At 54.7% G+C, this 140,632-nt stretch overlaps 3 long non-coding RNA genes across 4 annotated transcripts; all 3 read left to right on the top strand.

The window, feature by feature from the left end:
* Nucleotides 1-12,917: 12,917 nt before the first annotated feature.
* LOC125115067 (uncharacterized) lies at nt 12,918-17,140 on the top strand. Its single transcript, XR_007131976.1, has 3 exons — nt 12,918-14,572; nt 14,822-14,939; nt 15,935-17,140. It is a non-coding gene; the product is annotated as an uncharacterized LOC125115067 (long non-coding RNA).
* Nucleotides 17,141-69,285: 52,145 nt separating this feature from the next.
* On the top strand, nt 69,286-126,016 carry LOC125114831 (uncharacterized). Of its 2 annotated transcripts, none has more exons than XR_007131921.1 (4): nt 69,286-69,603; nt 87,178-87,333; nt 125,029-125,110; nt 125,285-126,016. It is a non-coding gene; the product is annotated as an uncharacterized LOC125114831 (long non-coding RNA). The 2 variants fall into 2 exon arrangements; XR_007131922.1 differs by having other exon boundaries at nt 125,029-125,115.
* LOC125114832 (uncharacterized) lies at nt 98,734-105,086 on the top strand. Its single transcript, XR_007131923.1, has 3 exons — nt 98,734-100,344; nt 101,427-101,510; nt 104,062-105,086. It is a non-coding gene; the product is annotated as an uncharacterized LOC125114832 (long non-coding RNA).
* Nucleotides 126,017-140,632: the final 14,616 nt, after the last annotated feature.

Genomic DNA, 140,632 nt, shown 5'->3' with positions numbered 1-140,632 from the left:
CTCAGGGGCCTGCTCTCCAGAGCTGCTCCACGCTGTGACTTCCCTCTGCTGGAAGGGTCGCTGTGGCCGTGCCAAAGCCCCCCGGGGAGACCCCCGCCCCTGCGGCTGTCCAGGGGAGGGGGGGTCCCAACTCAGCCCCTCCTTTACCTCCACCCCAGCGCTGTAGGGAGGGCAGGGGCTGGTGGTGTCCACCACGGGGTCCTGGACACCTTCTGGGGGCCGGGTCCATGCTGCGTTCGAGCCGGGTCTGTGGGCTCGAGGTGGTGACTGGACGTGCCCTGGGCAGTGGGCATCCGGCTTCATTCGCTCCTCTCATGAGACTAACGTCCTGCAGAGCGAGGCCGCCAGGGCTTCTCCTGCTCCCGGCCTCCCGGTAGCCCCAGCCAGTTGGGGGGTGGGGGGCGGCTCGGTGAGAGGGTGGATGGGATCTGAGCAGGAGTCTCGGCGTCTCGGAGGTCTGGCACGAGGGCCACGTGTGCATGGATCTGCCAAGGTTCTGAGATTTTCCCAGGATGCTTCGCTGTGGGTTTACAGTGAAAGGAGCCCAGGAAGGTGCACGTTGGTGATGTGGGGTTGGCTGTTCGCCCTCAGGACTGCTCTGGTCCAGCTCCCCAGACACTGTGCTCCTGACCTGGGTCACCACAAAGGAACTTGAGCGATGGCCAGGCTGCCGGCGCACTGTTGGCCGCCCAGCCGGAGTCCCAGGGCTCTGCCCATCCCCCCGGATTCCTGAGCATGCAGAGCTCAGGTTCCTCTTTCTCCCCTTTGCATCCTGTTCTCTTTGGAGGGAAATAGACACCGCAGCCCACACTTGGGCGGTGCACTGTTCTTTCCAGCTTAATTCTGTTTCTTGGAGACCGTCTCTCGTCTCGTGTCGTCCAGAAGAACTCTGTGCTCTTTTCCTCACTGGCATCCTGTCCTGCTGTCCACACCTGTCCTGTTGTCCGTACCTGTCCCATTGTCCACACCTGTCCCGTTGTCCGTACCTGTCCCATTGTCCGTACCTGTCCCGTTGTCACAGTACCTGTCCCATTGTCACAGTACCTGTCCCGTTGTCCGTACCTGTCCTGTTGTCTGTACCTGTCCCGTTGTCCTTACCTGGGCCATTGTCTGTACCTGTCCCGTTGTCCGTACCTGTCCTGTTGTCTGTACCTGTCCCGTTGTCCGTACCTGTCCCGTTGTCCGTACCTGTCCCGTTGTCTGTACCTGTCCCGTTGTCCTTACCTGGGTCATTGTCTGTACCTGTCCCATTGTCCTTACCTGTCCCACTGTCCTTACCTGTCCCGTTGTCGTACCTGTCTCATTGTCTGTACCTGTCCCATTGTCCTTAGATGTCCTGTTCTCCACACCTGTCCCGTTGTCCGCACCTGTCCTGTTGTCCTTACCTGGGCCATTGTCTGTACCTGTCTCATTGTCTGTGCCTGTGTCATTGTCCGTACCTGTCCCACTGTCCGTACTTGTCCTGTTGTCCTTAGGTGTCCCCTTCTCCACACCTGTCCTGTTGTCTGTACCTGTCCCCTTGTCCTTAGATGTCCCGTTGTCCGTACCTGCCACGATGAATTGACCAGCTTTCTCCTTAGGAGGCACTTGGAGGCAAACAGCATGGAACTCGCTCAAGTTTTTGAGCACTGCTTTTGACCTCACTTTGGTGGATTCTCAGAAGTGAACCTGCTGAACGAGAGCCCTCCCTCTGCGGGGGTTTGTGCCGCTCACACACCGCCGGCCCCAAGGCTCCCCGCCCGCATGTGGGCAATCTTTGGCTTGTGCTAATCAGACACATGAGAAATGATTTCTCAGCCGCATCTTGAAATTTATTTCTCTTATTGCGAAGGAGTTTGGTCAGCTCGCGTGTTCAAGGACCATTCGTGTGTCTTTTTTTCTGAGCCCTTCGTTCACGGATCTGTAAGAGCGCTTGGCATGTGAAGTCCAGCCCCTCGTAAGTGGCACGATGGCCTGCGGTTGTTCGTCTTTCCACTTTGTTGGCGGTGTTTGGGCCACAATTTTTGTTTTTAATTAAGACATTTTCATCTTTTCTGGCTCCTGGACTTTGCCAGGTCACGAAGGACTTTCCCCGTGTTTTCCTGAAGCTCTTGGGCCTTGACCCTCAGCCCTCACGTCGCTGGTCTTTGGAGCGACGCTGGTGTCTGGTGGGGGTTGGTCGTGGGCGGCGTTCACCTCGCTCTTTGACTGGCGTCTCTTAGTGGTGCGTGGGCACCACCGTCCCACACACCCCGTGTCCTGGCCTCTATTCTGTTCTGTGTCCTGCTCTGCAGGTGGGGGCATCGAGGCACCTGGGAGGCGTCTTCCGAAGTCCCTTGGGCGGGGGCGCTGCCTGCTGCTCCCCACCCCCATTTCCTTCCTGTGTGTCCGGTTCCTTCTCGGCGCTCAGCTCGGGGAAGCCACCCTGTTATCTGGGGCCCATGCCGGCCGAGATGCCCATCTTGAGAGGGGTGCAAATTTCCGTCAGGGTTGCGAGGTTGCTCTTTGACCTGAGGGTGAAGTTCAGGGGGTGTGGCCCCTCCCCCGCCCCAGCCACAGGGGCTCTGCCCCCCGCCGGGGCCTCCTGCCACTCCCCTGCGAGCCAGGCTACCTGCTCAAGTGTTGCTGTCGGAGAACTTCCTGACACCCCCCCACCTCCCGGGCAGAGTGACCTGTCCTGCTTGGACCCCTCGGCTCCCAGGCGTCTGTCCCTTAACTGCAGTGATGCTTGGCCTGTCTTTATCTGCCGCTGAGCCCCCACTGCCTGGAAGGCAGGGCTGGGAGTTGCTTCTTGGTCCCCAGGGCCCAGGAAGTGAATGGAGGGGCAGGGGGTTAGCGCGTGAACTGCTAAACTTCACCTTGGCCTAGGACGAGCTGCATGAGGCCCAAAGCTGCGCTCGGAGGAAACTGCCCCCAGTCCCTCGCGCCCGGTGGACAGGAACGAAGCTGCACGGTCCCTGCCCTGCAGCTGCCGGTCCCGGGGGGTCCACGACGGCCTCCTGATCCCCCACCCGGCGCGCACCTGCTCACCTGGGCCCACCCCCTTCCTCGGGCCGGTGCCTCTCAGCCTTGCTTCCCTTCCCTTCCCCCAGCTCGCGGCTGGCGACCCCCTCGGCTCTGTTAGGACTCGCGGCTCAGAGGCTTCTCCTTCCCGAGGATATTAATCTTCTGCTAGGAGACCCCAGAAGGTCGGCAAGGGCCCACCCCCTGTCTGCCCAGCCAGCTCCTGGTGCTGGTCGAGGCCCTCCAGGGGCTGAGCGGCACGCAGTCCTTGGCACCCCCCCTCCACCCGACCCGCTGTGACAAAGCCACAGTCCAGACAGGGCAGAGCCAGCCACAGCCCCGCTGGCGGGTGTTGCCGTGGTGGCCAAATCTCCTTGCCCACCGTGGCGCCGTCAGCCTGTGGAACATTCCCTGGGGGTCCGGGGGGGCCCGGGCCATGTGGGGTCAGCGCGAGTAAGACTGTAAGTCCTCAGGGAGCCTTCCTGAAGCCCAAAAGGTCAGTTAATAAGAATGCATATACCCGTGGGTCCCCAGCGTTGTGCGCAGACAGGAGAAGCAGGGGCGAGGTCTGCGGCCTCCTGGTCAGAGCCTCCTGGGCCGTGGTCCCTTGCGTAAACCCCAGCCTGACACACACAGGCAGAGGGTCCTGCCGCCCCTGTGCCCCGCAACCTCGCTGTCCCGACAGGCTGCGCTGGGAGGGAGGCGAGGTGATGGGAAGGAAGGCTGGCCGGAGCTGCAGGGCGGCCTGATGCTTGTTTGTTAGTTTGCTTTGCTTTGCAGGGTCACCCTTGCGGCCCATGGAGGTTCCCAGGCTAGGGGGCGAATCAGCTGCAGCTGCCAGCCTACGCCACAGCCACAGCCACGTGGGATCCAAGCCGCATCTGCCAACAACACCACGGCTCACGGCAACGCCAGATCCTTAACCCACTGAGGGAGGCCAGGGATCGAACCTGCATCCTCATGGATGCCAGTCAGGTTTGTTACCACTGAGCCACGACGGGAGCTCCCAGGCCGCCTTATTTATTAGTCGAGTGGCTGCGTTCGCTGTCTCGTGGTGGGAGCTGGATGTCAGCCGTGTTTGAGGTTCCAGGCCGCATGGTGACGTTTCCACCCGTGGTGGTGGGTTCGACTGTGATGAAAGAGAGGGGATTTGTCCTGGGCAGGGCAGGGTCCACCCAGGGTTGCTCAGATCACAGGCAGGAAGCCCCACCCGCGCCTGGTCCCTCGCTTTCACTTCCCATTCTGTCGCTTGCGTGGAGAGACGCCCGGGAGTGAAAGGGAAGCAGGAGGGCAGGCGATCTTACACAGATGGACCGAGTGGACGAGGAAGCACGTTTCCTGTGGGCGACTTGCCCTGAAGAACGTCTGAGTCAGGTCCAGGCCGCCGGAAGCCACGAGCCTGGTTGTTCGTGGCCTTGGCGCCTCCTGGGCACCGTCCCATGGAGCTTATCCTGGAATCACTCTCTCCTCCTCCTCTGCTGTGACCTGAGGCTTTCCTCCCCCCTGGGCCTCACAGCCCCTCCTGAGGCTCCCCAGGCCACCGCTTCCCTTGGGGACCTGGTCCACTCAACTCATTTGCCCGAGAGAAGCCTGGGCTCAAAATAAGCCACACGCCAGCGCGGCCCCAGGAAGTGGCTGGAGCCCAGGATGGAGGGAGGAACACCTGCCTCCCGCCCTTTCTCTGCCCAGTGGGGGCGCTGCTCCTCTGGCTGGAGGCCGGCGCCAGAGGCGGACACAGGTCGTGGAGAGGCAGTAACCCCGTCCTTCGGCCCCCGCAAGATCCCTGGCCTCACGTGCCAGCTTAAGCTCTCCTCTGGTGTTTTGCGTGTCTACCTTGACTGCAGCGCGTTGGAGGAAACTACGACGGTTACCGTGAGTTATAGGAAAGGAAAAACCTCAGTCTGGTTCCCTGAGCCCCGGGCGGGTATAAGCCCTGTTGCCACTTCGCACATCAGCTCAGATCAGAGGTGCCCGCGGGTGAGGACCAGGCTCACCCACGCGCCTCGAGGAGCAGGTGGACGCACAGGTGGCCCTCATGCCAGACAGGACGAGCGGGACCGGAGCGCCCACCTTTCGCCTCCTAAAGAGCCTGCCTGTGTTGAGCCTGTGCCGGGAGCAGCCTCTGCCCCGCGGCCTTCATGGAACAGCCTGGGGTCGAGCCACATGGGCTGCGAGGGGAAGGCGGGAGGGGGAGGGAGGAACCCGCGAGGGAGGCTCCCGTGGCGGAGGAAGGGCCCATGGGCCCTGCAGGTGCACAGCCGCCCGAGACAGGCCCTGGCTCTGGCTCTCCCGTCCAGGCCGCCATGTCTCAGTGTCTGGAGAGACGCATCGGGGCCACTCTGTCCCACAGGCTTGGCAGGGTCGGGAGGAGGCGAGGGTGGGTGGCAGACGGTGGCAGGAGCCTCTTCTCAAGTTTCCAGACCAGGTGTTTTCAAAGGGATGTTTGGCCTTTGCTGTCAGGGCAACCTCAGCGAGATGGCGCCTTCTTGGGGTGGGGTGGGGACCCACGGAAGAGGGGGTGTGGGGGGGATATTTCCGGTTGGTTCACTTAGGGGTCGGGAGGAACGGGTCCCCTTTCTCTGCCTGGAGCCCCCACTCCTCCTGAGCCGCCTCCTTCTGAAGCTCACTGTTTTATGAACAAAAGGTGGAGAAAGGTGTTGGGGGCATTGGCTGAAAGAGACCTGCAGGCTCTGTGTTCCAGCTCAGGCCTCCCACTCGGAGGTAAGCGCTCTCCCGAGGGGCCGAGGGGCCGCGGGGCCGCGGGCGTGCTGGGCCTGCGATCCTGGCTGGAGGCGCGGGGAGCAGCCAGCCGCCCGGGGTCTGTGTTCCTCCGAGCAAAGACCCGCTCGGTGGGGAGTGGGGGCTGCTCTGGGAAACGGGGCGAGGGAAGAGGTCTTCCAGAACGCAGACGCGATCGAAGCCACGGGCATCGGGAGCCCGTCTGCAGGGAAATGGTTGAGAGTCGTGGCCTGTCTGCAGCACGTCTGGTTCCAGGCGCAGCAGAGGTGGGAAGTAGAAGCATGTCAGGATGAGGCAGGGGTGAGCGGTGGTTTTACACACGTGGGACGACAGACTGTCTGCACCTGTGTGTGTGTTTCCAGGGCTACGTCAAGGTGGGCGACGGTGCAGCTTGTCCCGCACACGACTGTAATTGTGTACGTTGTCTGCAGAGCGTTAAAGCAGCCCCTTGTCAGTGGCTGAAGTTTGTCTGCTTTTTATTATCACCGTGCATCTGCAGTTCTCACCCTGTCAGTGATAAGACGCTGCTCCCCGCAGGGCTGGCCAGGCCGCCGCTTCCTGTCTCTGCAGCCACCATGAGTTTGCATATGATTTATGCAAACATGAGGGCAAACATGGGGGCACAGCTGGCTGTTCACTGGGTTACTTGGGAAGGGCTTGGGGCTGGCGTTGTGGAAGGGGAGGCTGAGGGAAGCAGGCGGGGAGGAAACCAAGCAGGCTTCACGGAAGAGTCAGGATGTGATGACATCTAGGCTCTTACTGAAGATTGCGTGTATGTGCGTAAGGTTTAAGGGAACCTGACAAAGCAAAGGAGAAGGTCTTGAAGCCCCAGGTCCTCTTCCCAGAAGATTGCGCACTGTCACTCTGAACGCTGACACCCAAAATCCACCTGTGGGTCTCGAGGTGCGAGTCTGCAGACCCTGGGCCAGGCTGGGCCACCGTCCGATCCGTCTGCCCCTCACACGGAGCAGCTGAAGTCCCCGACCCTGGTCAGAAGGCCCGGACACGGCTCTTGTCCTTGCACCTGCTGTCTGAGGCCTTGGTCCGGACTTAAACCGAGGAGCTGTTTCCTCACCGGTAGGAAGGGCCACCTGGGTTTCCTTCAGCTACGGGGCCTCGGGAGCAGAATGTCTGGCCCCGCTGGCCGCTCGGGGCCGCCTCCGTCTGCATCCGCGCAGGCAGAATTCCGTGCCCCAGGCAAGTTCAGTGCTCGATAAAATCTGGCTGGATACGAATTTGGCCGCAGCTCAAGGGGTTGGGGAGCTGCGGTGGCTGCGAGGGGCCCAGAAACCACTCTGGGTGTCAACACTTCAAAGACCACAGGGGGCCCAGCGCACAGACGGTGGGGGGGGGGGGACACCCGACCTGCCCACGTCCCCGCGGTCCTTCCTCACACTCACCGCCGGTTTCCTCCTTTCTCCGTCCTGCCCCCTCTCTCGCTCTGCTCCCTCTACTCTTCCTTTTTCCCTTTCCTGACTCTCCCAGCCTCAACTGGAAGAGTTTGTTCTATTGCGAGTTTTCTCGCCTGTTTTTTTTTGTTTTGTTTTGTGTCTTTTTGCCATTTCTTGGGCCGCTCCCAAGGCATGTGGAGGTTCCCAGGCTAGGGGTCCAATCGGAGCTGTAGCTGCCAGCCTACGCCAGAGCCACAGCAGCGCAGGATCCGAGCCGCGTCTGCGACCTACACCACAACTCATGGCAACGCCGGATCCTTAACCCACGGAGCAAGGGCAGGGACTGAACCCGCAACCTCATGGTTCCTAGTCGGATTCGTTAACCTCTGCGCCATGACGGGAACTCCTCTCTCCTGTTTTTAATTAGAAGAGTGAGAGCCCCTCTCCGGGGGTCCCGAGGAGCACGCAGAGGTGGCGCGGCGCTCGCTGAGCTTGCTCTGTGCGGCCGTGTGCTCGCACCTGCTGCCAGGCTCGGGCCGCCCACGGGAGGTTGCTGTCACTCGGAGCCGGGGGCTTGGGAGCGGGCGGCTCTTTGTCACCTCACAGCTCTTTGGGGACAGTGGGTGGGAAGGTCGCTGGAGGCAGGAGCCGCCCTCCCAGCTCAGGGAGCCTCACCAGTGACTGGTTCTGACTTCGGCTCCCAGCAAACGCTGCCTGGAGGTTTTCTGAGCTGTGGCGGCCTCATCTGCAGTTTGCTGCTGTCACGCCTGCACTTCTCCTGGTGGCTGCCCTCGGCAACACAAGCGAAGCGGCAGAGGCCACAGGAGGTGGGGCTGTGGTTGCCCGGGAGGGCCAGAGGCCAGGCGGGGTCCACTGGCCAGCAGCCATCCATGCCACGCCTGCTCCCAGAGGTGCCACCGCAGTGCTCACAAGTCTCAGACGGGGCCCCACCCAACGCGCAGCCCTGGCTGCAGCCTGTCAGTGGCCCTGGCAGCGGCAGAGCAAGTGGGCAGGGACCGTCACCCACTCCTCCTCTCGCCAGCCCCAGCTGCCTGCCTCCGGGTTTTGCTGTTGGAGCCACCTGCTCGGGCCACTGCGCCAGTCCCTCACGGAAGCCTGCTTCCCTCTCCCGCTGCAGGAGTGACCAGAGGGATGGGTGGAAAGGCTGGGTGTCTTCCCCACTCCCCACTTGCGCCTTCTGTGTGTACGGGTCAGGGATGGACCTGGCTTGGGGCCAGAGGTGTTTTAGTTCGTTTGACCCCCAGGGTCCCAGGGGATTTGAGGCTGGGCTTCATGGCTGGGCAGTCACATGGCAATCCCCTCGGCCCCGTTGGCTCACCTCTGGAGAAGCTCCGTGCAGAAAAACTGGGTCCCTGAGTGACACAGCCCCGGCGGGAGAGGGTGCTCGAGCAGGGACTTGCCCCAGTCGGACGAGATGCCCTCAAAGGAAACTTACCGTCTCCAAAGGAGATAGGTCGGGGGGTGGGGGGATGCACTGGGGTGCGGGATGGAAATCCTATAAAACTGGATTGTGATGACCATGGTACAACTATAAATGCAATTAATTCATTGAGTAATAAAAAATAATAAAAAATAGAATAGATCTATTCTAGCTCTATGAAAAAAAAAGTGAGGGTGAGGGCACCCAAGTGGAAGTGGGGAGCCGTGTGAAGAACGAGCTCGTGGGCCGCTGTGACTGAGGGCTCTACCTGGAGAGAAGACGGGTAAATGCCTGGACGTGACCTGCACGGGCCCGGGGGAGAGGGAGCCCGGGAGGCCGGGCTGGCTTTGTTCCCCAGAAGTCGCTTGGGCGGAGAATGGGGATGCTGACCTGTGTCGGGGGCACAGCCCTGTGACGGAGGTGGGTGTCCCCAGGGCACGGTAGGCTCGTCGGTCTCCTCCCCAGCACCGGTTCCCTGTGACTGCAACCTGGCTTCCTTTGAATGGTGGCTGTTGAATGAGGAAATACTGGTGGGCAGATGGGTGGTCAGTTGAAGTGCTGGCATTTTGTTTGTACATCAGTCTCTATGAGTTTGTTTACTGTGAGTCAGTCTGCTGAGAGGCTTCCTCTGGCTCATTCAAGCTCTAGTAACCCCAGTCTAGTGTTCCTGAGGTTGCTTTTAATAAGGAGCGTCTTCGAGGTATAATGTGCATAAAACATCCATTTTAAGCATAAAATGCAATGATTTTTTGCTAATTCATCAGCTGTGCGGCAATCACTATAATCCTGAAAGTTTTATAAAATTTTCTCACCCCCCCCCAAATCCCTCATGCCCATTAGCAGTCAACCCCTCAAGCCCTCCCAACTCTAGGCAACTACTCGTCTGCTCTCTGTCCCTATGTATGTGCACCTGGGGGCATTTCTTATAACGGAATCCTACAGTAGGTGTCTTTAGATTTTTTTTTTTTGTCTTTTTGCCATTTCTTAGGCCGCTCCTGTGGCATATGGAGGTTCCCAGGCTAGGGGTCCAATCGGAGCTGTAGCCACCAGCCTACGCCACAGCCACAGCAATGAGGGATCCGAGCCGCGTCTGCGACTCACACCACAGCTCACGGCAGCGCCGGATCCTTAACCCATGGAGCGAGGCCAGGGATCGAACCTGCAACCTCGTGGTTCCTAGTCGGATTCGTTAGCCACTGCGCCACGCCAGGAGCTCCCAGTAGGTGTCTCTTGTATGATGCTCTGGGATTCACCCTCACTGCCGCGTCAGCACCGTGCTCCACACGGCGGAACCCAACTCCGCTGTACGAAGAGAACACCTCTTGTCTATTCGCTCACTGGTTCACGAACGTTTGAACGGTTTCCAGGTGTGGGCCATCAGGAACGGTCCTGCTACAAACAGGCCCCTTCAGCCTCTACGTGGACGTACATTTTCACTTCTCTCCAGGGACATCGCTGGGTTGCTCGGCAAGTTCACATCTAACTTTTAAAGAGGCTGCTGACGGCTTTCCAGCCTGGCGCTTCCGTCCTCCTCCCCTGCCAGCAGCGCACGCAGGTTCCAGCCCTGCTGCATCCTGGTTAACCCTTGGTGTGTCTTTGGTTTGCAGTCGTTTCAGTGGGTGCGGAGTGTCTCGCTGGGGTCTTTCACTTGCAGTTCCCTGGTGGACCGTGGATGTTGGGCTTAAAAGCACTCATTTATTATTTTTAACATTTTATTAAATGGCAGAATATGTGAGGTGCTCGGTACAGTTTGCGTGTGTATTTGAATACACTTCTTTCATATTGAAGCATAGTCGGTGTACAATGTGTAATTTACGGGCGTGCGTTGTAGCCGCTCAAACTTTTAAAGGTCATATTCCATTTACGGTTATGACAAAATATTGACGATATTCCCACGCTGCACAGGATGTCTCCGTAGCTTGTTTTATACATAATAGTTTGTACATCCTAGGTCGCCTGCCCTGCTAGTGCCCCCCTTCCCTCCCCCTGCTGGTAACCACTTGGTTGTTCTCTACATCTGGGACTCTGCCTTTTTTTTTTTAATATTCACTAGCGTGTAGTATTTTTTAGACTCTACCTATAAGTGATGTTGTACAATATTTTGTCTCTCCCAGTCTGATTTATTTCACTTTGCATAATACACCCCAAGTCCATCTACATTGCTGCTAATGGCAATATTTCACCCCTTTTTATGGCTGTGTAGTAGTCCATTGTGTATATACCACATCTTCTTTATCCGTTCATCTGCTGGTGGACACAAACTGCTCATTTATTGTATCTACTCAGATCTCATCCATTTTTAAATGGGGGTTTTTGTCTTATAGCATTTTGAGAGCTCTTTATATATTCAGGATACAAGCCCTCGGTAAAATAGACAGTTTGCCTTTCTAGTCTAGGCTTGTCTTTTCACTTTGTCAGTGCTGTCTTTTGAAGTGCAAAAGTTTTTAATTTTGATGAAGCCCCAGTTTATCAGTTTGTTCTTTGAAGGACTGTTCTTTTGATGTTGCAGCTGAGAACCCTTTGCCTAACCCTAGGTCTCCAAGATGTTTCTCCTGCATTTTCCCCCGGAAGCTTTATAGGCTTAGTGATTACGTTTAGGTCTGTGATCCCTTCCGAGTCAGTGTGGGGGGCAGGACTGAGGAAAGGGCCTGCCTCTGTCGTTCTTGCACGTGGATATCCAGTTGTTCCAGCTTCGTTTTTTTTTCTTTGTCTTTTGTCCTTTTAAGGTCATACCCGCGGCACATGGAGGTTCCCAGGCTAGGGGTCCAATCGGAGCTGAAGCCATGGGCCTACGCCAGAGCCACGGCAATGCAGGATCCGCGCCGTGTCTGCCACCTACACTACAGCTCACAGAAACACTGGATCCTTAACCCACGGAGCGAGGCCAGGGATTGAACCCGAAACCTCGTGGTTCCTCGTCGGATTCATTTCTGCTGCACCACGACGGGAACACCCAGCGTCATTTGTTGAGAAGATATATTTTCCCCACTGTACTGCCTTTGTTGAAAATCCATTTTACAAAAATAGGAGAGTTTGTTTCTGGACTCTCAGTTATGTGCCCCGATGTCTGTCCTTCAGGCCAGTTCCACGCTGTCTTGACCACTGTCACTTTGCAGTTGGTGTTGAAATGAGGAAGTGTGAGTCCTACAACGTGGTTCTGTTTAAAAGCTCTTTCGGAAGTCTGTGTCCTTTGTAGTTCCATATAGGTTTTAGGATTAGCTTGTTATTTTCTGCCAAAAAAGAGCCCGAAAAAATTTCACTGGGGGCCGTGTTGAGCTGACAGTCTGTCTGGGGAGAATCGCTACCTTGGCATTTACAACTGTCCTCTCCGCGGACACGAAGCGCCTCTCCATTGGGTTCGATCGTCTGCAGCGTCTCTCAGCAATGCTTTGTCGTTTTCAGCACACCAGCTTTGTATGTCTTTTGCTGAATTTATTCTTAAGTTAAAAAATTGTTGGAGTTCCCATCATGGCTTGGCAGCTGACGAATCCGACTAGGAACCTTGAGGTTGCGGGTTTGATCCCTGGCCTTGCTCCGTGGGTTAACGATCCGGCGTGGCCGTGAGCTGTGGTGTAGGTTGCAGACGTGGCTCGGATCCCGCGTTGCTGTGGGTCTGGCGTAGGCCGGCGGCTACAGCTCTGATTGGACCCCCAGCCTGGGAACCTCCATATGCCGCGGGAGCGGCCCAAGACATGGCAAAAAGACAAAAAATAAAAAGGTTGATGTGATTGTGAGTGGGATTTTTCTTCATCATTTAAGTGTTTGTTGCCACTGTGTGGAATTACCATTATTATATGGAAATAATACCGAGTTTTGAATGTTGATCTTATATCCCGGTGTCTTGCTGAACTTTACAGCAGATGGTACACAGTTTCGCATTTTTGATGGATTTTGTAGGGTTTCTCTTCCTTTCAAATACAGGCGGATGCTTTGCTCGTTTGTTTTGCTTTACGGCATCGGTCACACCTCTTACACCATGTTGAATAGAAGCGGGGAGAGTGGACATTCTCGCCTTGCTTCGGACCCGCCCTTCATCACCGAAGATGGCCTAGCTCCAGGGTTTACACACGTGCCCTTTGCCAAGGGCAGGAAATTCCCTTTCCAGTTCTTGATTGTGACGGTGTTTTGTTACGAACAGATATCGGTTTTGTCAAATGCCCTTTATTTTTGTCTTTGAGGGCCGCGCCCACACTATATGGAAGTCCCCAGGCCCGGGGCTGAGTCGCAGGTGTGGCTGCCAGTCCCTGCCACAGCCGGAGCAACGCCAGACCTGAGCTGCGTCTGAAGCGACACCACAGCTCACGACAGCACCAGATCCTTAACCCACGGAATGAGGCCAGGGGTGGGACCCATGTCCTCGCAGATACTAGCTGGGTTCATTACCGCTGAGCTACGAGGGGAACTCCAAGTGCTTTTCTCTGAGGTGATCACGCGGGTTAGTTCTTCATTCTATAAAAAGGGTATTCCGTTACTTCACTGTGGGAGGTTAAGCCAACATTGGATGCTACACCTTCTTGCAAGGGAGTGATTTTAAATATGGCTAGATTTGGTCCATTAATGTTCCGTGAAGGATTTGGCGTCTGTGTTCCTGAGGGTGATCGGGCCATGGCTTTCTTTTCTTGTGATGCCTTTGGCTGGATTATCAAGATAATTCTTCATCGAATGAATCGAGCTACAGTCCCTCCGCTTCAGTTTTCGGTTTGTGAAAGGTATCTTCTTCCTTCAGTGTTTGCTAGAAGTCACCCCCGGGGTCCCCTGGCTTCGCCTCATGGCATGAAGTTGTCCCCAGTGTTGTGGTGGACGTTTACTGTCCGCAGGGTCAGCAGCGATGACCCCTCTTTTGCTCCTGGTTCTGGTCACTTTTGTCCTCTTTTTTCCCCTCACGTTGCTTTTGCTTCACAGCACCTGCTCCTCGCCGTGGACGCTGCCTCTTAAACTGACCCCCCGTCTCTCCCTTTGGGGGCTCATCGAACTGGGGCTTCCGGTCACCTGATGACACGGCTCTGCACCCAGCTCGGGGGCTGGCATGGAAGAGCTCCGTCCATGCCAGCCTCCCCCCCCCCTTTGTGTTTTCCATGACCCCGGGCCTTGATGAGCTCCCCACGGGGCCTGGATACAAAAGACCCAACCTGGTTTCGCCGCCGCTGATGGAGGGCCGCCAGTGGGACTCACAGAGGCACCCCCTCCACGCAGAGAGCTGGAGTTGGCGCCTCAGCAGAGGGCGACTCTCCATCCTGCCTCCTGCAGGGCGTGACGCTGAGACGGGGCTGGGGCTGGCATGCCGTTGGCACAGGCGGCTTGGTGGGTCTCACCTCCGGGAACACAGCTGGGTCTTGGTGCCAGGCCAGAGTGCGGGGCGGGGGACGTTGGGCTTGGCGGTGTCTGAGTGCCCTGCTGGTCCCAGGCCACACTGGACTCACGCCCCAGCTCAGTCCTGCTGACTGCAGCTTCTAGGCTGGGGGGTGACCACAGTGAGAATCCCAGTCAGACCTTTGCAAATTAGGGCCACGCAGACTGACCCTCACATCCTGGCTTTTCTGTTTTCCTGTCCCCCTTAAGGAGCCAACATGAAAACTTTGTTTGAGTCAAATACAGTCTCGTTCCTGATGCTAGTGATAGACGGAAACAGGCCTACAAACTTGTTGACTGGCTGGAGCATGGGAGCTCTGTGCCCTACCTAGTTAACATTTTTTCCCCACCTAAACTGATTAGACTAGGTGTAAACAGTGGGCCAGGAACTCCACGCCTGGGATGCTGATGGCCTGGGAGGCGGCCCTGTCTTGAGGAAGGGATCTCTTTAGCAAGAGTAGGGAAGTGCTTGGATTTAAAAACAGGGAGTGTGGGCCCTGCCCAGGCATTGAGTTTTCAGGGACCTCCAGCTTTGGAGACCTACTCGTGAAGATCCTGAGGAGTCTTACCAGGGACACATCCATGGGGCTGACGACACCAGGCCCATCCAGGTCCTGTCTCCTCGGAGCCCAGGCTATAAGTGCTCTCATGTGGCCGGGCACCTTTCCAGGTGAGTTCAGGTGTTTCAGCAGCACGGAGGCTGCTCTGGTTTCCTCACCCTCGTGCCATCTCAACCCCCACCCTGCGCCCCTGCCCAGCGACCCCAGGAAGGCGGGCGGCCTGTGGCTCTACTGGGGCCACACAGACTGTGCAGGGAGACCCCACACTGCATTGCAGCTGCTGGAATGGTTGCTAGGGGAGGCAGAGCCCGTGTGGCCCTCCTGCGGTGGTGGCTGTGACGGGCCCTCTGTCTTCCCAGACACCTCGGCCTGGCCACCTGCCCGGCCCCCTCCCCAGCAGACCAGCCGGACGTGTGGCTCGATCTGGGGACCTGCCTCTCCCCACGTGTGCCCGCTTCCCCTCTCCAGAGTCTCAGGGTGAGTAAATCAGACACGGATGCTGGGGTGCATACGGCCTCTGCTCTGCGGGTGTTGAAGGAAGGGGGTTCCCTTCCAGGGCCTGAGCATGGGGTCGTCTGATGCTCAGAGATGAATTGTCTGAGTAGACACACGTGCTGACAAGGGAAAGACCACAGGGAAGGGACAGCTGCCGGGCGAGGGGACCCAGGAGAAGGGCTTGGCCACGTGGCTCGCAGCCCTGGGCTTCATGGAGTGGGGTTAGTGTCAGGGGGGGGGTCTCTGGCCGGTCGTCTTGCACTTGGTCTGGCCCAGGGCCCTCCCTGGTGGCACGAGCACCTCTCAGCCAAGGCGGACTCCAGCGCCGAGGGTCCTGGGAGGCTGGTCACCTGGCCCCTCCTCCTGGCCCCTCCCGAGTCCCGGGTCCCGTCTGTCTTCCGGGGGGCACTAGGGTTCCCTACTGGGGCTCCTGCTGTGAGACGACTCATGCCAGTGGCTCCTTCAGTGCTGCCAAGGTGGGCGGTTTGGTCAGTGGCCCCCTAACCCTGAAGAAAGTCCAGATGTGAGCAGGCAGAACGCTGGGACCCCCAAACAGGGGGCCCCCCAATGCCTCTCTGTCCTCTGGAGAGGGTGGGAGGCCCTAACCTCCAGAGGGCGGGGCTCAGCTCTGTGTCCCGAGGCTTCGCTGTCCTTCTCCACCCTCTTTGCCGTCCTGCTTCTCTGGTGCCGCGCTCCCGAGCTCCCGCTGTGTGACTGGGGCGGCCTGCCGGGGGGGTTTCGGCGCCCTGCGCTGCTGTCGGAGGAGGAGCAGCAGCGAGGGCAGGCGGGCGCCGCTGCGGCCGCGGAGGGTCGGTCCGGGCTGAGGAGGAGACGGATGCTCCTGCTGCGCCCACAGCAGGCGAGGGGTGTCTGGGCTGCGTCCCGGGCCGTGCAGGCGAGGAGCTGGGCTGCTCGACGGCGGCCACACGGCCTCAGCCCTGCCCGAACCGCTTCCTCCGTGTCCGCATTTTCTACAGATAGCACACAGGCAAGCGAAGAAAAAGGAAAGATCAGGAAAGGGGACGACACGCGTCCCGCTGCCAGCCCCCAGCCGTGGTGCGGCCGTCTGCGCGCCCTGTGGACATCTTTGCCTATCCGACTTGCGTGTCAGGACCTCAGATCTCCAATAATCCCTGCCTTCTTCCCGCAGACGCCTTCCTGCAAACCCGCCTCTTTCCCTCCCCCATCTCGCACGGGCTCTGCTTCACCACGGCCCTGTCCTCTCAGTCGTGGTCCCTCTGCCTCTGGGGCCGGGCTGAGGCTGGCCTGACCCTGGTCCCGTCCCGGCGCTGGGGCTGCGGGCGGGGCTGATCCCAGGCCCTGCCCACCCTCCCTGTCGGAGCTGCCGACCCAAGCTCCGCGCCCGAAGCAGAGAACAAGCACAGCCACGAAAATAACAAGTGGGCCATTTTTCTGGAATCCGAGAGCTGTTAGCTCACCAGGCGAACTCGGCATGGGTGAGAGCTGAGCTGCTGTGTTTTCATGAGACCGAAGTCGCAAATGGCCCTCGGAGGCGTCGGGAACACGCTGCGGTTCACAGCGAGGTCACTGCCCTCGCGGATGCTGCGCTGGTCCTTGTTTACATTCCGACCCCAGACCTCCAAATTCCTGACATCGTTGGGAACTCGGGGGCAGAGACCCGCATGAAGTTCCAAACCGCCCCCCTCCGCCCCCCCGCCGATGCTGGGACGTCACGCAGGGCCTCGGACAGACAGACCCTGGTGCAGACAGACGCCGCCTGCCCTGTGGGTGGCAGGGTCCCGCCCGCCTGGGAACAGCAGGGCGTCAGGGAGAGTGGAGGAGACGGTGTCCGCAGGGCTGACCGGCAGGGCCGATGGGCCTGGCCAGCTCTCTGCTCCAGACATCCCAGGGCTGTCAGCGCACCCCCTCTGCTCAGGGGCGAAGCCTCGAGGGCAGGGGCTCATCGTGGCTCCTGGCCTGTGGGGAACCAGGAAACACTCTGTCCTGGTCCTGCGTGTCCCTGTCCACTCCGGGTGAAGGGGCCTCAGAAGAAGGGATGTGGGCAGCTCTGCTGGGAAGCACCTGTGATGGTGACCGTGCTTTTGCTGTTGGACCCCGTTGGGAAACCTCGGCAAGGACACGGCTGAGACAGCCCACAGGGTCAGGGCGGCCGATGGGGAAGCGAGGGAGGGCAGACCCAGAGCCGACGTGGACGCTGGTGGTGGGGGTCGGGGGACAGGGTGGGCAGGCAGACCCAGAACTTGACCTGGACACTGCGGGGCGGGGGCGCAGGGGGGAGGAGCAGACCGGAGCCGACGTGGACGCTGGTGGGGGGCGGGCAGAGCTGGAGCCTGACCTGGACCTTTCGGTGGGGAGGGTGGCAGGGACGGACCCAGAGCCGACGTGGATGCAGCAGGGTTGGGGCGGGGGGGTCTGTGCCTTAGGAGGAGTGGGTCCCGGGTCCCTAGGCTCTGCCCCTGTCTGGAAGCAGCCATGCAGGGGTACTGGGGTTCTCTCACTCCCAGACCAGCCTGGCTGGATTCATTCACACGGATGTCCAGGCACAGCCTGGAAAGGAAACTCGGCTGGACATTTCCTCAGAGGAGACCCCCCCCAAACCCTGTGCCTGGCAGGGAGGGACAGGCAGGGCCGTGGCTCGGGGCCCCGGATGGCAGGGTCAGAGCAAGGAGCCCATCCTGCCTCATCAGGTTTGGCTCAGACGTGGGCATGTGTTTATGGGGCTGTGGATGGGGGGCCCCGGTGGGGCGGGCTGGCAATGCCACCAAGTGAGGAGACCCAACGTCCGGGAAACGAAAGCTGCTTCTCTGACAGCGAGGCCACGGGCCCAGGGGTGGGGTTGGGAGGCCAGCACACAGGCCTGGTCTCCTCAGGAGCGGCCAGAGCTGGAGTGGGGGGGGGCGCCCAGGGCTGCAGCCCAGGGCCCTGTCACTCAGAGGCCACATGGCCCGGGGAGGACGCACACCACGGGGAAGGCCTGACAGCCTGCCCGAGCAGAGGCTGGGGTCCGGGGCGGCCACCCCCAGGCTCCGGTGGCCATCAGAGCCCACTATCCAAGACTCTGCTTTGTGACCTCAAATGAGAGATGCTTCCCCAGTGAAAACCCGCTAATGGGCGCGCACTTTGCTGGCGCCCCAGGCCGCTTTTCCAGCCGCTTTCTGCTCATCGTCACCAGCACGTTCCCCGAAGTGACCACAACACGCTAACTGGAAGCAAAAAGGCAGGGCCCACCCCCACTTTCTCTGTTCCCCGTTTTCTCACCACTTCTTGTTAAGTCTGGGTTTGCTTCTCTCACTTTCCTCTCACGTTCTGGATCCACTGTGTCCGCCTGGCACTTTTTTATTATTAAATACCTCATTTCAAAAGCGCGGACGAGAGGGTGCTGGGTCACGTCTGCACTCCTGTCCTCACCCCTCGGGTGGGAGGCAGCGTGAGGGCCCCACGGTGGCCGCTGGTCCCCTTCCTGCAAGTGCTGGTGCTGGGAGCTCAGTGGGGCCTCGGGGGGTGGGGGGACGTGCTGCCCGGCCCCCTGCCCCGGCCTGTTTCACCCTGGGCCCTCCCCAGGGCAGTGGAGGGGACCCAGTCCTCGAGCCCCCTGGTTACATTAGCCCCCCCGGACTTTGCTCCCTCCTCCGGGAGCCAAGGGAACACAGGCAGGCAGGTTTCAAATCGCACCCCTTCTGTCGGCTCCCTGCCCTCCCCTCCCCGTGCTCCCCCAGCCAACCAGGAACCCCTTCGGGGAATGTTTGCGAGGAGCAGGGCCTCATCCTTCACCACAAGCTGATCCACCCCCCGGCTCACCTCCCTTGAACCCTGGTGTCCCCTGGGGTCAGAGGGTTCCTGGGGGGTCCTTATTCACCTTTCATTTCAAGGCCTCTGTTTATTCAGTGCCTACTAGCAGCAAGTGCTGAGAATAAGTATATAAATAAGACCGAATCACCATCTTTAAGGAAAAGCAAAATAAAGTATGTTGCAGTTCCCTTGTGTCGCAGCGGGTTAGGGGTCCAGCCTTGCCCCAGCTGTGGCGGAGGTCTCAGCTGGGCATCAGGAATTCGGTCCCTGGCCCCAGGAACTTCCACATGCTGTGGGTGCAGCCCCCCAAAAAAAAGACCTCGTCCTTAAGCTCTACACCTGAAACTAATTCCAGCTAAATCACTACGGTTCAATCGAACAAAACAAAGCAAAGAGAGAAAGAAAACCAGAATACCTCCCTCGCCACCCCTGCTTGCCTGGTCAGGGGCGGCGCGCTCGGTGAGAGAAACGGTGAGAGAGACGGCTCACGTCTGCCGCACCCGCCGGGCCCTTCCTCTTTGGGAATCTGGTGGGCGTGAAGTGGTCTCTCACGGGGTTTATTTGCCTTTCCCCGCTTATTAATGCGTGGGCTCCCTCCCGGACCCGCACCGCATTCAGGGCCCGCCTCTGCATCTGCCTTTTGTTGGGTGCAGTGCCTGATGGACGCGTGGGAGCTGCCTGCCTCTTCCTTTGTGATGGCCCCTTCCTATCTTGACAAACCTTTCCGGGCCTTGTGTGCCTGCATAGAGATCCCCTTAGCTTTTATTTTCTCGGTTCTGATTTTCACACACAAGTGCTCGCTCATCTGGAAGCAATCTTTCTGTGTTTGGGCGAGGACAGGGATCCAGTTTCACTTTTTTAGATGCATAACCAGCTCCTGGCCCTGCTCGCTGGTCTGCACTGGAGCTTCCATCTGCTTCTGGGCTCTGCCCCCGGGGCCAACGCAGTCCCGATCCCATAGCCTCATCATAGGTCTAGGGACCCTGCAGGGCAAGTGTTTCCGCCTGGCTCTTCAAGTGTTTGCTGAGTACCTGCTGGGTGCCAGGAAATTTGTAGGTGCCAGAAAAATGTCACTGCCCTCTTTAAGCCTACGTTCAAGTGAGAGGTATACTGTAAACCTGGCGGTAAGAGGTTTTTGGGGAAAAAAGGACGAGGTGGGGTGAGAGCTGCACGTGGAACGGAATGGGCAGGACGGAAGGAGCAAAGGCTTCTTCCACCGCAGATCCCTGGGTGCCTGCTGCCGGCCCTCTGCCCGTGTCCCCCTGTTCAGACACCTCCCTCGACTCCTGTGTCCAGCCCCCTCCCCCGGGAGGCCATCCTGTGTGGGGGCCTCTCCCACACAGGACGCGGGCAGGTGTGGCGGGTGGTCCTGAGGGTTTCCCACGGGCTTCGCATTCCCCGTCCCTCCGTGTGTTGACGTTTGTAAGCACCGCCGTGTGCGGGGCTGGCCCATAGCCCTCTCGGGGGGAAGGCGCATTTACCCCAGGGTCTCTAAACCCAGCTCGCTCTCCGAGATATCAGCCTCTGTCCAAGGGGCCCGCCCAGACCCACGCTGTTTCAGGATGGATCGTGGCTCCGAGCCTGGGAACCGCTGTGCAAGCAGGGTGTCTGGTGTCCTGCGCCCGAGGGCGGGGCTGGGGGCCAGCCTCGGCGGGCCGCCCCCACAATTCAGCTCTGGGCCCAAGGGGCAGTGCTCACATCTCTTCCTTTTTTTCCCCGTTCACATTCTGATTCATCATCTGTTTATTAAACATGTGCATTTTTCGATTTGCAGTTCCTTGGGCGGCGAAGGCCCGACCCCACCAGCTGTTTACAATCCATCATCCAGCAGTTTCCATGTGGTTGTCATGCTGCTTGTGACGGGAAGGAGAATCTCGGTGTCCAAATACTGGACTTGCAGCTTCATAAATCAGGAAGCTCTTGCCATTCAAATCATCATATTGACAGCAAATTTGCATAATTTTCCTAGTTTGCTTTGCGGTTGAGGTCAGGTCTCTCCTGTTCTCAGTGGGTGGCCCCGGGGAAGCGGCCAAGTGGGGGCCTTAAACTGGGGGGGCATCAGAGGCGCTTGGAGGGGTGAGAGAAGCCTGGGCGGATGTGGCGGGGGGGTCTCTCTGGGGAGCAGCTTGCCAGGCCTCAGTGACAATGCCTACCCACGGTGGCACAGCCCAGGAGAGCTGGGGTCTTCCCCGGAGACAGCAGGGACCTTCCTCCAGAGCAGGGTCTCGTGCCAACTGATAAATGGGCAGAGGTCAAAAGCGGGTAGTTCAGAGCTGTGACATCCAAATGGCTACTACGTATATGAAAAATGATTTTCTCACCAGGAATCAGAAATGCAAAGCCAAGCAATACGGCCCTGTGTGTCATCCTCTGGGCTGATGGTGTGACCGCCAAGAGCCTTGTTCAGCTCTGCCTCCTGGGACGGAACCGACCGGTGTCCTTCCACACACTCCTTTGGGCCTGTCCGCGCTGCTCTTGTCAAGCTGTCCCCAGGACAACGGAAATGGACAACGGCACGGCGCCTCTTGTGGCGCTGCGTGTCATCAGAAAGAGAAGATGCTGTTTCTGGCCAACATCGGAGCCAAGGACGGCCAGTTGCTCTGTTGCCTGGAGACACAGCAGAGAGGCTGCGTGAAGGCCCAGGCGGAGACCCCTGGAGCCCCAGCGCCTGGAAGAGGCCGGAAGGTCCCACCCTGGAGGGTCTGGAGGGGCCTTGCTTTTTGGCTTCTAGAGTCCAGATCTGTGAGGGGAAAATTTCAGTTGTTTGAAGCTACTCAGGTTGTGGTACTTGGTCACTGCAGCCCTAGGCAACAAATAAGGCAGGAAAATGTTTAATTAAAACGGTGAAAGGCGCAAAAAAAAAGGGGGGGGGGAGTTCCCATCGTGGCGCAGTGGTTAACGAATCCGACTAGGAACCATGAGGTTGCAGGTTCGGTCCCTGCCCTTGCTCAGTGGGTTAAGGATCCGGCGTTGCCGTGAGCTGTGGTGTAGGTCGCAGACGCAGCTTGGATCCCGCGTTGCTATGGCTGTGGTGTAGGCCGGTAGCTACAGCTCCGATTGGACCCCTAGCCTGGGAACGTCCATATGCCACAGGAGCGGCCCAAGAAATAGCAAAAAGACAAAAACAAAAACAAAAACAAAAACAGTGAAAGGTGGAAAAATCTCCAGGGGACAGGCCACGTGGGGGAGCCTCCCTGGGCCTCACCCCTTGCCCCCCCCCGCCCCCCGCAGTGTGGCGCTGGCTGTGCTGTCCCTGCTGGTCCTTGAGGCTCCTCCTGGCTCTGCCACCTCCCAGTGTCTGATACTGACAAGGAGTGCGAGGGCCGCTCTGGGGGAACTTGTCTTGCGGAATCAAGCTTGTTTCTTGGTGCTGACTCAGAGTGGTTCTGGCTTTCCCTTCTCCGCACCCACACTCCCACCTGTCCCAACGCGGGCCCGCCTCTCCTCAGCCTCCACCAGCTGCCCCCGCTCCTCCGGCCTCCTCCAACCTGGCCTCCACCCTCCACCAAAGGCCCAGCTACTGGCTGGCTTGCGAGACCTTTCCCTCCTGCGCACCGCCCCCCCCCCCAAGACCTCTGGGACCCCTCGCTGGGGTGCAACGTCCAGCTCCACCCCCTAGTAATCACAGGGCACCCCAAACTTCCGGCGTCTCGCCGGCACGACGTTCCTAGACCAGTCTGCCCCCCACTTCCCCACCGGCGTGGCCCTCCAGCCTGCTCTCGGTGCCCCGCCGGTGCCGGCGTCCCCCCTGCCCGGGCCCCTCCCACCCGCTCCCAACAGCACACCCAGCGCTCACCACACGTGGGGCGTCGCTGTTTTGTTTTCTCACGTGCTAAGTGCTCGGTGTTTGCCGAGCAAATGTTTGCCCTTTGGCTCGGAGAGGAGTGACAGCGGTTTCCTTGGGAAGGCTGCCACTATCAGACAGAGGTCAGGAGGGGCCGCACCGTGGAGGGACCCGTGACCAAGGCCCACTCTGCTCAGCTCCTGGCCTTCCCACAGGACCTTGCTCTCTGCTGGGCCAGCTCGGGACGGGCTTGGGTGAGACAGAGTCTGCCTCAGCCCCTCCAGCGGTGAAACTGGGTGGTGGGGTCGCCGGGCGCCAGGGGCTCAGCCCTGTGACATGGAGCTGCCTGCTGCTGAGGCCCAGGGCAGGTGCGGGCTTGCTGCTCTGAGTCAGCAGAGAAGGTGCCATATTCTGTTTCTTTGTCTGCCTGGGGCCAGTTCACGGCCTCCGAGGAGATGCACCGACCAGCGGTCAGCCTGTGGGCCTCAAAGTTTTGCCAGTGCGGAGTTCCCTTTGTGGCTCAGCAGTTAACGAACCCAACCAGGAGCCATGAGGATGTGGGTTTGATCCCTGGCCTCACTCAGTGGGTTAAGGATCCGGCGTTGCCATGAGCTGTGGTGTAGGTCACAGATGCGGCTCGGATCCCGAATTGCTGTGGCTGTGGCGTAGGCTGGTGGCTACAGCTCTGATTGGACCCCTAGCTGGGAACCTCCATACATCCTGGGTGTGGCCCTAAAATAGCAAAAAAAGAAAAAAAAGTTTTGCCAGTGTACTTTGCATCTATTTCTAGCCTAGTCGAGGGACAAGTGACACACTACTGCCTGCCTGGGACAGAGTGGTCTGGAATGGACGGTGGGCCAAGCTGGGGGCGCCAAGGCCTAGAGAGTGCCCAGATGGGCTGAAGTGGGCATCTGTGCCCCCCAGACACCCGGCCTGGCAGTGCCTAGTCAGGACTGCGTGGAGGAGCCAGGGCAGTGTGTCTGCCTCTTCCCTGCTGCCGGGGTCTAGACGCTGCCCAGGGTGTACCAGCTGGATCCTCAGAGGCACTCGTAGGAAGATCAAGTGAAGAGAGAAGAATTCAGTGGCTGCCAGACAGGAAAGACCAACCCCTTGATGCCACAGCCTCCCGGGGCGGTGGGCAGGGTCCTGCTCCCCGGAATAAGGGCTGGACCCCCCACCCCTGTTGCTGTTAGAGAGCTCCAACGGGACTGAAACGGGGCGGGGGGCGGGTGCTGAGAATGAGTGGGATGGCTGGGGGCTGGGGGAGTGGGGAGGCCCTCCCTCCGAGAACGACACCCACTTTTGCCTGCGTGCAGCATTTACCCTCTGCAGAGGCCCTTGGATCCTTGCAGCTTTGGCGCCGAACCCACAAAGGACCTGACCCCACACCTGCCCATGGGGGAAGGTGCAGGTGCTCACGGGTGTTGCTCTGCTGTTGGGGCAGGGGGAGGGGCATCTCAGGCAGGCCGAGCAGGTTCCGTAACTGCACACACGGGACTCACTTAAACCCTACACACTCTGTCAATGCCTGGCCTCCTCCAGCTGTTGCTCGCCCACCCCCTACCCTGCGCTGGCTCAGCAAGTGTGCTCAGCTGTGGCCGGACACCTCCGCCTTGGTGTGACCTCCTGTCAGCAGAGCGAGGGCCCCTGGGGCGTCTTGGCAGCCCTGGGTGTGCAGATGCTGCGGCGGAGGCTGGAGCCCTGAGGTGCGTGGAGTGCTCTCGGCTCTGCCTGTCTTTCCTGCCTGGTGAGCCCACGGTTGACTTGCATGTCTCTCCCGCCCAGTGGGGTTTCTCTGTTGACCTCAAAGGCATCTACTGCTCTATTTTTCCCCAGTTGTGCTGACCATTGGGCCACTCCTTCCATCTGTGCATTTGGCTTCCTTCTCCATGGCAGGGTGTCAGCCAAAGCCCACAAATGAGCTGGTGCTCAATAACATTCTCGTATCCTCTACATCCAGATACTTGCATTTCATAGGAAATGTTACTGACACATCATAGCTAAAGAAGTGAATCTCTAATGGTGAAACACCAGCTGGTGAGAGGAGACTTTTTGAATGGAGACCCTTTGAAAATCTCACGTGAAGCTGGGCTGGGGTCCACACCCAGGGAGAACTTATTTACAGAACAGCTGGTCTTGCAGTGCAGGTGGCTGCTTAGTAAAGTCTCCATTGGCTGGACAGTGAAGGCCGAGGATGCTCCTACCAGCGGCTTCTGTTGTCTGTGTTTAGAAGAGCCCCCACCTCTAGTCACGTCCAGGAGGAATCTGCTTATGGCTCTGAGATCTAACTCATGCTGCTTCTGACGCAGACTGTACCCCACTGTCAGGGCTGGAAGGTCTGCCTGGTGAGGAAATTGTATGTGGAGGTGTTGTAACTGAGGGTCTGTGACAGCGGCCCCTCCCCCAGGCTCAGGAGAAACGTGTCTGAGGCCCATGGACAGACCGGTGTGAATGCAGAGAGTCCTGTCCAGCCTCACCTGCGTCTGCGGTGGATGCTGCCTATTGCTTCTAAGTAATGAGGCAACAGCCCCATGAGTTCAGTTGTCCGGCAAGGCCACAGGTCTTGAGTTTACTAAACCACTCCAGATGCCGCCACCCCTAAGGTGGTGGGGTCGGGGGGCCTGGCCTGGTCTCTGGAGGCCTCTGGGAGCTCCCAGAGGTACTGCTTCCTCCCACCCCTGTGGCCCCTGGCCCTTCAGACAATCTAGCCCATATTCGGTGGCCCCACGTCTGCAAAAAAAGGCTTGTGGGGTACACGCACGGCAGCTCAGATCTCTAGGACACACAGGGGTGCTTTGTGGAGGGAGTGGGGACTGTCCCCTCAGGGCGCTGAGCCTGAGCCTCAGGAGGCAGGCCTTCCATGGAGGGCGGGTCCTGCATCGGTTCCTGAGCGCTGGGCTTTGGGGCCCAGATAGGAAACCTGGGCTTCTTGGGGTCCCTGTGGGGTTGGGGTTGGGTGGCATGGCAGACGCTGGACCTGGCTTGTTTTCTACCTGGTCACGTTTTTATCAGACGTCCTCGGCCTTCACTGTCCAGCCAATGGAGACTTTACTAACCAGCCACCTGTGCGTTTTGATGCTATTATTGGCGATAGTAGTTTGCATGTTTCCGAGCGTGGTGCATGGTGGATATAGCCCGAATGAAATGAAGATTTCTGGGCTTTGCTGAAGAGGAAGCCGTCCACGGATAAGGCAGCTGAGAGCGAGCTCTCGCTGAGCTCCAAGCCCCCGGCTGTCCCCTGGGCACTGGCAGGCCTGAGAGGCTGAGCCCATGCTGGCCCTGGACCCTTCCTGCGAGGAAGACCTCACCGTCACCACAGGCAGTGTGCCTCCGAGGGGAGGGGACCCCTCTATCTTCCTGCCCCCGTGCCCCCTGCCCCCGCTCAGGGCTCTGGCCACGCTGAGCTGTGTCCAGGCCTCCCCTGGCCTGTGAGAGCTGGGGTCCTGCCCCCACTCTGCTTCTCTGGGTTTCCGTGCGGTGTTGCCGGCTGGCCGGAGTCCATGGTGGAGAGACTGGGGTCAGGGCTGTGGCCTGCCGAGCCCTGCAGCTGCCAGGCCTGAGTGGGGAGCTGACAGATGATGTGTGGACCTGACTGCAGAGACGGGCAGGGGCAGTTTCCTCTGGCGCCAGCGTGTGGCCTCTGCCCAGGCCGCCAGCCATCCCCTTGGGCAAGCTCCGTGGGTTCTGACACCCAGGCCCTGTGGCCATGGGACCTCGGACCTTTGTTCCTCAGCTCTGCTGGTGCCTTTCTGGAAGCTGGTGGAGGGTCTCTCCGGCAACAGGAACTCCCTGCCACACAGGGGAAGCGGGCAAGGCTGGCAGGGACCGTCGGAAGGTATCTCTGGGGACGAAGTCCATCTGGATGACTTAAGTGGAAGTGATTCAGAAACCCGTGGGTTTCATTTCTTGGAAGCGCATGGATGGACCCTGGAGGAGGTGAGGGGTCCCAGTCAAAGAAATGTGGGTTTGGCCTGAGTCAACCATGTGAGAGCAGCCGGCACGTGCTTTCCAGGCCCCAGCGGGTCTGTGCACGGGTCACAGGTCTCCTCGGGGGCAAGGAGGGCGCCCCTTGTGCGTCAGCAGCCGTTGGGGCAGTTGTACGAAGTGGTGTCCAGCTTCTGAGTTTAGCTCGGACACCGAGACTCTGGGGGCAGGGCCCTGCCCCAAGGAGCCTGGGGGGCAGCCCACGTGCTGCCCCCTTCCCCAGCCTTCCTCTGAGCTCGAGAAGACATGTGGGGTGATGGTGGTCTGGGCCCGTGTTTCTCACAGGGGCCCTGGCAGTGCCCGTGGGGGCTGGGCCCTGGCAGGTGCCCGCATACACACCCAGCAGCCGTGTGGGCCGCTCAGCCCCATAGGCCCTGGGAGAGCCGGCCTCCTCGTCCAGCACCACCAGCTGCAGGCGCAGGCCGCATCCTGACTGCTCTAGGTGGGGCTCTCAGAGACACTGGGAACCAGCTGGCAGGTGGCAACGGGGTGCCACCTGAGGACGGTTGATTTGGGACGTGAGTGTCAGAGAGGCCGCCGCGCCCATGGCTCTGGATCAGGCGGCAAGGACACACGCTGGGCCCTGGTCTCCACGTGGTGGACCCTGAGCACAACGCGCCCAGCAGCGGGACGCCGGCCTCTGTGTGCCTGTGAGCCACCCATGGTTGCGGTGCCTGTGGGTCCGCGTGGAAAGGTGTCAGAGAGCCTGGCTGCGGGGCTGGGATGTAGCTGCCCACAGGACGGTGACAGCTGGCCCCAAGCCCCTGCGGCTGCCCCTCTGTGTCTTTGGTTGCCCTCGCAAGGCCCCTGCCCTTTGCCTTTTGCTCCTGAGGCTGCCGGCTCGATTTCCTCTCAGGTGCTTCTTCTGAATGACCCTGGCCCTGCTCACCTGCCGCTTGGCTTCTCTAAGGAGTCGACACTCACGTGACCCTGGAGGCACTGCCTGGAGGCGGCGGGTGCTGAAGCGGGAGGCGGCAGGCCCACCACCCTACTGTCACTCAGTCAAGGCGGCCCGGGGTCAACCCAGGCCTGTGACCCTCTGCCCTCCGGCCGGACAGGGCCTTGGAGGGACAACATGCACAGGTGTGCCCGCCCACGGTGAGTGGCCTTGCGTCCGTTTGCTGTGACTCTGTTTCCTTGGTGTTCCCCGTCAGGTTGTCTCTGGGACAGGCCACAACCCCCGGGGGTGGGGGGAGGACCCGGAGGAGGGAGGTGTGGGACCGCGGGGGGCCTGGCCGACCGGGCTTGGGCTGGACAATAGCCACTCGTCGTCAGCACTCCCCGGCTGGGCTTCCCGGAGCCGCGTGTTGTGTCACCTCCGACCCGGTGACCACCGAAGGTGGGCGGTCTTGGCCCAGACGCCAGCTCGGCCTTCTCTGCACCATGACCTCTGCCTCTGGCCCGGCGGTGGGGCAGAAGGCCAAGGGTGACCACCCACAGGCCGCGGCTGCACTGTGCGGCCTCTGCCCGGGAAGGTGGGGGGGGCCAGGGCGGAGGCACCAGGAGGGGGCCCGTGTGCCAGCCCTGCGGGCTCCTGAAAGATGCGCCGCGCGGCCTCAGTTTGCCCTACCCGCGACGTCTCTTTAAGCGGGTAAGGACGGAGGAGGCGGAGCCTGGCCTGCGCCCTCTCTTCTCCTCTTGGAAGGCTTTCCTTTCTTCTCATTAAGATTGTTGAGCAACAGTAGTCTGACAAGCACCCCACACAAACTCTGCCAGGCGCCCGGTGCTGCGCGGGTGGCTGCCTTCTCTTAAACGCTCCAGCCTGGCTCCTGGGGGTCCTAGCACCCGGGCTGGGACCCGGGCTGGGAGTGGCGCAGACCTGATCACCAGGTGCTCGTGGTGGAAAACGCGCTTCTGGGCGGTGCCTGTGACTTCAAAGGCCCTCCCTTGGTGAGCACGGGGCGTGGAAAACTGGCTCTGGTTCGGAGGCCACACAGGCTCGCAGGTGCCTGTTCGCAGCCTGAGGCTCCGTCTGGTTCAGGACCCCGAGGGGCTCGAGCCTGTCCAGAAGGTTCTGTTTCTCTGTCCACCCTCCACCGCGGGTCCAGGGGCAAGTCTGAGCCGACCACCCTGCGCTCGTGCTGCCGGCCGCCGCCGGGTGTGGCTGCCTCCCTGGGCAGGGGATCAGGGCGCGGGGTCAGGACCCGCTTTGGTGGCCAGGCTCTGGGCGAGGGGACAGAGGGAGGCGCCGTTCCAGCACCAAGCAGGCTTTCCCACCAGCAGTCACTCGGAGCAGCTAGCGCCAGAGCCCAGCCCAAAGGCGGGAGGGAGGTCGGACTGGGTGTGCCCCGGCCTTGTGCCTGGGAGCGCTCCTCGGCTCTGCCTGCACTCTCTGGGGTGGGCAGCACGGAGGCTGGCGCAGCCACGGGGCCTCCTTAGCCTGCTGGGCAGGTCCCTGAGGCCGAAATGCTTGGTCCAGAGGGTCACGTGACATCAGACAAACCAATTTAAAGTGGTTTCACTGAATGTAACCTTCCGCGCACTTCAGTGAAAGCAAAAGCCCCTTTCATAACAACTACAGCTTGAATTCGGCAAACACCGACATCCTCGCGACCCGTCGCAGGACGTGACTGGTGCTGGACTCACCGCCAGTCTGGGAGATGGACGAGCAACGGAGTCCCGTAGGGAAAGATCAGACCCGGGGCCAGCAGCGCCCCGGCCGACAGGCTGCATCTGCATCCTGTTCCCTCGCCGCCCACCCCCCGCGACTGGTTGGCTGGGGAACCTGGACCAGGTGCTCGAACCAGGGAGCCTCCGTGTCTTCACCCTACTGTCGCTCAGTCAAGGCGGCCCGGGGTCAACCCAGGCCTGTGACCCTCTGCCCTCTGGCCGGACAGGGCCTTGGAGGGACAACATGCACAGATGTGCCCGCCCACGGTGGGCAGGCTCAGGACGGTGCCCGTTTCATTCATTCACGGGGATCGCACGAGATGCTCGCTCGTAGGAGTGCGGTCAAACCCGCTGACCAGGACGGAGCGGGACAAGCCACTTACAAGGTCTGGAGCCAGACGCAGGGAAACCCCTTACCATCTGCAAGAAAAAGACAAGAACCCAATGGACAATGGGCAAGGGATGTGAACAGGTGACTAGGGATGTGGGGGAGGAAGCAGGGCTGTGTGCTGTGGGGGTGGGCGGCGCCACCTCAGCGTCTGCAGGCCGTGGGGCCGCAGCCTCCGTTCTGGATTCCAGTAAATTCCAGGGGCTGAATTTACTCTCCTGAGACAGAAGCCACCCAGCCACACAGGTAGGTGTGGGGACCCTCAGCCCGGGGTGCTGAGTGAAGGGTCTGCCGACCCCAGTGGCGCTGGTGGCGGCGAGCTGTCCGTCCAGGCTTCTTGTGGAAGGTAGAAAGCAGGGGAGAATATGACACGAGCGCACTCCCGCCCGTCACTCCGTCCCCCTCCTGTCCGTTCACGGCAGCTGGTCACATTTTGCAGGAAGCGTAACGCATTAAACACGTCAGGACGGTTGCCTTCGTGCAGGAGAGAATCGCAGGGGACTGCCAGGCAGACCACCTTGACTGAGACCCCGGACAGGGAGCTCAGACCCCTTTGCTTGAGCTCCCGACCCCGCAGGAGGAAGGAAAGGGCGAGGCCCACCCGCCTCCCAGAGGGCGGCGACCACATGTCTCTGTGAGCCTGGACTCAGCCGGTGCCGAGGGAAGGGGCCAGGGTTGGTGTTAGAGGGGAAACTGGTGATTGAAGGGGGTCTCTGGCAGCTCCTTGGTGGATCTGGCCTTGCCACCACGGTCACTGCTGGCGTGGCACCACGGGTGCCAGTGGTGGCCTGGGGAGCTGCATCTGGGGTGCAGAGGGACGGGCCGCGTCTGAGAGAGAGCAGATGGGGCTGGCCTGGGGTGAGGAGAGGAGAGGCTGGGAACAACGCCCAGTCTCAGGTTCTGGTTCACAGACCCAGCTTACACGGGAGGTATGGGTTCAGTCCTGTGCCGTCTTGACCTTGCGGTTTGAGTAGGGCCTGCATGGAGAGACGTTTGTGTGCGGGAAGTGACCTCAGGGGCCAGCACCTACCCACGGCTGTGGGACGGGCGGCGGGTAGCCTGGCCCACCGCCACGAGGCCCAGGCCTTTGCTGAGACCCCCACCAAGGCTCCAAGTGTCTGCCTTTCCCCGTCCCCTGCAGCTCTCTGCACGGGGGAGATGCCCACCGGGTCCCAAACATCCTGGCCCAGTGGGGCCACTTGCTCCTTCCAGACAGGGCCCCCACCACACCAAGAGGCCCGTTCCCTTCTAGAGTCACAGGCCAGGCTCTCACCATGCAGGGTCCCCAAAGACAACACGAGCCTCAGGTGTTGGCTAGACCTGAGAGGTTTGTCCTAGGTGGAGGGAGTGGATGGGCCTTCCCCCCTGGAGAGTTCTGACCCCCAGATCCGCCTCTGTAACATCCTTGGAGGACATCTGAAGGTCACTCAAAGGTGTGGCGATCTGCCCTCACCTTCTAGCCTGGGCCCTGGGGGCCGGTCAGCAGGCATGCCAGCCTGTCCTGCACAGGGATGCAGACTCCCCCAGGCAGCTGCAGTTGAAGGGCCGTGAGATCGGAGGCTGGTCGGCGAGCTCTGGGAGAGCTGGTGTGAACCCCAGGCCCTGGGGTATGCTTGCACAGGGGCTTACTGCCTCAGGTGCAGGGAGGGCGATAGGTGTGCTGGAACCTTCTGGAAGTTAGGGCCTGGTGTGCATCGTCTCCCATGGCCCAGAGAGCCGTGGTCTGAGGCCAGACAGAGGACCCCGGGCCTCCAGGCAGCCGCCTGGAGCACCAGGGGCCTGGAGCTACCGACGGCCTTTGTGTCACAGGCTTGCTGGGGGACGAGAGGTCCTGGCCAGTGCTGTTGAGCTGGGGGCTGGGTGACACCAGGAAGGAATCCCCAGGCCCCTGTGGCCCCAGGAAGGGTCCAGTCAGGTGTAGTCTGTTCAGGCAGAGACAAGCCACCTAGGCAGCACGGGGAACGTGTCTGGGGCCCTGTGGGAATGACTTTTGTGCTTCCAGTTGGGGCTGGGACAGCCTACAGCAGGAGACCCCCACGACGTGGGCTTCCTCAGGCAGGAATTGATGAGGCTGGCTCAGGGCAGCCCTGCCTGGCTCCTGTGTTTCCAGCTTCCACACCTCCGAGGCCCTGGGCTGAGCCCCTAGTGAGGGTGTGGGTGCAAAGGGGAGTCGTCGGATGAGTGGAGGTTGGGGTGTTTGTCCACCACTTGGAGAAGTGAATCTGGGCGAAGGACAGGTCTGTTAAGCCTGTTGGCTTCTACCTGAGTGTGTGATCGTTTGCACACAAGCGGATTGGAGTTTATCTTTTGCTGTGAGAAGCAGAGACACATTTGCTATGCAAAGTGCCAGTGTTAAAAAAAACCTGACGGAACCCTCTGGGGCCCCAGCAGAGAGGTGCTGGCTCTGCGTTGAGCATGGGGTCGCTGGACAAAAGCAGGTCTGCAGGGAGGGAAGTTCTGTGAAGCACAGCCCACCGGGCGGCCTCTTTCTCCGCTGTGGCCCCACGTGGTCTCCCCACCTGGTCTCTGGGCTGCAAAGCCCCTTGCGTGGGAGTGCCAGCCTGGCAGGCCTCTGAGCAGCCGCCGGCTCCGGCCCGGCCCCACCCACACCGACAGGCACAGACGCTGGGGCACCATCTCTGCCCTGGTCTTTGTCGCCTCCTCCGCCTCCACCAACACCACCAGGGAGGCCTCTGAGGTGCCCCCGTTGTGCAGGCCGTCCTCTCTCTAACGCCTTCTGAGACGGGCAGCAGTTCCGGCTCGTCCACGTGGACGTCGAGATTCAGGTTGTCACTTGCTCAGGGCCACGCAGCTGTGACGTGGCGGAGCCAGGCTTTGAACCAGATCTGGCTCCACACCACAGACTGTCTGGCCTGTCTCGCAGCGTTTCTCGGACTCAGGGCAGTGAGCACCGGTCTCCAAAGTGCCTCCTTTCCCGGACGAGCCCTGTTCACGGCCTGGCCAAGCAAACACGGGACACCCGTTTCCTGGCTGAGGCCCCAGGAGGTGGGGAGCACAGGGTGCAGGGTCCGGGGTGAGGACCCCTCCACCCCATCCTCGACGCAGGTGGGTGTGGCGTCCGAGCCTCCACAGGCACAGCACAGAGTGGGCAGGCTCGGCACGGGTGGGGTGTCTGCGGGTAGCGCCTCCGCCGCCCGTACGCCAGGCTTCCCTCCTGACACCTCCGTTCATTGTCCTTGCTGGCGGTCCCAGCCCCTTGCCCTCGGCCCGTTTCCTTCATAACAGGATGGCAGACCCGGCAGCTGCCATGGGTCGTTCCAATGACTGCAAACACTGAGATAAGCCCCAGCTGGCAGAGGTCCTCGGGCTGTGTCTCTGGAGCAGCACGGAGGGCAGGCCTCCCTGTGCGCGGTCGCCCTGGACGGTGGTCGGCAGCTGAGGGACTCCGGCCCACGCAGACTGGCATGGGGCCTGAGTCTGCGCCTGGAGGCCGGGCCTCTGCTGCTGAGTCCTCAGTGGAGGCTTTTGTAGCTCGAGCTGTTCCTCGGGTTGACTCATTACTGGCGAGAGAATAGGCTCAATCCTTCACCCTGCAGGTGCTGGAATCTCTGGGCTCCCGGTGTCGCCTCCCAGTCCTCTTTCAAGTTGCCCCTTCGCTTCTGTTTCTTGAGCTACTTTATCAAAAGCAGCAGGAATGTCTCGCTCCCTCTGGAGGTGTTTTGCTTGGAAAGCTCTTCCCCCAAAGTCAGAATTGCATTAGGTGTGTTTCCTGTTTTCTGGCTTATTGCAGGAACACGTTTTAGGGTTTTGAGTCTTATTTTTTAACCATTACATAACCCAGGTTGCCATTTTCCAACGTTCTAAAAAGTTTCTTTACCCAGTGCTTATGCTTCAGGTTTTGTTGTGGCAAAACCCTGCTGTCAGCCAAATTCTCCACGAGGCAGCAGTTGCTGCAACAGTGCCATGTGACAGGGGACCCCACTGGTCCCAGTGGTTTAGGAGAAAACGTGGATTTCTCACCCACACCTCTGTGCGCTGACGGCAGAATCTGCTTCAGGCTGAGGTGGGCTCAGGTCTGCCTCTCAGCTCCCAGCCCAGGGCCCACATGGAAGATGGGGGCAGACCAGGGTGCAGGGGGAAAGCAGAAGCACCTCCTGCCTCTGAGACCTCTGCTTGGAACGGCCATGTTCCACGGTTCACGCCAAGCCCACAGCCAGGCTGTGGTTCGGGGGCCGGGAGGGAGGAGGAAGGTGAGAAGGCCGTGCCGTCTGTGATGGGACTGACTGCAGGGCACAGGCAAACTGGGCACAAGGCCTGGCCTCGGAGCTGCCCCCCTCCGCTCCTGAAGCTGTTGGTCTGGCAGGGCTGACGAGGCGTGCTGAGGACAGAGGATGGGGCCGGCCAGCCTGGCGCCACCACCCACGTGCCCTCACAGGGCAACCTGGCAGCCACTCCTCGGTGTCTCCTGCTGCGACTGTGACGGGGGCACCCGCCCTGGGAAGCCAGGGTAAACAGTTGTCTGTCCACAGAGCATCTGCTGCATGGGAGATACCGGCAGACACGCTCCTTGAGGCTTTGTCCTGTCTGGACGGCTGGAGGGGCCCTGCGTCCAGCTTAGCCCCTGTGCTGAGCGCCAGCCCGGCGCTCCTGTACCCCCCACCTCGAGGGAGATGCCGGTGTGGGGAGCAGAGCAGCTCGCGGAGGGCCGGGGCCGGCAATGGGGCCTGGGGTGATGGCGGAGGAGGAAGCGACCCTGCCGTGTGGGGCTGCTGGCGCTGGGTCAAGCCCACCCCTTCCACGACAACACCGGCAGCTGCCTCCTCCAGTCCCTGCTTTGTGCTGGGCGCTTCCGCGTGGACATTGAACTTTCTGCGGTGGCAGCTGGCCGGGCCCCAAAGACGTCCCCTCCTGATTCGCAGAACGTGAGCGGGACCCCACTTGGAAAATGGCCTTTACAGGTGTCATTGAGGTGAGGGGTCTTGAGACGAGGTCCCCCTGGGTTGCTGGGTGGGCTCTGAATCCAGTGACAAGGAGAAAGGCAGGCGCTTGGAGACAGGAGAGGAGACACAGGTTGAGGAGAAGCACCTGAAGATGGAGAGATGCAGGTGCTAGAGGAGGCAGGAAGGCCCCCCAGAGCCGTCGGGGAGCGCAGCCCTGGCGGGACCTGGGTGTCTGGCCTCCAGACCTCAGAGAATGGACCTCTGCCAGTTATGCCCGAGTCTGAGGAGACCCATTAAGGCAGCTGTGCGTGCTCACACGCCGTCTTGCTGATCGCCCGAAGCCCCGTGCTCAGTACCTGGTGCCTGTTCTACAGGTGGAGAAACCGGGGCCCGGAGTTCAGATGACTTGTCTGTGGTCGGCCTTTTCCAGCGCCTGTGGCTCTGCCCTGAGAAGAGGCATCAGAGAGAAGCTCGGCTGGCAGAGCCGGGGGTGCGGCCCCTTAACGAAGCGGGGACAGGACAGTGGCCACACAAAGGCCTGCCGGGACCAGTGGCTGCAAAACACGGATTGGGAGGCCCGGAGGAGGCTGGCCCTGGAGGCTGGGCAGGTCCTGAGCAACAGACCTCAAAGGAAGCAGGACGAAGTCCCTGGGCCCATGTGCAGGTTCTCCTCTGGGCCTTGGGCCGGCCTCCCGGGGCTTCTCGTGTTAGCGTTGGTAGGAAATGCACGTCCACCTCTCATCTTCTGCGAGGCTGGGCTCTCCGTGAGCCTGCTCTGGCCGGGGAGAGCCGCTTCCGTGTCCTTCCTGCTGACTTGGAAGGGCTGCACAGAAGTAGACGGGGCCTTGCCGGGGCGCCCAGGGGCTCAGCCTCGGGGCTGCGGGCCTCCCAGGGGCTCAGTGCCTGCTGTGTGCTGGGACCTCAGCAAAGGTAGTTCCTGCTCCTTTTCCACAGAGAAAAAGGAGCGTGGTCAGGGCTGGGGGGGACGTGTACCCACAGCCGCTCCCTCCGGGCACCTCATCCCATACCCCAGCTTTCTGAGGTGTCCTTGGTGGGGGGCACACAGCTGCCACTGGGAGGGCCACCCTGCCTTGTCCCGACCTCTGGGAGATGTGCCCCGGGCCTCCCATCCTCCAGCCTCTGCTTCAGAGCACCTGGTTCTGGTGTTTCGACTTTAGGCCTTTCAATTCCTCTTCTATCAGGCACCGCCTGCCTGGCCTCCCGTCCCAGGCCCCCTCTTGGCTCCACCTGAGCAGTCGCCCTAACCTGGTCAGGTGAGCCCAGAGCACACGCCCTGGGGTGGGTGTGGCTATTTCTGGGCGGTGGGAATACAGGATGTCTCTAAGGTGTGTGGGGGGTGCGTATTGCTTAGGTGTGTTTGCAGACAACCTGTGTGCTTGCAGCGTGACGTGTCTGTGTGTGTTGTGAGGTTCGCGTGTGCCCGTGAGTACGGGGTGGGTGTGTGCTACAGCGTGTGTGTGCAGGTGCCGTGGGTACAGCGGATGCCTGCCGTCAGTGGTATTGCAGAATGTGAAGCTCGGTGCAAACACACGCACGTGTGGTCTGGAAAGAAAGCTGGGGGTGCGGCTGGACAACCTTTTTGCTAATACCTTGGAGGGTAGAAAGGTCAGTATTCAATCACAGAGAGGATCTTTGACGAGGTTAGAGGGAAGGACCCCTCCGCAGTCTCAGCAGAAGCCGACAGTAGATGCAGGATTGTCTAGGAAATAGTGCAGGGGGACCCTCTTGTCCAATGGAGACACACAAAGTTCTTGAGCATGTGCCAGCAGCAGAAACACTGCAGTTCCAGCCTGAAATGAAAGCTGAGAGAAGACCTTTGGGCCTCCCCCCAATTCTCCTGGCGGGAAACAAGCTGATAGAGCTACTTACGGGCAAAGTCCTGCTACCCTTCAGGAAAAGGGGAGGGTAATTCAGAGGGGAGCCATGAGCCAAGGGCAGACCTGGGAGCCACACAGGATTCTGCTCGGACCCTGAAGCGGAAAGCTGTTTGTCTGGAGGTTGAAATTGCTTGGGACACGTGACTCCTTTTTTCTCTCCATTTCCCCCCTTTTTGAAATATCTAAAACTGTTAGCATAGGCCTGTCCCGACAGTGTATTTTGGGGGAAGATGACTTGTTTCTTGAGACAAAGAGGGATGCGCACAGGACGGACGCCCAGAGCCTCACCGTCCCTGGTTTAGATTGTTTACAGGACGAGATCTGGGACTTCTGAGTTGATGTGTTCAGGTGAGGGGTGTGTGTGCGAGAGAGAGATTTGAAAGATTTCATTGGAGTGTAGTGGGCTCACAAAGTTGTGTCAGTTTCGGGCGTGCGGCAGAGTGACTCAGTTCTATGCACACACACACCCGTTCTTTTTCAGGTTCTCTTCCCCTGTCGGTTGCGACGTGGCACTGAGCAGAGCTCCCTGCGCTGCAGAGTAGATCCTTGGTGCTCAGTTATTCTCTATACGGGAGTGTGTGCGCCTTGGTCCCAACTTCCAGCTTATCCTCCTCCTCGGCGTTTCCACTTTGGGAACCATAAGTTCGTTTTCAGAATCTCCGAGTCTGGGGCGTTCCCGTCGTGGTGCGGTGGAGACGAATCCGACTGGTATCCATGAGGACGCAGGTTCCGTCCCTGGCCTCGCTCAGGGGGTTAAGGATCCGGCGTTGCCGTGAGCTGTGGTGCAGGTCGCGGATGTGGCTCGGACCCCGCGTGGCTGTGGCTGGGGTGGAGGCGGGCAGCTGCCGCTTCGATTCGACCCCCAGCCTGGGACCCCCATGTGCCACGGGATAGAGTCCACATGTGAATGGTCTCACATGACGTTTGTCTTTATCTGATTTACCTCACTTTGCGGGATAATTTCCAGGTCCATCCATGGTGCTGCAAATGGTATTTTTTCGTTCTTTTTTACGGCTGAGCAGTATTCCACTGTATATGTGTACCATATCCTTTTTTTTTTTTTTTTGCTTTTTGCTTTTAGGGCCACACCCATGGCATATAGAAGTTCTCAGGCTAGGGGTTGAGTCAGAGCTGCAGCTGCCAGCTACAGCCACAGCCATAGCAACATGGGCCAAGCCCACATCTGTGACCTACACTGCAGCTCACAGCAAGGCCAGAGATCAAACCTACATACTCAGAGATACTCGTTGGGTTCATCCTGCTGAGGCACGGTGGGAATTCTCATGCACCACAGGTTGATCCACTCCTCTGTCGATAGACACTGTGGTTACTCCCATGTCTTGGCTGTTGCAGATGGGGCAGCAGTGAACAGTGGGTTGCATGTATTTTTTGGATTATGGTTTTCCAGGAGCTGTATTGCTGAATCACCTGCAGTTCTATACTTAGTTTTCTGAGAAACCTCCATACAGTTTTCAGCAGTGGTTGTAGCATTTTACACTCCCACCAACAGTGTAGGAGGTTCCCTTTTCTCCACAGCCCACGTTTATTGTCTGTGGATTTTGATGAGGGCCATTCTGACCAGTGTGAGATGATACCTCATTGCAGTTTTGATTGCATTCCTCTAATAGTTAGGTCGCTGAACATTTTTTCATGTGCTTTTTGGCTACTGTGTCTTTGGAGAAATGTCTATTTAGATCTTCTGACCATTTTATTTTATTTTTTATTTTTATTTTTTGTCTTTTTGCCTTTTTCTAGGGCCACTCCTGCGGCATATGGAGGTTCCCAGGCTAGGGGTCGAGTCAGAGCTGCAGCTGCTGGCCTACACCACAGCCACAGCAACGCCGGATCTGAGCCGCGTCTGTGACCTACACCACAGCTCATGGCAACACAGGATCCTTAACCCACTGAGAAAGGCCAGGGATTGAACCGGCAACCTCATGGTTCCTGGTCGGATTCATTAACCACTGAGCCACGGGAACTCCAAGAACTTCTGACCATTTTAAAATTGTGCTGTTTATTTTTTTGACACAAAGCTGTATGAGATATTTGTATATGTTGGAGATTAATCCCTTGTCAGTTACTTCATTTGCAAAGAATTTCAACATGGGTTGCCTTTTTTTTTTATAGTTTCATTTGCTGGGCAAAAGTTTAATTAGGTCCTATTTGTTTATTTGTGTTTTATTTTCATTACTGTAGGAGGTGGATCAAAAAAGACACTGTTGTGATTTATGTCAAAGAGCATTCTACCTGTGTTTCCCTCTAAGACTTACAGGTATCTGGCCTTACTTTAGGTCTTTAATCCATTTTGAGGTTTTTTTCCATTATTTTAATTTTTTTGTCTTTCTTCTTTTTTTTATTACTCAAGGAATTTTATTACATTTGTAGTTGTACAATGATCATCACAATCCAATTTTATAGGATTTCCATCCCACACCCCCAGCGCATCCCCCCACCCCCCACACTGTCTCCTTCGGAGACCACACGCTTTTGAAAGTCTGTGAGTCAGTATCTGTTCTGAAAAGAAGTTTATTCTGTCCTTTTTTCAGATTCCACATGTCAGGGAAAGCATTTGATGTTGGTGTCTCATTGTCTGACTGACTTCGCTTAGCACGATAATTTCTAGGTCCATCCATGTTGCTAAAAATGCCGGTATTTTGTTCCTTTTAATGGCTGAGTAATGCTCCATTGTGTATATGTACCGCATCTTCTTGATCCACTCCTCTGTTGATGGACATTTAGGTGGTTTCCGTGTCTTGGCTCTTGCAAACAGTGCTGCAATGAACATCGGAGTATGTGTGTCTTTGCGAGTCAAGGTTTTCTCTGGATAGATGCTCAGGAGTGGGATCATTGTGAGTTTATTTTTGTTTATGTGTTAGAGAGCGTTCTAATTTCATTCTTTTACATGGAGCTGTCCAACGTTTTCAGCACCTTAATCCATTGTATATTTTGCCTCCTTTGTGGTAGATTAATTGACCTATGCGCATGGATTTATTTCTGGGCTTTCTATCCTATTCCACTGATCTGTATTTCTGTTTTTGTGCCAGCACCATACTGTTTCAATGACTGTCACTTTGTAATAAAGTCTGAAGTTGGGGAGCCTGATTCTTCCAGCTCCGTTTTTCTTTCTCAAGATTGCTTTGGCTCTTTGAAGAATGAGATATGTTTGGGATTTGCACTTGATATTGTAAAGCATGAGATTTGTGGAGATATTGGGGTGGAGTGATTCTGCATGGGGGGTTTTGCATGTGAACATTTGGAGGGGCAAACTGGTCAGCGGAATAATGGCCCCTAAAATATATACATCTCTTTTTTTTTTTGCTTTTTTTTTAGGGCTGCACCCATGGCATATGGAGGTTCCCAGGCTAGGGGGTCCAATCGGAGCTGTAGCTGCCAGCCTACACCAGGGCCACAGCAAAGCAGGATCTGAGCTGTGTCTGCAACCTACACCATAGCTCACGGCAATGTTAGCTCCTTAACCCACTGAGCGAGGCCAGGGATCGAACCCGCAACCTCATGGTTCCTAGTCGGATTCGTTTCTGCTGTGCCATAGCGGGAACTCCTAAAACATGCACATCTTAATTCCCCAAACCTGTGGGTATGCTGCTGCCTCTTATGTCAAAGGGGCTTGTGTAGATTGATTAAATGAAGGGCTTTGCAGGGGAGAGCTTATCCTGGACGGTCTGAGTGGCCTCCTGCAGGCACAAGTCACCCAAGGGAGAGGCAGGGGCGTCGGACGGGAGAAGGGCCGTGGCGCCGAGGCCCTCAGAAGGGAGCGTCTGCTGGTCTGAAGTCGGAGGAAGGGACAGGCCTCTAGAAACTGGAAAAGGCAGGGGGCCGAGTTCCGCCCGAGTCTCCGTCTTGTTGACAACTTTGATCGAGCCCTTGGAATCTGCCTGGACTTGGGACCTCCAGACCTGTATGATAATAAGGTTGGCGATTTACTGCAGCCTCGATGGGAAACCAGCATGGGGGGCCGCAGTGACAGGCGGAGACAGTAGAGGAGGCGGGGAGCAGCGGTCCTGCGTCCTGCCGTCGGGGGACGGAGGAAGAGGACCCAGGAGGAAGGGGTTTCCCGAAGGGCCGTGGTGCTCAGTAATGGATGAGCTGCCCTGATCCCAAGATGAGCGCTGAGGATGAGCCCCTGGATTCAGCAGCATGCAGTCGGCGGAAGTGTTTTCGATGGACCAGAGGAGAGAAGAGACTGCTTGGAAAGGAAACAGAGGTGCAGGCGGTGCGAGTGGAAAGGTCAGCGGGGGAAGCCCTCGGCCTGCAGGGGTGGGGCCGAGCAAGGGTTGCGGAGAGTGACCGGCCGTGGGGAGACTTTCTGGGCGGGGGGCTGTGTCTTGGAGGGGCCGGGCCGGCCCCGCACACCCGGCAGGCTTGGCTGTGGGTGGGGGCGTTGGGGGGGGCGGGGGGGGGTGCCGCGGTGGGAGCACATGGAAATTCTTTTTTGATTGCTTCAGTCTTCTCAGCGAAATAGGAAACAATCGTCTCTTTTTCACTGGCTAAATGTGCTGAGCAGGCTTGAAAATGCCTGCCCTTGCCGGAGCCCGGCCGGCAGGGAGCAAGAGCAACGCGTTGCACATGCAGCTTCAACCCTGTTTGGTTGGAGAAGTCGGATACCGCCCAGCTAGTTTGTTTTAATTACACAAACACCCCGAAGCCTGCCTGCTGCTGCGAGGACAGCGTGGCGCGGTCAGGGTCAGCTCTGTTTGACATTCCTGACGTGTGAAGGGCGGCTTAGCACAGCAGAGGGCCCTGGGCGGGAGCCCCTGGAGCGGCTCCAGGCCCTGCTCGAGAACCCTTCGGTCCCAGAGATTCCGCCCCAATTTTAAACATCTGTTGGTGCTTGTGGAAAATAAGGTTGGGATTGTTTTGGTCACAGCCGCGAAAGCTGCCACTGCGCAGTTTTAAAGCGTTGGTGATGGATATTTCACACTCCCACTCAAGTGGGGCTGAGCGGCCGCTGCCGTAAACAGGGTCCCTGGCCCGCAGTCAGGCCCCCGGCCTCTGCAGAGACGGCCACGAGGACACAGGAGCCACGGCTCGGGGGCTCCCAGCAACTGCCGCCCTCCTGTCAGGTCCTGAGGGAGGCTGGGGGGGTCTGTGTCCTCCAAGACTCCCGCCTTGGGGAGCCCCTCTGCCTACCCTAAGGGCCTCCTCTGAGCCACTTTCCTCACTTCTCCTGTCATTGCTTTGATTTTATCTTGCTCTGTCTTTTAAACCAAGCTGAGGCCCCCTTGGAGTCCCCGTTCCCTGGGCTGGTAGAAGCGCGAGTCTTGGGCACTTGAGGGCCAGCTGCCTGGTCTTGAGAAGTCTCTGGATCCCGTACTTGCTCTGCCCGGCCTCCTTGCCTCTCCTCCAAGGTGGCGCCTTGCTCCGTGGGGCCGGGAACCTGGTCTCTGTCAGGGCCCTTCTCACTGAGGCCACCTGGCACCTGCCGACCCCAGCTTGCCCAGCCCAAGGTCGTCACCTGTCCCTGTAAACACCACCTCCCCCTGTAAACGCCTCGTGGGAAGGTGGGGAGAGGTTGGGGGGAAGGTGGGGGGAGTGGGGGTGAAGGCGGGCTGGAGTCTGTGTCCCTCCTGCAGACTCGTCCCAAGGCCTAGAGCCACGCCCGCCCACAGCCGGATCAGAACCGGGAGCCATGCAGCAAACGTCCGCCCTAGGCCGCATGAGGCCGCGTCATGCCTTCTGCATGTGGGTGGTGGGGCTCTGCAAACGCCCAAGAGCAGCACCCAGATGGGTCACTGTGGGGAGGGCTCACATCCAGAGCCGGTACCCGCTGGCCTGATGCTGGACCTCAGGTCGGCCGGTGCCAACACGGACACTGCCCTCTCTGAGCCTGCAGACTCCTGACGCGCCGTCAGGCTGTCTGTGTAGCCTCCCAATGTCTATACCCACTCTTACACCTCTGTACCTCTGTACCTCTGTCCACGCGCCCACTCGCTATCCATCTGCCCCCCGCCCAACCCGGACACACCCCTCGGTCCCTGAGTGCCCTTTCCCTTCTTGCCTGTGGCCAGCCCACCCCGCGCCTACCCCGGCTCTGCTGCCAGGGCCCACGCCCTGGCTCTTGGCAGCCCTGCCTCGTGGGCGGAGCCCCACCCGGCTCTCCTAATGTGCCCCCTCTCTGCTGCCCCACTGCCTCCCGCAGGACCAGGCCTCCCTCCCACAGGACTTGCTGGTGCCCGTCTCCTGCCTGTCACCCTCACAGGGACTGTCCACCCTGAGCCCCGTGACCTCTCCAACCCAAAGTCCCCTCTGTCCTCATCCATGGAGGTGGTTGTTACAGAAACACACAAGATGAGAGCTTTACTTCCAATTTCCCACCTGCAGCGGGGGTGAGGGTGGGGGGTGAAAGTGGGGGTGATGGCAGGGGGGAAGGAGGGGAGAAGGGGGGGTAAAGGTGGGAGGAAGGAGGGGAAGGGGAAGGTAGGGGGAGGTAGAGGAAGATGGGGGAGGGGGAGGGGGGAAGGAGGGGGAAGGTGGGGATGAAGGTGGTGAGAAGGTGGGGGAAGGGGGGGAGTGGGGGTGAAGGTGGGGGAAGGAGGGGAGAGGGTGGAAGGAAGGTGGGGGAAGTGGGGGATGAAGGTGGGGGGAAGGCGGAGGGGGAAGGTGTGGGGGGAGGAGGAGAGTGGAGGCTGAGTGATGCCTCCGCCTTGGGCTGGGAGAGACCGGGATGGTGACACTGGGGACAGGGCGTCAGAGCGGGGCCGCAGCTGGGAGCCTCCTCTGGGTGGATTAAAACCTGGGCCTGCGACTTTGTCCCACCTTCAGGCTGTGATCAGCCTCTGATGTCAACCTCATTCCCTGGCTCCGGGGAGGAAGCCCCTCCTCTCTTCCGCCTGATGGAGAGCAGAGCAAGATGCTAAGAGCTTTAGGGTGGATTCTGGTTTGAGGCTCCCTCCTCCTGACTCCAGCCTGCCTGGACCAGGCTCCCAACACTCGCCTGCAGCAGGACTGCCTGCCAGAGGCGCCGAGCCCAGCCGTGTGCACTCGTGTGTGCCTGGTGTGTGCTTACATATGTGTGTGTGCTCACACGCACCCAGGGGTCCACGCACTTCAGAGGAGAGGCAGCAGGAGTGCAGGGGTTGGATGGGGCACGGGCTGTGTCTGGGGGGGGTTCCTCCGAGGCCAGTGTTGGGACAGGTGGGGCAGAGGCCACAGGAAGAGCCTGCTGCCCAGGAGTGGGGCCCGGGGGTGGGGGGGGGGGACAGGGACTCTGTTTCTCACCTACTTCATTTCCTGTTTTAACACATTTGAATGCCTTGAAACAAAAAGCTGTGAGGTCCCCGTGAGGGCGAGCGGGTTTCCTGGGGTTGAGCCCTCCCAAGCTGCCCATCCTGGAGGCCCCGTGTCTGGTGCTGCCCCACTGACCCCTGCGTGGTGGGTCAGAGGCGGCACCGACACCGTCCTTGTCGCCGCTGCTTCATGGCAGAGCCTCTGAGGAGGGTGGTCTTTCCTTCACGGGCATCGGGCCCACCCGGGCTCCCGTGCCCCTGAGTTCCCCAAAGCCCCTCTTGGGACCTCTGGATGCTGCCCGGAGACCCGGTGCTGCCCGGGTCAGGGGCTGAAGGGTGTCAAGAGAGCCCTCCTGCTTCATGACTGGATTTCTGGACCCATAGCACAGGGCGGGGGCTGGTCCCGAGGGCCGACCCTCTGCTGCGGTGCCTCCACGGTCTCTGCCCTGGGGACAGGTTCAGGCCCTGGCTCCTGCCACGGATGGGAAGTCCTGGAGGGCCTCGTGTCCCCACACCACCTGCACGCCCTCAGCTGAGCCAGTTTCTGCCTGGAGATGGCTTCTCTGGGAGCGGGGAGCTTTGGGGTTCAGGACGGAGCCAAGACTGTGGTGGGAGGTTGCTGGGACCTGGAGGGGTCTCGGAGCTGGGCTTCCGTTGCGGGGAGGCGGTGGAGGGGCTGGGGGCCGGGACCCCTTATGGGATCTCAGGGCACCATTCCTGGGCCCTGGGTGGGCCTTGCAGGGCTCACAGGCAGGACCGGGGGCTGTGGCCCCAGCACGGTCCCAGCGTCTGCCCCACCCTTCATGGTGAGTGCACACCTTCTTCCCTGGGACGCGCTCGACAGCTGCTCCCTGAGGAGTTGGGTACCTCACGGTGGGCCGGCTCCACCAGGCAAGGCCACCGCTGATGCACCAGGAGCAGGCTCGGGGGCGGGGTTCCCCCAGGTGAGGGGCCGGCCAGGGCTCAGGATGGAGCCTCTCGCCTGGTCCCAGGGCCCTGCCTGCTTGTCTGGACTCCTCGCTGTGCCCAGGGCTCTGCTCCTGGGGATGGGTCCAGACCTCACCCCTAGGGTCACCCCAGGTCCTCCCAGCCCCTCCCCCAGGGCACTAGCCTTTGTGACGCTAGCCTGTGTCACAACTCTGGCTTGTGGTCGCTCTTACAGACACACCCTTAGCTGGGATGAGTGGGCCTCCTGGACCTTGGTTTGGGGAGGGAAATGGGCTGTGGCCCACGTTAACCTAAATAGCACATTGCTCTTAAAATTCCAGAGTTATATCTGAAGCCAGGCCAAGTCCTCCCAGCCTGTGGTGGCTCTGGGCTCTGGGCTCATCTGAGAACAGCCGTGTGGAGCCTGTGGTGTCCTGAAGGGTGAGCAGGAGGCCAGGGACCCGCCCACCGAGGCCTCGGCACGGGGAGCCCTCAGGGGCACGTCCAGTCCCCCCAGATCTGGGAGCCCTCAGGTGGCCTCACTGAGGGACTAGGAATGCTCTGCTGCCACAGGGCTGTGTGCAGAGGGTGCGCGTCTGCCTGGCAGGGTGAGCTGGGCAGAAGGAGCGTGGGAACGAGGCCTCAGCGGGCAGCCAGTGTTGTGCCCTCCAGCTGGCGAGTGTGTCACACGGTGGCCCGGGGTGGCGCCGAGAGAACCAGAGTGCGTGGCCTCAGCCTGTCCCTGTTGGCCTGGCCCTGCAGTGGGGTGGGGGCTGTGCAGCCTGGGGGTGTGGCTCAGACGCTGACTCGGGGGCCTGGGGAGGCAGCTGGCGGGGAGGTCTGGACAACTCTCCCATGGTGTCCCTGTGGCTGCCCTGTGGGGAGGAGCCCGAGGGGCAGCCAGGAGGAGGTGACGGGGCAGGGCCGTGGGTGGGGTGCCTCGGGAAGCATCCCAGGGTCCAGGATGGAGGTGTGGGGAGAGGGAGGGGACAGTGACAGCTCACATCACATCACGCCCACGGGCCCTGCGTGGGGACCCTCAGCTCCTGAGAGTCGGGGGCCCAAGGTGACCAGGCCCTTCGTACCCCCAGGGCTGCCCTGCCTCTGGCCACTGCTGAGCCCTTGGCCCATGGGGGAGCCCTCTGCTGGCCAGGGCCTCGTGGTCCCTAGGTTGGCACAGGGTCCCTCCTGGGTCCTCTTGATCCTGGGCCCCCGGGGTGAGGGGGGAAGGCCAGGGAGGGGTCCCAGCCTCCCCACAGCCCCCACCACAGCCCGTCTCCCCTCCCCTGCGGGGGTGGGAAAAGCACCTGGAACAAGTCCCAGGTCGTTCCCAGGAAGGGGGGGGTGCGTCCCTCCCGAGGCCCCGCTCCCTGATTCATGAGGCAGGAACCCAGCGCGTCCAGCACACTTCACAGGCATCTGGATGGAATGACTGACTGCCAGCGGGGAAACTGGAGCCGGATCTCTGTGGGGCAGGGTCACCGCAGTTCATTCCAATGCAATGTGTGCAGCAGGGGGGCGTGGCTGCTGCCCCCCGCCCCCCACCCCCCCACCCCCGCCATCCAGGGGCTCTGGCGGGGCAGCAGCTCCTGGTTCCGTGTGTGATGGGGTGAGGGGCCCAGTGGCCCCTGGGTTTGTTCAGTCGCCTCCTCGCTGGGCGGCCGCGCTGAATCTCTTACTCTCTCTGGGCCTCCCTTTCCTCCTCAAGTTCTTGTGAGAACCCAGCAGGGACTGGCCCTGGAGGTGAGGGCCAGTGGCTTACAGGACACTGGGGCAGAGGACACACAGCAGTCAGATGGCCACAGGAAGGCTGGAGGGAGGAGCCATCCCTGGGGGGCCGGGTGGGGTGGGGACCTTGGACACGAGGCAGGGAGGCCTGTCCTGGGGGGTGGGACACGTACCCACCCCCCGCCCCCAGCCCAGGAGGCAGGCCCTACCGCATGTCCCAGCCCCTCAGACACAGCCGGACCCTGAGCTTGGAGCCACCACTCAGGTTCTGTGTTTTCATGCAATTGGCCTCTTGGAAGGCAAAGCCCTGGGCTGTTTCCAGACGTGCCTCAGACACCCCAGCACCAATGCTGTTGCGGGCGGGTCACAGGGCAGGCGGCAAAGCACCTGCTCCTGTGCGCGTGGGTTTGTGACCTGCCCCCGCCCCCCCTCGCGTAGCCGACCCTGGCGCTGGTCATCAAGCATCTGCCAATTCCGCACTCCGCGTGGAGAAGGGAGGCCCTGCTGCACCCGTCACGGTGGTTTTGCATCTTGTCCGCAGCCATCGCTGCTCTTCTGTGGGGCAGTTGGTTTCCTTTCTGATTTGCGGGGATTCTCTGTACTCGCCGAACGTCGGCCCCTGCGTTCACCCCGCGGATGCCAGCTGCTAGCCTTCTGCTCGATTGTTCGCCTTACCAGGGGTGCCCTTCCCACCGCTGAGACGTCCTCGAGGTTGTCGTAGCAAACCTGCGGCTCACTCTTCCTTCAGGGCTTTGGATGTTGCCTCTGGCTGTCTCCCGAGAATATGCTCTTGGGTTTCGTTCCAGTGCTTTTATAATTATGCTTTTTGTCTTTAATCTATCCGAGTTTACTTTCGGGTATGCGTGAGACAGAGTGGAACCGCTTTTCCATGAAATCTTAGATGTCACAAGCCCTGCAGGGCAGCAATTATGGCCTAGAGGGCTTGGCGCCCAGATTGGAGAAGGGCTTCCTGGGCGGGACCCACGCCCTGCCCCTCATGGCCGGGCCTGGCTGAGCCCCCTTTGCCCTTTTCCAGAAGGTTCTTTCGTGGATGAAGTGAGCACCTGTGCGTGCCTCTACAGCTGCCGAGCCTTTCCCCAGCCTGGGGCCCCCAGCTCTCCTGCTTCTTCTGGAAGAGGGGTAGGGCCAAGACGAAGGAAGAAAACCCGCAGCCTCCTGGTGGCTCGGCGAAGCGAGACCAGCAGTGCGCTCTGCGGGGCCCCTCGCCCTGGTGACTAGGGCAGACCTCAGGACAGCAGCCACAGGCTGCTGGTGGCCTCCGAGGAGAATCACGTCCAGCCGGGCTTTGACATAGCCCGGAGAGGCCCTGAAAGCTGGAAACGGATGTGGTGGGGGAAGTAGAGGGCCTGGCTGAGGGTCAGCCCTGAGGACTGTGGAAGGACTCTCCCCCTGGCCACCGCTGCTCCGAGCATTGCCAGGTCGGCCTGGGTCCCCTGCAGGTCGGAGCACGGCCAGGAGGCCAAACGGCCTCACTGACCCTGCAGGGACCTCTCCCCTGAGCTGCTCCTTGCCTGTCAGAGGAGGGCTGCGCCGGCCACCCAGTGGCTCCTCCTGAGACCCCCGCCTCAAGGATGGGCCCCGAGGGGGCCGAGGGCCAGGGTTCCCTGACCAGACATTGGCCAGGCGCGGTCAGCCCGAGCACTGGCAGCAAGAGCAGAGGCCCCAAGAACCCGCCACAGGATGTGAGGAAACAGCAGGCCCTGCTCCAGACGGGCTTGTCGGATCCCAGAGAGGGCTGCTGGGCTTCCTCCTTTGCATCCGAGCTCGCCTCCTTTCCCAACTTTGTACGTTTTGTGAGACTTTGGAGGTGAGACGAGCTTCCCCTGCTGCTCTGTGGCCATTAATGTTGCTGAGCTGAGCACGGTTGCAACACTTTCCTGTAAAATGGACTAAAACAGAAGTTGCTGTGTTCCTCATAAAGAAATACATAAATCAGCTAAAAATAGTTCTTTGGAGCGGATGTGATGATGCCGTGGCTGTCACAGGAAACACGTGAGTCAGGCTCCTCCCAGGAACAGGGGAGGGCGGCAGGGCGCATGGGCTCTGGGTGGCACCAGACACCTGGCCCAGGCCGAGCCCACCTGCAGGGACAGCTCACACCAGGGGCTGTGCTTCTGCGTGCGCAGCTAGTTGCTGGGGGTTTGTTCAGAATTTACCAGCCAATGACCCACATGCCAGCACGTCACTGCTCACCCACCACAGGCTCCTCTCATCGCGTGGGCTTCCATGGTGCACACACGCATGCACAGACCTCTGCCTAGTGCATGTATGTGTGGGCACACACATATACATGTGCACACATCAGCCTGGTGCACCTGTGTGTACAAGCACGTGCACACACACACACGTGCATGTTTAGCCAAGGGAGGCAGTGGTGGGGTCCTGTTCTTTCTGGACTTCTAGCCTCTCATCTTGCCAGGACACAGCAGGCACCCACTGGCTACTGGCCACAGAGGCAGAGAGGTGGAGCCAGATGGCTGGGACTACAGGGGGCTGCAGGGGGCTGCAGGGGGGCTCGGGGTTTCCCGTGGCCCCTGATGCCTTCTCTGTCCCAAGCATGGTGTGGGGTGAATGCCACCATCTGAGAGCCCCCAGAGTGAGGAGGTGTAGCCGTGCTCTCTTGTGGGGGGCGCTGCTCCCAAGGTCCTCCTGCTCCATGGCCACCACCCGACCCTGTGCTGCCCCAAAGTTGGGGCAGTGCTCCTGAGCAGATCAGCTACCCCCCACTTGGTTTCTGATATCCGTCCCCAGCACCCAGGCTTGTTGACTGTCCCCCCAGCTGGGCTGCGGATGCTGGCTCTCACCCTCGAGAGTTTCTGAATCCAAACATCTCCAACGGCCTGTGCTCAGGGAGGGCATCTGTGCTTGGCCGCTGGATATAGGGCAGCAATTTCTCGTAAAGACTCCAAGCCCAGGCAGCTAGAGCCATTGCTAGGGCTGCTGTCTCCTCCAGTCTCTCTTGCTGGGTAGTGCTGGGCAGGGCAGGTGCTGGCACCTGTTCGTGGCCGGCCCTCCTCTGGTGCCCAGTCCCAGCCAAGGGCTGCCCCTGCCCTCACTGACCCGGCAGTGCAATGTGTGTGTGAGTTTAACAGAACACCTTGTCTTTTCAAGCCTGTGATTAAACAGTGCGTGGAGATGGAGCTTCACAGGACGGAAGCATTTAAGCATCATCCACTGATGTCTGGAAGCCTCTCAGCTCAGACTCTGGTCTGGCCCTGAGCTTTACCCTATGGTAGATGTTGGGATGGCTAGCTTTCTTTTTTCCATTATAGCTGGTTTACAGGGCTCTGTCAATTTTCTACAGTACAGCAGAGAGACCCAGTCACACACACATATATTCTTTTTCGCACATCATCCTCCATCAGGCTCCATCCTAAGTGACGAGACATAGTTCTCAGTGCCGCACAGCAGGGTCTCATCCGTTCCAAAGGCAACAGTCTGCGCCTATTAACCCCAAGTTCCCATCCATCCCCCCCCCCCTCCCCCTCCCCCCGGCAACCATAAGTCTGTTCTCCAAGCCCATGAGTTTCTGTTCTGTGGGAAGGTTCTTTGGTGTCTTACATTAGATTCCAGATATAAGTGATATCATATGGTGTTTGTCTTTCTTTTTCTGACTTACTTCACTTAGTGTGAGAGTCTCTAGTTCCATCCCTGTTGCTGTCAATGGTGTTATTTTGCTCTTTGTTATGGCTGAGTAGTATTCCATTGTGTATATATACCATCTTTTTTTTTTGTCTTTTGTCTTTTTTTTTTAGGGCCGCACCCAGTGCATATGGAAGTTCCCAGGCTAGGGGTCTAATCAGAGTTGTAGCTGCCGCCCTACCCCAGAGCCACAGCAATGCCAGATCCGAGCACATCTGTGACCCACAGCTCATGGCAAGTCCAGATCCTTAACCCACTGAGCAAGGCCGGGGATTGGACCCGCGACCTCATGGTTCCTAGTCAGACTCGTTTCCACTGCGCCACGACGGGAACTCCTATGTGACATCTCTTAATCCATTCATCTGTCTAAGGACATTCAGGTTATTTCCATGTCTTGGCTGCTGTGACCAGTGCTGCAATGAACACAGCAGGCCATCAGTCTTTTTCAAGGAAAGTTTTGTCTGGATATATGCCAAGGACGGGATGGCTGGGTCAAAAGATCATTCTACATTTAGTTTTGTGGGGTACCTCCATACTGTCCTCCACAGTGGCTGCACCAGCCTACATTCCCACCAGCAGTGCAGGAGGGATCCCTTTCCTCCACACCCCCCCGCATCTGTATTGTGGACTCATTAATGATGGCCATTCTGACTGGTGCGAGGGGTAGTTTTGAGTTGCATTTCTCTTGTGATCAGGGGTGCTGAGCATTTTTTCATGTGTCTGTTGGCCATCTGTGTATCTTCTCTGGAGAAATGTCTATTCAGGTCTTTTGCCCATTTTTCGATTGTGTTGTTGGCTTTTTTGCTGTGGAGCTGTACAAGTTGTTTGTATATTCTAGAGATTAAGCCCTTGTCCGTTACATCGTTTGAAACTATTTTCTCCCATTCTGTAAGTTATCTTTTCATTTTTTTTAATGGTTTCCTTTGCTGTGCAAAAGCTTGTCAGTTTATGTCCCATTGGTTTATTTTTGCTTTTATTTCTGTTGCCTTGGGAGACTGACGTGAGAAAACATTTGTAAGGTTGATGTCAGAGAATGTTTTGCCCGTGTTCTCCTCCAGGAGTTTGATGGTGTCTTGCCTTATGTTGAAGTCTTTAAATCATCTTGAGTTTACTTTTGTGCATGGTGTGAGGGTGCATTCCGGTTTCATTGGTTTGCAGGCAGCTGTTTAGTTTTCCCAGCACCACTTGCTGAAAAGACTGTCTTTTTACCATTTTATATTCTTGCCTCATTTGTCGAAGATTAATTGGCTTTCTTTTAAAAATGTTTAAATGACAGTGCCCAGCATCTGAACACAGTTATCCACCGTGAACACTTGCCCAGGCTCCCAGCTCCCCCAGAGTCCAGCGCACTGGTCAGGGCCTGGCTTCTCGACCCTGAGTCTGGATCCTGCACGGCGGTGTCCTCGCAGCTCAGGACCCTGCTCCTGGTACTTCCTGAAGAGGAGTTTTCAGCAACACGAACTTTGATGGGTTAGGTCAGACTCCAGGCTGGGCAGTCATAGGGGCGAGAGCTGGGGGTGGTCCTGGCCTTCACTCGGGCTTCGGAGACCACCTTAGCAAGGGCACTGAGTGTCCACCCAGCCCCTCTGCACCCCTTCTTCCCTGTTACCACTTTATCCATGGCTTCTAGACTGTGGAATCCTTGACTGCCCGTGCCAGGCTGACCACTCACTGTGTGAGGGCTTATCTGAGAAGCTCAGGGACAGCTTTGGCTGCCCAAAGTCCTTAAAGGTTCGGAAGCTTCACCGTGTAGATCTACGAAGCACCGGCTATTTCTGTGCCAAATTGTTAATTCACCGAAGGAAGCAAATTCAGGACCTGGAGGGGGCTCTCCCCAAAGGCTGCCCCCATGGGACGGACATCTGCATGGCTGGCCACCACCCCCTCGTCCTGCGGGCTCACACTGCAGAGGTTCATGGAACAGCCTGGCTCTGAGAAGGAAGAGCCCGCCTTGAGCTCTGCACTGAGCATTTGACAGCCCTGGACATCTTGTCTGATCCTCCGATTGTGCCCATTTTTCAGATGAACGGGCACAGAGAGGTTAGAGAACTTACCCGATGCCACACAGCAGCGAATGAGATGGCACAGAAGCCATCAGAACAGGACAGGTGCAGCCAGGGTACCTGGCCAGGGGCAATGAGATAGCAAGAGGGCAGCCCCGCTCACCCGCAGTGGCCAAGAGCATCGCATGCGTGCTGCAGGTGGGCTAGGCTGAGGTGACATGGACAAGACCCTGCTTGTGACCCCTCCCCTACTCTACTGCCCCCTCCCCAACTCGCGCCTCCGGAAGCTGGCTGCACCTCCACTGCCCAGCCAGTTTTCCTGCTGGAGGAGACCCTCTCCTGGCAGCCTGGGCAGAGCACCTCTGGGGCCCCATCACTGGCATGTGGCAGCTGTCCTCTTCCTGACCCCATGGCCGTGTAACCTGACCCTGTGCCGTCCCCCAGCCACACTCACCCCTTCCTCCCCTTCTGTCTGGTGCCGAGCCTGCAGAGGTGCCCCCAGGCACCCAGGTTCCTGTCTGGAGGGGCCACAGCCCTCAAAGCCACATTCCACAAGCCGAGGAGGCACCCCTGCTGGGCCAGCAGGTGAGCACCCCTCGGGCTCCCCCTCCAGCCACGCCATCATTCAGAGCTCTCGTTCTCCCTCTAATTAGAGCTGGATTAGGGTTGGTGCAAGGGAATGCTGCTCACCAACAAAGAGGGCTTAGACTCAGGGTAGTGGTGGGCAGGTTGCAGCAGGGCGGCCGGCCCCTTCCTGGGGCAGCCCCTCAGCCATTGCCCTTCCCTGCCTCTCAGCCTCATGGACCCAGCGCAGCCCCGAGGATCAGGGCACTGATCCTGGCCTCCTCTGTAGGGCCCTCGATGCCTCCTGGGCTGAGGCCCATCAGACATCCCAGGGGACCCCTGAGGCTGGACAGCTCAGGGTGGCGGTGCCCGCTGCTTCTGGAGCAGGTGGCTGGACGCTCTGGAGGTGGGGTCTGCAGAGCACCCTGTGCAGCTGGTTCCAGGCTTTCAGCCAGAATGCAGCCTGCTCCTGTGGACCAAGCCATTGAACAGAACACAGAGGGTTCCAGCACCCCCACCCATCCTTCTGTGGGAGAGGCAGCCATCACCCCTGACTTGGGTTTCCTGCTGGCCTCGTCCCTCTGGGCTCCCCTGAGCAGGTATGGGCTGCATCTGCGGGAGGCCTTCCCAAGGGTCAGCTGGGGCCACCAGGGTCACAGGAGGCTTCCTAGGTCCCAGAGCGGGCCTCTCCTGTTTGTGCAGGGGAAGGCATGACCTCTGGGACCCGACTCCCCTTCCTACCTTCTCTGGAGAGTCTGCCAGTGCCACCTGGTTGGGGCTCATCCAAGCTGGGCTAGAACACAGGATATGCAGCCAGAGCTGTTGGGAAGCACCCCCCGCGGGTGCGGGTGGGGTCTGGATGGGATGGGCAGACCCTACCCCCACTCACTTGCCTTCAGGCTCTCTGACCCTCTCCTCGGGTGATCAGAACAGGCAGGTTCGGGCTCAGCCCTATCCTGAGAGCAGGGCAAGTCCAAGCTCTGGGAAGGGGGCCCTGAAGCTGGGGCCCTGCTTGCTGTCCTCCGGGCACATTCAGGGCAGTCCCAGGTGCCCTTCCAGAGTTTCTGGGGCCTCTCTCTTAGCAGGGCCTACCCAGAACTTCTCTTTCATGTTGCATATTTTAAAATGTCTCCATTACGGGCTGACCACAGGCTGAGACGCACACTCCTGCCCCCACATGGGTTTATAGGGTCCCCATTGTGCATTAGGGTGTCAGAATCCCAGAAGAGGTGGCAGCCTGCCAGCCCCGAGACTTCCCCGTCCCGGAGTGCTTGATGGCTATCACTTCTCCAGCTATGCAGCCCGAGTTGGCTGTGCTGGCGCCCAGCCTGTCCGTCACCTCCTGGGGGCAGGGGTGAAGTGTCCCCAGGAGGCCAGCTGCGGGGGTGGGCAGAACCATGTGCTGGGCGTGCAGCGCGGGCAGAGGCGCGACGTGGCCGGCCTCTGAGGGCTGTGGTGGGTGGGGTGCAGCCCGAGCCTTCTCGAGCTGAGTCACGATCCGGCTGCAGGAAGCCTGGCCACATGACCTCCAAACTGAGGCAACTCTGGCTTTTTGCTATATGCGAGCATAGTTGCTGCTGCTCCTGGAAGCAAAGGGAGTGGAGTTTCACTGAGCCTCCCCTTCCGAGAACGGACGTCATCTGTGGGGCACTCCAGGGTCACATGAAGGGCAGGAACGTGGCCACCTACAGGCACTGGCGCGCCCCTGAGCAGGGGACAAGGCTCGGACCTGTCTGAGCATCTTAGGCTGAGGAAGAGATGAAGCTTACAGGTTCGGGAAGGTCCAGGAGCTGCTCACATACCCAGACACACACACCTGGTACACACACGGCTGGACGCACCCGACACACTCACCACACTTGTACTCACCCACAGAGAGCACACCCCTGCACACTCACAGACACCCACGCCAGCACTGTACATGCCCGCAGCCCGGGGCCACCGGCTGAAGACTGAGGGCCCCAGATGGACCTGGACCCCACGACCTGGTCAAGAGGTGGCAGGAACACGCCTAATACAAAGTCCGTCCGGCTCGGCAGTGCAGGGCCGCGAGGTGTGTCCAGACCTGAGCCTCGACCTTTCATCCGGGAAACTGACATCCGGGCCCACCAGGTTGTCTAAGGGGATCTGCCCCCCCAAGCGTCAGCACGGGGTGTGCGTGGAAGGATTGCCAGGGCACCGGCCTCTGCGTGGGACGCCCTCCCGCGCTGCAGCCTGAGCCCTCGCTCTGAGCCCACATTCCCCAGCCAGCGCGGAGCCAGGAGCCCCGGAGCCCTTGGCAACCCCCGCGGAGGAAGCCCAGCCCGCCGGTCCCCTGCAGCGCCACCTACCGGCCGCAGGGAGACTCCGCCGGCCACCAGACTGGGAGCCCCGAGCTGCAGGACAGGCTCAGCCAGAGGGTGGGGCACAGGCTGGGAGAGCCAGGGAACTGGCCCCCAATTTCTAGAGGGTCAGAAAGGGCAGAGGCAAAGCTTTGGTGCCAGGAGCCAGGCTCTCTTCCCAGAGTTACTCTTGGAAGTGGATGAGTTCAGGAGGGCTGGATTTTGAGCCTTCCAACCCTGCCCCCGCCCCAGCTGCTCCCTCTGCAGGCCCCAGAGTTGAGGCTTCACCTTGATAAAGCAGGGTCCCATGGGATGGGACAGAAGATCCCATGGGCACGCCAGGAGCTCTGGTCCACAAGGTGACCCCTGGCGGGACACCCTAAGACAGTGAACAGGCTACAGAGGGCAGAAAAGAATATTTGGGGGAAACTGCTGTGAGTTGCATGTGGCCTACACGTGTGCACCTCGAATTCCACTGGAGACAGTGCATTACTCTTGCACCGAGCTGAACCACCTCTCTGGCTGTGGGCTTTTGTGTTCCCACTGCCTGAACCCCCACAGCCACCTGATCAGCCTCAGGAGCCCCTCCAGACCCAGGTGACACCCCCCTCCTCCACCTCCCCGTCCCGGCCTTGCCCCTTTGTCACTCAGGAAAACAGTGTTATTCTCTCCAAAATCCGACTCTCCCTGAAGTCTGCAGTGTGCAGGTGTGACAGCTCACCTAAGACATAGATTCCACTCCACGGCCGATCTCCAGTCTCCAGGACGCCTGCTACTGCTTGGCACTTGGTCAAGTCCATCTCAACTCATTATTCACACAAGTAGTTTCTCAACCCAGCCCCAGAGAGGGGGTTTTTCCCTCCTCTGGGGTGCCCCTTGGGGCCGAAAATCCCCTGGTGCTGCCATTTGCTTCTCTGACGGTTTCCCTGCTCTTTGGTTCTAATCGACTTGCTTGCCACTCAGGTCACTGGTTGGTGTTTCCCCCTCTCCTGCCAGCTAGTCCCCCAGAGAGAACCATCTCACCTCGCTGAAGGCTGGGACGCACTTCCGTTCACATGCATCTCAGAGCTGCTGAAGCAGCCTGCTTTACAGGAGGGGAAGCGGCCGTGAGGCAGGAAGACCCATTCGGTGCGGCTCCCTGTTCCTTTCCCCCCGGCCCTTCCCCTCTCTGTCTCGGTCTCTGTCTCTGTCTCTCTCTCTCACACACGATGGAGCGGAAAACAAGATGTGACCATGTGACGTTAGGGCCTGTTGACGTGGCCTTGCTCACACAGATAGATGACAGATAGGTGGTAGACGGTTGATAGGCTATAGACGGTAGACGGTGCGTAGAGGGCAGAGTCGGAGAGAGGTCACTGCGGCTGAGGCAGGTCCGAACCAGCAGGGTGGGAACGAGGATGGAGGCGAGGTCCTTGCAGGTCCCGGCTCTCACCCCCAGTCCTGAGGGTTGGGGCTGGGCTCTGACCACACGCCTTTTCCTGGGAGGGGATGCTGTAGGTGTTTCTGCTGTGGCTGATGGCCTCTGGGGCCGTCGGAACGAGAAACCCTCACCCCGGGGAGGGGGGTGGCACACAGAACCCACTCACGGGGAAGCCTGTCCTTTCTGCCCACCTGTTTTCGCCGCCTCTTTGTGGAACCAACTCCCTGCTTGGCTCACCCTGCGAAGCAGTCCCCCATGCCTTCGGGATCAGCAGGAGAAACAAGAGCGAGGCTGTGGCAAAGCAGATGTGGCCCGTGTTCTGCTCCTCGGGGTGCTGGAGGGTAACGTGCACAGAGCTGAGCCCGCTGGCCTGGAGGGGATGTGTCCTCGGCTTGGTCCTCTCCTGCGTCTCCCGTGCTGTCTCTGGTGTGTGTCTCCTGCGCAGCGCGAGGCCCTGGCCTGTCCCCTGTCCTTTGAGTGTTGCTTACAGGCCGTCCTGGGGGTCCTCACCTGGCTGCGGGTTGCTGGCAACGGGTGGGGTGCCCGTGGTCTCTGAGCAGGCGCGAGGTTCCCTGGGCTCCTCCGCCAGGGTCCTCTGGCCTCCCTGGGGCTGGGTGTCCCCCAAGGGGGGCCTGGAACTGTTGAGGCCTGAGCGGACGTATGGACCCCGCCCCTCCCCTCGGTGTTCACGGGGGCTGGGGGGCCCCAAGAGTGTAGAATGTTGCCCTGCGGTTTTCATCCCTTTTTCCTGGGGAGCATCTGACGTCCCTGAAACTCTCTTTTCCCGATTTTCTCAGACTGATTTCCCTCCCCGCGCCCACTTTGTCCCTTCCAGGCTCCAACCATTTGTCCTCCCGTGATCTCAGCTGGACACCGTCCTCCTCACCCTGCCTGTTGCCCATCACTGCCAAGGCCATACGAAGGGTAAAATGCCACCAGAAGCTGGTCCTGAACCAAAGTTGCTCCCGTGATATGGGGAGAGTCTGACCCAGCAGTTCTGATCCTGGCAGCTCTGACCCTGTAGCTCTGACCCTGCAGCTCTGATTCTGGCAGCTCTGACCCTGGCAACTCTGACCCTGGCAAGGTCTGACCTGGCTGCTGCTCAGGGCTGCCTGCTTGGCGCCACCGAACTCCTCCTGTGGGGACCCCTGAGTCAGGAGCCGGGGTCCTCCACAAATGGGATGTGTGATCTTGTCCATGCTAAGGGAAGAGAACGGGACTCTCCCTTGAACCTCGGGCCCCAGCCTTTTCCACCCAAAGCCCCAGCCTTTTTTGCTCTCCTAACGAGCCCTGTAGGGCAGAGTTTACCTGGAAAAAATTTCCACTCACTCCAGATGCCACCAAAACCCATGCTGGAAGGGTTAGGGGAGGGTGTCCCAGGGAGCACCCAGCCTGGGCCGTGGTCTGAGGGAGTGCACGTGAGCCTGCCTGGGCGGGGGGGTTACTCGAGGAGCCTGCTCCGCCGGCTGGCCCCCACCTCTGCACTCCTCTCACTGGCTCTGCAACCCCTGGACTCACAGGGGCTCAGTGGGCACTGAGGTTGGGGTTTTAGTTGTAAAGTTGCTCATTATTTAGAAATTAATTTATTGAACATTCAGTGAAATTATAGCTTATGGTGCACCGTTCTATGAATTTAACACATTTAGATATTCGTGTAAGAACATCTTGGGTACAGAACAGCTGGATCACGCCCCCCCCCAAACTTTTTATAGTCACGCCCTCCCCCACCCAACCCTTGGCAACCACCCCTGTGGTTTTGTTTTTATGGATGGAGCCAGGCAGTGCGTGACCTTGGGGCTGGCTGCTCACACTCCTGCCGTGATGAGAGAGGCATGGCTGCTGCTGGTGGCGGCTCCTTCCTTTTCCTGCAGGGCTGTGCTCCCCGGCAGGTGTGCCACCCTCTGCTGACCCCCTTTCTCGGTTGAAGGGTACGTAGGTTGTTTCTGGGTTAGGGTGATTATTGAACAGAGTTGCCATGTGCATCTGCGTACAGGTGTTTGTGCGAATGTAAGTTTTATCTTTTTTGGGTGAATACTCACGAGCGGGCTACTGGGTGACACGGTAAATGTATGTGCAACTTCACAGGAAGGGCTCAGCTGCCTCCAGGGGGACCACGCCAATTTGCATTCTTTCTGGGCTTGAGCAATTGCTCCTTCTGCTCTGTGCTTTTCTCAGCATTTAGCATTATCAGTAATTCAATCCCAGCCATTTCACTAAGTATGGTGGTATTGCATCACGGTTTTTTGGTCTTTTTAGGGCCACACCTGTAGCATATGGACGCTCCCAGGCTAGGGGTCCAATCAGAGTTACAGCTGCCGGCCTCCACCACAGCCACAGCAACGCCAGATCGGAGCCATGTCTGCGACCTACACCACAGCTCACAGCAACACCGGATCCTGAACCCACTGAGCGAGGCCAGGGATTGAACCCGCAACCTCACGGCTCCTAGTCGGATTTATTTCTGCTGTGCCGGGATGGGAGCTCCACATCATGGTTTGAATTTGCATTTCCCTGTTGGCTGATGACGTGACACGCGTTTTCACGGGCTCATTTGCCATCCACGTATCCTTCTGTGGTGAGGCATCTGTTCAGTCCTCTCCCAGCTGATAACTGGATTGTCTGCTTTTTTACTGTTGGCTTTTGAACGGTTAGAGTTCCTTCTGCGTTCTGGACACGATGCCTTTGTCAGCTATGTGGTTCGAAAATATTTTCTCTTGGCCTATGTCTTACGTTTTCACTCTCTGGCCATTGTCTTTTGCCAAGCATAAATTTTTAATTTCGATGAAGTCCAGTCTGTCACGGTGCTTTTCTTTACACACCCATAGCATGCGGAAGTCCTCAGGCTAGGGATGGAATCCGTGCCACAGCAGTGACAATGACAGATCCCTAACCACTAGACAAAGTCCTAGCTTCGGGGTCAGGTCTCCCCGTGTCCCTGACCAGGCAGTCCTCCCCTGTTCTCACCCACCCTCCCTCTAGAAACTGGCTTCTGTACTGATTGGCCTGGTGCCCACCTGCCCTGGCCCTTGGATCTAAGCCCTTGAGGCAAGGGAGACCCCTGCCTCTCCTGCCCTCTTGCAAATAGGCTGTGGGAAGAGGTCAGAGGAGGCCCCTCACTGGGCGCGGCCGCCTGTGCTGTGAAGGGGAGCCGGTGGGCAGGGCAAGGCCAGGTTAGGCATCCATCCGAGTTTTAGGCAGGTTGTTTTCACCAGGTCGGAGTGAGGTTGGAGGGGCAGGTGTGAGGTGAGGGGCCCGTCCGGAGGTGACGTCACTGATGCACGTCCAGAAGACGAGGTCAGGAACGGCGAGAGGGGCAGAAAGGAGGGCCGGACTCAGGGGCCCAGGGGTGACCTCACGGGCGGGGGGCAGCCAGTGACCCTCTGCCAGGGTCCCCAGCTAGGGCCGCACCACCGGGACAGGGAAGCAGAAGAGGACGCAGCAGTGCTGGGAGTCTGGAAGGCCCATCGGCGGGAGGAGGATGGAGCAGGAGAAGAGGGTGGAGGAGGGGAGCGAGACAGACAGACGGACGGACAGAAAGGAAAGGGAGGGAGGGAGGACAGTGGCGACCAGGAGCCTCTGCTGCCATCACAGACGGCCGTGTGCCTTTGCCTCTGCCACCAGCCCCCTGCAGGAAACTGGCTGCGGCTTGGAGGCACAGGGATGTCCCACCAGGCGCCAGCCGTGGGGGCTCCCCGGGCTCGCCGCCTGCGCTGGAGGAGGGCAGACGAGGCCTCGCACCGCCCAGCGCTGGCTCCTGGACGGAGAGCCCTCCCGCGTGCAGGCAGGCCTTGGGGCGGGCATCTCAGCGATGAAGCTTGGCGGGAGGAGGAGCGCTTCCGACCATCAGTGTCCTCCTTGGGTCAGTGGTCATGCCGGTGGGGACGCCCAGAAACCCAGCAGACACCCCCCGAGGCCACGTCGGTGAAAAGTCATGTGTGCTGGTGACTATCTGAGTGGCACAAGGCACACGTTTCCTGCCTTTAAAGTCAAGGCAGTTCCCAGCAAAGGAAGAGAAACACCGTGCCCTGTTAGGACCGTGAAAGGGGAGGACCAGAAGGACACAGAGGCAGAAGGAACACCGCCCACGTGCTGCTGGGGCCAGTGGCACCTGCCAGCCGCCCTGCCTGGGACTCTGCACTTCCTGTCTAAGTGGGTCTGGCGGTGCCTCCTGTTGCTCCTGCAGAGCTTGTTCAGCCAGGGCTCCTGCTGGCATCCCCAGGGCTCCAGGTGGTGCCTGCCTTGGGGGTCATGCTGCCCTACCGTGTCCCGGCCGTGTGGCTGGGTGGTGGGGCTCTTTGCCCACCTCCACGGCCTGTCCACTGCCGGGGTCAACAGGGAAGTGTGCCATACCACCGGATGTTAATTATTTACTTATGCTTCTTTGGGAACAGACAAAATCAAAAGGGCAGAAAACTGAACAGCAGTTGCCAGGGTTGCACATGGAAGTTTTAGGGTCTGGATGTGTTCTGGGTGGTTCTGTGATGGGGTACACACTCCACACACGTGTGAGACCCCTTAGGACCCTGCGAGAGGTGGCCTTGGCTAGGAAAAGATCCGGAACAGCTGGGAAGGGGAGGGGCTCTGAGGCCTGGCCTTGCACGAAAGCGCGCGAGAGACGTTGTTGGAGACTCTGGCAAAGGTGGAGGGAAGCCGAATTCAATGCCCAGCCTAACGGGGACCAGGGAAGAATGACCGCCTGCGGCTGGGCCAGGTGAGGATGGGAGCACCAATGAAAAATGGCTGGCACGGGGCTAAGATTGGGCCTGGAGAAGAGGCACCAGGGAGTGGCCTGAGTTTGCTCCTGGTGGGCGCATCTGCCGCCCTCGAAGGGCACCTTCCCTCCAAGTGGAGGTTCCTGCCAGTCCAGGAACCTGCCAAGGAGAGGACGCCGTGGAGACAGACGGATGCAAAGTCTCATGTGCCAAGACTCCCGGGGGTGTCTCTGTGCCTCAGCCTCTGGTTCCCCTTCACCCCAGCACCCCTCTCGCTGGCCTCTGACCTGATTTCTTGGGGTTGTGAACTGCTGTTTCTGCATCATCCCCACGTCCCTCCTCTGGTCCCTGTCTGCCTCCCTTTCCGTGAGCCCCCCTCTCCGCCCAGAGCAGGTCTGCTGATTCCCTGTGTGCACCTTGCTACGCAAAGGGCCGTGTGCCCGTTTCTAAAGGTGACGAGTGCAATGCTTTCTCTATTCTTCTTTCTTAAAAGAAGAATCCGGAGTTCCCGCCATGGCTCAGGGGTAATGCATCTGACTAGCTCCCATGAGGACGCAGGTTTGATCCCTCACCTCGCTCAGTGGGTTAAGGATCCGGCCGTGAGCTGTGGTGTAGTTTGCAGATGTGGCTTGGATCCCACGTGGCTATGGCTGTGGTGTAGGCTGGCAACTGTAGCTCTGATTTGATCCCTAGCCTGGGAACCTCCATATGCCGCAGATGCGGCCCTAAAAAGACAAAAAAAAAGAAAAGTCCAAACAATGAAAGTAATGTGCCCTCTTGGCTGTGCCCTGCCGGGGTCTCCACAGGTGGCCCCAGAGCAAAGGGCTCCTGGAGGAGGCTGAGCCCGGCAAGGCTGTCTCTGCCTCGGCTCTCAGAGAGCATGTGGGAAGAGCTGCCTGGAGGCCACTGATGAAATGGTCCCCTTCCCAGAGGGATGGCCCCCCCAGAGGGAAGACCCCCCCCAGAGGGAAGACCCCCCCCCAGAGGGAAGGCCCAGGAACCCCCTTCTCACAGCCCAGAAGCCCAGTTGAAACTGGTGGCCCCAGGGCCAGGCCGGTTTTTCCCGCTTGTCCTGTTTCCCCAGGCGGAAACCTTGGAAACTAGAGCAGAGAGGAGAGCAGAGGTGAGGAGGGTGGGGGAGGGATGCAGCGGTGGCGGCGGAGCAGGGTGGCCCCGCACAGGCCCTTGGTGCTCCCTTGCCTGGTCCACGGACCCTGCTCCCGCTCCTCCCAGGCGTCCTGTGCTGCAGGTACATCCCCCCCCCCCTGCCGCCCCCGGCCCCTCCTGTGGATGCTGGGTGCCTGGCCTCAGCTCCTTGGGCGGCCCCTTCCCCACACAGAGCCCCCTTTTCAGCTCCGTGGTCACCTCTCCTGTGTCAAGTCCAAAGAACAGCCCTCCATGCACCCCCAGAACCTTGGGCTTCCCATTCAGTGAGAGGCTGAGTCTTTCTTCCAAATGCTCAGGCCAAAACTTGATGTCACCCTTCTCTTGGCCCCTTCTCACACACCCCTCCCTCCAGCCCTGATTTCTTGCTGGCTCTACTGTTACAATGTCTTCCAAATCCACGGGGCTCCTGCACCACCGCCCTGCCTCCGCTGGCCTAAGTTTCTTCCTCCGCCAGGGCTGGGATTGCAGTCAATGGCCTCCCAATCTCCCCTGCTGTCCTCCCACTGCCACCGGCCACCAGAGACAGTGACGCTCTCCTCTTCTCTCGTTTGGAGTGAAATCCAAAGTCTTCTTCAGACTCAGGAGGTCGGCCGTCACCTGCTATGCCCTTGGCTGCCACCTTGCAGGCACTCAGGCTCTGGCTCCCTCAGGCAAGCACGCCCGCCTCAGGGCCTTTGCACCTCCCGTCTACCTGCTAGAAAGCTCTTCCCACAGGCAAGTGTGAGGCTGGCTCCACTTCATCTGCAGCTAAGTTCACATCTGTGTCCTTGCAAGAACTAAAGCTCCCGGGACACTGGGCCCTTCTTTTCCACCTGCTTCCTCAACACCTGGGCTGATGGCCAGCACACAGTAGGTGCCTGACTGATGGAGCCAGGACCCCCGGGGACTGGCTGCCCCAGGTGTTCTGTGCCTCCCCCCAACCCCCCGCCTCTTGCCTTGGTGACCAGCCGTGGCCAGCAAGCTGGAAGCAGCCACCCCGCGCACAAGGAGCGGAGGGTTCCTCCTGGCCAGCCAGGGCTGAGAGTGTGCCCCTGCCAGCCTGGGTGCCTGCGTCCTACAGCCTAAAGGACACCTCGTGCTGTTTAGGCCACTGACGCTGGCTGGGCTGCTTCTGCATGAACAGCATGTCACAGACAATTTGTTATTGTCCAGTGGGTGATTTGGGGGTTCTCCCCTCCATTGCACCCCAAGTTCCTGACTCTCTGTGCTGGACATGGTCCTGGGAGGGGTACTGGACAGCTGGGGGGGGGGCACAATGAAAGGACGGGGATATATGTGTCCAGCCGATCACCTGCCATGCACCAGGCCTTGTGTGTTAGTGATCTTGCCTATCAAGGACCCTGGACAAGGCCCTGGGCAACTTGCCCAGGAGCCTAGGCCACTGGCCACACCCCAAGGTCGGCTGCCTCTGGTAAAGCCATGTCTAGTTCCCGGCTCAGAGCTCCTACTAAAGCTGAGCTTTGGGGTCCAAAGCCACCCCAATAAAGCTCAGAGCAGGAGAAAGAAGACAGCACAAGCCAAGAAAGCACAGCAACAGCCAAAGGCACCGAGGAGCTGGTGAGCTGCGGCCGCGGTGCAGAGGGAGCGCACGGCCTACCAGGCCCCCGGCGGGGGTGGGGGTGGGGGTGGGGATGGGGGGGGGCGTCAGAGCTCCTCTTTGCTCTCTCCTCTACTGCCACCCGGCGCCCCTGAGAGGCTGACCAGAAACCACACACGTTTCCTTGTGCCCAGCTCAACATCAGAGCTGTCAAGTAACCCTTTGAGAATCTGCCGAAAGGTGGGACGAACTTTCTTCCCAGGAAAATGCGCTTGCCCACGTTTGCAGGGCTACCCCGAGGGTGTGAGGTAAAGAAGCCCCTTTCCAGAAGCTAGATGTTAGACCAGGAGTGGTGTCTGTACTCTACGGCCCTCTGGTCCTTGACTTCCTGAGGCCCAGCGGTGAAGAGCAAAGTCTCCCAGTTGAAGGCACTTGGGACTGGGGTGTGGTCGGAGGCTACAGGTCTGCCCGGGCTGGGACCACAACGGAAACCCAAGAACAGATGCTCAGTTCCTAGAAACACACCACTGGAGGTTCTGGGCGGTGCAGTGGGTTAAGGATCCAGTGTCGTCACTGCTGCGGCTCTGGTCGCTGCTACAGCTCCAGTTGCTGCTGTGGCACAGGTTCGACCCCTGGCTGTGCCTCAGGTGCAGCCAAAAAAAAAAAAAAAAAACCCAGAAAGACTTGATGTGTTGGGGGCACTTCAAATCCGTGGAAGAGCAGATGACTTTATAAACAGTGTTGGGATAAGTGCTTTTGCTAGTTTAGCTTTTGCTCCCTAACAAGCCGCTCCAAGGCATAGTGGCTTAAGGCAATCCTTTGTTTGCTCATGATTCTGTGTGTGGACAATTCGGGCTGGCTCAACAGAACAGTAATTTTTTTTGGCTCTGCCCACCACATGAGGAAGTTCCCAGGAAGAACCCACACCACAGCAGTGACAATGCCGGACCCTTAACCTGCTGAGCTACCAGGGAACTCCAATAGGACAGTAATTTTGCTGGTTTCACCTAAGCTTACTGAGTATCTTGGTCGTTGGCATGTTCTCCAGCATGCAGCAGGTGGATGCAAGTTATTCTAGCACACAGGAGGTTGGATGCATGATCAGCAAGCATGCACCTGGTTAATGCAAGTTCCTCGAGCATGCAGCAGTTTGGTTCTGGTTCCTTCAAATGGCAGCTAATCTTCAAAGAGAGATCAAGTCCCAGTGCACAAACACATGTGCAGTATCTCACTGGCTGAAGCAGGCTCACGGCCAAACGCAGATGCAGGAGTGAAAAAATGGACCCCCATCTCTTCATGTGCGAGGAGGCAAAAAAGCATGTGGCAGGATTTCCAACAATTGGTGCCCATATATTTTTTGCAGTCTACTACACTTAGCCTTTTGAGGCAAGAATCAACTTATAAGCTTGCCTCAAACAGGACATTCACCAAAATGTACTCCCAACTGGAATAAAATTTAAATACAAAAAATGAAACTGTGACATTATTTCAGAAACAAATTAGTGAATATTTCTCTGCCCTTGGAGGAGAAAAAAAGACACCATAAAGAAAAATGTAGTTTTGGCAGGCATTCTTAACAAATACATTTATTCATTAAAAACATTGTGCATAAAATTAAAAGCCAAAATAAACCTTGGAAAATTATTTGTGTGTCAGAAAGAAAGATTTAATACCCTTTCTATGTTGAGCATTTATATCAGAAAGAAACGGCAAATGACAGGATCAAATCTTTGATAAAGGACATGGGAAATAATCAGCAGCCCTTTGTTTTCTAAATGAATAAGCTGCAAACGTGTGAAAATATGTTCAGCTCATTCTTAACTAGAGAAACACAAATGAAAACAGCAAGGTGCCGTTTTCACTGACTGAATTGGCCAAGTGTTTTTTTTATTATTATTATTATTATGGTTTGTTAATGGGCAGTGCCCTGTGTGGCCATAGGTGATAATGAGGAGGTTCAAACTAGGTCCCTCTGAGGATAGAGGTCTCCTTGGCCCCAATCACAGATTCATTCCTTCAACCAAAGTTTACCGAGCACCTGCTATGTGCCAGGCACAGCCTAGACTCTGGAGCTTCCCCTGAGAAAGGAACGTTTGTGCAAAGACCTGAACGTGAGAAGTGAGCCGTGTGGCTGTCCGTGGAAAAGGTCTCCCAGGCAGAGGAAACAGCACTGTGAGCCTTGAAGATGCAGCTCGTCCAGGGGTCAGAGCCCAAGGGGCTCACGGGGGGCAGCTGAGGGTGAGTGTTGGGAGGAGGTCAGAGGAGGTGGGTTGGAGGGGGCCTCTGCAGGGCGCAAGCGCTGTGGGAACGGGTGGGGAACGGGTCTATTGGGTGTTAGCTGATCCCTCTGGCTGACCGAAGGGCCAGAGTGCAGCTTCCGCAACAACCCAGGTGAGAAGGGATGCAGGGTTGGGGCCTGAACAACTGAAGGGATGAAGCCGTCCTCTGCGGAGGTGGGAAACCTCGGAGGAGCAGGCATGGGGGGAGTATTCGAGCTCGGTTCTGGTCACAGATTTGGAGGGAAGATGTTGAGTGGCAGGTAGCCCTGTTGCCCAAACTTGGCCTCTGTCTTCAGGCACCTAATGGAAATGCCCATACAGAGTTTTGGAAGGAGGAAAAGACAGCTTTGATTGCTTTGCCAGGCAAAGGAGGCCACAACAGGCTAATGCCTTAAAGACTGCGCCCTCCATTGGGAAAAACTGCCAGGAGTTTTGTCGTAAAAAGGAGAAAAACGGCTTTTCAGATAGGAATCAGGATTGGGACAAACTGGCATTCCTCTTTCTTTGGGGAATCTTAGTCATCAAAGCTGACGTCAGGGGATCTTGGCCTGATCGCGGTGGTGGCCTTCCGGGTCATTGCCTCGGATAACTGTACTTGTGAAAAGGGCCTACTTTTTGTTTTGTTTTGTTTTGTTTTTGACTTTTTGCCATTTCTAGGGTCGCTCCCGCAGCATATGGAGGTTCCCAGGCTAGGGGTCGAATCAGAGCTGTAGCCACCAGCCTACGCCAGAGCCACAGCAACGCAGGATCCGAGCTGCGTCTGTGACCTACACCACAGCTCACGGCAACGCCGGATCCTTAACCCACTGAGCAAGGCGAGGGGTTGAACCTGCAACCTCATGGTTCCTAGTCGGATTCGTTAACCACTGCGCCACAGTGGGAACTCCTGAAAAGGCCTATTGATCAGAGAGTAGAACAAACTAGGAAAGTTCCTGAAAAATGGCATATGCTAAGATCTTTAACCCACAGGCAACTGTGCTCAGGGCGCCTAATTTTTAGCTTATAGGTGATTGTGTCTAGGGTACAATCAAGCCAGGGAGAAGGACAAGGAAGGACTCTAAGCTGTTCCCTTTTAAAGCATTCATTTCTAAAAGAAGCATGAGGAATATAACTTTTCTCCTAGGTGGATAAGGTGCCTGTGTCATTATGTGTATCCCCTGAGAGGGAACCAGAATCCTACCCCAAGGCTGCACTGTTGTTTCTTGATGGCTCCTCCCAGGTCTCTGCCTCCCCTCCCTTCCCTGATCAGCAACTGTCTGAACCTGCCCCTTAGAACTCAGGGAAGGCCATGGAGGCTGAATGAAGTCCATTTCCTAAAAGCAAGAAATGGGGGACACAGAAAAGCTTTTGTGCTCAGGAGCCCCCAGGGCCCTGCTCGATATAGACCTAGAAGCCTGAGGGCACTGAAATTGAGGTACCTCTGTCTTGGAATTCCCAGCCTCCAGGACTATGAGAAATAAATTCCTGTTCTTATAAGCTCTTTTATATCATTTTTTGTTTTCTTTATTTGACAAGGATTAAAAATGATATGGTAGGGAGTTCCTATTGTGGCTAAGCAGTGATGAACCCAACTAGTACCCATGAGGATGCGGGTTCAATCCCTGGCCTCACTCAGAGGGTTAAGTATCCAGGGTTGCCGTGAGCTGTGGCCTAGGCTGGTAGCTGCTGCTGCTCTGACTCGACCCCTAGCCTGAAAACTTCCATATTCTGCATGTGCAGCCCTAAAAAAAAAAAAAAAAGAAAAAAGATAAGCTAACCTGTCCCATCCTATTATATTTTTTTATTGCTTTTCATGAATTGCCTTCAATTTTGGAAAAAAATATTATATATATATATATATATAAATATATAGGTTAAATATTCACCGATTCGTGTTTGTATTATATGTATACAATCCTTGTGTTTGTATTATATATATAGTACAAACACACAAATTGGTGAATATTTTACCCATATTATATATAGTAAGGGAACCATTAAATATTAATCATTAAGAAATTATTTGGAATTACCTTTTGTCCTTTTTATTCAACAAATATTTCTTGAGCACTACCACGTTTCAGGGCACTGTCCGAGGCTCTTTTTCTTACCAGTGAAGTGCCATAGCCTTGACTCTGCACTGCACTCTTCCATTTTTTTCATCTTGATAGTGTCACTGATGGCACGTTCTCCCCATTCTGCACCTTATGCCAGTTTTGCTATGTATGATGTGTGATCCACTCTGAGGTGCTGTCTGCTTCTATGCCCTATGCTTACCTTTTGTGAGTAGATATAATTCTTATCATGTAACCTGCCTATAAATTGCAAAACATGTATTTAAAACCTTTGTGTGATAAAGTGGTAATTCTAATTCATGGTGGGAATTTTGGGAAATATGGAAAAACATAGGATAAAAAATTTTTTAAAGCCTATAATCCCTGAAGACAAAAATAGCCACTGTTAATAGTTTAGCGTAGCTCCTTCTGGTCTGTCTTTCCTTTTCTTTTTTTTTTATGGCCTCGACGGCAGCATATGGACGTTTCCTGGCCAGGGATTGAAGTGGAGCTGCAGTTGCGGCAACGCAGGATTCTTTAACCCACTGCCCAGGGCTGTGGATGGAACCCGCACCTCCACAGCGACCCAAAATGCTGCAGTGGGATTCTCAACCCACTGTGCCGCAGCAGAAACTCCGTGGTTTTTTTCTATATGTACTTTTCTGTATTTTCCAAGTTTTGCATAATGAACAAGGTTTCAGAAATATTTGTAGTTACAGTAGGGTTCTATCATGCCCTTTGCATGCCTGGCCAGAGAGAGAAAATAAGAAAATAAACAAGATAGGTCTCCCCACTGTCACCGCTGCAGTGACCCCAAGACAAGGGCTGGATTGTTCTCAGGGGCTGCAGTCCCTCGTGGGTCTGCCCCGCTCCACATCTTCCCTTCTCAATCCAGGCTGCCTGACCTCTTGGCAGACTAAAAACGAACATAGCCAACCTCTGGCTGGCTTCTGAAGTGTTTGTTGAGAAATGGCCAAATGTGACGTTCACTCATAATAATTTCTTAATGTCTAATACCCATCTCTTCGTTCCATTGTTCCCGACTGTGTCACACATATCTTTTTACAATTTGTTAGAAACAAGCATCCAAAGGACCACAGCGTCCTCTACCGTCTGTAACATTTTTATACCGTTCTTTCTGCTCCTGGCCTGTGCCGGGAGGCGGCTGTACCGCGCGCGCCAGTGTCCAGAAGCGGTAGCGCTGGCTCGGAAGCTACCCTAACCTGACACGAGCTTCAGCATCCACCACCAGCACAGTGGGAGGGAGCAGGCGTGGGCGGCTACCATGGAGATTCGGTGCGCGGTCCTGATTGGCTACCAGAGGGCGAGGTTCCAGGGACTTCTGGGAAAAGGGAAATCCTAGAGACGGAAAGCGGAAGCGGCGCGTCCCGAGGCATTCTGGGAGTCGCAGTTCGTCGTGGGCAACTTCTGCCTCTCAGGCTGGTTGCAGCCGGCGCCCCGGGTTAGCGCAGCCTGGGCCCCAGCCATCCTGCCCCCTCTCCGGCCGGGAGAAGCGGGCGCTGGGCTCTGGGGCTCCCTGAGCCCGCGGAGGCCAGCGCCCAGGGCGCACAAGAAGAGCAGGGGTGGAAGAAGAAAGGGATTTCAAGGAGGGCATTGCTTAAAGGGATGTTTGGACAGAGCCAGTTTCGGTGCTGGGCCGCAGCTCAGTGCCTAATTTTAATCTCGGGACTGCAGCCTGCGACCCGTGGACGGTGAGTCTTTGCCAAGATGTTTGGTTGGAGACCCCAAATTTGTCCTGAAACAGCTGTGGTTTTTTTGTTTGTTTGTTTGTTTTGTTTTTGGAGGATTTGTGAATCACTTGCATTCATCCCTACACTATAATTACACTTTTCAAGATCTACTTTCTTAAGACTTGCTGAAAGTTATTTGAGTACGCCCATCTTTATTTAATTAAGAAACAAGGTATTGGCTTCCACAATTTAAGTGGCCACTTATTTGCTATTCTCAGAGGGTTCAATTTGGTAGAAAAGGAAAGAGGAACGGTTCCTTGCCTGTCTTTGTACCAGGGTATCTCCCATGTTTATGATTGGTGAAAATGTCGACCCGCGCCGAGTAGAAACACGGAGACAGAGTTTTGAGTGAAGGGGAAAAAAAATAGCTTTTATTGCTTTACCAGGTAAGGGAGGCCACAGCAGGCTAATGCTTTAAAGACTGTGCCCTCCTTTGGGGAAGAATTGTGGGGAGTTTTATAGTCTAAAGTAAAAACAGAGTTTCAGATAAGAATCAGGGTTGGGGCAGACATGCATTCTTCTTTCTTTTGGGGAATCTTAGTCATCCAAGCTGGTGTCAGGAGATCTTGGCCTGATCTTGGTGGTGGTCTTCTGGTCATTGCCTAGAATACAGTACTTGCGAAAAGGGCATATTGATCAGAGATTAGAACAAACTAGGATAATTCCTGAAAGACATCATGTGCTAATAATCTTTAATCCATAGGCAGTCATGCTCAGGATGCCTAATCTTTAGCTCACAGATGATTGTATTTGGGTTACAATCAAATGAGGGAGAAACACAAGGAAGGGCTCCAAGCTCTTTAGTTTTCAAGCATTCATTTCTAAATGAAGCGTAAGGAATATAACTTTTCCCTTAACTGTATATGGTGCCTCTGTCATTATGTGTATCCCTTAAGGATCATGTGTACACCCTTCTGCCTCAAGGCTTGACTGTTCCTCCCTTGTCTTTGGATCTGCTCCCTTCCCTGATCAGCAGCTGTCTGAACCTGCCCCTTAGAACTCAGGGAAGGCCATGGAGGCTGAATGAAGTCCATTTCCTAAAAACAAGAAATGGGGGACACAGAAAGGCTTTCTGTGCCCTGCAGCCCCACAGGGCCCTACTCACTTATCAGAATGCTCTTGCTCTAGTTAATGATTCTACCCAAAAGTTTACTGTGATCTTAGATCGCCCTTCACACTGCCCTTCCGTTTCCAGCCAGTGTGTGACACCTCTTTCTGCGTCTCTGTAAGTGTCCTTTCCATGACACCTCTTTCTGCGTCTCTGTAAGTGTCCTTTCCCTCTTGCGTTGCAACTCGTCTCTTCTATTGTTTGGAGGACTGTAAGTCTTTGTCCTTCAACACAAAGACATCTGGGCGACTCAGATTATGTTGATTATATTATTGATAGTCCTAATACTTTAAAATTTGCAAAATATTTGTGATGACAGGTTTGGTTTTTTTTGGTCTTTTTTTTTTTTTTTTTGGTATTTCTTGGGCCGCTCCCGTGGCATATGGAGATTCCCAGGATAGGGGTCGAATTGGAGCTGTAGCCACCAGCCTACACCAGAGCCACAGCAACGCGGGATCCGAGCCGCGTCTGCCACCTACACCACAGCTCACAGCAATGCCACATCGTCAACCCACTGAGCAAGGGCAGGGACCGAACCCGCAACCTCATGGTTCCTAGTCGGATTCGTTAACCACTGTGCCACGACGGAAACTCCTGTGAGACAGTTTTGATTTTGTTTCATATTTTCCCATGAGCAGGATTCTCAGTTTCTAAAATTAGTCTTGGCCAAGGAAAGAATTGTGGAGATACTGTGAGATATTGACGGTCTCTTGAGACACTTACTCAGATGAGGGATGATTCTGTATGTGAATGTTTAGGAGGAGAGGAATCTAAAATGTTGTCCAAGGAGATCTCCTTAATGCCTTAGGCTCTGCTGTTCTGTTCAGATTTGCACCTACTCAACTATTACTGCGTTCTCTATTGCTTTTTCAGGTGCTGTTTGTAGCTCCTCAGTGGCTTCTCTCCATGTGCTGTCACTGCCATTTCTTCTTGTGGCTCATTTTCTAGTACTGCTGTGTGGCTCTGTTGTTACTTGGCTTTTGACCAGGTACCTGCCCATTCTCTCATTTAAGCTCTGACTAGTTTCCAGATCACTGTGGTAGTATAGTGGACAAAGCTTTAGTTCTATTTCTGACCATCTCATTAATAACCTCTCTAGTTACTAATCTTTAGGTTCATCACATAACCTCTCTAGTTCTAAACTTATTTATATTTAAATGAGAAGGTTAAACTTGTTAATCTGTAAAAAAAATTTTTTTTAAGTTTTCAGAATCTTTGTGGCATTGCCTATTGGGTCAACCTCTTTCCTACCACTTCACACTGCTCCACTGGTTCATTATCTTCACAGATTACAAGACTGTTCTTATGCATCCTAATTTTAGTGAGGTTATTTCCTTTCTCCTGAGTGCAGTTCCCCTAATCCCAACACAGAAAATATGTTTTTATAATTTTTTATTCCCCTTAGATTTGAAGATCAGAGCAGATACCAGAGAGAAGACCAGGAGATTGTACTTTAGAGTGAGCAGCCCCATCATAGTCATCATGGAAGGGCTCAGAAGGGATGTGCCCAGAGGATGTTTATTTGAGGAAACCTGTGAATGTGAGGCCAAGGTAGAAAAGCAAAAGGATAACTCTCTGGGCAAGATTTCGAGAGAATCTCTTACCCAAATGACTGGTTTTCAGCAAATTATTGTTGCCCACGAGGAAATAGCGTTTGAGAAAAATGGGCATATTTTTAAGGAATTTGAGAGAATTTTGATCAAAGATCTAAACTTACTCCACAGCATGTTACTCAGGAGAGAAACTCCATATAGTTGATCCATTTGGGAAAAGTGTCAAATGGAACTTTTCTCCAATTAAAAGTCACATAACTTCTAAAAGGAAAACTTACAATTGTAGTGAATGCAGAAAATATTTCAGTGACCGTCCAAACTTTTTTCATCATGAGAGAATTCATACTGGTGAAAAACCTTATAAATGTGATGACTGTGGAAAAACATTTACCAGAGTTCATCTCTTACTGAACATCAGAGAACTCATACTGGAGAAAAACCCTATAAATGTAAAGTTTGTGGAAGAGCATTCACTGTAAATTCATCTCTTGTTCAACATCAGAGAATTCATACTGGGGAGAAACCTTATAAATGTATTGAATGTGGGAAAGCCTACAGTGACTGCTCATCCTTTACTCAACATCAGAGAATTCACTGGAGTGAAACCCTATGAATGTAATGATTGTGGGAAGGCATTCAGACGAAGTATGCACCTTACCCAACACCAGAGAACTCATACTGGGGAAAAGCCCTATGAATGTAATGAATGTGGAAAAGCATTCAGTGCCCACTTAATCTTTACACAACACCAGAGGATTCACACTGGAGAGAAACCCTATACATGCAGTGAATGTGGGAAGGGCTTCCTTGAAAACTCATCCCTTACTAAACATCACCGAATTCATACTGGAGAGAAACCTTATGAATGTAATGAATGTGGGAAAGCCTTCAGCCAGAGCACTCATCTTATTCACCATCAGAGACTTCATACTGGAGAGAAACCTTTTAAATGTGACCAGTGTGGAAAAGCATTTGGTAACAGTTCAATCCTGATCAGACATCAGCAGTTGCACACTTTAGAGTCATCCTGAGGATACGAGAGTTTTGTGGACTGCTTCATCCTTTCATGTTCCACTCTTAGTTTTTGGCTGTATGTCTCTTACCATGCCACTCACTCTTTTGTTTACAGTTAGACTCTCTAGGGATGTTTTACTCCTGGGGTAGAGTAAAACGTAATATTATATATATATTTTGCTTTTTAGGGCAGCATCCGCAGCATACGGAAGTTCCCAGGGCAGGGTCAAATCAAAGCTACAGCTGCCGGCCTACACCACAGCCACAGCAACATGGGATCTGAGCCATGTCTGCAACCTTCATCACAGCTCAAGGCAATGCTGGATCCTTAACCCACTGAGTGAGGCCGGGGATGGAACCCACATCCTCATGGATCCTAGTCGGGTTTGTTAACCTCTGAGCCATGAAGGGAACTCCATAGTATTTTATATTTAAGTTTCCCATACCAAAGCATTGAAAGTAGCAATTTTAATGGATTATACCAGTTTTCTTAACATCTACCCTAGGGCTGTGCGGTTGGTTCTCCATCTTCTTGGACGTTTTCTGTAGAACCCAGGCCATTTTTTAAGACAGCCAAGATGAAGGCTGCTTTTGTTATCAAGAGTTCTTAACCAAGTCTCTCAGGTCCTGATTTATCTTTCATTTCTGGGATTCTTCACCCTATGGTTGTTTAAACAGCTATGTGAATCATTAATATATTTAGCCATATTTCTTGGTTCTTTGCTCTGCCCCAGATACTAGGCTGAGATTAAATATGAATAACAAAATAATACAGTGTCTCTGGGAGGCATTCTATATTGATAATTTGGTTTATGTATCTACCTAAGTCAGTGTGTTCATCTAAAAGATTCAAACTTCAGAAATGCTCATTAGTCTTTTAAGGTTCCAAAGCAAATCTTATGGCTGGCTGCATTTTTCCACTCATCTGGAATCCACCATATTTTTCCTACCCTTCTTTCCATTCAAGTTTGACCTTATTACCCACTTATATTTACCGCTGCCCTCATTCATGTGCTGGTCAGAGAGATGGAGAAATTTGGTATTTGTACTATTTTCTTTTTAGGGCCGCTCCTATGACATATAGAAATTCCCAGGCTAGGGGCCCAATTGGAGCTGCAAGTGCCGGCCTGCTCCAATGCCTGCTTCAGAGCCACAGCAATGCCAAATCTGAGCCATGTCTGCAACCCAGGCTGCAGCTCACAGCAACACCGGATCGTTAATCAACTGAGAGAGCCAGGGATATAACCTGCATCTTCATGGATACTAGTCAGGTTTGTAACCACTGAGCCACAATGGGAACTCCTTATATTATTTCTTAACTCACCATCAATATAGCTGACTTGGGCTCTTGTTAGACTGGGTCCGAAGATCAAATCTGGGATCTGGCTTCCCATTCCTGTATTCTATAACTCAGAGTGGCTTTATATCACTGGTAATCCATCAACTCTATGCCCTGGTCCACTCACTCAAGAGGTGGCACCAAAAACTGCCACTGTTCCTCAGACCGAGCTGAGCGAAGCCTCTGCTAGTGGAATTGGATCCTTTGCTAGCTGCAAAATAGTTATGCTTTTAGACTCACTGTTAGGGCAGTTGCTACCCACACTCATTGGGCTGACCTATTTTGTACTTCGGATGCCTGCTTCGAATGACTTTGACATTTTCTTCTTGGCCTCCTCATTTGGTATTTGTTAGTTCCACTTCAGTCTTACTTTCTGGTCACTTTATGTCTAGTTCCTGCTGTTTACTTTCCATTCTTAACAGGTGTGAATTTCATTGGCCACCTGGTCTCAGCCTTGGGTTATTAACCAGCTATTGCTGTTAGGTTTTTAGCTACTCTCTGGCCTTCAGCTGCTTATTGACGTTTTCAACATGGTTCCTCCTGGTGAGTTTTTTGTTGCTGTAGTTTTCACCCTTGTTTGTGATTTACTAGCACTAAATACACCACTGTTACAGAACTTCTCACATGGTGTTAGAGCTTGGTGTTTGTCGTACTAGACTTTGACGCTTTCAGAACAGGGACCTTGTTTAACTCATCTTTGGTTCTCTAGTCTCCAGTAGACTGATTGGCCCAGGTTCCTGCTCAATAAACACATTTTGAGTTAACAGTATGCCTTCCTAGTTATCACTTCCGCAATCCAATTGAATACATTTGTTCCTGGAAAGTCTTTGAGCTCGTAGGAGCTCCTTGGGCTAGATATGTCCATGCACACCTTGGCTGTATGTTTCTGCCCTTTGGCATGGCATACACCTGAGATAGAAGTCAGTGGAAATAAAGCACAGTGATTAAGAGCTTGGGCCCTGAAGTCAGAGACTCAACTCTAGCATCTACAGATGGCTCATGCTGCCGATTTTCTTCATTTTCCTGATTGACACAAGCAGAATAATATCTACCTGACAGGGTTGTGTTACATGAAGTGATGATTTTGAGGAATTTGGCACCGTGCCTGTTACGTAAGAATGGCTCATTAGCTGGTTTTGTTTGGACCCTGTCTGCCTGCCTGTTGAATTCTGTCTTCCAGTCTAGACCCAGCATATCAGCTGTTCCACTCCCAGTATCCTGCCTTGTCTCAGGGGTATGTTGTCATTACTCATTGTTGACATATAATTGACATGAATCCATAAAATTTCCCTTTGAGCTTACTGCCTCTTTATTTATTATTTTTTTCTTTTTAGGGCCCCACCTGTGACATGTGGAAGTTCCCAGGCTAGAGGTTGAATCAGAGCTGTAGCTGCTGGACTACACTACAGCTACAGCAATATGAGATACAAGCTTCATCTGTGACCTACAGCAAGCTCATGGCAATGCCGGATCCTTAACCCGCTGAGCAAGGCCAGGGATTGAACATCTGTCCTCTTGGATACTAGTCAGGATCGTTACCACTGAGCCACGATGGCAACTCCTAAACTCACTGCCTTTTTTGAGCACCACTTTCTTTCCTGTTTGCTGCTTAAGTTCTTAAGTGAGTGGTCTGCAGCTCCTAACCTAGCTTCCCCTGTTTGGTGGATGTCAGCTTTTGCTCCAGAACTTTGCTCTTCAAGTAGATGGGCTGTGATACTCTTTGTGCCCCTACAGTGTCCAGCACAGCACTTAATGCAAATAGACTCTGAGTAAATATTTGGCTACTTTTTTTTTTGTCTTTTGTCTTTTTTGTTGTTGTTGTTGTTGTTGCTATTTCTTGGGCTGCTCCCGCGGCATATGGAGGTTCCCAGGCTAGGGGTTGAATCGGAGCTGTAGCCACCGGCCTACGCCAGAGCCGCAGCAACGCGGGATCTGAGCCGCATCTGCAACCTACACCACAGCTCACGGCAACGCCGGATCGTTAACTCGCTGAGCAAGGGCAGGGACCGAACCCGCAACCTCATGGTTCCTAGTCGGATTCGCTAACCACTGCGCCACGACGGGAACTCCAATATTTGGCTGCTTTTTGATGAGTGTAAGAACCCACACCAACCTGACAGGAGGCGCTATGCAGTTATTGTATATTAGAGACAGTTTGAAGTCCTTGATTTCGTGCACACCACTTATTACAAGACTCCAGATTGTCTTACAGTATCTGAAGACAGCAATGTGAGGGTCAGGAGCAGCTGGAACCAGACCTACAGTCTCTCCCTCTCTCACCCCTACCCTCTCGGGGTAGTGATTTCCTTTCTCTTGCAGAACTAGGTTCCACATGGGGCAACATTGGGCTACCAGTAGCTCTCAAAACTTTTACAGTCTGAAGCATCCAGAGCTGCTGGGTCGCTCCTGATTTCCTGCCTGCCTGCTTGGTCTATCAGTTACTGACAAAGGAATATTGTCTCCAGCTATGACCTTGGATTTGTGTATTTCTCCCTTGAGTTCTATCAGTTTCATGTCCTATATTTTGAAGTGTATCATTAGGTGCATACAGATTCAGATTGTTTCATCTTCTTGGAGAAGTGGCCCAGTTATCATTATTTAATGCTGGATCATATGGTGGTTCTATTTTTAGTGAAGTATTATTTTTGATAGATCTCCTCCTCCCTCCCTTTTTTTCCTTTTTCTTTCCCTATTTATTTCTTTTGGTAGTGCTATTTTTAGTTTTCTGAGGAAATTCCATACTGTTTTTACATTGGCTACACAAACTTACATTCCTGCTAACAGTGTGGTAGACTTTCCTTTTCCCCACAACCTCTCCAGCATTTGATATTTGTAGACTTAGCTAAGGATGGCCATTCGGACAGGTGCCAGGAGGTACCTCCTAGTAATTTTGATTTGCATTTCTCACCTACTGAGTGGTGGTGCGCGTGTTTTCCTGTGCTTGTTGGCCATCTGTGTATCTTGTTGGGAGAAGTGTCTTTTCAGGACTTTTGCCCATTTTTTGTTTGGGTTATTGGTTTATTTTCTGTGGAGTTGCATCAGTTGTTGAGCTAGCAATTTTAAAAGCCCAGCCTGGCCTGGGGTTTGGGATCTGGATCAAGTGCCTGCAGGTTGTGAATGGTGGTAACACGGTGATATTTCGGTGAGCAACCAACACGAATTCTGGTGATTGTTCTCTTCAGAGGTCTCCTGCAACTCAGTTCTTTTCTTTCCACCTGAGCTTCTTTTACTGTCTCTAACCACCTGGTATGAAGACCTGATGTGAGCCAGGTCAGGTGAATTGAGGCTGGCAGTTATGAAGAAAACTCTCATGGAGATCCCTTCTGGCTCCCTGGGTAAAGGATCTGTCTTTGTCCCTGTGGCAGTTTGGGAACCTCCGTGGCTTGAATGAAAGCCTTCGATGGGCAGACAATTCATGCACACTTCTGGTGGCATCAATAAAGTGAGACAGACAGAAGAAAGAAAGAAAGAATGAAAAATGAAAGAAATGAAAGAAGCAAGACACGTGTGAATGAATGAATAAAAGTTTGAAAGTTAAGAAACTATATCAGCAGTTACCTATGTACACACCTCTATTGATCAATGCACCAGTGCATGAATATATGAAGAATGGAAGAAGGCTGTCCTGACTTGACGGAATGGGCGCTGAGGTTGTGAATGGAGTGTCAGAGGGTAGGGTGGCCTCAGGGCTCTGAAAGAATTTGAGAGAGAAAGAGCCCACTTTGTAGGGCACTTCTTGGTATTTCAAGAAATTGGAAGAAGGAAATCCAACCAGCACGTTGCCCAAGGACAATGCTGCCCAGGGGGCTGCCGCGCCAGGGAGAGGAGGAAAGCCTGAAAGTTGCTGTTAGAGAAGATGTCCACAAGGTGGCAGCAGAGTACCTTCTGGACCAGAGAGTGGCTCCAAAGCTGCAGGTCCGGGCTCAGAATAGGGGTGGAGGGTGTGTGGGGCAGAACCCACAGCAAGCATCCAGAGGTTTGAGGTCATTTTCTGGGCGCTTGGGACTCTCTGCTCCAAGATGCCTTCTGTCAGGCAGAGGACGCAGCTGTCCCTTCAGTATTTGATGGGGATTGGCAGCCTGGTTGGGTGGCAGAGTGTATAGCACGCTTGAGGGTTTCACTGGCATCGTTTTGCCTTGTGTTCCTCCAGAGGCAGGTGCCGGGACCCACACAGCATCTGTGTTAAATCATGAACTGGTAGTTTTCAGGCCTCTGCCCGTTGAGGGTTTAGGTTTCTGGATAGAAGCTGGTGCTCATGAGTGGATGATGGATTTCGGGGGCATTGGGGTGGACAGCTGTGCTCATCCCTGTGCTTTTTTCGCTCAGACACCTAGGGAAATGTCCTTGCCTTTCAAGATGAGCGTCACTTATCAGTACAGCGCCAGGGTATGGAGGCCTGACCAAAGCCAGGTCTGATCGATTCAACAGGGCTGATCGGTTTCATCAAGAGAGCTCTCAGGGAGTTCCCTCATGGCTGCCTGGCTTAAGAGTGTCTCTGTCACTGCTGTGGCTGTGGTAAGAGCTGCGTTGGGAGATCAAGCCCAGGACAGACAACATGCCAATGTCTCAGGTGGTACCCAAATAAATTTATAAATATAAATATTGAAAAGAATGAGCCCAGTTGATAAAGAAGTCCATACATACATGTAATATACATTCCCACAGAGTAGCCGGGGGACTGATAGATAAGGCAGTCATAAAGGGTCACCTGCCACCATGCCTCTGGGGGCAGAGAGCTTTAAGTACGAGCCTGGGGGTGTAAGAGCAGCGGTGTGGAATCAATTCCTGGCCAGACAGTATCTGCATCCACCAATGAGTGCATAAAAATAAATAAAAATGTTAATAGAGAGATAAATTCATACACCCTAGATAATTACTTCTGGTCAGATACCGCATTGCTAAGAAATCTTGACAGGTTCAATGGAGGCGCTTTGATGATTTTTGTTTTGTTTTGTTTTGTTTTTTTCCCCGAGAGGCAGGATTCTGTACCAAGACACACTCTTTGGAGAACACTGAGCCAGTAATTTTGGTTTTTATTTTTATATAATTTTTTAATTTCAATAATGGTTGCTTTATAGTGCTCAATTTCTTTTTGACAGCAAAGCGAACTAGACATATGTGTATCTACATAATCTGTTCTTCTCACCTTGTCCTCCACCTTGTTCCAAAAAAGTGACTAGATACAGTTCCCTGAGGTATACAGCAGGATCTCATTGCTTACACTCCAAGTACAAGAGTTTGCATCCATTACCCCCCAAATCCCAGGCTTCCCACACACTCCCTCTCCACTCTGGCAACCACAAATCTGCTTTCCAGTCCACGAGTTTCTTTTCTGTAGAGGGTTCATTTGTGCCATTTGTTAGATTCCAGAGAGATGGTGTATCCTGTGGTATTTGTCTTTCTGTACCGCCCTTATTTCACTTCGTCTGGGCGTTTCTCGTTCCATCTATGTGGCAGCGAATGGCATTTTTTGTTCTTATTTTATGGCTGAATAGTATTCTGTCATTTGTACGTACAACATCTACCTAATCCATTGATCTGTTGGTGGACATTGCATTTGTTTCCATACTTTGGCTATTGCGAATAGTGCTGAAATGAACATAGTGGGGCATTTGACTTTTTTAAAAGAACATTTTAATGGATATACACCCGAGAGTGGTGGGGAATAGAGTGGTACTTTATTTATTTTTTGGATTTACCTCCATCCTGATGTCTGGTGGTTGTACCAGTTTACATGCCCACCCCCACTAAAGGAGGCACCTTCTTGTCCACACCCTCTCCGGGATTTGCCATGGGTTGACTCACAAGTGATGGCCCTTTGGAGAGGTGTGAGGTGGTACCTCAGGGTAGTTTTTATTTGCATTTCTCTCCTCACGAGTGATGGTGAGCATCTGCTCCGTCTGGTTTAGGGAAATGTCGATGCAGGTCTTTTTGCCCCCTTTACAGTCGGGTTGTTGGTTTTGTTTTTCTGTTGGGCGGTATCAGTGATCGAGCTGGGAATTTGGAAACCCCAGCCTGACCTGGCTTTGGGATCCGGATAAAGTGCTGTGGGTTGTGCATGGAAGGTGGTGTAACGGTGATATTTTGGTGAGCAGCTGTGCGAATCCCTGTGCTTTTTCTCTCAAGAGGTCTCCTGAAACTGTCGTTTACTTTCTATGGGAGTCTCCTTTGGTCTCTCTATACACGTGGCGGAATACCTGATCTAAATTGAGGGAATTAAGGCTGATAGAATGATATAAAGAAGGCTCTCACGGAGACCTCTCCTGGCTCCCTGGGTAAAAGATCTGTTTTTTCGCTGTGGTGGGTTTGGTAATCTCTGTGGCTTGAAAACCGTTGATGGGCAGACAACTCACGCATGCTTCCGATGGGGTCAATAATGTAACAAAGAAGGAGGGAGTGAGAGAAAGAGAATTCAAGAAAGAAAAACAAGGCTTTATTGTAAGAATGAAGGAATAGCAGTTGGAAAATTAAGGGGAAAACCAACAGTTCCATGTATACACACTATCTTCATAAATAGATAAGTGCAGGAGGATCTAAAAAAGGAAGAAGGCTGTCATGACCTGATGGGTCGGGAGCTGAGGGCTTGAAAGGAATGGCCGGGGGAGGTTGGCCTCAGGGCTCTGAAAGTCTTTGAGAGAGAAATAGCCCCCTTGGGAGGACACCTCTTGGTATTTCAGGAAATTGGAGGAAGGAAACCCAACCAGCACACCGCCCAAGGCCAATGCTCGGGGGCTGCTGAGCCAGAGAGAGGAAAACCTGAGAGTGGCTGTTAGCGCAGATGTCCACACGATGGCGCCAGAGTACCTTCTGGACCCAGATGCCGCTCCAAGGCTGCAGGTGCAGGCTCAGAGGTGGGGTGAGTGGTGTTTTGGATGGAACCCACAGCAAGCACCCAGAGGTTTGGGGTTGTTTTCTGGGCACCTGGGACTCTGCTCCAAGAGGCCTCCTGTCAGGCAGAGGACACAGGTGTCCCTTCAGCATTGGATGTGGATTGGCAGCATATTTGGGTAGCAGTGTGTGTTTGGAGTGCTTGAGGGATTCACTGGGTTTTAGAATGCCTTGTGTTCTTCCAGATGCAGGAGCTGAGACCCACACAGCATTTGTGTCGAATCGTGAGCTGGCCATTTTCAAGCCCCTGACTGTCAGGGCTTTAAGGATGTGAAGAGAGAGGCTGGTGCTGATGAATGATTGGGGGACTTCGGTGGCATTATGGTGGGCAGCTTTGCTAACCCCTATGCTTTTTTTGCTCAAGACACCTAGTGAAGTTTCCTTCTTGCCTTTCAAGATGAGTCTCTCTTTTCAGTACAGCACCAGGCTATGGAGTCCTGACCGAAACCAGGTCTGATGAATTCAACAGGGTTGATTGGTATCATCAAGAAAGCTCTCAGGGATTTCTCTTGAAGCTGCCTGGCTTAAGAGCATCTCTCTGTCACTGTTGTGGCTGTGGTAAGGCTGTGCTGGGAGAACAAATCCTGGGCAGGCAACATCACTGTGTCGCAGGTGGCACCCAATTAATTTTCTAAATAAAAAGAGATATTGAAAAGAATGGGCTCAATTAATAAAAAAGTCCATAAATATATATATATACACACACATTCCTGCAGAGTAGCTAAGGGAATTGATAGATAAGGAAAAAATGAAGGATCTTCTGACATGATACCTCTGGTGACAGAGGGTTTTCAGTAGGGGCCTGGGTTAATAAAAGCAGCAGTGTGGATTCAATTCCTGGCCAGAGAGTATCTGCACTGCAAGTGGGTGCCAAAAAATAAATAAGTGAAAAATAAATAAATAAAGATGCTAATATAGAAATAAATTCATACGCCTTAGGTAATTACTTCTGGTTGGATGCACATTGCTAAGAAATCTTGACAGGTTCAGTGGAGCCAGGTTGCCTGTATTTTTTCTTGAGAGGCAGGAGTCTGGACCTGACACCTTCTCCGGTGAATGCTGAGCTGGTAATTTTTTGAAATCGTTTTATTTCATTATAGCTGATTTACAGGGTCTGCCCATTTCTTTTAACAGCAAAGTGGTCTCGTCGTACGTAGATATGCCTGTCCTTTTCCTCACGTTATCCTCCGTCTTGTTCCAAAGTAAGTGTAGATATGTTTCGCTCTGCTATACAGCAGGATCTCATTGCCTACCAGCTCCAAGTACAAGAGTTTGTATCAATTACCACCCCCCAATCCCAGGCCCTCCCACACCCTCCCCCTCCAATCTGGCAACCATAAGTCTGTTATCCAGTCCAAGATTTTTTTTTTTTTTCTGTAGAAAGGTTCATTTGTGCCATTTGTTAAATTCCAGATCCAAAGGGTATCCTATGGTATTTTCCTTCGCTTTCAGACTTATTTCACTTAGTATGAAGGTTTCTAGTTCCGTCTATGTGGCTGCGAATGTCATTTTTATGGCTGTGTAGTATTCCATTGCGTATATGTACACCATCTTCTTAATCCACCCATCTGTCGATGGACATTAAGTTTGTTTCCATGTCTTGGCTGTTGCAAATATTGCTGCAAGGAACAGAAAGGGGCAAGCACCTCTTGAAAGGAATAGTCATCCAGATATAAGCCCAGAGAGTGGGCTTCCTGGGTCGTACATTCTTTCTATCGGCATTTTTTGGGTTTACCTCCATCCTGTTGCTCAGAATGGTTGCACCAATTTACAAACCACCCATGCTGTGGGAGGGCACCCTCTTCCCCACACCCTCTCCAGGATTTGTTATTTGTAGACTTACTAATGATGTCCCTTTGGACAGGTATGAGGAAGTACCTCAATGTAGCTTTTATTTGCATTTCTCTCCTCATGCGTGATGGTGATCATTTATTCTGGTGCTTATTGCCCTCTGTCTATTTGGTTTAGGGAAATGTCGATTCAGGGCTTTTGCCCATTTTCAATTGGGTTGTTAGTTTTTTTTTTTTTTTCTTTGCTGTTGGGTGGTGTCAGTTGTGAGCTGGTAATTTTGAAACCCCATTCTGACCTGGGCTTTGGGAACCAGATAGCGTGTCTGTGGGTTGTGCATGGAAGGTGGTATAAAGATGATATTTGGGTGAGCAGCTGCACTAATCCCTGTGCTTTTTCTCTCAAGAGGTCTCCTGAAATTCCGTCCTTTTCTTTCCATGGGAGACTCTTGTTTGTGCTGTACATCTGGTATGAAGACCTGATTTAAAGCCAGGTCGGGTGATTTAAGGCCGGGAGAATGATATAAAGAAAGCTCTCACGGAGATCTCTCCTGGCTCCCTGGATAAAAGATCTGTCTGTATCACTGGGGTGAGTTTGGTAAACTCTGTGGCTCAAAAACCATCAAAGGGAAGACAAACCACGTATGCTTCAGGTGGGGTCAATAAAGTGAGAAAGAAATAGGGGAAGAGAGAAAGAAAGAAAAGAATCAAGACTTTATTGTATGAATGAAGGTTTAACGTTGGAAAATTAAGAAAAGATTCACCCACAGTTCCATATGTACACACCTATCTTCATAGATACGGAAGTGCAGGACACGAGAAAACAAAGAAGGCGGCTGTCGTGACGTGATGGATCAGGAGCTGAGGGTTTGAACAGAGTGGCTTGGGGTAGGTTGGCCTCAGGGCTCTGAGAGTCTTAGAGAGAGAAATAGCCCACTTGGAAGAGCAATTCTTGGTATTTCAAGAAAGAGGAGGAAGGAAATCCAAGCAGCATAAGGCCCATGGCCAGTGCAGCCCCGGTGGCTGCTGAGCCAGAGAGGAGGAAAACCAGAGAGTTGCTGTTAGGGCAGATGTCCACAAGACGGCGCCAGAGTACCTTCTGGACCCAGGTTCATGACCAAGGCTGCAGGTGCAGGCTCAGAATTGGGTTTGATGGTGTGTTGTGCGGACTCCACACCAAGCACCCAGAGCTTTGTGGTGGTTTTCTGGGCACCTGGGCCTCGCTTCTCCAAGAGGCCTCATGTCAGGCAGAGGGCACAGGTGTCCCTTCAGCAGTGGATGTGGATTGGCAGCCTGGTTGGGGGGCAGTGTGTGGAGAATGCTTGAGGGATTCACTGTTTTTCAGAATGCCTTGTGTTCCTCCAGAGGCAGGATCCTAGACCCACACCACATCGGTGTGGAATCATGAACTGGCTGTTTTCAAGTCACTGACTGTCGGGGGTTTAGTTATGTGGAGAGAGAGGCTGGTGCTGATGAGAGAATGGGGGCCTTCACTGGCATTTTGGTGGGCAGCTGTGCTAATCCCTGTGCTATTTTCACTGGAGACAACCATGGAAATTTCCTTCTTGCCTTTCGAGGTGAGCCTCTCTTTTCATTACGGCACCAGGGTATGGAGGCCTGACCAAAACCAGGTCTGATGAATTAAGCACAGTTGATTGGTTTCATCGAGAAAGCTCTCAGGGAGTTCCCTCATGGCTGCCTGGCTTAAGAGTCACTCTCTTTGCTGTCACTGGGATAAGAGCTGCATTGGGAAATCAAATCCTGGCCAGACAACATCCCAATGCCATGTTGGCACCCAAATAAATTTATGAAGAAAAATAGATAGTGAAAGAATTAGCTCAATTGATAAGAATCAATAAATACGTATATACATGCCTACAGAGTAGATAAGGTAATTGACAGACAAGGCAGTCCTAAAGGATCTCCAGACACAATACCTCTGGTGGCAGAGGTGGTTGGGTATGGGCCTGGGGTTGTACAGCAGTGGCGTGGATTCAACTCCAGGCCAGACAGTATCTGCATGTCACTAATGAGAGCAGAATATAAACAGGTAAGTTTAAAAATGCAGGAATAATGATGTTAGTATAGTAATAAATTCATACAACTTCGGTACTGACATCTGGTCAGATGTCGCATGGCTAAGACATCTTGACAGGTTCAAAGGAGTCAGGTTGCCTGTTTTTTCTCAAGAGGCAGGAGTCTGGACCCAGACACCTTCTCTGGTGAATGCTGACCTGACCTGGTAATTTTTTCTATCAGTTTGTATAAATGTCTTTATAGGCATCAGTTCATACACACCAGGAAATTAGGTCTGGTCTGATGTGGCTAGGCTAGGCTAGGCAATCTTGGCAGGATCCACGGAGTCCTTGTGCCGGTCGCTTATCCCGAGGGGCAGCCGTCTCCACACTGACACCTTCTCTGGTGAATGCCGAGCTGCCAATTAGGTCATTGATTTGTTTGTTTGTTTTCTTCATGACTTATTGTCGCTGCTATATGGGGCTCCATTTCACCTTAACACCAAAGCGATCCCGTTGTCCATGCATATCCATATTGCTTTTCTCACATGATCCTCCGTTCGGTTCCCCAAACAGGGACTAGATATGGTTCCCAGGGCTAAACAGCAGGTGGTCTGTGATTACCCACTCCAAGGGCAAGTGTTTGGATTGATTCCCTTCCAAATCCCTGAGAGGGGCTGTTCGAGCCAATGTCCACACGAGGGCGCCAGAGCTCCTTCTGGCCCCAGGTGCAGCTGGGAGGCTTTAAGCGGGGAGAGCTGCAAGGCTCCAAAGGCGCAGGCTCCGCGTTGGGGCTGATGGCGTGTGGAGCGGAACCCGAACCCCCCACAGCAAGCACCCAGAGGATGTGCGGGTGTTTCCTGGTCCCCAGGGACTCTCTCCTCCAAGACACCTCCTGTCAGGTGGATGGCACAGGTGTGTCCCTTCCGGATTTGGAGGTGGATGGGCAGCCTGCTTGGGTGGCAGTGGGTGTCAAATTCCTGAAGCATTTCCTGGGCTTCGGCGTGCCTTGGGTTCCTCTTGAGGCAGGCACCCAGACACACACAGCCTCGGGATTGGACCATGAGCTGGCCACAGTCAAGCCCCTCCCTGTCAGGGGTCCAGGTAGGTGAGAAGGAGGGTGGTGCTGAGCAATCCATGGGGGGCTTCGGTGGCATGAGTGTGGGCAGCTGGGCCAATCCCTGTGCTTTGTGCGCTCAAGAGGCTGAGGGAACTGTCCTTCGTGCCTTTGGAGAGGAGCCTCCCTTGTCAGTGGGGCGCCAGGCTATGGAGGCTTGAGCAAAACCAGGTCTGAGCAGTTAAGGACGGTTGATTGGTCTCATCAAGCAAGCTCTCAGGGAGTTCCCACCTGGCTGCCAGGCTTAAGAGTCTCTCCTGGTCACTGCTGGGGCTGGGGCAAGAGCTGACAGCATCTCCGTGGGGCAGGGGGCACCCACATAAATGGATAAATAAGAAGAGGGATTGAAAAGAATGAGCTGATTTGATAAAGAAATGAGGCAATGTCAATCTCTCTCATTCTCTCTCTCTCTCTATATATATATACACACACACACATAGGAATATATATATTTCTACACGCATACTCACACACACACAAATGCCTACATAGTATGAAAGAATAGCTAAGGAAAAGGATAGATAAATCCGTCCTAAAGTCTCTCCTGACCTGATATGTCGGGTGGGAGTGGGTTGGAAATGCCCGCCTGGGGATGCCCAGCCTGGGAGGGGAGGCTTTTGCAGAGCAGAGTGGATCTGCATGCCACCCATGGGTGCAGGAAAATAATTCGGTATGTAAATCAACTAAAAAATAATCATGTTTTTGTACTCCTAGATTCATACACGCCAGGTCATTAGGTCGGGTCCGATGCAGCTAGGCTAGGAAGCCTTGACGGAATCCACGGAGTCCTTTGGCCTGTGTCTCTTCCCGAGGGGCAACCGTCTCGACCGTGACGCCTTCTCTGGTGAACGCTGAGATGCCAATTTTTCGGTGTTTTTCTTTTTTTTTCTTCCTTTTCCTCATGATTTATTTTTGATTGTCGCTGATGTAAGTGGATCCGTTGCATTTTCACGACAAAGGGATCCCATCTTACGTGTCTGTCCATCCTGTTTTTCTCATATGATCCTCCCTTTGGTTCCACCGAGAGTGACTCGATAGCGTTCCTTCTGCTAACCAGCAGGAGGGCTCTGCACCCCACTGCAAGGGCAAAGGGTTGGATCTCTGACCTCCCCAATCCCAGGCATGCCCACACCCTCCCCTCCCATCTGGCAACCGCCATCTGTATGGCCGCGTCCAAGGGTTTCTTTCGTGTGGGAAGGTTCCTGGGTGTCCTTTGTAAGATGCGAGAGGGAAGGGATTTCTCATGGTGTGTGTGTCTCTCTCACCCATTTCGTTTCGTGTGAGCATTTCTCTTTCCAACACTGTGGCTGCCAGTGGCCCTTTTGGGGCACACTTTGATGGCTGAGTCCTAAGGATGGCTATTGGGACAGGGCTGAGGAGGACCCTCGACCTTTTTGGGATTTGGAATTCTCTAGGAATGAGGGATGCTGTTCCTTTTCCTGGTGCTTTTTGCATTTCATATATCTGTTATTGCTAAGGCTCTCTTGAGGTCTCTTGGCTCTTTTTCTTTTGGTTGTTGTAGTTACGTATTTTTTTCTTGGTGTCTATGCTTGAGATGCATTGGGGATACCCACCTGACCTTGGCTTGGGGATGCACATAGAGTGCCTGCGTGTTGTGCATGGGAGGTTCAAAAACAGTGATTTTTGTAGAACAGTGGTACCAATTGCTGGGCATTTTCTCTCGAGTGGTCTCATGAAACTCCATCCTTTTCTTTCCATGGGAGCTCGTTCTCTTCTTTGTATGCACCTGGTGTGAAGACGTGACATAAAGCCAGTTCGGGCATGTGCAGGCCACTCTATTGACTGATCAAAAGAATGCTCTCATGGAGATCTCTTCTGGCCCCCTAGTTAAAAGTTCTGGTTTTGTCACTGGGGTCGGTTTGGGACACCCTGTGTCTTGGCCAACATCAAAGGTGGGATATCACACACACCCTCGAGGTGGGGTCAATGCATTTATAAAGAAAGTGGGAAAGTGAGAACAGGGAGGAAAAAAAAGAAAGAAGGAAAGAAACGAGGCCAGACTTGATTGTACACAGGAAGGAGACACAGGGATAATATTAAGTGAAAACAAATTGTGCCATCCCTACAAACGTAGCTTCATAAATATATAAGTGCAGGGCTGTATAGACTCAGAAGCAACCTGGCATGACATGATGGGTCGTGAGATGAGGGTTTACACAGTGAAGCGTGGCGTTGGCTGGCCTCTGGGCTCTGAAAGCCTTTAGGAGAGAAAGAGCCCACATGGAAGGGCACTTCTTGGTATTTCTGGAGAGTGGGGGGCCATCCGCATAGGGGCCCCAGACAGTGCAGCCCAGGGGACTCCTGAGCCAGAGAGAGGAGGAAATCATGAGAGTGGCTGTTCGAGCCGATGTCCACACGAGGGCGCCAGAGTCCCCTCTGGCCCCAGATGCAGCTCCACTCTCTCCTGGTTGAGAGCTGCAAGGCTCCAAAATTGCACGCTCAGGCTTGGGGTGGATGTTGTCTTTTTTCGGAAGGCACAGCAAGCACCCAGAGCATTTTCAGGTGTTTCCTCTCCTCCAAGATGCCTCATGTCAGGCAGAGGGCACATGTGTCCCTTCTGGACGTGGGGGTGGATTGGCAGCCTGGTTGTGTGGCAGGGTGTTTGGAATGCTTGAAGCATTCCCTAGGTTTCGGCATACCTTGGATTCCTCCAGAGGTAGGCGCTGAGACCCACACAGCATCGGGGTAGCAACGTGAGGCCACCATGTTCTAGCCCCTGACCACTTGGGGTTCAGGTAGGTGAGAAGGAAAGTGGTGCTGAAGAATAAATGGAGGGCTATGGTGGCATATGTTTGGGCAGCTGGGCGAATTCCTCTGCTTTTTTTGATCTAGAGGGTGAAGGATATATTCTTCTTGCCTTTCGAGAGGAGCCTCCCTTGTCAGTAGGGCGCCAGGCTGGATGAAATAAGCATGGCTGATTGGTCTCATCAAGCAAGCTCTCGGGGAGTTCCCACATGGCTGCCAGGCTTAAGCCTCTTTCCTGGTCACTGCTGTGGTTGTGGCAAAAGCTGCGTTGGGAGATCAACTTCTGGCCAAACAACATCTCAGTGTGGCAGAGTTCACCCGCATTAATTGATAAATGAAAACAGAGATCGACAAGAATTAGTAATTGATAAAGAAATGAGTCAATGACTCTCTCTCTCTCTCTCTCTCTCTATATATATATATATATATATATATATACACACGTGCATACACACACACACACACACACACACACACACACACACACATACCTAGTATGACAGAATAGCTGAGGAAATGGATAGATAAATCAATCCTAATGTCTCTCCTGACCCAATATCTCAGGTGGCAGTGGGTTCGATGTGCCAGCCTGGGGATGTCCAGCCTAAAAGTGGATGCTTTTGCAGGGCACAATGTATCTGCATGCCACACATGGGTGCAGGAAAATATCTCGGTAGGTAAAGAAATTAAGAAATAATGAAGTATCGATACTCATAAATTCATACACTCCAGGTAATCAGGTCTGGTCTGATGGGGCTGGGCCAGTAAATCTTGACGGAATCCAAGGAGCCCGTTTGCCTGACTCTTTTCCTGAGGGGCAGCTGTCTCGACCGTGACAGTTTTCTCCGGTAACACGCTAATTTGGGTTTTTTTTTATCATGGCATATAATGGACTGCGCTGATATATGTGGTTCGATTTCACTTTAACAACAAAGCGATCCCATCTTACAGGTCGGTCCATGTTGTTTTTCTCACATTGGCCTCCATTTGGTTCCAAAATTCGTGACTAGATAGCGTTCCCTGTGCTAAAGTGCAGGATGTCTGTGCTGACCCACTCCAAGGGCAAGGGTTTGGATCTGTTAGCCTCCCAATCCCAGCCCTTCCCACACCCTTGCCCTCCAATCTGGCAACCAAAACCTCTGTTGCAGTCCTTGAGTTTCTTTCCTGGAGGAAGGTTCCTTGGTGTCGTGTGTAAAATTCCAGAGGGAAGGGGTTTCCCCTGGTAAGTGTGGGTGTCTCTCCCAGGCGTATTCTGTTTAGTTTGAGAGTTTTTCCTCCCAAATCTGAGGCTGCCAGTGGCATTTTCTCGGCACATTTCTGTGGCTGAGGATGCTTCCGTTGTGTACATGGACACCCTCCTCCTACTGCAGTCATCTGCCCGTGGACATAGAGTGCGTCCCATGCCTTGCTATGGTGAGGCATGCTGCGTGAACACACCGGGGTGTTTAACTTCTGGACATATGCCTGGAGTGGGAGTGCTGGGTCCTGTGGCATCAAGGCCTTATTTTATTCTGAGTGAGAGAGAACTCCTGGACCACCAAATCAGACTCCCAGGGGCTCAAGAGCAGTGCCAGCAGAACTGGGTGCCGCCAGCTGCAGACGTTTGGGATGAGAACAGGTGGGAGTGGTAATGGCCACGTGAGGACATGGAGACCTGACACACAGCACTGCAGTTTAGGTTTGGCAACTCCAGGGTCAGAGATGGGGTTGGAGGTGGGACTGGGGACACCCCAAGGACATCCCCCAGGTGGAAATTTGAGTTATGGGTTGCTTCTGGCTCTTGGGTCCCAAATATGTCCCCTGGGAGTGAGGGGGTAGTTCTTCCTTTGTGATTAGGGGGTCTGTGCATGATGTTCACAGGGCCCCAAGACCAGAAGATTTGACAGTCTGTCTGGGGGGGGGGTGGGTCTGAAAGCCCTTGGAGTCTCCAGCAATATAACCGTGAATGCACAGGCTTTTGGTTTGAGTCATGGACAAGTCCATTTAGGGGAAGGGGCCTTTTGTTGGGTTTGGCATATGGAAAGCTGTGCTTGTGGGCCTGAATGGTGTGTGTAGAAGTGGCTTTTTTGTCTGGGCAGGACATGCTCCTGCCCAGGATCTATGTCTCAGATTTCTCCCTAGAATCCTTTTCTTTCATTTTCGACCTGAGCTGTGACTTCTTCTAAGTTACCCACAAGGAAAAAACCACAGTGAGAACTAGGCCACAGGTATTAAGGCAGGCTTACAAATTTCCAACTGGTGAGCTGACTTGACGTGGGATCTGCTGGTGGTTGTAGGGTAGTGGTCTTGGTGGGCTAGGAGGAGGGAAGAGTCCTGGGAGACTTTGGGAGCCGCCTCTGGCCTCTGTAAGGCACATGGTTGTACTTAGAGTGAGAGTAGGAGGGAGTTCGGCCATCAGGTGAACCAGACGAGTGTGGTGCATCCATGGCTTTGGTCAGGAGGCAGGAGGAAGGGCTCTGAGTTGTTATTTGAGAGATTGGCCACCAGAGGGCGACAGAGCACTGACAGGGCCCAGCAGCTGCTTGGCATTGGCGTCTCCCGCTGCAGAGGTCAGGTTTGAGTTGCTAGTGTTGGATTCACCAGACAGGCCTCAGGATGAGGGCTAGGTTATGGGTCCCCTGTGAATCTCAGATTTAAATTAACTCAGCTTATAGGAAGGACCTTGTCCTACCCTTCCCTCAGGGAGCCTAAAATCCAGATAATTGGTCAGGCTCTCAAGGGTTCTGCCTGCCTTTAGTTTCGGCAGTGTTGGACATCTGAACCTCAGTGGTGCGGGGTTGTATATTGGGCTTGCAGTGTTCCTGGATCAGGCTTGCATGGTGTTCGTCCTCTGGACAGCTGGTGAGGGGTCGTGAATGGAAAGTGCAAAAGCAGTGGTTCCTTGCTCTCCCCGCATGCTGCATCTGTCCCAGAGACTCATCTCTCTCTCTCTTTTTTTTTTTGTCTTTTGCCACTTCTCACAGCATATGGAGGTTCCCAGGCTAGGGGTCCAATCGGAGCTGTAGCCGCCGGCCTATGCCAGAGCCACCGCAACGCAGGATCTGAGCCATATCTGCAACCTACACCACAGCTCACGGCAACGCCGGATCCTTAACCCACTAAGCAAGTCCAGGGATTGAACCCGCAACCTCATGGTTCCTAGTCGGATTCGTTAACCACTGAGCCATGATGGGAACTCCAAGACTCATCTCTTGAAGGTTCTCTGAAAAGTTTCTTCTTTTCCTTCCATCTCAGCCTCTCCCCTCCTCAGGTTCACCCCTGAGGCAGAAAATCTTACCTCAAACCAAGTCACAAAAATGAAGATGGGAGGCTGATCCACTGAGGTCTGGTCACCTGGTTTGTACGGGGTTCGTCTCAGTGACTTAGAGGAGTGAGGAATGTTTGGGAGGAGTGAGGGCTAGGGCTGACTTGGAGAGAAAAATAACCCTCCTGGAATACACTTGGTGGTTCTTAGAGTGAGAGGAGGGATTAAACTGACTATTGGGTGCACAAGCCCAGTGCCCTCCATCCAGGAACTCTGTTCAGGAGGCAGGAGGCAGGTCTCTGGCTTGTCATTAGAGAGAATGGCCACAAGAGGGTGCTGAAGCCCTGGCCGAGCCCAGCAGCATCTTGCTAGTGGCACTTCCAGGGCCCGAGATGCGGTTCAAGTTGGGAATGGGTGGATCCCCCAGGAGGTGTCCATCCAAAAGCGACGACTTACAGGTCACAGCTGACTCTCCAGTCCGAATTGTCTCACCTGCTAGCAGGGAAAGGGTTCTGCCTCCCAGATGTCAGGGTCACCTTCAGTGTCCTCAGCTGGCACGAAGCCCACATTATCATTATTCATCCTTATGAAACTTCGGGTTCATGCAGCCTTGGGGTTCTGCAGAGGTAGAAGTCTGAGCACGCAGGCACCTGGCGGGGGTATGGCGCATGCAGTTTTCCAGAGTCCAGGGGCTTGGCCTCTGGGGAGCTGGTCGTCAGTGGGGAGTGTGTGTAAAAGCTGACATCTTGCGGTGGGCAGGCTGTCTTTACGCAGGAGCCCCCTCTGGAGAGTGGTCTGCAATGGTCCTTAGATTTTCTTCCATCTGTGCCTCTCCTGTCTTGTGAACACCACTGAGGGCACATCTTACCTGGAGCCAGGTGACACAAAAAGGGGTGGGTGGGGTGGGGTGGGGAATTAATGTAAATCAGAACGCCTGACTCCAAGTGTGTTACCCTGATGGATGCAAATGAGGGCTGACACGTATGCAGCAGGAAGGCCTATGGAGGACTTAGAGAAACACTGTCCTCCATAGGGCTTTAGATTGATCTGAAGAGAGAGAGAGATGGGAGGACAGAGTCAGGCTCCCAGGTGCTTAGGAGCAGTGCCAACAGAACCAGCTGGTGTCAGGAGACCAGTTTGGGACGAGACTGGCTGGGAGTCGTAATGTCCACTAGAGGACGAGGAGCCCTGACATAGAAGCAGCTTGGCCTTTGCATATCTGAGCCCCGATGTGCAGTCTGAGCTGGTGGTTTTGGATCCCTCTGGTATCTGCCTTGTGAGGAGGGCTAGGTTACAGGTCACCTCTGACTCTTGGGTCTAAGTTAACTCACCTGGTAGGAAGGGCCTTGTCCTACCCTTCCCATCTCTGGGTCACTTTCAGACAGTTCAGGGAGCCTACATTCCAGGTGCTTGGACACGCTGTCAAGAACTCTGACTCCCTTCAGGGAGTTCCCATCGTGGCTCAGCCACTAATGAACCTGGTTAGCATCCATGAGGACACTGATTTGATCACTGGCCTCCCTCATTGGGTTAAGGATCCAGCTTTGCCATGAGCTGTGGCTCAAATCATGTGTTGCTATGGCTGTGGTGTAGGCCGGTGCTTACAGCTCCAATTGGACACAGCATGGGAACTTCCATATGCAGTGGGTGAAGCTCCCCTCCCCAAAAAAAGACACACAAAAAAAGAATTCTGATGGCCTTCAGATTCTGCAGAGGCCGACAAACAAGCCCAAAAAGCACTGGGTTGAAAACTGGCCTTGCAGAGTTCCTGGATCCAGTTTGCACTGTTTTTTTTTTTTTTTTTTTTTTTGGCATTTGGGCATCTTGGCAGGTGGTCATGAATGGGGAGTGCAAAAACAGCGGTTCCTTGGTAATCACTTTGCTTCCAACCCTTCCCTTGTCTCTTGAGGGTTCTCTGAAAAACATCTTTCCTCTCCATCTGAGCCTCTCCCCTCCTCTCTTTCACCCCTGATGAAAATTCTTACCTCAAGCCAAGACACAGAAATGAAGAGCGGGATGCTGTTTCATTTAAGCCTGGTCACCTGTTTGGCTTGGTTTTGCCTCTTTCACTGTGTCTGGTGTGGGGAATAGGGAGGAGTGTGTGTCATTTTTTTTTTTTTTACTTGGAGAGAGAAACACCCACCTCTCAAAGGGCTTTGCTTGTTCACTTCATTGTGTAAGAAGATGCAGATCCCACATGCCCCTCCCTGGACACACCTCCAGGCTCAGATACCAGGTTGAAGATGGGTGGATGGAACTACCTGGATTTGCCCAGAGTTGCGAAGTTGTTTACAAGAGACTCTGACTCCCCCAACCACCCAACAACTGCCTCACCTCAGACACAGGACACACCCATGTCTCCAAAGTCTGATGAGCCTCTCTAGTCTCCTTGGGTGGCCCAAGTGCCAGAGAGTTGACACATTCCTGGGGTCAGACTGTCCTTTGTTTTCAATGCTGGGCAGGGCTCTGGACCTAGAAACATCTGTCTTGAACCTTGGGCTTGCAGTTTGCTAACCTGAGTTGTGTGGGTTGTCATTTGGAAAAGGGGTCTGTTGGGAGTTCCCGTTGTGGCACAGCAGAAATGAATCCGACTAGTATCCATGAGGATGCAGGTTCCATCCCCGGCCCCACTCAGTGGGTTAAAGGATCTGGCATTGCTCTGGGCTGTGGGGTAGGCCAGCAGCCATTGCTCCATTCTGACCCCTTGCCTGGGAACTTCCATATGACCCTGCAGCTCTAAAAGGGGAAAAAAAGAAAGGAAAAGAAAAAGAAAAGGGGTCTTTTCATGAACGGAGTGTGGAAACCTCGTGATAGATTGGTGGTCGGCTTTGGGGTCCCTGAGGGTTTTTTCTCTTAGGTGTCCTCCCCAAGTGTCCTGCTTCCCTTCCCTTCTGAGCCTCTTCCTCCTCTACCGGAACCCTGTTAGTGGGACCTATCTGAAAACGTGTAACATGTGTGGGGGCGGAGGTTTACTGATTTAAGTGTAGTTCACGGGCCTAGAGGGTGCTGATTCTTTTAAATGCTCTTCACAGGATTGACAATGGGGGGCCTCTGACAGATTTCAGGTAGTGGGTGGTCTAGGGTGGGGTGTGCACTGGGAGACTTTGAAAAAGCCATGACCCTGTCTGTTGGGGCATCTCCTTGGGTTGAGAAGCAGATCTGGAAACAAATCCAGCTGGGGGGTATCCAAGGCCAGGGCAGCCCCAGGGGGGCTGAGCTAGAAGGGCAGAGAGTTGGTGTTCGAGCAGATGGCCGCCAGGTGGCACCAGAGCACAGGCAGAGCCCACCTGCACCTCCCTGGCTGCATCTCCAGGCTCAGAGATGGGGTGAAAGTTGGTTGCCCAGAGTGTGGGGCTAATTTCAGGGCACCTCTGATGTTCTGGCCCAATTGGCGAAACTCATGAAGGAAAAGTAAGTGTGCCTTCAGCATCAGATTGGTTATCCCAACCTGGTCAGATAGCCCAGGGGCCAGAGAGTTTTCCAAGGTCCCTGGGGTCAGACCAGCCTTTGTTTTTCAAGAGGCAGGACTTGCATCCTGGAATGATCATTTTCAAGCCACTGGCTTCTGTAAAGTTGTCCTGTGGAAACAGGGGCTGGTGGTCCTGAATGGAGCTTGTAAATGTTGTGACAACTTTAGTGGCTGGCAGTTTGAATCGCTGTGCTTTTCCCCTCAAGACATTATCCCAAACTTCCTTCTTCTATTTCCCCCTGAGCCCTTTTTTTTTTTTTTTCTGGCCTCTAACATCTGTCAGGGAGCAGATTTTAAGGCAGGTTCCATGAAGGAAAGCTGATTGATTTGAAGAAAGTGCTCAAGACCCAGTGGTCAGGGAGGCAGAGGGTTTTGAGGTATTGCAGTGGGTTCCATTGGGGTGAGCGCTCTGGGAGACTTTGAGAAACACCCCCAGTCTGCAGAGCAAGTCGTGGCACTTAAATGTGAGGAGGAAGCCATCAAGCTGGCAGGTGCCTAAGGCCAGTGCCCTCCTGGGGGCTGCTGAGGGAAACAGGGGAAGGGCGAAGAGTTGTCGTTAGAGGGGCCTGCCGCCAGATGGCGCCAGAGCAGAGGCAGATCCCACCTGCAGCTCCCTGTCCACACCTCTAGGCTCAGCGGTGGGCTTGAATTCGGGTTGGTAAGTACCCCAGGACATGCCCGGAGAGCGGGGGTTAATTCCGGGGTGGCTCTGACACTCTGTCCGGAATTGCCTCACCTCAGGAAGGGGAAATACGTGTGCCCTCATCCTCTGGTGGGTATTTCCAGTGTAGTTCAGCTGCCCTCAGGGGCGGAGAGTCTGACAGGTTCTCTGAGGTCGCGTTGCCCTTGTTTCTCAAGGGGCAGAACTCTGGGCCACACGTATCTGTCCTGAGTCCTGGACTGGGAATCTTTACGCCTCCAGCTTCCATGAAGGTGTCATGTAAAAAAACCTGGCCGGTAGTTGTGAACAGAGCAGGGAAAAGGGTGGGTCTTGCTGGGCTGCCACGCTAGTCTCTGTGCTTTTTCTCTCAAAGTCCTCGCCAAACATCCTTCTTGCCCACCCGAGTCTCTTTTTTCTCTCCGACTCCAGCTGCAGGGAGCGGACCTGAAGGCAGTTCTCAAGCATTAAGGCAGGATGACTGATTCTGTGAAGACTCTCAAGACCAGTGGGTGGGGAGGCCGAGGGTGTTAAGGGACCGGGTGGGGTCGGCTGGCCTGAGCGCTCTGGGAGACTCTGAGAGAGAGACACTCCCGTCTGTAGGGCCCTTCGTTGCACTCAGAGGGTGAGGAGGAATGAAACGCAGCTGGCAGGGGTCCAAGGCCAGTGCAGGCCCACCCCCTGGTGGGTGGGGGGTGCTGCTGAGGGAAACAGGCGGAAGGGCTGAGAGTCGATGTCAGAGCTGAGGGCCACCAGACAGCGCCAGGGCACGGGCAGGTCCCCCTGCTCTTCCTTGGCTGCACCTCCAGGCTCAGCGCTGGGGTTGGAGATGGGTTGGCAGGACCCCCGAGAGGTGCGCAGCATGTTGGGGTTGGTTACAGGGTGCACTGGCCTAAATTGCCTAACCTCAGGGAGGGGACAGGCCTGTGCCTTCAGCATCGGATGGGCATGTCGAGCCCAGTCAGGCAGCCCGATTTGACATATTCACTGGGGCCAGATTGATTTTTCTTTCTCAAAAGGCAGGACTCTGGATTTGACATGTCTGTCTGAATCTTGGGCTTGCAGTTTTCGAGCCTCGAGCCTCCATGAAGTTGTTACGATTAAAAAAAAAAAAAAAAAAAAGCGGGAGTTCCCATCATGGTGCAGTGGAAATGAATCGAACTAGGAATCATGAGGTTGCTGGTTCTATCCTTGGCCTCGGTCTGTGGGTTAAGGATATGGTGTTGCTGTGACCTGTGCTGTAGGTCACAGACACAGCTTGGATCCTGTGTTGCTGTGGTGTAGGCAGCAGCTGTAGCTCCGATTGGACCCCTAGCCTGGGAATCTCCATATGCCGAGGGTGTGGCCCTAAAAAAAAAAAGTGGAAAAATAATGTGGATGTTTGTGAACGGAGCATGTTAAAAGGGCACACTGTTTTGTGGCACCTGTGCCAATCTAGGTACCTTGTCTCTCAAGAGTTCTACTTGCGTTTCCAACTATGCTTCCATCTGAGCTTTTTTCCTCGTGTCTAAGCGGGTTTCCGGGAGCCGCCCTGAGCGCAGGGGGTTGAAATAAACAAGGCGCTGGGGAACCGAGGGGCGGAGGCGGCCGAGGTGAGCGCTCTGGGCGCCTGTGAGAAGGGAAGGCCCCGGCTGCTGGGCAGTCCTTGCGCTAAAGGGGAGGGGGGAGGACCTCCAGCTGGCGGGGGTCCGAGGCCAGCACGTCCTGCTGAGCCTCCGAGGGAACGAGAAGCGACGGCTGTGAGCTGTTGGTGGAAGGAAACGCAGCCTTTGTTTTCTCAGAGGCAGGGCCCTGGACTCGCAAATATGTGTCCTGAGTCCCCGACGTACAGGTTCCGAGCCGCCGGCCTCCTGAGGTCGTCGGTGTGAAAGGGGCGGGTGCTCGTGAACGGAGCTCAGAGCCGCGGCGCTGATTCTGGGGGCGGCTGGAGAAGCCTTGGGTCTCTTCCTCAAGACGTCTCCCCAAACCTCACTTTCCGTCTGAGCCTTTTTTTTTTTTTTTTTTTTTTCCTGGCCTCTACCTCTGTATCGCAAGGAGCCGACTTGAAGGCAGGTCTTGCGAATGAAAGCGGACTGATTTAAAGACTCAAGACGCAGTGGGTCGGGAGGCAGAGGGTTTGAATGTCCGGGGATCGGGTAGGCCGCGTGTGGGCTCTGGGAGACTGAGAAGGACCCAGTGTCTGGGGTACTTCACTGTGCTGGGTGGCTGAGGAGCAATGAAATCAAGCGGCCAGGGCCCAAGGAGAGGGTAGCTCCAGGGGCTGCTGAGGGAACCGGGAGGAAGGGCTGAGAGATGGGGTCAGAGCAGATGGTCACCAGGCCGCACGGAGCCCCGGCGGAGACCCTCTGCCGCTGCCTGGCAGCACATTCAGGCTCAGAGCCCGAGTGGAAGAAGGAATGTGGGTGCACTCAGCACAGGCTCATCGATTTGGGGGTGGTTGGGGTGCCTCCAACACTCTGATCCAAATGGCCTCACCTCAGGGAGGGGACATAGCTGTGCCTTCAGCATCCGATGGGCGTTTCCAGCCTGTCTGGGTGGCCCAGGGGCTGGAGAGTTTGACAGGTTCTCTGGGGATGGATTGCTTTTGGTTTCTCAGAGGCAGGACTCTGGACAGGAAATGTCTCTCTTGAATCTTGGCCTCGCAATTGCCAAGCCCCGCCCCCCCCCACCCAGGTCACTGTCATGCGGCAAAGGGGCTGATGGTCATGAATGGAGCACTAACAGTGGTGCTGGTTCCTCTGGGTGACTGTGCAAATCGCTAGGTTTTGTGCTTCAAGACCCCTCCCCCAAACTCCCTCCTCTCTTTCCTTTGGGGCCTCGTTTTCCTGTCCCCAAGCCCTGTTTCAGGGAGGAGACTTAAAGGTGGTTCTCGGGAATTAAAGTAGGGTAATTGATTGAAAGGATGCTCTCATGACACATGTGGGTGGAGAAAACAGAGGGTTTAAGGCATTACATTGGGGTGGGGGGTGCGTGCTGGGAGTCTTTGAGAGAATTTACCCCTCTCTCTGGTACTTCACTTGGCTTAGAAGGTCAGGAGGAATTCCATCAAGCTGGCAGCTGCCCAAGGCCAGTATGGTCCTGGGGGGCTGCTGAGGGAAACCCGAGGAAAGGCTGAGAGTCAGTGGTAGAGGAGACGGCCTCCGGGAGGGGCCAGAGCACAGACAAAGCCCATCTGAAGCCCCCTGGCTGCACCTCCAGGCTACGAGGTGGTGCCAAGAGGGGTTAGTGGGAGCCCCAGGATGTGTTAAGATGGCTCACAGGGCACCACTGACTTTCTGGCACAAATTGACCCACGTCAGGGAGGTCAGGGAGCAGAAAGATGTGTGCTTTCTGCATCTGATGGGTGGTTCCATCCGGCTCTGGCTGCCCAGGGGCCAGAGAGGTGGACGTGTTCTCTGGGGTTGGTTTGCTCTTTGTTTCTCAGGGGGCAGGGACACTGGACCCACAATATCTGTCTTGAATCTTGGCCTTGAAACTACGAAGCCTGCAGCTTCTATAAAGTCATCACGTGTCCAAAGGGGCTGGTGGTCATGAATGGAGCTTATGAAAGCGGTGCTATTTTGAGGGGCAGACAGGAATCCCTGTGCTTTATCTTTCAGGAGTTCTCCCCAAATTCTTTCTTCCCCTTCCACCTGAACCTCTATGTCCTGTCTGCAATCGCGGTTTCAAGGAGCAGAACTAAGGGAAGGGCCTGAGAGGGAAGGCAGCTGGGACTGATTTAAAGAAGGCTCTCGGTACCCAATGGTGGGGATGCAGAGGTTTTTATGTATTGGGGTGGGGTAAATTGGGGTGAGGGCTCTGGGAGACTGTGAGAGGGAAATACCCCAGTGTCTAGGGCATTCATTCAGCTCAGCAGCTGAGGAGAAATGAAATTGAGCAGCCCAGGCCCAAGGCCAGTGTGAAATAAAGCAGCCCAGGCCCCAGGCCGGAGTACCTTCTAGGGCGGCTGAGAAACAGGAGGAAGGGCTGAGAGGTGGTGTTAGACTGAAGGTCACCAGGCTGAACCCCAGCCCAGGCAGAGCCCCTGGCAGACGCCTGGCTGAGACTCCGGGCTCAGGGATGGAGTTGAAGAAAGAGTTGGAACACTCAGAACATGCTTATGGTTTTGGGTTGGAGACAGGGCACCGCTCCTGCTCTGGCCAAACGGACTCACCTCAGGGCAGGGACACAGCTGTGCCCTCAGCATCTGGCGGGCATGTCAGCCAGATCGGTGCCCCAGGGCCAGAGTGTGACAGGCTCCCTGGGTCAGCTGGCCCTGTTGCTCCAGAGGCAGACCCTTGGGTCCAGAAACAACAGGGCTACAGATGGGGCTTTGACGTTTGAAGCACTGGTCTTGGGCACAGACCAGCGTGAGTGTTCTCTGCCCCTTCCTCTCAGTGAACTGAACACCCAAGAGGAGAGGGCGTGATGTCAGCCCGGTTTCAGAAACCTGAACATTCGAGATTCGAGCCAGGAATTTGCTTGTCCCTCAGAGAGCCTGTCAAATTTTCTGGTCATTTATCGGAGAAACACGCTGAATTTGAGCCAAAGATGTGTGAGCAGAATTATGCCAGTATCCTGAGGGGAAAGAAATTGGCCAGATGATAAGAGGCGCCCTGTAACCCCATCTCAGCCCCGAGCACTTCCGTGGGGTCTCGTCATACAATCGGCAACCATGTATTTCAGCCTGAAGGAGAGGAGCGTCTCCGGGGTTCTCCAGAGCCCTTTGACCAGAATGTGCTGCTGTAACAGCAACTCTGAGCCCTGACAGCCTCCAACAGCACAAGTCCGCTCTGCAGTACCCGGGGGCACTGCCAGTGTGATTTCCTTCCTCCTCTCCCTTTCAGCGCACAGAAACACGCTACGGGCTGGGGTGTGACAATCTCTGAGCCGGAACTCACCCCACACCCTGAAATCAACAACCCCACTTTGTCAGTCCTGTGAGCAGCCCCTGATCGGTCAGCACCCTTCAAGCCTGGGACCCAGCAGGAAACCAAGGACCATGCAGCCTTTGTAAAAGTTACCTGGTTTCAGGTAACCTCCCTGCAGCAGGTGTCTGGCCGAGGAGGGAGAGAGTCAGGTGGGAGGGAAGGAAAAGCTTGAGGAGATCTCTGGAGAGAGAGAGCACAGGTATGAGCACAGTCTGCGCCCGAAACCACTGTACCGACACAGTGCCTTCACAACCAGAAGGCCACCTTTCTGGAAGTACATTCTACATGGACCAGCCTGATTCCAGCAAATTGTAGGGCTAAAATCCAAGCCCGGTATTTCTGGGTCCAGAGTTGTGCCTCCAAACCTCCAAGAGGACTCAGACCCGAGTTAGCCTGTCAAACTCTCTAGCCATTGGGCCACCAGACCAAGGACCCATCTCCAATCTTGCCTGGGGGCCTGAAGGTGAAGTCCAGGCGATGGGGTGGGGGGGGGGGCACTCTGGTGCTATGGCGCCATCTGGTGGCCATCTGCTCTAACAATCTCAGGCCTCCCTCTGCCTCCCACAGCAGAAGCCTGGTCTGCACTCCAGGCAGAGGCCTGGGCCCCTTGCCAGCCTGGTTTCCTAAGTCCTCTCCCTCACAGCGCACTGAAAGGCATGATGGGGGGAATATCTCAGAGTCAGCCAGGGCCCTCACCCCAACTGAGACCACCCCACTCCCTGAAATCAGACACCTTGGTAAGTTAGTGGAACCAGGTGGCCCTGCATCAGCACCCCGCAGCCCTGCACCTGGCTTGAGATCCAGGACCTCCCAGGCGTCATTCACACTCCCTGGATTGAGGGAGGTTCCTTGACAGGGTCCCCCACAGAGGAGGAAGCGGCTCAGGTGGAACAGGAGGAAGGAGGAGGTGGAGCTCTCTCGAGAGAAAGGCACAGGAGGAGCCGAGACCTGCCCCCACAGCACCACCACATTAATGAGCTGCATTCCTGAGCAGAAGCCCAGCTTTCCCGAAGCCAAATTTCACCGCAGGCTGGTTTACAACTCTGCACGCCCAAGATTTAAGGCAGGGGTTTCTGGGTCCAGTGATGTGCTTCAAACCAGCAAAGGGCACTCAGGCCCGAGGCCGCCTGTCAAACTCTCCAGCCACTGGGCCACCTGATCAGGCACAGATTGAACCGGAAATGTGGTGGCCGAACTTTAATCCTCCTCTGAGCTGAGGCACAGCGTAGGAGGCACCAAGTACCCAAATGCAAATGTCTGGGTACCCACTTGGGCCTCTGCCCAGCCTTTAATACCCTGAATCTGAGCCTGGCGATGCGGCCATGGTGGTGAGAGTAGATGGGGGTCGGGGAAGCTCTGCTGTTCCTCCGGCTCAGGCTGGTGGACAGAGGCCCTCACAGCAAGTCTCAGCCCTTCCTCTGCCTCCCACAGAGGAGCCCTGCTCTGCACTGGCCTGGGGCACCTGTCGTGTGATTTTCTTACCCATCTCCCTATCAGCACACTGAAATGCACAGTGGGGGGTGAGGGGAGTGACTGTCTCAGCCGGCCAGGCCACTCACCCCACCCAACGTTATCCCACCCCCCAAAATCAGCCACCCTCCTTTTAAGTCAGGACAGCAGGCTTTGAATCAGCAGCCTTCCTCCCCGGGACTCTGCTTGGAGTCCTAAGCAAATCAGCTGTGATTCACCTTATGTGACTTTAGACGGCTTCCTTCGAGTGGGTGTCCCGCAGAGGCTGAAGCGGCTCAGGTGCAATGGAAGATGGAGGTTGTGGAGCTCTCTGGAGAGAAAGACCCAGCCGTGAGCACAGTCCACCCCCCCAAAGACTACAGCACAGGCACACGGCATTCATGACATGAAGCCCAGCTTTCCAGAAGCCAAACTCCCTGCCAGGCTGATTCTAGAAAACTGCACGTCCAACATTCAAGCCAGGTGTTTCTGGGGACTGGAGGTCTGCCTGTAAACTAGCAAAGGACACTCTGACCACAGCCAGCCTGTCAATCTCCGTCATTTTGGGGCCACCTGACCAGACAGGAATTGAATTAGACACATGATGGAAGAATTCTGTCCCCTTACTGAGTTGAGGCAAATTGGGCCACAGGGTCCAAGGCATTATGAACACAAATCAGGCTCAGGCACCACCTCGAAGTTCCATGGGTCCATCTCCAATCCACTTGGAAGCCTGGACATGCAAACAGGGAGCTGCAGGGGCCTCTGCTGTGCGCTGGCGCCCTCTGGCGGACAAGTGCTTTAACAGCAACTCAGCCCTGCCTGTGCCTCCCACAGCAGAAGCCTGGTCTGCACTGGCCTGGGCCACTTGCCAGCCTGATGTCCTTGCTCCTCCCCCTCCCAGGTGCACTGAGATACACTATGGGCAGGGGTATGACTCTCACAGTCGGCCAGGACCCTCACCCCACACGACACCACCCACACCCTGAAAACAAAGACCCCGCTTTCAATCAGCACCCTCCAGCCTTTTGACCCAGCTTGAAAGCAAGCACCACCCAGCCTTTGTTCAGGGTACCTGTTTGTAAGTGTCTTCCTTTAACAGGTGTCTGGCAGAGGAAGAAGAGGCTCAGGTGGGAGGGAAGAAAAAGCTTGAAGAAATAGAACAGTTATGAGCTCAGCATGTCCCCCCAAGACCCCTGGTTTGACACAGTGCATTCACTACCCGAAGGCCAGCTTTCTAGAGCTCAACTCCATGTGGAACAGACCGGTTGTGGCAAACTGCATGGCCAGAAAATAATCCATGTATTTCTGGGTCCAGAGTTGAGCCTCCAAACAAAGGGGACAGTTTGTCAACTCTCTAGCCACTGGGCCAACTGGCCTTTCAGGAATTGAACCATAGATGTGATGTAAGAATTATTTCCCCTCCCTCAGAGGAGGAAAATTTGGCCAGAGAGTCCGAGGTACCACATACCAAAACAGAAGGCTCTGGGATGCTAAAAACCCATCTCCAACCTTGCCTCTCAGCCTGAAGATGAAGTCTGGGAGCTGCAGGGAGGGGCGCCAATGGTGCTCTGCCGCCATCTGGTGGCCATGTGCTCTAACAGCAACTCCCAGCCCTTCCTGTCTCCCACAGCAGAACCCTGGTCTGCAGTGGCCTGGGGACCTTAGCAGTACTGGGGTGTATTGCGTGCAGATCAGTACCCACAGCAAGCACACAAGTTTTTCAGTTGTTTCCTGGGCACCAGGGACTCTCTGCTCCCTGATTCCTCATGTCAGGCAGAGGACACGTGTCCTTTCAGGATTTTGAGATGGATTCACAACCTGGTTGGGTGGCAGTGTGTTTAGAATGCTTGAAGGATTCACTGGGTTTCACAGTGCCTTGTGTTCCTCCAGAGGCAGGGGCTGAGACCCACGGAGCATTTGTGTGTATTGTGAACTGACCAGTGTCAAGCCCCTGACCATCAGTGTTTTAGGCAGGTGGAGAAAGAGGCTGGTGCTAATGAATGCATGGGGGACTTTAGTGGCATTATTTGGGGCGGCTGTGCTAATACCTGTGCATTTTTGGCTCAAGAGTCCTAGTGAAATTTCCTTCTTGCCTTTCTAGATGAGCCTGACTTCTCAGTGTGGCAGCAGGGTATGGAGGCCTGCCCCAAACCAGGTCTGATGAATTAAGCAGGGTTGATTGATATCATCAAGAAAGGTGTCGAGGAGTTCCCGTCGTGGCACAGTGGTTGATGAATCCGAGTAGGAACCATGAGGTTGCGGGTTCGGTCCCTGGCCTTGCTCAGTGGGTTAAGGATCCGGCGTTGCCGTGAGCTGTGGTGTAGGTCGCAGACACGGCTCGGATCCCATGTGGCTGTGGCGTAGGCCGGTGGCTACAGCTCCAATTGGACCCCTAGCCTGGGAACCTCCATATGCCACGGAAGTGGCCCAAGAAATGGCAAAAAGACAAACAAACAGAAAGAAAGAAAAGAATGATCTCGTGGTGTTCCCACATGGCTACCTGGCCTAAGAGTCTTTTCTTGCCACTGCTGTGGCTGTGGTAAGTGGTGCTTTGCGAGGTCAAACTCTGGCAAGACAACATCCCAGTGTCGCAGATGGCACCAAAATGTATTGATAAGTGAAAATAGATATAGAAAGGAATCATCTCAATTGATACAGACGTCAGCGAATACATGTATATATCCCTACACTGTAGATAAGGGAATTGATAGATAAGGCAGTTCTAGAGCCTCTCTTGACCCTATACCTCAGGTACCAGTGTTTTTTAAGTACAAGCCTGAGAATACACAGTATAGGCCTGTATTCATTTCCCGTGCAGAGAGTATCTGCATGCCACCCATCACTGCAGGAGCATAAATATGTAAGGAAAAATAAGAAGTAAATATTATTATAGAAATAAATTCATACGTGCTATATAATTAAGTCTGGTTGGTTGTCACATTTCCAGGAAATCCTGACAGCATGAATGGAGCCAGTTTTACTGTCCCTTTTCTCAAGAGCCAGGAGTCTCAACCCAGACACCTCTGCTCATGGCTGAGCCAATTAGCTTGTGGGTTTTTTTTTGTTTTTTGTTTTTTTTTGTCTTTTTGCTATTTCTTGGGCCGCTCCCGCAGCATATGGAGGTTCCCAGGCTAGGGGTCGAATCAGAGCTGTAGCCACCAGCCTACGCCAGAGCCACAGCAACACGGGATCCAAGCCGCGTCTGCAACCTACACCACAGCTCACGGCAACGCCGGATCGTTAACCCACTGAGCAAGGGCAGGGACCGAACCCGCAACCTCATGGTTCCTAGTCGGATTCGTTAACTACTGCGCCACGACGGGAACTCCAGTTTGTGGGTTTTTTCATCATGTATTATTTTCCATTATCAATGTTTTGCTCAGTTTCAGTTTAACAACGTAGTGATCTTATTGTCAATGCACATGCATATTCCTTTTCTCACATTATCCTCCGTTTTGTTCCAAAACCAGTGTCTAGATGAAGACCCAGAGCTATGCAGCACCGTCTCTGTGCTTACCCGCTCCAAGGGCAAGAGTTGGACCTACTACCCCAAATCCCAGTTCTTCCTACAGCTTCCCCCACCAGTCTGGCAACCAAATACCTGTTTTCCAATCCGTGAGTTTCTCTTGTGTGAAAGGTTCATTGATGTCATTTGTTAGATTCCAGATGAGTGGGTGTTCCTGAGATGATTGTCTTTCTCTTTCGACATATTTGGCATAGTACGGGAGTTTCTCTTTCCATCTGTGTGGCTGCGAACGGCATTTTTGCTCTTTTTTTATAGCTGATTATTATTACGTTGTGTATGTGTACATCCTGCTGCTAATCCAATCATCTGTCCGTGGATAGAGTGTTTCCATGTCTTGCTACAGTAAATAGTGCTGCATAGACACAGCAGGGAATTTAACTTTTTAAAAAACACTTTCTGGATATATGCCCAAGAATGGGATTGCTGGTTCATACGGTCGTTCTATATTTATCTTTCAGATTACCTTGATCCTGTGGTGCATAGTGTGGTTGTACCATATCTCGTACATACCCGCACTGGAGGAGAGCACCTTTGTCTCCAAACTCTCTCCAGTGCTTGTTATTTGAAAAGGTACTGATGGCACTGCGGAGAGGGGTGAGGGGGTATCTTGGTGCCATTTTGACTAGGATTTCTCCCCTAAAGCGTGGTGGTAATCATTTTTTTCTGGGGCTTGTTGGCCTTGGTATATCTGTTCGAGGGAAATGTCTATTCAGGTGTTTTGCCAATTTTTCCATTTTGTTGTTGGTCTTGTTTTGCTGTTGGGTGGCACCTGCTGTGAGCTGGTCATTTTGAATCCCCAGCCTGACCTGGGATTTGGGATCTGGATCAAGTGCATGGAAGATGGTAAAAAAGGTGATATTTTGCTGAGAGCTGTGATATTCCCTGTGGTTTTTCTCACAGGAGGTTTCCTGTCACCCTGTCCTTTACTTTCCATATGAGACTCTTCTGTACTCTTTATACACCTGGAATGAAGAACTGAGCTAAAGCCAAGCCTGGTGAGTTAGGGCCGGGAGAATGAGGGATGTAAAGAAAGATCTCACTGAGGTCCACCCCAGCACTTTGGGTAAAAGAGCATTCTTTGTCTCTGCGGTGGATTTGGCAAATTATGCGGCTGGAAAAACTTCGAAGGAAAGATCACTCACACATTCTTCATGTGGGTCAATAAAGTTAGAAGTGATGAGGAACAGAGAGGGGAATCAAAGGAAAAAGAAGGAAGACGTCATAAATGTAGGAATCAGAGATGGGGAACTATGAAAAAATTGTTACACGCCTATACATCCATCTTCATAAATACATAAGGGCAGGGACCTAGAAAAAAGGAAGAAGCCTGTCATGACAGGCTGGGTCAGGAGCTGAGTGTCCGAATGCAGTGGCATTTTGTAAGTCGGGCTCAGGGCCCTGAAGGCCTTTGAGAGAGAAAGAGCCCACTTGGAAGGTCACTTCTTGGTATTTCAAGAAAGCGGGGAAGGAAATCCAGTGAAAATATTGCCCATGGCCTATGCAGCCCTGGTGGCTGCGGAGCCAGAGAGAGGAAGACCTGAGAGTCGCTGTTACAGCGGATGTCCACAAGAGGGCCCCATAGTATATATCTCACCCATGTGCAGCTCCAAGGCTGCGGGTGCAGGCTCTGAGGTGGGGTTGATTGATGGTGGGTTGAGCAAGTACCCAGAGGTTTTTCAGTTGTTTTGGTGGCACCTGGCCCTCTCTGCTCCAAGATGGCTCATGTCAGCATTTTTGGACTGTCTCCCTGGTTGGGTGGCAGTGTGTTTAGAATGCTTGAAGGATTCCCTAGGTTTCAGAATGCTTCCTCTTCCTCCAGAGGCAGGATCCAAGACCCACAAAGCATCGGTGTTGTATCGTGCACTGGCCAATTTCAAGCCCCTGACCATCAGTGCCTTAGTTAGGTGGAAAAAGAGGCCTTCTATTTCCACGTGAGACTCTTCTGTTCTCTTTATACATCTTGTATGAAAACCTGACTTAAAAGCAAGTCAGGTGATTTAAGGCAGGTACATTGATTGATATAAAGAAATCTCTTACCGAGATGCCTCTGGCTCCCTGGGTAAAATTTCTGTCTTTGTCACTGTGGTGGGTTTGGTAAACTCTGTGGCTTGAAAAACATCGATGGCCAGACAGCTCATACACGTTTCAGGTAGGTCAATAAAGTTAGAAAGGTAGAGGAAAAAAGAATGAAAAAAGAAAGAAAATTGGAAATACTTTACAAATGAAGGAATCACATTTGGAAAATTAAGGAAAAAATTAATCATTACACACCTACACACTGTCGTCATAAATACATAAGTGCAGGGATACATAAAAAGGAAGAATGCAGTCATGGCATGATGGGTCAGGGACTGATTGAACAGAGTGGTATAGTGTAGGTTGGCCTCAGGGCTCTGAAAGCCTTTGAAAGAAAACAGCCCACTTGGAAGGGCACTTAGTATTTCTAGAAAGTGGAGGAAGGAAATCTAATGAGCATATTGCCGTAGTCAGTGCATACTTGGGGACTGCTGAGCCATAAAGGAGGAAAGCCTGAGAGTGGCTGTTAGAGCGGATGTCCACAAGGGGGCGCCAGAGCGGCTTCTGAATCCAGGAGCAGCTCCAAGTCCACAGGTGCAGGCCCAGAGGTGGGGTTGATGGTGTGTTGATCCGAACCCACAGCAAGCACCCAGAGGTTTTCTGGTTGTTTCCTGGGAAACTGTGACACTCTTCTCCAAGATGCCTCTTGTCAGGCAGAGGACACAGTTGTCTCTTCAGCATGTTGAGGTGGTTTGCAAACCTGGTTGTGCGGCAGAGGGTTCAGAGTGCCTGAAAGATTCTCTGGTTTTCAGAAGGCCTTGTTTTCCTCCAGAGGCAGGAGCCGAGACCCTCGCAGCAACTGTGTTGTTTCATGAGCTGGACATTTTCCAGCACTTGAGCATAGGGGGTTTGGGTATGTGGAGAAGGAGGCTGGTCCTGATAAATGAATGGGGCACTTCTGTGGCATCATGGTGGGCAGCTGTGCTAAACCCTGTGATATTTTCACTCAAGAGACTTATTGAAATTCCATTCTTGCCTTTCGAGATGAGCCTCCCATTTCATCACAGCTCCAGGTTATCTGGTCCTGACTGAAACACTTGGCAGGTACGATGAAGTAAGCAGGGTTGATTAGTATCATCATGACAAGTCTCAGGGTGTTACCTCGTGGCTTCTTGGTTTAAGACTCACTCCCTGTCACTGCTGTGGCTGTGGTAAGAGCTGCTTTGGAAGATCAAACTCTGGCCAGACATCTCAATTTTGCTGGTGGCACCCAAAGAAATTGATACATAAAAATAGACATTGAATAGAATGAGATTAAATGATAAAGAAGTCAGTGAACACATATACATATGTATATATGTATATTTATGTGTATATATATGTACATTTGTATATATGTATATTTCTACAGAGTAGTTTAGGGAATTGATAATGCTGTCTTAAAGTCTCTACTGATCCTAAACCTAAGCTGGGATAGTGGGTGTTTTTTTTGTTTTTGTTTTTGTTTTTGTCTTTTTGCCATTTCTTGGGCCGCTCTAGTGGCATATGGAGGTTCCCAGGCTAGGGGTCAAATCGGAGCCATAGCCACAGGCCTATGCCAGAGCCACAGCACTGCGGGATCTGAGCCACATCTGTGACCTACACCACAGCTCAAGGCAATGCCAGAACCTTAACCCACTGAGCAAGGCCAGGGATCGAACCCGCAACCTCGTGGTTCATAGTTGGATTCATTAACCACTGTGCCACAGTGGGAACTCCAGGATAGTGTTTTAAGTACAAATCTGGGGATGTACAGGAGTTTGCTGGATTCAGTTTTGGGGCAGAGTTATCTGCATGAACACCTGTGTGCCAGAACATTAATAGGTATGTAAAAAATAAATAGAAGTGTTAGTATAGGAAAAAATTCCTACAGGTTAGGTAATTAGGTCTGGTCAGATGTCACATTGCTAGGAATCCTTGACAGGTTAAACGGAGTCTTTTTCCCTCTTTTCTCAAGAGGCAGTCATCTCAACCCTGACACCTTCTCTGGTGTAAGCTCTTCCGGTGATTTGGGAATTTTTATTTATCATTTATTATTTTCCATTTTCACTGATATGTGGTTCTCAATTTCACTTTAACAACAAAGTGATCTACTCATACATGTATATACACATTCTTTTTTTCATAGGATGCTCCCTTGTAATCTCAAATAATTGAATAGATATAATTCCCTGTGCTTCGCAGCAGGATGTCAGTTCTTTCCCACTCCAAGGGCAAACTTTTGGATTTATACCCCTGAAATCCCAGTCGTTCGCACACCCTCCACCTCCATCTGTCAACCAAAATTCTGTATTCCAGTTCATGAGGTTTCTTCTGTATTAAGGTACTTCGGTGCCGTTTGTAATTTTCCAGATAGAAAGTGTATCCCACGGTAATTGTCTTTTTCTGTTGGACGTATTTAAATTATTATGAGAGTTTTTATTTCCATCTATGATTCTGCTGTTAGAAATTTTCTCTTTTTTATGGATGAGTAGTATTCCATTTGCAAGTGAACATACTCTTCCTAATCCAAATATCTGTCGATGGAGATTGTTTTTGTTTCCATGCCTCGCTACTATGACTAGTACTCCATGAATATAGTGGGACAGTTAAGTTTTTTAAAGGAACATATTCCAGATATATGCCCCAGAGCGGGACTGCTGGGTCATAGGGTCGTTCTACATTTATTTTTGGGTTACCTCAATCCTGGGGTCCATTGTGTTTGTACCCATTTATATAACCACCCACACGGTAGGAGGGCACATTCTTGTCCACACCCTCTCAGGGTTTGTTACTCGTAGACGTAAAATGATGGCCATTCGAAGAGGTCTGAGGTGGTACCTCAGAATCGTTTTGATTTGCATTTATCTCCTAATGGGCGATTGTGATCAGTTTCTCCGGTGCCTGTTGCCCTCTATCTGGTTTAGGGAAATATCTAATCAGGTCTTTTGCCCATTTTTCAATTGTGCATGGAATTTGTTTTGCTGTTGGCTGGTGTCAGTTGTTGAGCTGGTAATTTTGAAACCCCAGCCTGACCGGGGCTTTGGGATTCGGATAAAGTGCCTGAGGGTTGTGCATGGAAGGTGGGAAAATGGTGATACTTTGCATAGCGGCTGTGCCAACCCCTGTGTTTTTCTCTCAAATGTCTCCTGATACTCTGTCCTTTTCTTTCCATGTGAGCCTTTTCTCTTCTTTCTATACACCTGGTAGGAAAACCTGAGCTAAGGCCAGGTCGGCTGATTTAAGGCCCCGAGATGGACATATGTACAGAAAGTTCCACCAGGATCCCTCCCAACGCCCTGGCTAAATGATCTGTCTTCGTCGCTGTGGTGGGTTTGGTAACCTCTGTGCCTTGAAAATCATCGATCCGTGGACACTTCACACTCGCTTCCGGTATATATATATTCCTAAAGGCTAGCTGAGTTATTTGGTAATGAAGGCAAACATCAAGGCTTTCCTGAGCCTATACCGCAGGTGGCCGTGTGTTTTAAGTATGAGCCTGGGGATATACAGCAATGGGATGGATTCGTTTCCTGGGCAGAGTGTATCTGCATGCCACACATGGGTGCAGGAACATAAACAGGTAGATAAAAATAAATAATTTATTATAGAAATAAATTCACACACACTGGCCCTGAGGTCTGGTTGGACTCATTTTGCTAGGAAGTCCCGACAGGCCCAGCGGAGTCTGTCTGCCTGCCGCTTCTCTCAGGAGACCCTTGTCTCCACACAGACACCATCTCTGGTGAACGCTGAGCCGGTAATTTGGTGGGTTTTTTTAATCACTTATTATTTTGCATTATTGCTTATTTACGGTGCTTAATTTCACTTTAACAAAGCGATGCAATTGTTCATGTATATACATATTCTTTTTCTCACATGATCCTCCGTTTTTTCCAAAAATTGAGTAGTAGTATTTCCCTGTGCTTTACTGAAGGTCCTCCTTGCTTACCCAGTCCAATGGCAAGATTTTCAGTCTGCTACCCCCCAAATCCCAGTCCTTCCCACACCCCAAACTCCAGTCTGTCAAGCACAAATCAGTTTTCCAGTCCACGAGTTTCTTTTCTGTAGAAAATTTCATGGGTGTCATTTGTCAGATTCCAGATAGAATCGGTATCCCATGGTATATGTCTTTCACTTTCAGACATATTTCACTTACTATGAGAGTTCCTCTTTCAACCTATGTGGCTGTGGATGACATTTTTTTGCTCCATTTTATGGCTGAGTAGATTTCCATTGTGTGTATGTAAATCCTCTTCCTAATCGAATATTCTGTCCATGGACATAGAGTTGTTTCAGAGTCTTGCTATTGTGAATAGTGCTGCATGAACAAAGCGGGGCATTTAAAGATTTTTAAAAAGTATTTGCCGGATATATGCTCAAGAGTCCGATTTCCGAGTCATATGGTCCTCTTACGTCGGTTTTCCAGACTGCCTCGATCCTGTGTCCGTGGTGGTTGTGGCAGTTTACGTAACCACCCACACTGTGAGAAGGTGCCTTCAGCTCCACATCCTCTCCGGGGTTTTTATTTGTAGACTTCCTAATGAAGGTCATTCAAGAGGGGTGCCCTAGTACCTCAGTGTCATTTTGTTTGCATTTCTCTCCTAATAAATGATGTGATCATTTTTTTTTTTTCCGGTGCTTGCTGCCCTCTGTTTAACTGGTTTAGGGAAATAGCTATTCAGGTCTTTTGCCCATTTTTCAACTGGGATCTTGGTGGTGTTTTTCTGTTGGGTGGTATCAGTTGTTGAGCTGGTAATTTTGATACCCCAGCCTGACCTGGGCTTTGGTATTCAGATAAAGTGCCTGCGGGTTGTGCATGAAAGGGGATAATATGGTGATATTTTGCTTAGTCACTGTGCTAATTCCTGTGCTTTTTCTCTCAAGTGGTCTCCTGAAAATCCATCCTTTTCTTTTCTTTTCTTTTTTTTTTTTTGTTATTGTTGTTGTTGTTGCTATTTCTTGGGCCGCTCCCGCGGCATATGGAGGTTCCCAGGCTAGGGGTTGAATCGGAGCTGTAGTCTCCGGCCTACGCCAGAGCCACAGCAATGCAGGATCCGAGCCGCGTCTGCAACCTACACCACAGCTCACGGCAACGCCGGATCGTTAACCCACTGAGCAAGGGCAGGGACCGAACCCGCAACCTCATGGTTCCTAGTCGGATTCGTTAACCACTGCGCCACGACGGGAACTCCCATCCTTTTCTTTATATTGTGAGGCTCTTCTCTTCTCTCCATTCACTTGGTTTAAATACCTGAACTAGAGCAAGGTCAGGTTAATTAAGGCTGGTAGATTCAATTATATAAATAAATCTCTCACCAAGATCCCTCAAGGATCCCTTGGTAAAAGATCAATCTTTCTCTCTGTAGTGGTTTGATAACCTCTATGTCTTGAAAAATATCGATTGGCAGAAAACACACACATGCTTAAGGTGGAGTCAATAAAGTTAGAAATATGTCAAGAGAGAAAGAGAAAAATGAAAGAAAAAAGCAAGACTTTATGAATGAAGGATTCACAGTTGGAGAATAAAGAACAAAATCAATTGTGACATACCTACAACCTATCTTCATAAATACATAATTGCAGGGATATGTAACAATGGAAGTAGGATATCATGACATGATGGGTCTGGAGCTGGGTGTTTGAAGTGAGTAGCATCTGTAATATGTTTGCTACAGGGCTCTGAATGCTTTGAGAGAGAAGTAGCCCAGCTGGAAGGTCACTTCTTGATATTTCATAAACCTGAGGAAGGAAACCCAAGGAGCATATTGCCCATGAATAATGCAGCTCCTTGGGCTGTTGAGCCTGATGGGGGAAGACGACCTGACAGTGGCTGTTAGAGCAGATGTCCACCAGAGGGCCCCAGAGTAAGTTCTGGACCCGATGCAGCTCCAGGCCTGCAGGTGCAGCTCAGATTTGGGGTTGATGGTGTGAAGCCACATCCAGCACCTTGATTTTGGTTTTGTTTTCTGAACACCTGTGACTCTCTGCTCTGATATGTCTCATGTCAGGCAAAGGACACAGGTGTCCCTTCAGCATTTTTAGGTGGATTGGGGCCTGGTGGGGTGCCAGGGGTTTTAGAATATTTGAAGAATTCACTGGGTTTTGAAGTGTTTTGTGTTCCTCCCGATGTAGGTGCCAAGACCCTTACATCATTTGTGTTGAATCGTGGCCTGGCCATTTTAAAGCCCCTGAGGGTTGGAGGTTCAAGTATGTGAAGATAGAGGCTGGTGCTGATGAAGGAATGATGGCTTCTGGGGCATCATGGGGGCAGCTGTGCTAATCCCTGTGCTTGTTTCTTTCAAGAGGCCTGGGGAATGTTCTTCTTGCCTTTGGAGATGAGCATCTCTTCTCAGTACAGTGCCAGGTTAAGGCGGCCTGACTGAAACCATGTCTGATTAAGTAAGCAGGGCTGATTGGTATCATCAAGAATGCTCTCAGCGTGTTCCCTCGTGGCTGCCTGGCTTAATAGTCTCTCTCTGCCACTGTGCTCAAACCTTTGATGTGTGATCAGACTCTGGCCAGACAACATTCCAGTATCACATGTGGCACCCAAATATATTTATAAATGCATACATATACTGAAAGGAATGTGCTCAATTTATAAAGAAGTCAAAGGAAGCATATACACATTCCTACAGTGTAGCTAAGGCAATCCTAACGGCTCTCCTGACCCTATAACTTGGGTGGCAGATTTTTTTAAAGTACGAGCCCAGGTTTGTACTACAGTGGTGTGGTTTCAGTTCCTGGGCAGACAGTATCTGCATTCAACAAAAGGGTGCAGAACCATAAATAGGTAAATAAAAAGAAAAATGTTAATGTAGAAATTAATCATAAACCTATGAAATTCTCTGTTTTGGGATGTCACATTGCTAAGAAATCTTGGCAGGTTCAACGGAGATGGTTTGCCTGTTGTTGTTTTTTTTTGTTTGATTGTTTTGTTTTATTGTTTTTTGTTTTTTTCTGAGAGAGGCGTGATTCTGGACCCAGGCGTCTTCTCTGGTGAATGCTGAGCCAGTCATTTTTGTGGGCTTTTTAAAATCATTTTTAAAATTTCCATTGGAGCTGATTTATTCTCAATTTCTCTTTAAGAGCAACGTGATACATTTGTACCTGTATATACACATTCTATTTTTAAAGTTGTAGTAATTTTATTTTTTCCGTTATAGCTGGTTTAGAATGTTGTGTCAATTTTCTGCTGTACACAAGATGACCCATTATCATGCTCCATTATAAGTGACCATATATAGTTCCCAGTGCTATGCAGCAGGTTCTCATTGACTATCCATTCCAAAGGCAATAGTTTGCATCTATTAACCCCAAATTCCCATTCCATCCCACTCCCTCCCCCTTGCCAATGGCACAGGTGTCCCTCCAGGATATGGAGGTGGACTGGCAGTCTGGTTGGGTGGCAGTGATTTTAGAATGCTTGTAGCATTCACTGGGTTTCAGAATGACTTGTGTTCCTCCAGAGGCAGGGACTGAGACACACACGGCATCTGTGTTGTATCATCAGTGGGCCATTTTCCAGCCCCTGACCATTGGGGGTTTATGTAGTTTGAGGAAGAGGCTGGTGCCCACAAATGAATGAGGGGCTTTGGTGTCATTAAGATGGGCAGCTGGGCTAATCCTTGTGCTTTTTTCACTCAAGAGGCTTAGGGAAATTTCATTTTTGCCTTTTGAGATGAGCCTCACCTTTCACTACAGCGCCAGGGTGTGGAGGCATGACTGAAACCAGGTCTGATGAATTGAGAAGAGTTGATTGGTATCATCAAGGACGCCCTCAGGGAGTTCCCTTCTGGCTGCCTGGCTTAAGATTCCCTCTCTGTTGGTGCTGTGGTTGTGTTAAGAGCTGCATCGGGAGATTGAACCCTGGCCAGACAACATCCCCAATATCACAGGTGGCACACAAATAAATTTATAAATTAAAAGAGATAGAAATGAATGAGCTCAGTTGATAAAGTCCTTAATCAGTACATATCTGCATTCCTAAAGAGTAGACCAGTGAATTGATAGATGAGGCCATCCCAAAGGCATTGCTGACACTATAACTCAGGGGACAGAGCCCAATCCTGCTGTTGTGCAGAAGTGCGGTGGACCAAGTACCTAGGCAGACAGTATCTGCATGCCAGACATTGCCCCAGGACATAACTAGATAAGTGAAACTAGTAAATAAAATGCTAATACAGGATTATATTCCTGCACACTAAGTAATTATAGCTGGTCTTTTTCACATTGCTAGGAGATCTTGACAGGTTCAATGAATTCTCTTTGCCAGGTTTTTTTGTTTTTTCCTTTTTTCCTTAAGAGGCAGGAGTGTGGACATAGACATCTTCTCTGGTGATGCTGAGCTGGTCATTTTATTTTATTATATATATATATATTTTTTTGTCTTTTGTTGTTGTTGTTGTTGTTGCTATTTCTTGGGCCGCTCCCGCGGCATATGGAGGTTCCCAGGCTAGGGGTTGAATCGGAGCTGTAGCCACCAGCCTACGCCAGAGCCACAGCAACGCGGGATCTGAGCCGCGTCTGCAACCTACACCACAGCTCACGGCAATGCCGGACCCTTAATCCACGGAGCAAGGCCAGGGATCCAACCTCATGGTTCCTAGTTGGATTTGTTAACCACTGTGCCACGACGGGAACTCCCTTTGGTATTTTTCTATCACTTTCGGACTTCTTTCACCTAGTGTGAGGGTTTTCTAGTTCCATCTATGAGGCTGTGGAAGGCATTTTTTCTTCTTTATGTCTGAGTAGTATTCCATTGTGTACATGTACATCCTGCTCCTAATCCCATCATCTGTCGATGGACACTGGGTTTGTTCCCTTATTTTGCTATTGTGAATAGTGCTGCATGTGCCTAGCTCTGCCTTTAGCTTTTTAAAAGAACACTTTCCAGGTGTATGCCCGAGAATGGGATTGCTGTGTCATGGGTTGTTCTATATTTATTTTTTGTATTTAACTCAATTCAGTGGACCGCAGTGGTTGTACCAATTTAGATACTCACCTACACTGTGGGAGGGCATGCTCTATGGCACACCCAGCTCACAATTCCTTAACTGTAGCCTTTTTTTTTTGTCTTTTTGTCTTTTTCGCCATTTCTTGGGCCGCTCCCGCGGCATATGGAGGTTCCCAGGCTAGGGGTCGAATCGGAGCTGTAGCCACCGGCCTACACCAGAGCCACAGCAACGTGGGATCCGAGCCGCGTCTGCAACCTACACCACAGCTCACGGCAACGCCGGATCGTTAACCCACTGAGCGAGGGCAGGGATCGAACCTGCAACCTCATGGTTCCTAGTCGGATTCGTTAACCACTGCGCCACGATGGGAACTCCTGTAGCCTTTCTAATGATGGCCATTCTCACGGGATGTGCGGTGGCATCTCAGCATCCATTTTATTTGCTTCTTTCTACTGCTGAGGGATGGTGATCATTCTTACAGCGCTTGCTGCCCTCTGAGTATCTGGACTAGGGAAATGCGTAACTAGGTTTTGCCCATTTTTCCATGGGGTTGTTGGCTTTATTTTGCTGTTGTGTGGAATCTGTTGCTGAGGTGGTATTTTGGAAACCCCAGCCTGACCTGGGATTTGGGATCCAGAAAACGTGCCTGCGGGTTGTGTGGAAGATTGCAGATGGTGATGGTTTGGTGAGCAGCTGTGCCACCCCGTGCTTTCCCCACGTGGCCCCTGAAACCGGGTCCTTTTCTCTCCATGTGATCCTCTTTTGCTCTCCCTACACACTTGCTGTGAGGACCTCATCTAAGTCCTGGTCCGGGGGGTTAAGGCAGGCTTATTGATGGATGTGAAGGAAGCTCTCACCAAGATGCCTCCCTGCTCCCTTGGTAAAAGGTACGTCTTTGTCACTGTGGTGGGTTTGGTAACTTCTTTTGCTTAAACAACTTTGGTGGACCAACAACTCATGCACGCCTCAGGTGGGGTCAATAAATTTAGAAAGAAAGAGGGAAAGGGGGAAAGAGAAAAAAAAAGAATTGAAGCAAGATTTTACTGTGTGAATGAAGAAATCTCTGATGGAAAATTAAGAAAAAAAATCACTACTTGCCTACACAGCTGTCTTCATAAGTACATAAGTTCCGAGATATATTAAAAGGGAAGAAGGCTGTCATGCCATGATGGGTCAGGAGCTGAGTGTTTGAACAGAGAGGGATGGCATAAGTTGGCCTCATGGCTCTGAAAGCTTTTGAGAGAAAAATAGCCCACTGGAAAGGACACGTCTTGGCATTTCAAGAAATTGGAAGAACTCCAACAAGCATTTTGCCCATGGCCAATGCAGCCCTGGGGGTCGCTGAGCCAGAAATAGGAGGAAAACATGGGTGTTTCTGTCAGAGCAGATGTCCATGCCACAGTACTTTCTAGACCCAGGTTCAGTTCCAAGGCTGCAGAGGCAGGCTCAGTGGTGGGGCTGAAATTGTGTTGGGTGGAAGCCACAGAAAGCACCCAGAGTTTTGGCGTTTTCTGTGCACCCGGGGCACTCTGCTCCAAGATGCCTCATGTCAGGCAGAGGGCACAGGTGTTCCTTCAGCATTTGGAGGTGGATTGGCAGCATGCATGGGTGGCAGTGTGTTTAGAATGCTTGAAGCATTCACTGGGTTTTTGAATTCCTTGTGTTCCTCCAGAGACAGGGACCAAGTCCCAAACAGCATCTGTGTTGGCTCATGAGCTGGCCATTTTCAAGCCCCTGACCATCCGGGGTTTAAGTACAAGGAGAAAGGGGGTTGTGTTGATGAGTGAATAGGGGACTTTAGTGGCATTAGTGTGGGCAGCTGTGTTAATCCCTGTGATTTTTTCACGCAAAAGACCAAGTGAATTTTCCTTCTTGCCTTTCAAGATGAGCCTCTCTTTTCAATACGGCACCAGGGTATGGAGGCCTGACCTATACGAGGTCTGGTGAATTAAGCAGGGTTGATTGGTATCATCAAGAAAGCTCTCACAGAGTTCACATGTTGCTGCCTGGCTTAAGAGCCTCTGTCAGTTCTGTAGTTGTGTTGGGAGCTGTATTTTGAGATCAGTCTCTTGCCAGACAACATCCCAATACTGTAGGTGGCATCCAAATAAATTTGTAAATTGAATAGATATGGAAAAGAATGTGCTCTGTTGATAAGTAAGTCAATGAGTACATATATATGTTCCTCCAGAGCGGCTGAGGAGTTAATAAGGCAAATCATAAAGTCCCTCCCGACACAACATCTCCGGTGGGAGAGGGTTTCAAGGACAAGCCTGGGGATGTACAGCAGTGGCATCAATTCAATTCCTGGGCCGAGAGTAGCTGCATATCGTAAATGGGTGCAGGGACATAAACAGGTAAATTAAAAAATTGATAAAAATGTTACTATATCAATAAATTCATACACCATAGGTAATTATGTCTGGTCGCATATCACGTTGCTAAAAATCTTCACGGTTCAACGGAGTCAGTTTGCTTGTTTTGTTTTTTCTCAAGAGGCAGGAGTTGGGAGCCAGACGTCTTCTTTTCTGAACGCTGCTCCAGAAATATATGGCTTGAGACTGTTTTCCAGAATCGGCCAGGGGTGCCGTTTGACTTCTGGAACCCTTAGCTTCTGGTTGTGAAGGGTACAAGCGTTTACGACCTGTGTCTATTTTGGGATGGTCAGTGATCTTCCCTGTGCCGATTCTCTCCAGCAGTCTCCTCCTCCACAAGTTCATTATTCCCTCCCACCTAAGCCTCTTCCTCCTCTGCCAACCCCAGTGACAAAGAACCCAGCCAAATCCAGGTAATGCGTAGAAATTCTGGGTGATCCTTGGTTGCAAGCTGGTTCCAGGGCTGAAGGGTGCTGCCTTATTCAAATTCTACACACAAGAATTCAAAAGTGGTGTATTTTGTCTGAGGTCAGGGCATGGGTTTGGGTCAGTGTGGGGGTAATTGCCCTGGTGACTTTGAGCTCGTCATAACCCCACCTATGCGTATTTCAGGAGGCAGAGAGGGAGAGAAGGAAATTTCACGGGCAGGAGCAGCAGGCCAGAGCAGAGCAGGGTTCCACTGAGGGAGGCAGAGGAAGTGCTTGGAGCTGCTGTTAGAGCCCATGTCTCAACAGATGGCACTAGGGCACCAGCAGATTCCCATCTGCAACCTCCCTGGCTGGACCTTCAGATTCAAATATAAATTTGGATTGGATTGGGGAAGCTAAAAGAGGGGCCCAGAGCTGGTACTGGGTTACTGGGCACCTCCAAGTCTCTGGGCAATTTGTCTCATCTCAGAAGAGCCATCATAGTTTTGTCATCACATGTCAGGTTCAATTCCCACATGGCCCAATGGCTAGGGAATTTGACCGGCTGTCTTGAGTCTGAGTCTCCTCTGTTTGCTTTTGCTTTTTAGGGCATCACTCACAGCATATGTAAGTGCCCAGGCTAGAGGTCGAATTGGAGCTAGAGCTGCTGGCCTATACCACAGCCACATCAACATGGGATCCAAAATATGTCTGCGACCTACACCACAGCTTGCAGCAATACCAGATCTTTAACCCGCTGAGCAAGGCCAAGGAATGAATCTGCTAATTTATGGTTATAAGTTGGACTCATTTCCACTGTGCCACTGGGAACTCCTCCTTTGATTGTTTGGAGGCACAACTCTGGGCCCAGAAACACTTGGCTGGCTCTTTGCCCGTACAGTTTGCTAGGATCAGGCTGGTCCATGTGACGCTGAGCTTCCCAAAATATGTCTTTATGGTGGTGAAAGCACTGTGGCATCCCAGTTGTTTGGGGGGACAGGCTGTGCTTATACCCATGCTCTTTCTCTCTAGAGATTTCCTCACACTTTTTCTTCCCTTCCACCTGAGATTCTTCATCCTCTGCCAGACACCGGTTACAAGGAAGCTACTTGCAACCAGATAACGTGAATGAAGGCTGGTGGTCCTTGGATTCATGCTGGTTCCCAGGGCTTAAGAGTGCTGATTTGTTCAGAGCCTGCTTACATGTCTAATAAGTGGGGTCACTGATTTCAGTTTGTGTGGTGATGTCATGGGGGGGTGTCTTGCCAGAATGTGAGGTAGTCATACCCCAACCTGTAGTGTGTTTCACTGCGCCAAAGGGAGACCAGCAAGGACATCCTGCTGGCAAGCGCCCCCGGCCAGAGGAGACCAGGCTTCTGCTGAGGGAGGCAGAGGAAGGTCTGGGAGATGCTGTTCGAGCACGTGTCCACCAGAGGGCAGCAGAGCAGAGCACTATGTACCTGCTTGTTGGTATCTCCGGGCTCAGAAGGAATTGGAGTTTCACTCATGGATCTTCAAGGGTGATTCCTGGAGCCTGGCATTTGTGTTGTTGGTACTTCTCACCTTGTGCCCAATTGGCCTCAACTCATTGAGGGGACAGAGTTCTGCCACCACAAGTCTAATTGAATTCCAGTCTGGTGAGGTGACCACAACATGAGAGAAATGGACGGGCTGCCTGGGGTCTGGGTGTCCTTTGCTCGTTTGGAGGCAATTCTGGACCCAGAAACACCTGGCTTGAATGTTAGACATGCAGCCCTTTAGAATAACCCTGGTGGGGAGTTTGGCTTCTGGTCACGGACGCAGGGTGCACCTGTGGTGGTCTTTTGGGGGTGGGCTGTACCCATGGCTGGGTTTTTCTCTCCAGAGAGTTGCACAACCTCCATCTTCCCTCTGCACCTGCCTGAGCTGCTTCAGCCTCTGCAGGACACACATTTGAAGGCAGCTGTCTAAATCCATGAAGGTGAATCACAGCTGGGTTTTTAGGATTCCAAGCAGAATCCCAGGGAGGAAGGCTGCCAATCGAAAGCCTGCTGCCCTGACACAAATAGCAGGGCTGCTGGTTTCAGGGAGTGAGGTAACGTCAGGGGGGTTGAGTGGCCTGGCCGACTGTGAGTGAGCCATGCCCTGCATATCACGCATTTGAGTGTGCTGAGTGGAAGTGGAGTCAGAAAATCTCACTTCGGAGTTCCCGTTGTGGCTCAGCGGTTAACAAATCCAAATAGGAACCCCGAGTTTGTGGTTTTGATCCCTGAGTGAGGCGCTCAGTGGGTTAAGGATCTGGCGTTGCCATGAGCTGTGGTGGAGGTCGCAGATGCGGCTCGGATCCCGCGTTGCTGTGGCTCTGGTGTAGGCCAGTGGCTACAGCTCCGATTAGACCCCTAGCCTGGGAACCTCCATATGCCACAGGTGCGGCCCTAGAAAAGATGAAAAGGAAGAAAGACAGAAAGAAAATCTCCCTTGCAAGTGCTCCAGGCGCGTGCAGAGCAGGGTTCTTCTGCGGGAGTCGGAGGAAGGGCTGAGATCTGGTGTTAGGGCCCCTGCCCAGCAGATGGCGCCAGAGTGAGAGCAGAGTTCCTGCCGCACCCACCCACGTCCCCTGCGCAGCTCCATGGCTGCATGGACAGGCTCAGATTCAGAGTGGAAAGGGATTGGTGGAGGCCCAATACGTTCAGATGTTTTCCTTGGGGTACATGGTTCAGTGGACACTGTGGCCCAGTGTGCCTCAGCTCAGAGAGGGATTAAGGTTCTGCCACCCCATCTCAGGCTCAATCTCTGGACTATCCTGTGGCCCAATGTCTAGAGAGTTTGTCAGGCTCCCTGGGGCCTGAGCGCCCTTTGCTTGTTTGGAGGACAACACTGGACCCAGAAATCCCTGGCTTCAGTCTTGTGTCATGAAGTGGTTTGGAATCAGGATGCTGTGAAATTTGGTTTCTGGAAACCTGGGTTTTTTGTTGTGAATGCAGCATATCAATGCAGTTGTATACTGGGGGCAGGTCTCAGCCTCTCCCTGTGCCCTTTCGCTCTAGAGCTGTCTACGTCCTCCTTCCCACTCCACCTGAGCTGCCTGCTCCTCTTCGGGGGAACCCCTGGGCCAAGGAACCTACCTTGATCCAGATGCGGTGTATAAAGCCTGGGATCCTGGATCTCAAGGTGGGCGCAGGGCTGAGGGGCGCTGACTGAGGCCAGCCGGCTCTGTTGACTTACCAAGTGGGGTGTCTGATTCGGGGAGTGGGGTGTTCTCAGTTGGGGTGAGTGCTCTGGCCGACTCTGAGGTAGTCCTGCCCCTGCCCATCATGCATTTCAGTGCACTGCGAGGGAGAGGAGTCAGGGAGTCAGGCTGGAAACTACCCAGGCCCGTGCAGACCTGGATTCTGCTGGGGAAGGCCTGGGAGTGGCTGTTGGAGCAGATTATCACCAGCTGGGCGCCGGGCACCAGCAGAGCCCCTCCCCTGAGCTTACAGACGTCACCTCAGGCTCAGGCGCAAGGTTGGCGATGTGCCCCCGGCACCCCAAGGAGGTGCCCAGAGCCTTCCATTTTGGTACCTTGTGCCCCTGAACCTCCGGCCCATTTGGCCTCCTCTGAGAGTGGGGAAATAAGTCTGCCATCGCATCTATGGTACTTCCTTCCTGGTCACTTGGCCCAAAGGCTAGAGACTTTGACAGACTGGCCTGGGTTCTGAGGGCCCTCTGACTGTCTGGAGGCAGATCTCTGGGTCCACAGGTACCTGGTTTGAGGCTTGGGTGTGCAGTTTTCCAGAATCACGATGGCGTGCAGCTCGACCTCTGGAAAAGTGGACCTCAGGTTGTGAAGATGACCCGCCGATCCAAATGGCGGTTGTTTTGGGATGTGCAGTGCTGGTCCCTGGGCCGTTTCTCTCCAGGGATCTCCTCCACAACCCCCTCCTTCCCTCCCATGTTAGCCTCCACTGAATCCAGCGACAAGGAACCCACCCAAATCCAGGCGATGTGGAAAAGGTTGGGTGATCTTGATTTCAAGCAGGGTCCAGGGTTGATAGTTGCTGACTGATTCAAAGACTGCTCACTTGATTTCAATAGGGGTGTGTTTGTGGCTGATTTCAAGGAGTGGGGTTGTGTCATGCCTGTGGGTAATTGCCCTGATGACTTTGAGATAGTCATAACCAACTTGTCATGTATTTCAGTAGACAGAGAGTGAGAGGAATAAAAAGTCTTGCTGGAAGACGTGCCAGGCCAGAGCAGAGCAGGGTTCTGCTGAGGAGGCAGAGGAAGGGCTGGGAATTGCTGTTAGAGCGCATGTCCACTAGATGGTGACAGAGCACCAGCACAAACTCCCCCTCCCCTCGCCTGAGTCTCCACAGCTCCGTGGCTGCAACGCAAGTCTCAAATATATGTTGGAGATAGGTTGGTGGAAGCCCAGTGTGGTGCCCAGAGCTGGGGCCTGGTTATAAGGCATTTCCAAGTCTCTGGGCAATGTCCCTCCTCTCAGAAGCGGGGATGGAGTAATGCCATCACATCTCAGGCAAATTCCCTCACTGTCCGGTGGCCCAGTGCCTAGAGAGTTTGACAGGCTGTCTTAAATTTGAGTCCCCTTTGCTTGATGGAAGGCCCACCTCTGGACCCAGAATTCCCTGGCATGAATTTTGGTTATCCAGTTTGCTCGTATCAGGCTGGTCCACATAGAGTTGAGCTTCTAGAAAGCTGGCCTTCTGCTTGTGAGTGTACTGTGTCAACCCAGTGCTTTTGGGGGGCAGGCTGCACTCATGCCCCTGCTCTTTCTCTCTCCAGGTCTCCTCAAACTTCTTCCCTCACACCCGAGTCTCTTCCTCCCCTAGGAGTCTCCTGGTGCATGGAATCTACCAGAAACTGGGTAATGTATGTAAATCTGGGTCATCCCTGGCTTCCCGCCGGATCCAAGGGCTGAAGGGTGCTGGTTGATGTGGGGCCTGCTCTCATGACTTACAAAATGGAGTGGATTTCAGGGTGTGGGGGGGGTGGTGTGTTGGGTGAGGGTCTTGGCTGACTGTGACAGTGCACCTGACAGGGAGTGGAGGAAGAATATCATGCTGGCAATTGTCCGGGGCCAGTGCACACCAGACTTTTGCTGTGGGACACAGAGGAAGGTCTGAGAGTTGCTGTTAGAGGACATGTCCTCCAGAGGGCGACAGAGCACCAGCCGAGCCTGCTGCATCTCCCTGTTTGCATCTCCAGGCTCAGAAGGGGATTGGAAAGGGACCCATGGAATCCCAAGGAGGTGCCCAGAGCCTGGGTTTGTTTTCATGGTGCCCTGACACTGCGGCCCAATGGGACCCCATTCAGTGAGGGCATGGACTTTTGCCATCACGTATCTGATTCCATTCCTGTCAGTCAGGCGGCCAGAGTATGAGTGAGTTTGACTGGCTCTCCGGGGTCTAAGGGTCCTTTTCTTGTTTGGAGGCTGGACCCAGAGAAACCTGGCTTCAATCCTGGACATGCAGTTTTCAAATCAGCCTGGCAGGGTGTTTGAAGTCTAGAAACCTTGGTGTGGGTTTTTCATTGTTAACAATTGTTTTGTGTTAAAGAGAACAATTTGGGGGCATTTAGCATGTTCCCAATGTTGTGCCAGCACCACCTCTATCTGGTTCCAGCACATCCTCATCCCCTTGGAGGAGACCCTGTCCCATTGATCACTCTGAGTGTCCTCACCCCCCCACCCCAAAAACACCAGATTACATCTGTCTCAATGGATTTGTCTGCTCTGAGTGGCTCATAATAAATGGAATCGGGAAAATGTGAATTTTTCACTTTGCTGTACAGTAAAAAATGGCAGAACATTGTAAATCAACTGCAACAAAAATTTTCTTCTAAAAAGAAAATGTGACTTTTGCGGCTGGCTTCTCTTACTGAGCACCATGTCCTCAGGGTTCATCCACTTCTTAAGCAGGTGTTGGAACTTCATTACTTTTCATGGCTGAGTAATATTCCATCAAGGAATGAGAGTAACTGCTGTGGGTTTAAATCGATGTGACAACCTGGACATCCCATTCTGATGATGGATCAACCTTAGGGAGGAGAATGCAGCTTCAGGACATTCCAGTGTCCTATTGGGGGGTCTAGACAAACACACATGATGTCCTCCTCCCAAGAGAGGATCACATGGTGGAGAGGGGGCCCAGGTAAAGGTGAGGGGTGCCCATGAGGCAGAGGGCCTGGAGTGGAGAGTCAGGGGAAGCTGCATCACCCCTCACCCCCCACCTGGGCCCTCACCTCACTGTGAATGTCCCCCATCTGGACTCAGACCTTACTCTGTACATCCCCACATCTGGGCCCTGACCTCACTCTGGTTGTCCCTACAGCTGGGCCCTGGCCTATGTGGACATCTGCCTGCCTGGGGCCTGACCCCACTGTCGATGTCCCCTCATCTGGGCACAGACCTACATGGGATATAACCCACTCCCTCCCATGGCCCGCAGCTCCATGGTATCCACCCTGGCAGCACGCAGCCCCACCACCAGTTTTGTTCCCCTCCTCCTCTGGTCTATGAACAGCTTCCGCAAGGGGCCCATTAACAACGTGACACCAGAGGGAATTCCTGCTTCTGCACAGAGACACCGTCTGCTTGTCCAGGTGGCACCTGGGTGGAAACATGGGTTGTGAAGTGTAAACAAGGGCATGAGCAACCCCCACCAGGAAGGTCCAGAGGCAGACCCAGTGTTCAGCCTGTATGGTAAAGTGTGCCCATCATGCAGGATGGAAGCCACCAGGAACGGGGCCAGCTTTATCATCACGCTGTTGCTGAGACCAGCTTAGCAGGATGGGGCTGAAGAACAGGAGCTATGGAACGTTAGGAAAAACGTTAACAGAAAACAAGACACAGAGACAATTATCTGAAGTAGAGGGGGGAAGGGGGGACTCAAGGTCTCAGGGACCAAGAGCACAGCCTAAAGAAACGGCTCCATCCAGGCAGGCGCCCAGACACACACAGCCTCGGGATTGGACCGCCAGCTGGCCCTGCTCAAGCCCTCCGCATCAGGGCTTCAGGTAGGTGAGAAGAAGTGTGGTGCTGAGGAATACATGGGGGGCTTCGGGGGCAAGAGTGTTGGCAGAGGGGCTAATCCGCCGGTTTCTCTCTCTCACTCTCTCTCTCTCTCTCTCACACACACACAAAAACACACACAGTCACACACACACAGTCAGGAGGCTGAGGGAAGTGTCCTTGTGTCCTTTTGAGACAAGCCTCTATGGGGAACAGGGCGCTGGGATATGGAGGCCTGATTGACCCCAGGTCTGATGCCTTAAGGACTCTTGATTGGTCTCCTCAAGCAAGCTCTCAGGGGAGTTCCCCCGTGGCTGCCAAGCTTCCGAGGCTCTCCTGGTCCCTGCTGGGGCTGGGGCAAGAGCTGCACTGGGCGATCCCCCTCTGGCTCGACCTCATCTCCCTGTGGCAGGGGGCACCCACATCCATGGACAAGGAAGAAGAGGCATGGAACGGAATGAGCTGAATGGATCCAGAAAGGAGTGAAGGTCCATCTCTCTTTCTCTCCCTCGTTCTCTCCCTCGTTCTCTCCTTCTCCCTCCCTCTTTCTCTGCAAACACACTCACACGCATACACTTGCAGACAGAGGAGGAAACAAGAGCTGGCACCTGGGTCGACAAATGCATGCTAAGTCTCTCCTGAGCCAATCTCTTGGGTGGGAGTGGGTTGGCAGTGCCAGGCTGGGGATGCCCAGCCTGGGAGTGGATGCTTTGGCCGAGCAGAGTGGATCGGCCTGCCACACACGGGTGCAGGAGAATCCCTGGGGAAGTGAATCCACTCCAAACGAAGCCTGTCTTTCTCCTCATCCCTTCCTCCTCGCCAGGCGATTCGGTCGGGTCCGATGGGCTAGGCTAGGCCATCTGGACGGAATCCACGGAGTCCTTCGGCCCGTCTCTTTTCCCCAGGGGCAGTGCTCTCGAGCGTGCCACCTTCTCTGGGGAGCCCTGAGACGCTCCTGTGTTGGGGTTGAATGTTCAGGACTCCTTTTCGCTGGTCGCTGATCGAAGTGGATCCATTGCTGTTTCCCAACCAAAGGGATCCCATCGGCCATGTCTATCCATCCTGTTGGGCTCCCCTTCGCCTCCCTTGGGTTCCCAGAAGAGGGACGAGACATCGTAGCTTCGGCTGCATGGAAGGAGGGCTCTGCCCCCCCCCCCCCGCAAGGGCAAGGGTTTGGATCTCCGACCTCCCCAATGCCAGGCATCGCCACAGCCTCGCCCTCCCATTTGGCAAGCACCCTCTGGATGGCAGTCCAGGGGGTTCTTTCCTGGAAGACAGTTCCTGGGTGTCCCTGGTGAGATGGGAGAGGGAAGGGGTTTCCCATGGGCTGTGTGTCTCCCTCCCAGACCTCTTTCCTTTCGTGTGAGCATTTCTCTTGGCAACACGGTGGCTGCCCATGGCACCTTTCTCTGCGCCGTTGGATTGCTGAGTCCGCTTGTGTTGGGGAGAAGGTCAGCTGCTTGCTAAGCCAAGCACCTGTCCATGGACATGGAATGTGTTTCCATGGGTTGCGCTTGGGAAGAGGGCTGCCTGAAGCGAGTGGGGCGTTTCACGCTGAGAAGAGACCCTTTGTCTGGGTCTATGGCCGTGAGGGGTAGTGCTGGGTCTGACGGTGGTTGCAGGGTTCTTTGGGGGGTGCCCTGGATCCTGGGGTCCCTCGTGGTAGAAGACACGGACGTACAGACCCACCGGGTGGGAGGGCAGCTTTTGCAGAGCCTGCCGAGGGGTTGTCATTGAAAGGCATCCTCAGGATGGCCATGGGGACAGGGCTGAGGAGGACACTCGAGCTGGTTGGGGTTTGGACTTCTCTGGGAATGCGCGATGGTGTTCCTTTGTGTGGTGCTGGCTGCCGGCTGGCTCTGTGGATTTGGCAGGGTTTCTTCAGGCCCCCTCCGCACCTGTGGCCTGGGTGGGTGGGTTTGTGTTCTCGTTGCTGGGTTCCGTGCTGGAGCTGATCCGTGTGGAAGCGCAGGGTGACGTGGGTTTTGGGATGCGCATGAAGGGGCTGTGAGGGGTGCCCGGGTGGTGCCCAAAGGGAGAGCGAATGGGGAGAGCAGCAGTGCCAGGCGCTGGGCATTGTGTCTCAAGAGGGCTGCGGAACCTCCCTTTGTCTTGGCAAGGGAGGCTCTTGTCTTCTTTGTATGCAGCTGCGGAGAGGATGGGAGCTCGAGCCAGGCCGGGCCTCTGCAGGCCGCTCTCTGGACGGATCCACCCAAGCTGTGCCTGAGCTTCCTTCTGGCCCCCTGGGGAGAAGGGCTGACTGGGTTGGTTTGGGGTGGTTGGGAAAACCTGTGCCTTGGGAAGCACCAATGGGGATCCAGGTCAGGCACCCTCCAGGTGGGGTCCCGAGAGTTGGGAAAGCAAGGGAGAAAGAGAGACCTGGCAAGATGAAGCAAGCCAGAAGGAAAGAATCGAGGCAAGACTTCAAGGCAAGGAGTATGGACTCCCAGGGGGATCCTGAAGGGGGAAAACGACTCGTCCCATCCTTCCACACCGCTGTTCCTAACTCCATATGGGCAAGGCTCTATCCACATGGTAGCCAGCTGGCACACGCTGATGGGTTTGGAGCGAAGGATGTCCACGGTGAGGCATGGCCTAGGTGGGCATGTGCACGAAGAACGCCTTTGAGAGAGGGAGCTAGAGCCCAGGTGGAAGGGCCCTTCTGGGCGGGGGATGGAGCCCCCACCCTCCTCTATGCCCCAGCCCAAGCAGCCCCGGGGCCTGCTGAGCCCGAGAGAGAAGGAAAGCCTGAGAGGGGCTGTTCGAGCCTATGTCCACACGAGGGCGCCAGAGCCCTTTCCGGCCCCAGGTGCAGCTCTGAGGCTCTAAGAGGTGGGAGTGGCCAGGCTCCAAAGGCGCAGGCTCCACGTCGGGGGCGGGGGCGCGTGCGGGGGGCGGGGTCGGGGGCGGGGGCGGATGGAGGCTAGAGCGGGACGCACCCACAGCAGGCCCCCAGAGGATGTGCGGGCGTTTGCTGGGCACCAGGGACTCTCTCCTCCGAGACACCTCCTGTCAGGCGGAGGGCGGAGCCGTGCCTTCCGGATTTGGAGGTGGGTTCGCCGCCTGGTTGGGTGGCAGTGGGTTTGGAAGGCTTGAAAGAGGTTCTGGGCTTTGGCGTGCTTGGGGTTCCTTCGAGGCAGGCGCCCAGACACACACAGCCTCAGGATTGCACCGCCAGCTGGCCCTGGTCAAGCCCTCCGCATCAGGGCTTCAGGTAGGTGAGAAGAAGTGTGGTGCTGAGGAATACATGGGGGGCTTCGGGGCAAGAGTAGCTGGGCTCATCCACCTGTTTTCCCTCTCACACTCTCTCTCTCTCTCTCCGTCTCTCTGTCTCTTTGTCTCTCTGTCTCTCTCACCCTCTCTGTCCCCCCCCCCCCACACACACACTCAGGAGGCTGAGGGTAATGTCCTTGTGTCCTTTGGAGAAGAGCCTCTCTTGGCAGCAGGGCGCCAGGCTCTGGAGGCCTGATTGAAAGCAGGTCTGATACGTTAAGGACTCTTGATTGGTCTCCTCAAGCAAGCTCTCAGGGGAGTTCCCCCGTGGCTGCCAAGCTTCCGAGGCTCTCCTGGTCCCTGCTGGGGCTGGGGCAAGAGCTGCACTGGGCGATCCCCCTCTGGCTCGACCTCATCTCCCTGTGGCAGGGGGCACCCACATCCATGGACAAGGAAGAAGAGGCATGGAACGGAATGAGCTGAATGGATCCAGAAAGGAGTGAAGGTCCATCTCTCTTTCTCTCCCTCGTTCTCTCCCTCGTTCTCTCCTTCTCCCTCCCTCTTTCTCTGCAAACACACTCACACGCATACACTTGCAGACAGAGGAGGAAACAAGAGCTGGCACCTGGGTCGACAAATGCATGCTAAGTCTCTCCTGAGCCAATCTCTTGGGTGGGAGTGGGTTGGCAGTGCCAGGCTGGGGATGCCCAGCCTGGGAGTGGATGCTTTGGCCGAGCAGAGTGGATCGGCCTGCCACACACGGGTGCAGGAGAATCCCTGGGGAAGTGAATCCACTCCAAACGAAGCCTGTCTTTCTCCTCATCCCTTCCTCCTCGCCAGGCGATTCGGTCGGGTCCGATGGGCTAGGCTAGGCCATCTGGACGGAATCCACGGAGTCCTTCGGCCCGTCTCCTTTCCCCAGGGGCAGCACTCTCGAGCGTGCCACCTTCTCTGGGGAGCCCTGAGACGCTCCTGTGTTGGGGTTGAATGTTCAGGACTCCTTTTCGCTGGTCGCTGATCGAAGTGGATCCATTGCCGTTTCCCAACCAAAGGGATCCCATCGGCCATGTCTATCCATCCTGTTGGGCTCCCCTTCGCCTCCCTTGGGTTCCCAGAAGAGGGACGAGACATCGTAGCTTCGGCTCCATGGAAGGAGGGCTCTGGCCCCCCACCCCCCGCAAGGGCAAGGGTTTGGATCTCCGACCTCCCCAATGCCAGGCATCGCCACAGCCTCGCCCTCCCATTTGGCAAGCACCCTCTGGATGGCAGTCCAGGGGGTTCTTTCCTGGAAGACAGTTCCTGGGTGTCCCTGGTGAGATGGGAGAGGGAAGGGGTTTCCCATGGGCTGTGTGTCTCCCTCCCAGACCTCTTTCCTTTCGTGTGAGCATTTCTCTTGGCAACACGGTGGCTGCCCATGGCACCATTTTCTGCGCCGTTGGATTGCTGAGTCCGCTTGTGTTGGGGAGAAGGTCAGCTGCTTGCTAAGCCAAGCACCTGTCCATGGACATGGAATGTGTTTCCATGGGTTGCGCTTGGGAAGAGGGTGCCTGAAGCGAGTGGGGCGTTTCACGCTGAGAAGAGACCCTTTGTCTGGGTCTATGGCCGTGAGGGGTAGTGCTGGGTCTGACGGTGGTTGCAGGGTTCTTTGGGGGATGCCCTGGATCCTGGGGTCCCTCGTGGTAGAAGACACGGACGTACAGACCCACCGGGTGGGAGGGCAGCTTTTGCAGAGCCTGCCGAGGGGTTGTCATTGAAAGGCATCCTCAGGATGGCCATGGGGACAGGGCTGAGGAGGACACTCGAGCTGGTTGGGGTTTGGACTTCTCTGGGAATGCGCGATGGTGTTCCTTTGTGTGGTGCTGGCTGCCGGCTGGCTCTGTGGATTTGGCAGGGTTTCTTCAGGCCCCCTCCGCACCTGTGGCCTGGGTGGGTGGGTTTGTGTTCTCGTTGCTGGGTTCCGTGCTGGAGCTGATCCGTGTGGAAGCGCAGGGTGACGTGGGTTTTGGGATGCGCATGAAGGGGCTGTGAGGGGTGCCCGGGTGGTGCCCAAAGGGAGAGCGAATGGGGAGAGCAGCAGTGCCAGGCGCTGGGCATTGTGTCTCAAGAGGGCTGCGGAACCTCCCTTTGTCTTGGCAAGGGAGGCTCTTGTCTTCTTTGTATGCAGCTGCGGAGAGGATGGGAGCTCGAGCCAGGCCGGGCCTCTGCAGGCCGCTCTCTGGACGGATCCACCCAAGCTGTGCCTGAGCTTCCTTCTGGCCCCCTGGGGAGAAGGGCTGACTGGGTTGGTTTGGTGTGGTTGGGAAAACCTGTGCCTTGGGAAGCACCAATGGGGATCCAGATCAGGCACCCTCCAGGTGGGGTCCCGAGAGTTGGGAAAGCAAGGGAGAAAGAGAGACCTGGCAAGATGAAGCAAGCCAGAAGGAAAGAATCGAGGCAAGACTTCAAGGCAAGGAGTATGGACTCCCAGGGGGATCCTGAAGGGGGAAAACGACTCGTCCCATCCTTCCACACCGCTGTTCCTAACTCCATATGGGCAAGGCTCTATCCACATGGTAGCCAGCTGGCACACGCTGATGGGTTTGGAGCGAAGGATGTCCACGGTGAGGCATGGCCTAGGTGGGCATGTGCACGAAGAACGCCTTTGAGAGAGGGAGCTAGAGCCCCGGTGGAAGGGCCCTTCTGGGCGGGGGATGGAGCCCCCACCCTCCTCTATGCCCCAGCCCAAGCAGCCCCGGGGCCTGCTGAGCCCGAGAGAGAAGGAAAGCCTGAGAGGGGCTGTTCGAGCCTATGTCCACACGAGGGCGCCAGAGCCCTTTCCGGCCCCAGGTGCAGCTCTGAGGCTCTAAGAGGTGGGAGTGGCCAGGCTCCAAAGGCGCAGGCTCCACGTCGGGGGCCGGGGCGCGTGCGGGGGCGGGTCGGGGGCGGGTCGGGGGCGGGGGCGGATGGAGGCTAGAGCGGGACGCACCCACAGCAGGCCCCCAGAGGATGTGCGGGCGTTTGCTGGGCACCAGGGACTCTCTCCTCCGAGACACCTCCTGTCAGGCGGAGGGCGGAGCCGTGCCTTCCGGATTTGGAGGTGGGTTCGCCGCCTGGTTGGGTGGCAGTGGGTTTGGAAGGCTTGAAAGAGGTTCTGGGCTTTGGCGTGCTTGGGGTTCCTTCGAGGCAGGCGCCCAGACACACACAGCCTCAGGATTGCACCGCCAGCTGGCCCTGGTCAAGCCCTCCGCATCAGGGCTTCAGGTAGGTGAGAAGAAGTGTGGTGCTGAGGAATACATGGGGGGCTTCGGGGCAAGAGTAGCTGGGCTCATCCACCTGTTTTCCCTCTCACACTCTCTCTCTCTCTCTCCGTCTCTCTGTCTCTTTGTCTCTCTCACCCTCTCTGTCCCCCCCCCCCCCCACACACACACTCAGGAGGCTGAGGGTAATGTCCTTGTGTCCTTTGGAGAAGAGCCTCTCTTGGCAGCAGGGCGCCAGGCTCTGGAGGCCTGATTGAAAGCAGGTCTGATACGTTAAGGACTCTTGATTGGTCTCCTCAAGCAAGCTCTCAGGGGAGTTCCCCCGTGGCTGCCAAGCTTCCGAGGCTCTCCTGGTCCCTGCTGGGGCTGGGGCAAGAGCTGCACTGGGCGATCCCCCTCTGGCTCGACCTCATCTCCCTGTGGCAGGGGGCACCCACATCCATGGACAAGGAAGAAGAGGCATGGAACGGAATGAGCTGAATGGATCCAGAAAGGAGTGAAGGTCCATCTCTCTTTCTCTCCCTCGTTCTCTCCCTCGTTCTCTCCTTCTCCCTCCCTCTTTCTCTGCAAACACACTCACACGCATACACTTGCAGACAGAGGAGGAAACAAGAGCTGGCACCTGGGTCGACAAATGCATGCTAAGTCTCTCCTGAGCCAATATCTTGGGTGGGAGTGGGTTGGCAGTGCCAGGCTGGGGATGCCCAGCCTGGGAGTGGATGCTTTGGCCGAGCAGAGTGGATCGGCCTGCCACACACGGGTGCAGGAGAATCCCTGGGGAAGTGAATCCACTCCAAACGAAGCCTGTCTTTCTCCTCATCCCTTCCTCCTCGCCAGGCGATTCGGTCGGGTCCGATGGGCTAGGCTAGGCCATCTGGACGGAATCCACGGAGTCCTTCGGCCCGTCTCCTTTCCCCAGGGGCAGCGCTCTCGAGCGTGCCACCTTCTCTGGGGAGCCCTGAGACGCTCCTGTGTTGGGGTTGAATGTTCAGGACTCCTTTTCGCTGGTCGCTGATCGAAGTGGATCCATTGCCGTTTCCCAACCAAAGGGATCCCATCGGCCATGTCTATCCATCCTGTTGGGCTCCCCTTCGCCTCCCTTGGGTTCCCAGAAGAGGGACGAGACATCGTAGCTTCGGCTGCATGGAAGGAGGGCTCTGCCCCCCCCCCCCGCAAGGGCAAGGGTTTGGATCTCCGACCTCCCCAATGCCAGGCATCGCCACAGCCTCGCCCTCCCATTTGGCAAGCACCCTCTGGATGGCAGTCCAGGGGGTTCTTTCCTGGAAGACAGTTCCTGGGTGTCCCTGGTGAGATGGGAGAGGGAAGGGGTTTCCCATGGGCTGTGTGTCTCCCTCCCAGACCTCTTTCCTTTCGTGTGAGCATTTCTCTTGGCAACACGGTGGCTGCCCATGGCACCTTTCTCTGCGCCGTTGGATTGCTGAGTCCGCTTGTGTTGGGGAGAAGGTCAGCTGCTTGCTAAGCCAAGCACCTGTCCATGGACATGGAATGTGTTTCCATGGGTTGCGCTTGGGAAGAGGGCTGCCTGAAGCGAGTGGGGCGTTTCACGCTGAGAAGAGACCCTTTGTCTGGGTCTATGGCCGTGAGGGGTAGTGCTGGGTCTGACGGTGGTTGCAGGGTTCTTTGGGGGGTGCCCTGGATCCTGGGGTCCCTCGTGGTAGAAGACACGGACGTACAGACCCACCGGGTGGGAGGGCAGCTTTTGCAGAGCCTGCCGAGGGGTTGTCATTGAAAGGCATCCTCAGGATGGCCATGGGGACAGGGCTGAGGAGGACACTCGAGCTGGTTGGGGTTTGGACTTCTCTGGGAATGCGTGATGGTGTTCCTTTGTGTGGTGCTGGATGCCGGCTGGCTCTGTGGATTTGGCAGGGTTTCTTCAGGCCCCCTCCGCACCTGTGGCCTGGGTGGGTGGGTTTGTGTTCTCGTTGCTGGGTTCCGTGCTGGAGCGGATCCGTGTGGAAGCGCAGGGTGACGTGGGTTTTGGGATGCGCATGAAGGGGCTGTGAGGGGTGCCCGGGTGGTGCCCAAAGGGAGAGCGAATGGGGAGAGCAGCAGTGCCAGGCGCTGGGCATTGTGTCTCAAGAGGGCTGCGGAACCTCCCTTTGTCTTGGCAAGGGAGGCTCTTGTCTTCTTTGTATGCAGCTGCGGAGAGGATGGGAGCTCGAGCCAGGCCGGGCCTCTGCAGGCCGCTCTCTGGACGGATCCAGCCAAGCTGTGCCTGAGCTTCCTTCTGGCCCCCTGGGGAGAAGGGCTGACTGGGTTGGTTTGGTGTGGTTGGGAAAACCTGTGCCTTGGGAAGCACCAATGGGGATCCAGATCAGGCACCCTCCAGGTGGGGTCCCGAGAGTTGGGAAAGCAAGGGAGAAAGAGAGACCTGGCCAGATGAAGCAAGCCAGAAGGAAAGAATCGAGGCAAGACTTCAAGGCAAGGAGTATGGACTCCCAGGGGGATCCTGAAGGGGGAAAACGACTCGTCCCATCCTTCCACACCGCTGTTCCTAACTCCATATGGGCAAGGCTCTATCCACATGGTAGCCAGCTGGCACACGCTGATGGGTTTGGAGCGAAGGATGTCCACGGTGAGGCATGGCCTAGGTGGGCATGTGCACGAAGAACGCCTTTGAGAGAGGGAGCTAGAGCCCAGGTGGAAGGGCCCTTCTGGGCGGGGGATGGAAGCCCCCACCCTCCTCTATGCCCCAGCCCAAGCAGCCCCGGGGCCTGCTGAGCCCGAGAGAGAAGGAAAGCCTGAGAGGGGCTGTTCGAGCCTATGTCCACACGAGGGCGCCAGAGCCCTTTCCGGCCCCAGGTGCAGCTCTGAGGCTCTAAGAGGTGGGAGTGGCCAGGCTCCAAAGGCGCAGGCTCCACGTCGGGGGCGGGGGCGCGTGCGGGGGCGGGTCGGGGGCGGGTCGGGGCGGGGGGGCGGAGGGAGGCTAGAGCGGGACGCACCCACAGCAGGCCCCCAGAGGATGTGCGGGCGTTTGCTGGGCACCAGGGACTCTCTCCTCCGAGACACCTCCTGTCAGGCGGAGGGCGGAGCCGTGCCTTCCGGATTTGGAGGTGGGTTCGCCGCCTGGTTGGGTGGCAGTGGGTTTGGAAGGCTTGAAAGAGGTTCTGGGCTTTGGCGTGCTTGGGGTTCCTTCGAGGCAGGCGCCCAGCACACCAGCCTCAGGATTGCACCGCCAGCTGGCCTGGTCAAGCCCTCCGCATCAGGGGCTTCAGGGTAGGTGAGAAGAAGTGTGGTGCTGCGGAATACAGGGGGGGCTTCGGGCAAGAGTATGGCTGGGCTCACCACCGGTTTTCCCTCTCACACTCTCTCTCTCTCTCTCCGTCTCTCTGTCTCTTGGTCTCACTGTCTCTCTCACCCTCTCTGTCCCCCCCCCCACACACACTCAGGAGGCTGAGGGTAATGTCCTTGTGTCCTTTGGAGAAGAGCCTCTCTTGGCAGCAGGGCGCCAGGCTCTGGAGGCCTGATTGAAAGCAGGTCTGATACGTTAAGGACTCTTGATTGGTCTCCTCAAGCAAGCTCTCAGGGGAGTTCCCCCGTGGCTGCCAAGCTCCGAGGCTCTCTGGTCCCTGCTGGGGCTGGGGCAAGAGCTGCACTGGGCGATCCCCTCTGGCTCGACCTCATCTCCCTGTGGCAGGGGGCACCCACATCCATGGACAAGGAAGAAGAGGCATGGAACGGAATGAGCTGATGATTCCGAAAGAGTGAAGGTCCATCTCTCTTTCTCTCCCTCGTTCTCTCCTTCTCCCTCCCTCTTTCTCTGCAAACACACTCACACGCATACCCTTGCAGACAGAGGAGGAAACAAGAGCTGGCACCTGGGTCGACAAATGCATGCTAAGTCTCTCCTGAGCCAATATCTTGGGTGGGAGTGGGTTGGCAGTGCCAGCCTGGGGATGCCCAGCCTGAGTGGATGCTTGGCCGAGCAGAGTGGATCGGCCTGCCACACACGGGTGCAGGAGAATCCCTGGGGAAGTGAATCCCCTCCAACGAAGCCTGTCTTTCTCCTCATCCCTTCCTCCTCGCCAGGCATTCGTTCGGGTCCATGGGCTAGGCTAGGCCATCGGGACGGAATCCACGGAGTCCTTCGGCCCGTCCTTTTCCCCAGGGGCAGTGCTCTCGAGCGTGCCACCTTTCTGGGGAGCCCTGAGACGCTCCTGTGTTGGGGTTGAATGTTCAGGACTCCTTTTCGCTGGTCGCTGATCGAAGTGGATCCATTGCTGTTTCCAACCAAAGGGATCCCATCGGCCATGTCTATCCATCCTGTTGGGCTCCCTTCGCCTCCCTTGGGTTCCCAGAAGAGGGACGAGACATCGTAGCTTCGGCTCCATGGAAGGAGGCTCTGCCCCCCCCGCAAGGGCAAGGGTTTGGATCTCCGACCTCCCCAATGCCAGGCATCGCCACAGCCTCGCCCTCCCATTGGCAAGCACCCCTGGATGGCAGTCCAGGGGGTTCTCTCCTGGAAGACAGTTCCTGGGTGTCCCTGGTGAGATGGGAGAGGGAAGGGGTTTCCCATGGGCTGTGTGTCTCCCCCCCAGACCTCTTTCCTTTCGTGTGAGCATTTCTCTTGGCAACACGGTGGCTGCCCGGCACCTTTTCTGGGCCGTTGGATTGCTGAGTCCGCTTGTGTTGGGGAGAAGGTCAGCTGCTTGCTAAGCCAAGCACCTGTCCATGGACATGGAATGTGTTTCCATGGGTTGCGCTTGGGAAGAGGGCTGCCTGAAGCGAGTGGGGCGTTTCACGCTGAGAAGAGACCCTTGTCTGGGTCTATGCCGGTGAGGGGTAGTGCTGGGTCTGACGGTGTTTGCAGGGTTCTTTGGGGGATCCCTGGATCCTGGGGTCCCTCGGGTAGAGACACGGACGTACAGACCCACCGGGTGGGAGGGCAGCTTTTGCAGAGCCTGCCGAGGGTTGTCATTGAAAGGCACCTCAGATGGCCATGGGACAGGGCTGAGGAGGACACTCGAGCTGGTTGGGTTTGGACTTCTCTGGGAATGCGTGGTGTTTCTTGTGTGGTGCTGGATGCCGGCTGGCTAGGTGGATTGGGCAGGGTTTCTTCAGGCCCCCTCCGCACCTGTGGCCTGGGTGGGTGGGTTTGTGTTCTCGTTGCTGGTTCCGTGCTGGAGCGATCCGTGTGGAAGCCCAGGGTGACGTGGGTTTTGGGATGCGCATGAAGGGGCTGTGAGGGGTGCCCGGGTGTGCCAAAGGGAGAGCGAATGGGGAGAGCAGCAGTGCCAGGCGCTGGGCATTGTGTCTCAAAGGGCTGCGGAACCTCCCTTTGTCTTGGCAAGGGAGGCTCTTGTCTTCTTTGTATGCAGCTGCGAGAGGATGGGAGCTCGAGCAGGCCGGCCTCTGCAGCCGCTCTCTGGACGGATCCACCAAGCTGTGCCTGAGCTTCCTTCTGGCCCCCTGGGGAGAAGGGCTGACTGGGTTGGTTTGGTGTGGTTGGGAAAACCTGTGCCTTGGGAAGCACCAATGGGGATCCAGGTCAGGCACCCTCCAGGTGGGGTCCCGAGAGTGGGGAAAGCAAGGGAGAAAGAGAGACCTGGCAGATGAAGCAAGCCAGAAGGAAAGAATCGAGGCAAGACTTCAAGGCAAGGAGTATGGACTCCCAGGGGATCCTGAAGGGGGAAAACCTCGTCCCATCCTTCCACACCGCTGTTCCTAACTCCATATGGGCAAGGCTCTATCCACTGGTAGCCAGCTGGCACACCTGATGGGTTTGAGGCGAAGGATGTCCACGGTGAGGCATGGCCTAGGTGGCATTGCACGAAGAACGCCTTTGAGAGAGGGAGCTAGAGCCCAGGTGGAAGGGCCCTTCTGGGCGGGGGATGGGCCCCCACCCTCCTCTTGCCCCAGCCCAAGCAGCCCCGGGGCCTGCTGGCCCGAGAGGAAGGAAGCCTGAGAGGGGCTGTTCGAGCCATGTCCACACGAGGGCGCCAGAGCCCTTTCCGGCCCCAGGTGCAGCTCTGAGGCTCTAAGAGGTGGGAGTGGCCAGGCTCCAAAGGCGCGGGTCCACGTCGGGGGGCGGGCGGGGCGGGTCGGGGGGCGGGGCGGGGGCGGATGAGGCTAGCGGGACGCACCCACAGCAGGCCCCCAGAGATGTGCGGGCGTTTGCTGGGCACCAGGGACTCTCTCCTCCGAGACACCTCCTGTCAGGCGGAGGGCGGAGCCGTGCCTTCCGGATTTGGAGGTGGGTTCGCCGCCTGGTTGGGTGGCAGTGGGTTTGGAAGGCTTGAAAGAGGTTCTGGGCTTTGGCGTGCTTGGGGTTCCTTCGAGGCAGGCGCCCAGACACACACAGCCTCAGGATTGCACCGCCAGCTGGCCCTGGTCAAGCCCTCCGCATCAGGGCTTCAGGTAGGTGAGAAGAAGTGTGGTGCTGAGGAATACATGGGGGGCTTCGGGGCAAGAGTAGCTGGGCTCATCCACCTGTTTTCCCTCTCACACTCTCTCTCTCTCTCTCTCCGTCTCTCTGTCTCTTTGTCTCTCTGTCTCTCTCACCCTCTCTGTCCCCCCCCCCCACACACCACTCAGGAGGCTGAGGGTAATGTCCTTGTGTCCTTTGGAGAAGAGCCTCTCTTGGCAGCAGGGCCCCAGGCTCTGGAGGCCTGATTGAAAGCAGGTCTGATACGTTAGAACTCTTGATTGGTCTCTCAAGCAAGCTCTCAGGGGAGTTCCCCCGTGGCTGCCAAGCTTCCGAGGCTCTCCTGGTCCCTGCTGTGGCTGGGGCAAGAGCTGCACTGGGCGATCCCCCTCTGGCTCGACCTCATCTCCCTGTGGCAGGGGGCACCCACATCCATGCCAAGGAAGAAGAGGCATGGAACGGAATGAGCTGAATGGATCCAGAAAGGAGTGAGTCCATCTCTCTTCTCTCCCCTCGTTCTCTCCTTCTCCCTCCCTTCCCCCC

The sequence above is a fragment of the Phacochoerus africanus genome, chromosome 14 (genome assembly GCF_016906955.1).
Source record: "Phacochoerus africanus isolate WHEZ1 chromosome 14, ROS_Pafr_v1, whole genome shotgun sequence".
Taxonomy (NCBI): Eukaryota; Metazoa; Chordata; class Mammalia; order Artiodactyla; family Suidae; genus Phacochoerus; species Phacochoerus africanus.
Note: the sequence above shows the minus strand (reverse complement) of the source record. Positions and strands in the feature narration are given on the sequence as shown.